Source organism: Corella eumyota, chromosome 5 (assembly GCF_963082875.1).
Source record: "Corella eumyota chromosome 5, kaCorEumy4.1, whole genome shotgun sequence".
NCBI lineage: Eukaryota > Metazoa > Chordata > Ascidiacea > Phlebobranchia > Corellidae > Corella > Corella eumyota.
The window spans coordinates 8,685,323-8,794,311 of record NC_137494.1 but is presented as its reverse complement, the minus strand read 5'-3'; the positions used below and the strand labels follow the sequence as shown (position 1 = coordinate 8,794,311).

At 29.5% G+C, this 108,989-nt stretch overlaps 17 protein-coding genes, 1 long non-coding RNA gene and 1 pseudogene across 19 annotated transcripts; 16 read left to right on the top strand and 3 right to left on the bottom strand.

Moving 5' to 3' along the window:
* Positions 1-789: 789 nt before the first annotated feature.
* LOC145753431 (uncharacterized) lies at positions 790-4,414 on the top strand (annotated as a pseudogene).
* Positions 4,415-6,511: 2,097 nt separating this feature from the next.
* LOC145753081 (aldehyde dehydrogenase, mitochondrial-like) lies at positions 6,512-10,748 on the bottom strand. Its single transcript, XM_082569471.1, has 13 exons — positions 10,701-10,748; positions 10,441-10,545; positions 10,079-10,219; positions 9,697-9,776; positions 9,541-9,590; positions 9,215-9,405; positions 8,625-8,738; positions 8,064-8,213; positions 7,775-7,912; positions 7,308-7,472; positions 7,035-7,192; positions 6,832-6,946; positions 6,512-6,645 (listed from the first exon to the last, which is right to left on the bottom strand). Exons 1-13 carry the CDS (start codon positions 10,746-10,748, stop codon positions 6,613-6,615), a joined length of 1,488 nt encoding a protein of 495 aa, XP_082425597.1. The 3' UTR covers positions 6,512-6,612.
* A 626-nt stretch (positions 10,749-11,374) lies between these two features.
* On the bottom strand, positions 11,375-17,908 carry LOC145752528 (aldehyde dehydrogenase, mitochondrial-like). Its single transcript, XM_082568827.1, has 13 exons — positions 17,763-17,908; positions 17,101-17,205; positions 16,886-17,026; positions 16,682-16,761; positions 16,204-16,253; positions 15,531-15,721; positions 14,515-14,628; positions 13,976-14,125; positions 13,510-13,647; positions 13,151-13,315; positions 12,198-12,355; positions 11,738-11,852; positions 11,375-11,658 (listed from the first exon to the last, which is right to left on the bottom strand). Exons 1-13 carry the CDS (start codon positions 17,808-17,810, stop codon positions 11,626-11,628), a joined length of 1,488 nt encoding a protein of 495 aa, XP_082424953.1. The 5' UTR covers positions 17,811-17,908; the 3' UTR covers positions 11,375-11,625.
* Positions 17,909-22,260: 4,352 nt separating this feature from the next.
* LOC145752621 (uncharacterized) lies at positions 22,261-23,222 on the top strand. Its single transcript, XM_082568924.1, has 2 exons — positions 22,261-22,550; positions 22,715-23,222. Exons 1-2 carry the CDS (start codon positions 22,394-22,396, stop codon positions 23,005-23,007), a joined length of 450 nt encoding a protein of 149 aa, XP_082425050.1. The 5' UTR covers positions 22,261-22,393; the 3' UTR covers positions 23,008-23,222.
* Positions 23,223-24,331: 1,109 nt separating this feature from the next.
* On the top strand, positions 24,332-25,389 carry LOC145752620 (uncharacterized). The gene is made up of 2 exons (XM_082568922.1): positions 24,332-24,642; positions 24,821-25,389. Exons 1-2 carry the CDS (start codon positions 24,480-24,482, stop codon positions 25,135-25,137), a joined length of 480 nt encoding a protein of 159 aa, XP_082425048.1. The 5' UTR covers positions 24,332-24,479; the 3' UTR covers positions 25,138-25,389.
* A 922-nt stretch (positions 25,390-26,311) lies between these two features.
* LOC145751862 (uncharacterized) lies at positions 26,312-27,173 on the top strand. The gene is made up of 2 exons (XM_082567987.1): positions 26,312-26,566; positions 26,687-27,173. Exons 1-2 carry the CDS (start codon positions 26,377-26,379, stop codon positions 26,914-26,916), a joined length of 420 nt encoding a protein of 139 aa, XP_082424113.1. The 5' UTR covers positions 26,312-26,376; the 3' UTR covers positions 26,917-27,173.
* Positions 27,174-27,207: 34 nt separating this feature from the next.
* On the bottom strand, positions 27,208-29,970 carry LOC145751861 (magnesium-dependent phosphatase 1-like). Its single transcript, XM_082567986.1, has 6 exons — positions 29,845-29,970; positions 29,640-29,700; positions 29,457-29,567; positions 28,929-29,036; positions 28,693-28,778; positions 27,208-28,281 (listed from the first exon to the last, which is right to left on the bottom strand). The coding sequence occupies exons 1-6, from the start codon at positions 29,879-29,881 to the stop codon at positions 28,190-28,192; spliced, it is 495 nt and encodes a 164-aa protein (XP_082424112.1). The 5' UTR covers positions 29,882-29,970; the 3' UTR covers positions 27,208-28,189.
* A 3,929-nt stretch (positions 29,971-33,899) lies between these two features.
* LOC145752639 (uncharacterized) lies at positions 33,900-39,724 on the top strand. Its single transcript, XM_082568943.1, has 7 exons — positions 33,900-35,541; positions 35,628-35,835; positions 36,531-36,686; positions 37,226-37,475; positions 37,809-38,013; positions 38,300-38,581; positions 38,775-39,724. Exons 2-7 carry the CDS (start codon positions 35,634-35,636, stop codon positions 39,030-39,032), a joined length of 1,353 nt encoding a protein of 450 aa, XP_082425069.1. The 5' UTR covers positions 33,900-35,541; positions 35,628-35,633; the 3' UTR covers positions 39,033-39,724.
* Positions 39,725-41,004: 1,280 nt separating this feature from the next.
* Positions 41,005-54,390, top strand: LOC145751943 (cytosolic carboxypeptidase 1-like). Its single transcript, XM_082568102.1, has 25 exons — positions 41,005-41,234; positions 41,391-41,506; positions 41,583-41,644; positions 41,934-42,135; positions 42,559-42,699; positions 42,953-43,049; positions 43,410-43,450; positions 43,693-43,842; positions 44,008-44,082; positions 44,296-44,460; positions 44,894-44,985; positions 45,689-45,817; positions 46,326-46,544; positions 47,290-47,428; positions 47,710-47,875; positions 48,119-48,641; positions 48,899-49,055; positions 49,517-49,746; positions 50,239-50,404; positions 50,757-50,988; positions 51,348-51,469; positions 51,826-51,962; positions 52,644-52,808; positions 53,008-53,153; positions 53,224-54,390. Exons 1-25 carry the CDS (start codon positions 41,179-41,181, stop codon positions 53,873-53,875), a joined length of 4,380 nt encoding a protein of 1,459 aa, XP_082424228.1. The 5' UTR covers positions 41,005-41,178; the 3' UTR covers positions 53,876-54,390.
* Positions 54,391-58,192: 3,802 nt separating this feature from the next.
* Positions 58,193-61,657, top strand: LOC145753430 (uncharacterized). The gene is made up of 8 exons (XM_082569843.1): positions 58,193-58,257; positions 58,497-58,620; positions 58,877-58,981; positions 60,626-60,646; positions 60,717-60,784; positions 61,027-61,162; positions 61,370-61,478; positions 61,626-61,657. Exons 1-8 carry the CDS (start codon positions 58,193-58,195, stop codon positions 61,634-61,636), a joined length of 639 nt encoding a protein of 212 aa, XP_082425969.1. The 3' UTR covers positions 61,637-61,657.
* Positions 61,658-72,635: 10,978 nt separating this feature from the next.
* On the top strand, positions 72,636-76,111 carry LOC145752935 (uncharacterized). Of its 2 annotated transcripts, XM_082569310.1 has the most exons (4): positions 72,636-75,119; positions 75,194-75,261; positions 75,507-75,594; positions 75,823-76,111. In XM_082569310.1, exon 1 carries the CDS (start codon positions 74,368-74,370, stop codon positions 74,854-74,856), a length of 489 nt encoding a protein of 162 aa, XP_082425436.1. In that variant the 5' UTR covers positions 72,636-74,367; the 3' UTR covers positions 74,857-75,119; positions 75,194-75,261; positions 75,507-75,594; positions 75,823-76,111. The 2 variants fall into 2 exon arrangements, with proteins under 2 accessions (XP_082425436.1, XP_082425435.1); XM_082569309.1 differs by having other exon boundaries at positions 72,636-75,261.
* Positions 76,112-77,548: 1,437 nt separating this feature from the next.
* LOC145753219 (uncharacterized) lies at positions 77,549-78,800 on the top strand. The gene is made up of 5 exons (XM_082569617.1): positions 77,549-77,682; positions 77,753-77,820; positions 78,136-78,259; positions 78,454-78,562; positions 78,689-78,800. The coding sequence occupies exons 2-5, from the start codon at positions 77,756-77,758 to the stop codon at positions 78,694-78,696; spliced, it is 306 nt and encodes a 101-aa protein (XP_082425743.1). The 5' UTR covers positions 77,549-77,682; positions 77,753-77,755; the 3' UTR covers positions 78,697-78,800.
* Positions 78,801-79,153: 353 nt separating this feature from the next.
* Positions 79,154-81,717, top strand: LOC145753429 (uncharacterized). Its single transcript, XM_082569842.1, has 7 exons — positions 79,154-79,228; positions 80,069-80,171; positions 80,290-80,300; positions 81,001-81,077; positions 81,148-81,271; positions 81,402-81,504; positions 81,604-81,717. The coding sequence occupies exons 1-7, from the start codon at positions 79,154-79,156 to the stop codon at positions 81,618-81,620; spliced, it is 510 nt and encodes a 169-aa protein (XP_082425968.1). The 3' UTR covers positions 81,621-81,717.
* A 670-nt stretch (positions 81,718-82,387) lies between these two features.
* On the top strand, positions 82,388-83,483 carry LOC145753285 (uncharacterized). The gene is made up of 5 exons (XM_082569695.1): positions 82,388-82,422; positions 82,492-82,559; positions 82,718-82,844; positions 83,007-83,115; positions 83,360-83,483. Exons 2-5 carry the CDS (start codon positions 82,495-82,497, stop codon positions 83,374-83,376), a joined length of 318 nt encoding a protein of 105 aa, XP_082425821.1. The 5' UTR covers positions 82,388-82,422; positions 82,492-82,494; the 3' UTR covers positions 83,377-83,483.
* A 1,167-nt stretch (positions 83,484-84,650) lies between these two features.
* LOC145753244 (uncharacterized) lies at positions 84,651-85,858 on the top strand. The gene is made up of 5 exons (XR_014283838.1): positions 84,651-84,692; positions 84,775-84,842; positions 84,977-85,070; positions 85,424-85,532; positions 85,742-85,858. It is a non-coding gene; the product is annotated as an uncharacterized LOC145753244 (long non-coding RNA).
* Positions 85,859-86,611: 753 nt separating this feature from the next.
* LOC145753286 (uncharacterized) lies at positions 86,612-87,572 on the top strand. Its single transcript, XM_082569696.1, has 5 exons — positions 86,612-86,635; positions 86,750-86,817; positions 86,892-87,027; positions 87,225-87,333; positions 87,462-87,572. Exons 2-5 carry the CDS (start codon positions 86,753-86,755, stop codon positions 87,470-87,472), a joined length of 321 nt encoding a protein of 106 aa, XP_082425822.1. The 5' UTR covers positions 86,612-86,635; positions 86,750-86,752; the 3' UTR covers positions 87,473-87,572.
* Positions 87,573-88,057: 485 nt separating this feature from the next.
* Positions 88,058-88,856, top strand: LOC145752980 (zinc finger HIT domain-containing protein 3-like). The gene has a single exon (XM_082569359.1). The coding sequence runs from the start codon at positions 88,075-88,077 to the stop codon at positions 88,480-88,482; it is 408 nt and encodes a 135-aa protein (XP_082425485.1). The 5' UTR covers positions 88,058-88,074; the 3' UTR covers positions 88,483-88,856.
* A 553-nt stretch (positions 88,857-89,409) lies between these two features.
* On the top strand, positions 89,410-103,201 carry LOC145753903 (histone-lysine N-methyltransferase SETDB1-B-like). The gene is made up of 25 exons (XM_082570428.1): positions 89,410-89,548; positions 89,950-89,997; positions 90,134-90,229; positions 90,492-90,653; positions 92,521-92,622; positions 93,262-93,319; positions 93,664-93,815; positions 94,070-94,350; positions 94,480-94,561; positions 94,795-94,962; positions 95,457-95,547; positions 95,664-95,904; positions 96,270-96,318; positions 96,853-96,992; positions 97,190-97,449; positions 97,693-97,972; positions 98,469-98,635; positions 98,964-99,046; positions 99,494-99,600; positions 99,926-99,971; positions 100,194-100,335; positions 101,179-101,285; positions 101,590-101,651; positions 102,011-102,169; positions 102,510-103,201. Exons 2-25 carry the CDS (start codon positions 89,950-89,952, stop codon positions 102,625-102,627), a joined length of 3,201 nt encoding a protein of 1,066 aa, XP_082426554.1. The 5' UTR covers positions 89,410-89,548; the 3' UTR covers positions 102,628-103,201.
* Positions 103,202-104,203: 1,002 nt separating this feature from the next.
* Positions 104,204-105,166, top strand: LOC145753101 (uncharacterized). The gene has a single exon (XM_082569491.1). The coding sequence runs from the start codon at positions 104,227-104,229 to the stop codon at positions 105,127-105,129; it is 903 nt and encodes a 300-aa protein (XP_082425617.1). The 5' UTR covers positions 104,204-104,226; the 3' UTR covers positions 105,130-105,166.
* Positions 105,167-108,989: the final 3,823 nt, after the last annotated feature.

Sequence of the window (108,989 nt, the reverse complement as noted above, 5' to 3'; positions counted from 1 at the left end):
TAAAAAGTTAGTAGAAAAATATAAATTACGAAGTCTTATTAAAATAAAACGTAACACAAAAATATGCATATTAACCAACGACATACGTACCTTTAAGTAAGTTACTTGTTACTTTATTCAAAAAATCTTGTTATATTTGCTTCTAAATGTAAAGTCTTTTATAGGTTAAAACAGGAAATAGATTTCCTTTTAAAATGCTTGTTTGTTACATGATGTAAAGTTTTCAAAAAAAATTGCTGGTTTTATGCAAGACATGAAAGGATGCAAAAGCATTTCGTAGTTTTACTTATCACATAATATGTTATATTGGATTGCTTGTGTTTTCCTTGTTCTTATGACTCATAAATGGGAGTACAAAATATGTTTTGGTTTAAGTTAATATGACGTTCTTATCGCCTTTAATTCACTAAAGTGTCACGCTGTTTTTGGTAAAACTAAATTCGTTAGTATCGCATTTTTTGGACTTAGTATTATGTCTGTATGTTCTTTGTGGTTAGTATGGTTTTAACTATTAGGTTGGTTACTTTATAGTATATTGTTAATATCGGTTATTAATGTTTTGTCTTGATTCTATTTGAATAAGGTATTCGTTCATGTTCATTTCTAACGTAATAAAAAAATATAAGCGATAAGGTTTTTCTGGTAGTAATCTAGAACATTTAAATTAACAAAAGATCCCACACGTTTACTTTTAAAACGTGACATCTGGGGGCTCGTCCGGGAGATATTGTTGTTTACTTTTTCTGCGAAAACTCAGAGAAGAGAACAGTCTTGTAAAGTTATTACGAAATGAGTGAAATGGATAAACTGATTGAAGCTGGTAAGACATTTGGCCTGGAGGGTAACAGTTTAAAGTTCCGGCAGGCAAATCCCGAAACTAGTGAGAGTTCGGAGCAATTTATAGTTCGTTTGCAAAACTATTTGCAAAAATGGGTGGAAACTTCTCAAACGGAGAAAACTTGGGAAGGTGTTCGTGACCTTATAGTAAACGAAACAGTTTGTGGCAGCGTGTTCAAAGGAACTATCCGTTTATCTAAGAGAACAAGCGCCGGAAAATCTAAATTTGTTGGCGAAGGCAGTAGATCAATTTCTGGTGGCCCACGGCCGAAATCTTGGCCAGAAAGACGTAAAAAGTGTAAACATGGCAAGCGAACCGCAGTGCTACTTATGCAAATCGTTCTGTCACCGAACGGCCGATTGCAAGGCAAAAGTTGAGCGCCGCATTGTAAGGAAATGTTTTATATGTGACAAAGTAGGTCACATTGCCAAAGACTGCCGAGCACGTCCGTCACCAAGCAGACCAATTGCTCGACAGGGCGCTGTAGCTTTGATTCAGGATCAAGGAAACAAAGGAGAAATCAATGATCAGAATTATGTGTTGCTTCCTAATGGAGATAGGCGACCCGTGTTTGGTAGCGTGTGCATTCAACGCTACGAGAAAAATAAAAATTTACCGATTTCTATTGGACGGATTGGAGATGTTAAAGTAGAAACTTTACGTGATACCGGGTGTACAGGCGTCGTGGTTAAGAAAAAATTCGTGCGACATAACCAACTGTCTGAAAAGTTTGGGTATATTCATCTACTCGACAAATCGGTCAAGAAAGCACCGATAGCGACGATAACAGTAGATACCCCATATTTTCAGGGCGAAGTTGAAGCATTGTGTTTACAGGATTCGCTTTACGACCTAGTAATAGGAAACATAGAAGGCGCGAGAGACCCTCAGGATCCAGACCCAAACTGGAGACAAACATGTGCTGTAGCGACCCGTCTGCAGACGGCAAAGAAAAAGGTCAGCAAACCGCTAGAAGTTGGAGACGGTAGCAACTGGCCAGTAGCAAGCAAAGAAGAATTTGTTCAAGCTCAACGCGAAGATTCTTCGTTGGAATATTTTCGCGGAATGACGGAAGAAAAGATCAAAGGAGATCAAGCCGTTAAGTTTTACGAAGAAGGGGGCGTTTTATATCGAGCGTTTACGCATTCAAACGTAAACAATGGTAAGCCGATTCAGCAAGTAGTTGTGCCGAAAGCTTTACGAATGAAAACAATGGAGATAGCGCATGAAAGTATTATGGGCGGCCACATGGGAATTAAGAAGACGACCGATAGAATTTTGTCAAACTTTTATTGGTCAGGGTTGCGTGACGATATAAAGCGATTCTGCAGGTCATGTGACATATGCCAAAAGACAGTTCATAAAGGGAAAGTGACGAAGGCGCCACTGGAGAAAATGCCTTTAATTGAAGTTCCGTTTAAGCGTGTAGCAGTAGACTTGGTAGGACCGATACACCCGCCCAGTGAGAAAGGCCACAGGTACATTTTAACACTTGTGGACTACGCAACACGGTACCCTGAAGCGGTGCCGCTGAGAAATATTTCTACTGAAGATGTTGCTGAAGCTTTAGTAGATATTTATAGCAGGCTTGGCATACCAGAGGAATTATTGAGTGACATGGGAACCCAGTTTGTGTCAGAATGCATGAAAGAAGTAGAGCGTCTTTTGAAAATTCGTCACTTGTCAAGTACACCTTACCACCCCATGTGTAATGGACTTGTAGAGAGATTTAACGGCACGTTAAAATCTATGTTAAAGCGACTTTGTTGCGAGAAGCCAAATCAATGGCATCGTTATATCAACGCATTATTGTTTGCCTATCGAGAGGTACCGCAAGAATCGACTGGATTTTCACCATTTGAACTGCTGTATGGCAGAACGGTGCGGGGTCCAATGCACATCTTAAAGGAGATGTGGACCAACACTGTTTCAGAGCCAGAAGTTAGAAATAGTTATTTATATGTGATGGAGCTAAGAGAACGCATCGATAATACTTTGAAAATAGCGAGAGAGGCTATGGAGAAAGCGCAGACGCGTTACAAAAAGTACTTAGATCGCAAAACAAAGCGAAGAATATTCGAGAATAACGATCTGGTTCTCGTGTTGTTACCTACTGACAATAATAAACTATTGATGCAGTGGAAGGGTCCTTTTCGAGTAACCGAAAAAGTTGGAGCAAATGATTATAAACTAGATATCAATGGAAAAACAAAGCTTTTTCATGTGAATCTGCTTCGAAAATATTTGAGCAGAGAAGATGCCTTTAAAGGAGACGATTGGCAGCAAAGTGTCGTAGCCAATTTAGCTGTCATCGGAGAACAAGATAACCTGGAAGAACAGACTGTAGACGACGAACAATTACTTGAGCTAAGAGCACCAAAGTGTGTGGAATCGGTGAACGATTTAACTTTCGGTGAGCAGCTTACGGCGTCACAGCAAGAAACCGCGTCCGAAGTGGCAAGAGAATTCAGTGACGAATCGAATTTGTATAGACTTCAGGAAATTAAATAAAGTGACTATGTTTGATCCTGAACCTATGGTGACAGCGGAAGAAATATTTCGTAAATTATCGGGAGATGTATATTTCACGAAATTGGATTTAACTAAGGGTTACTGGCAGGTGCCGGTGAACAAAAGTGACGTTTACAAAACAGCGTTTGTTACGCCTGATGGCGCCTATGAATTTCTTAAAATGCCATTTGGGATGGTGAATTCAGGGGCGACCTTTGTACGAGGTATGAGACAACTGTTAGTCGGATTAGAGAATGTATAAAGTTACATTGACGACTTGATTGTCCATACAGCAACTTGGGAGGAGCATGTAGTGGCGTTAAAGAAACTGTTTCAGCGATTACGCCAAGACAACGTAACGGCGAAACCGTCAAAGTGCGTTATTGGGACTAATAGCATCGAATTTTTGGGTCACAGTATTCAAACGGGATTTATTGGACTACAGGAAGAGAACGTTCGCAAGGTGAAAGAAGCGGAACGGCCGACGACAAAGAAGAACGTGCGAGCATTTTTGGGACTGACTGGTTACTACCGTAATTTTATACCAAATTACGCGGCAATAGCCGCACCGTTAACCGAGTTGACAAAGAAAGGTCAACCCAATATAGTGAAATGGGAAGAATCGCAGAATGTTGCAATTCTTTGAAACGAAGTGTTATGTGCAAGCCGATACTAAGACTACCTGACATTGCAAAACCGTTCGTATTGCGTACCGATGCATCCAACGTAGGTGTCGGTGCGGTGTTACTTCAAATTAATGAAGGACAGCATTTTCCAGTGAGTTACGCGAGCAAGAAACTTACGAGCGCCGAGACAAAGTATTCGACGATCGAACGAGAATGTTTGGCCGTGATTTGGGCCATTAAAAAGTTTAAAAACTATTTGTATGGGGTAGAATTTACCCTCCAGTTGGACCACCAGCCCTTGGTTCACATAGAGCGTGCTAAATTTATAAATGACCGTGTTATGCGATGGGCAATGTTTTTACAAAGTTATCGTATTAAGTACGAGTATATAAAGGGGTCTGTAAATGTTGGGGCGGATTACATGAGTCGAATTTATTAACTGTATTGTTGTGTATGTACTTACGTGTTTTGTTTGAAATTAAATTGCGTAAATTTCTTTAAAAGGGGGAGTCGTGACACAAATTTCGTAGTTTTACTTATCACATAATATGTTATATTGGATTGCTTGTGTTTTCCTTGTTCTTTTATTATAATTGGGGACTTATGACTCATAAATGGGAGTACAAAATATGTTTTGGTTTAAGTTAATATGACGTTCTTATCGCTTTTCATTCACTAAAGTGTCACGCTGTTTTTGGTAAAACTAAATTCGTTAGTATCGCATTTTTTAGACTATTATGTTCTTTGTGGTTAGTATGGTTTTAACTATTAGGTTGGTTACTTTAAAGTATATTGTTAATATCGGTTATTAATGTTTTGTTTTAATTCTATTTGAATAAGGTATTCGTTCATGTTCATTTCTAACGTAATAAAAAAATATAAGCGATAAGGTTTTTCTGGTAGTAATCTAGAATATTTAAATTAACAAAAGATCCCACACGTTTACTTTTAAAACGTGACACCATCAGATAATAAATCCAGATTTTAAAATTAAGTTTTAAGAACAAATGCATCGTTTAAAACACCATTTATTGTTGTAAGGCCAAACTTATAATTTTCTGATTTCCATATATTATTGGCTTCACCAAAAAAATATGTTTTTTATACGCTTTGTTATTCAAATTTTTTCCCAAAACCATATCATGCTAATTTATCTCTTAAAAACCGAAATAGCTAATTTGTTATTCACTTGTTGTAATAAAAACAGATACCTTACGGTGATGCTAAAATACTACAACAGACAATATAACACATACAAAAACTCAATAAAATATGTTAAAAACACTGCTATAGATGTAGTACAAACTACGTTCATGTTGAACCAAGCTATGTTATAAACAAGCCAAGCTTTAAAACTAACCAAGCATAGAACAAACAAGCTAAGCTTTATAATTAACTATAGGTCTACTTAGTTTAACAAACAAACCTAACTCTACTAAAAAGCGCAAGACATCTACCAAAACAACTAACAAGGGACCTTAAGACAACGCATGACTAAAGGCGAAAAAACTAAGGCAGAATTCAGGAAAAAAACAGTTGCTGCTATAGCGTAGGTGATCCGATATTCAAAATTAAGCGAACAGTCGATCAAAGCTATCGGCCTAAAGGCACTACAAGCACTTAAAAAAACAATAAATATCCACGTACGAAGAAGGGGTTGGCCTCCCAATGACATTGGAAGGCATCGCATTTATACTTCCCTTAACTGTAGGTTAGACATCACAATCTTGAGCCTAAAGGTTAAGCATATAAAGCTATTTGTGGCCCTATAGGTAAAACTTAAATCTTTGATTATAGGTTCGCTTAGCCTAAGCAAAAAATATATTTTGTTGTATGTTTTTTAAATTTGTGCTAATAAAATTAAAATATTTTTGTAAAGCTTGAATTAAATATTTTTGACTTATTTTTAACTAGAAATGGACGTAAATAAACTTTTATTTAGATAAGTAATTATGCAATATAATTTTGACAACTTTTGAAAACAAGTTACATTTACGGAAGCGACAGATTAGAACAAACAAATCGCAAAAAATATTTAAATTTTAAAACTAAGTTAAAATATTATAAAGGTAATTTACCAATATTTTCGAGGCCCCATTAAGTGTTTATTTAATATGTTATAAAAGTGGAGACTCCCCTTGGATAAGCTTCAATGATTTAGTTAAATAACCTTTATCTTTTATTTGAGAAGGTCGAACGCGTAACCTAAACATAGAGTAACATCAGTTACTCCGACCCAGTCTCGAGTTGCCTGTGGCAGTTTGCACATGCGATCAGTGGGAATTGAACCCACGACCTCTTGTGTAGCGTAGCAAGTGTTTTTACCACTACACCACGCTGACGGTACCCGTTTAGTTTATCCTCGTCCAAGTAAATTAAATATTTTAAAACAAATTTACAAGCTATTTAGTAACGATATTCAATACATACAGAACATCACACCACAGAGATATACATTAATTGCAATGTGAAAATCTATAGATAAAAATTTACAACTTCATTTTAAAATATTGAAAATTTGTCGTAGGGTATCATTTTTGTTACTAAGAGTTTTATAAAATTAATTTTTGCACATAAGTCCAAAACATTTTTCTTAATTTCATTGGTAATAAATCAACATAAAAAACATAGCAAACCTTAGGAGTTCTTTTGAGATATCTTCATTATAACCTAAAAAAAAATTGTAATAACTACTTGGACAAAGAGTATTTTGTAAACTATTTTACCCTTCTAAAATTAAGTTTTAAATGGCAATCTTTTAATCCAAAGAGATTATGAGCTTACTTTTATATAAAAGTCAAGTGCATTAACTTTTTAAACAAGGGTGGTATATCAAAAAATTTAACTTAATTTTACCGATTTAACTTCTGTGTAGCCATCAAGTGCGTATTCTCCAAGCTCTCTTCCTTGACCTGATTGTTTGTAACCACCAAACGGCGCTGCTGCCGACAGCACATTAAAAGCGTTTACCCTATGAAAAAGATAAACATAGAATTTTATTACATTGACAGTTAAATTTTGCATTCTAAAAACCTTTTTTTGTTTAATAAAAAACATACCATATGCTGCCTGCTCTTATATTATTCGACATAGTTATAGCCGTGTTTATATTAGTCGTTAAAACAGCAGCTGCCAGCCCGTAGCAAGTATTGTTTGACCTTTCCACTGCTTCTTCTGCTGTTTTAAACTTCATAATCTGTTGGACTGGCCCAAATATCTAATTGCAGTTAATCAAAAGATGTTAGAAATACTACATTTTAGTCTTAATACCCTAGATGCATCTGCAAAGTAAACTTATACACTCCTAGCAAAATATACATATGATTAGTCACCTCTTCTTTGGCGATTCGCATGTGGTCCTGGACATTTGCAAAAACAGTTGGTTCTATAAAGTAACCAACGTGTCCATGTCTTTTACCACCACACATCAGATCTGCACCTTCATTTTTTCCACTTTCAATCAAATTTTGAATTTTGTCGAACTGCTTAATATCAATCTACAATCAACATTTAAATATTAACTGTGGAATTTTAGACATTACATACTTAAATCAGTATGTGTTTAGACTATGTTAAACAGGGATTTAAGCATAAAAATATCCTACAGATTTCAGCATAAGTGTTTAATTTGCTTATGCTATCAAAAAAGCCTAAAAAACATTATTACTTGCAAGGCAGCCATTGTGCTATGCTTTACAATACTCTAAAAGAGTGAAATTTGATTAGCAAATTATCACATTTTATATATATACAGCAGATCTTAAATGTATTTAATATTTAAAAGTTTATCACAGCAAACCTGGGGTCCTTGTTCGATTCCTTGTTCCCAGGGAGAACCGACAGTTCTTGCATTTGCTCGTTCAACACTAAGTTCCACAAACTTGTCGTAAATTCCTTCTTGTACAAAAGTACGCGAACCGGCAGAACAACATTGGCCCTGTAAATTTTAAACACCAAAACCAAAGTAATAAAATCATGTTGTAAAATCTTTAAAAAAAATAACAGTAATTTGTAGAAACTAAGTTAAATATTGTCGAAAATTTAAATTTTAATAGGATAAACCTTAGTTAGATATATATATTCTTTACCTGGTTGAAAAAGAGGCCAACATGAGCAGTCTCGACGGCGTGTTCCAAATCAGCATCATCCATTACAATCACTGGACTTTTTCCACCCAACTCGAGGCTTATTCGTTTAAGGTTGCTTTTACCTGCAGCTTGCATAATAGTATGACCTACCTAAAAATTCGGTTCGCGGTAAAAATTATAGAATAAATGTTGTACTAGTGTTTGTATTAATGTAGGTATTCACTCATATTACCGAATAAACGTTTTCAAAAAAAACAAAATTTTCAAACCACATTTTATCAAAACTTTAGTCATTTTTTTAAACAAAAGTTAAAAAACATTTACCGAAGGTGGGTTAGAGTAAAAAAATGGTATTAGATAATGTCTTATTGTTAGTAAAATGGCATTTTTGGCTATTGTTTTCGGTAAAACGTATATTCGGTATAATGAAGTTCGGGGATGTGTAATCTAATATTAGATGTTTTTTAGTGCAAACCCTTTGAAAAAAACAACAATACATTGTAAACTATACTATAATTACAAAATTGTTATTGTATGTATTTTATATAGACTCATGTGCACCTCAGTTGAGCCAGTAAACGCCACTTTATCAATGTCCATATGTTCGCTTATAGCTGCACCAGCAGTTGGTCCATAACCTGGAAGCACGTTGATAACTCCTGGTGGAAAACCAGCCTTTTAGAATATATTATGATTGTTATGAGAGTATATAACTAATAAAAATTTTAAAGTTTTTAAACGTCGCTAAGATAAAAATGTATTTAGACAACGGGTGTTTTTGACATGTTTAAGTATAGTTAAAACAGGTCATAACAAAGTTTCCGATTTAAAGATCGTGCCTGTAATGCATGACAATTAATTAAAAGATTTGCAAAAGATTATTACAATGACTAAACAAAATTTTGTTAGGTCTACAGACTGTTCCGAAAACAACGCGTTGCGACTAAACAACAATTTTAAATGCTGAATTGATAAACCCTAGCTCATATAGCAACGCGTTATTGTTGTTTGTAGGCCACACAGTTAAGTCATTGATTTGTAATTAAATCAATTGATTTTGGTAAACTACAGCAATGGTTTTGCGTTGTATAAAAATGTAACTAAAAACTTAGTTATAAGTATTACCTATTAGATTTTTTTGTTTCACCTACCTCGACAGTAAGTTGTGCAACGTACAGCGCAGTCAAAGGCGTTTGCTCAGCAGGTTTCATAACAACTACATTGCCACAAGCCAGTGCTGGTCCCAATTTCCAGGACTGCAACAGCAAGGGGAAATTCCATGGTATTATTTGACCACAAACACCTACTGGTTCGTGTCTGGTGTAAGCGAAATGGTCTCCGTCTTTATTAATATAAGTTAAATTAAATATGAATCATAAAGTGACTAAATTATGCAACGTAAGGTTAAGTTGGCTTATACATTATTAAAAATTGAACTTTGTTATTATAAACTAGCAAGGTGTAAACATTAACTCGCCTATAGGTATAGTTTTTCCGTGATTTTTGTCGCACCAACCAGCATAATACCTGCACAGCAAAGTTTTGATTATAATAATACTTGTGATTAATTAAATTAGCCAAGCAAAAATGTTTTATATGTAAATTCATGCATGAATTTTTGGTTAACACTTACCTATAGCAATTGATCGTCATTTGCAATTCAGCAGCATAACATACATTGTAAGGCTTACCGTTGTCTAATGTTTCAAGGCTCTGCATAGACAAAAATTACGTTGTTTAGCAAAAAATATTGCCCGTAGGGCAATAAATATTTGTAATTCATCGAATATTTTAAAGCTAAGTTAATAATAAAAAATCATTCTTTCAAAAATAAATATTCTTTTTTAACTTGAAAAAGAAAAGCATCATAAAAATTAGATAAAATAGTGTACTGCGTGCAGTAACCGTGGGGCGAAAGCGACTAACTTTTTAATGTGTAAAAACACAACGGCAATATATTAGCAATACAAAATATAATGCAAATAATCGTAAATAAAAGTTACATGTTAACTCACGGCAAGATATTGTCGATCTCGTTGTATTAAATCGGCCAAGCGGTTGAGCAAAACGCCCCGATTTGAAGCGTCCATTGTTCGCCATACCGAGCCTACTTTAAACGCTTCTTTTGCTGCCTTTACCGCAATGTCTACGTCAGCCTAATAAAATAGATGTTAAAAATTAAAAAAAAAATGTTTTGTGTGCAACCAGCAAAGACCAAAAACAATATCTAAAATTGTGTTTTTTTGCGATTTACTATTTTGATAAAACCATATCTTCTACATTATGCCTTTAAAAGATTAAATTTAGGGTGCGTCGATTTTTTTTGCTGTGCACCATTTTTGTTATATATAAAAGTTAAGTAGTCCGGTTCAGTTACCTTATCAGCTTCTTGTACGTCGCAAATTTTCTTTTCCGTACATGGATTAATGGTTGGGAAAGTTTTTCCACTTACAGAATTAACCCATTTGTTGTTAATAAAGATCTACAAACATTTGATTAATACCAGATAACGATAATTACAGAGTGTTTGAAAAAACACTGAACTTAGCTTATATTGACAAGTCAAACCGTTTCAGCATTTAAATTTCTAGTTTTAAAACTACATTTAAAAATATCTTATTCTTTAACTGTTCATACCTGTTTGTACTTGATTTCTGGGTTCAAAATTGGAGATGGAAAAGCCATTTAAATTGTTAATACTTAACAAAACTTTAAAAAATTGTCCTCTTAAACAACTTGTGTATTTCTTTAAATAGATTTGAACTATTTCCTGCCTTAATAATGGTATTTTAGCAAACTTGTGACTTGAAACGAGCAATTAAGTAGCGATAATAACATTGTTAAGCATACGAAGCATTGTTAAATATAACTTACACTACTTATTCTTAATTAAAAACGTTTCTAAGCCGAGTTTTTAATAATGTTCCATCGAAATTGCTGCACTAACTAAGCTACACTTAATAAATGTTGACGCTCTAATTTAAATGCTACCTGAAAAATGATTTTTTTTCTTTTAGAATTTTCGATAACTATATTTAATTAAACAAAACTCGATACGAAATATTTTTGGTAACTGTTTATTTAACCTTCAAGTATTACCAAAATCTTCTGCATAACGATGGGCGGTCACGAAACTTAGTGAACTAAAAAACTGCCAAGAGAAACGCTAAATATATTGTCACGTGTACAGTTTATAGCATGACCTATAGTTAGTATCTGATTTTGCCAAATTTTTGCGACATGTAAAAGTACATGCAGCAAAATTCCGTTGCTAAAAAAATCGTTAGAAAATACATCACAAGCACGTTACATATGCAGGCAGTTAATGTATTTTGTACATTTTAAACAACTTTTTGCAACGTTAAAAAGAAAATGGCAAGCTTTTTACATTTTTGCAAGATAAGATTTGACCTTTAAGAGTAAGATAAGATTCGACCTTTAGTTGTTTTCGGTGTTAGTACAATTCAGAATTATCGTCTTAAGTAGTTAGAAGTATAATTTATAAGGTAAATATAAGGCATTATGTACAATGCAAGTGGATAGATAGTCAGATGTTTGCTTTTTAGGAGTTTTTCTGTGATATCTTCATGATAACCTTAACAACAAAAAGATTTTTTTTATTTAAGTAGTTGGTTATTTTGTTAAAGTTTTTTTTTTTTTTTTTTAATTCTTACCGATTTGATTTCAGTGTAGCCTTCTAGTGCATATTCGCCTAATTCTCTACCCTGGCCTGACTTTTTGTATCCGCCAAACGGCATCATTGCCGAAAAAACGTCATAACAGTTCACCCTTAATGTAAAACAGTTAATAGTGTTAGTTACAATTATGGTTTAAATTCATTTTTTTGACAAGTTGGCAAATTGTATAATGTAAAAATGTAAAAAAAAAGTATTTACTCTTTAAATAAATTTTATATCAGAAAGATTTTTAAACTGTAGCAAAATGAGAACAAATTTTTTAAGTGTAAAAATTAAATACATTTTGCAATTCAAATTTTGAATAAAAGCGAATTAGTGTTGAAAAAATAAGATAAGAAGAAAATAAAAAAATAATGAAAATATAAATAAAAAAAATCTTGTTTTTAAAAATCCTAAAAAAAATTCCGATAAAAAAAAATTATTTTTTTACGCTTACCAAATAGTGCCAGCCCGTACGTTGTTCGACATAGTAATGGCCGTGTTAACATTAGTGGTAAAAACAGCAGCTGCCAGCCCATAACAAGAATTATTTGATCTTTCCACAGCTTCCTCGGCCGTTTTAAACTTCATAATCTGTTGAACCGGCCCAAATATCTAAAGCATAAAATATAAAATTAAAAAAAAACATTAAAAAAAAAACATTTTCGTAATAGCGTTCAAACCGGCAGCGTGGTGTAGTGGTTAGAACACTTGGTACACCACCATAAGGTCGTGGGTTCCATTCCCACTACTCTCATGCTGTAGCGCCCTTGAGTAAGGCGCTATAAACGGTATAAACTCCTGCTGAGCCAGCACTTAATCAGCAGCATTATTATTGGGCAATTATAATCTATAATATCCCAAACTGCTAAACGCAACTCGAGACTGGGTCGGAATAACTGATGACGCGCATTCGACCTTTCCACATCGAGGATAAAGATATATACAAGATATATACAAATTTAGAAATCAAAAGCCAATAGATTAAAATAAATTACTTTGAAATAACTGTCACACAAATATAAAAGGTTCTAAAAACATTTTAAAGGTAGAAAGGATAAAAAGACATTATCAATAAACATTAGGTGGAACCATTAACTGCATTTAGGCGGGTTGGAAGATGTGTCTGCTGGGGTTTTGCATTAACTCTTAAAGCGGTTAATAGAGCAACTCAATAGTCGCTTCAGGTTTACCTTAGGTCTTTAAGGTGATGTTTAAGCGGTTGATTTTGAACCGGCAGCATGGTGTAGTGGTAAAAACACAATACCCCAGCAGACGGAGCGCAATTCCATCTGCTTCAAAGCGGTTAAATAATCTACCTTTTTTGCGCTTCGAAGCAATTAATGGCTAACTAATGGCCTGCGTAAAGTTAAGGCTCAAAAATACACAAACTAAAATATTATTTGCTACCTCTTCTTTGGCGATCCTCATATGGTCTTGTACATTTGCAAAAACAGTTGGTTGAATAAAGTAACCAACTTCACCATACCTATCACCCCCACATAACAGTTCTGCACCCTCTTCTTTGCCGGATTTGATCAAATCTTGAATTTTGTCAAATTGTTCAACGTCAATCTAACAAAGAATTTAGATATTGTAGTGATTGTCTTCAAATTAGGGTAAGGGGGGCAAACGGTTTAAATGCAGAGTTTTTCTTAATTTTTATCTGATTTAAATGTGGGCAAAAATGTGCAATTTTTATCTTTTTTAAACAGTGATAGACAGGTTTCTTACCCATGCAAAACTTTTTTTATGGGTTATGGGTATACCTGTGGGCCTTGTTCAATTCCTTCCTCCCATGGTGATCCCACAGTTCGTTTGGAAGCTCTCTCAACACTCAATTTCACAAACTTGTCATAAATTCCTTCTTGAACGAAAATACGTGAACCAGCACAACAGCATTGGCCCTGCGCGTTTAGGAAAAAAATTGACCATCGTTAAAGTTGTTGCATTTAAATTGATAGTAATCAAAATATAGACATAAATGTAAACCAATGATTGTTATATAGCGTAGTATTAACGCAAAAAGAAAAACATGACAAGACAAATTGATAGCAGACCTGTCCTAAATAATAAAATACCAGTCCACTATGAATACCGACTTAAAATGATAAATTATACTAGGAAATCCTTATTACCGATATCTTATTACACACGTATATCGTTAATAAATTATAAACGTGCTAAGCAGTATTAGGCGATTGTGTTTAGTATTAAATATGAATTTAAATACACCTGGTTGAAAAAGAGACCAAAATGAGCAGTCTCGACGGCATGTTCCAAATCGGCATCATCCATTACAATCACTGGACTTTTTCCACCTAACTCGAGACTTATTCTTTTAAGATTGCTTTTACCTGCAGCTTGCATAACAATATGACCTACCTAAAAAAAATTTTAATTTTATTTATTAATATCAAAAATATTTAAGAAATTGTTTTTGTTCATTGATAATACAGTAGTATGTGGTATTCTTGCTACTTTTTGTGGCCAAAGAGTTTCTATTACAGTAATAAATTGGATTTGTAGATTTAACTATTAAATTTTGGATTTTGTAATGTTATATGAGGTAAACACGTTATTTATTTATAAAATGTTTAGTCCATAATGCTAAAAAAAAGTTAGGCAGATTTAAAAATTAAAACAGCCATAAAGCAAAAATACATATTTTGATCTTGTTTTAATGAATGAAATAATCTTGTAAGACATAATCTAATGGATGTTTTAATACGTTGTTTTTAAGTAAGTGTCTTTAAACACATGTTATTAAGTACCTCAGTTGAGCCAGTAAACGCCACTTTATCAATGTCCATATGTTCGCTTATAGCTGCACCAGCAGTTGGTCCATAACCAGGAAGCACGTTGATAACTCCTGGTGGAAAACCAGCCTAAAAAGTGTCAACTTAAAGGTTGCTAAAAATTTTTACCGTATCATCTTAAGGTAAAAAGTTGTGCTGTTGTGACGTGTTTTAAGCTATTGGTAGACGCCAGAGATTTATATATACAGTTAAATCACCACGGGCAAATATAAGTTGCGATCGTCCTACGACAGTTTAAATACAGCCCTTAAGGCGGACAATTGACTAGTATGTAAATATGAGCATATTTGTTTTGATAAACGTGAAAAACTTTTGCACGGTTCTTGCCTTTGGTGTACAACGTCTACTGCTAAGTCATAATCTACGCAAAGAGTGTGCACGTTTAACAACATATTTTATTAGGTAATCAATCAAACTGCGTTGAAAGGTAAAAACAAACATTTTGTAACGACAAGAAAAGTCAAACCTAAAATGTTTTTTTTTTTTTTTTAAATGATAAACTGTAAAACCTAAGGTAATGTACCAAAAAAACTTAAATTAAAAAAAAATGTAAATGTGTTTAGGAATTTCAAATGTATATTAAGTAGAAAAACCCTTTAATTTTAGGTTACAACGGTTGAAAAACACATTAGTTTAAAAATCTGTTCTTTTTAAACTTCGTAAAAAACGCAATGAAATAACTAGTAATTTTCCGTTTTAAAACTTCGTTTTTTTGCAACCTTAGAATGCACGGGTCATTAATTTTGAACTTAAAGCGAATACAAAAATTCCAGAAAGGAGACCCACCTTAAATTTTGTTGCAAACGTTGCAACTTTGCAAAACAAAAAGAATTTAGAATAAAAACGAAATAGATTTTAAGAAATCAACACCTTTCAAACCCGGAATGCTTATTTTGGTATTATTTCTAGCCTTGAATTTAGATTTTTTAAATAACTAATTGAAGCAAACTAGAATACATGATTATACGAACCTCTACAGTTAGTTGTGCAACGTACAGCGCAGTCAAAGGCGTTTGCTCAGCAGGTTTCATAACAACTACATTGCCACAAGCCAGTGCTGGTCCCAATTTCCAAGCCTGCATGAGCAGGGGGAAATTCCATGGTATTATTTGACCACATATACCTACTGGTTCGTGTCTGGTGTAAGCGAAATGGTCACCATCTAAAAATTGCCAATATTACTTTTAAATGTTTTTCATAAAAATTAGTTTCCAAAATATTAGGTTGACTTCGAAAAAATTAAAAACACTAACCGAATTTAAACGTTATAAAGTTAAAAATAGTTATAGGTTGTAGTTGTTTTTTATCCCAAGTTTGTTATGCTTTTGTAATACAAACTCGCAAAATATATCTTGAAAGAGTTTAAAACCTGCAAATGTTTGCCGGTAGCAATTTAAATACCATAGCACAAAAAGAAAACAATGATAAAATGTCGTTTTCTATGAAAACACGCTAAAATATGAAACGCTAATTAATTATTCGTCTGTTTCCGTGACAGTATTTTCAGAAGGCGCCTTTTTGGGATATTAAATTACATCGTGTTAAAGAAATGACATCGGTCAGTCTTCTATAGTCTTACAAAACATGGGTTAAATGTCAAAGTATTAATTATTCTGTAATATATATATATATAATATAGCTTACCTATTGGTATAGTCTTTCCCTGATTTTTGTCTGCCCAGCCGGCAAAGTACCTAGAAATAGAATTTGTTTGTTTAAAATGTGCGTGTACCCCATTTGTTGTACCTTTTAATTGAGTTGCTAAAAAAATTATATTTCTCTTTCGATATAACTCATATTTCGGTTATAAATTTGCACGTAATCCTATTGAGTCTAATCCGCTTCAAGTAAGTTATGCACTTTAAAAAAAAAACGAAATTGAATACGTTTAATGAGGCAAATGTTCTTGCCAAATGCGCTCATAAATTATAATCAAAATTTTGCAAACTAGTCAAAATCGTAGTTTCAAATTGGTTCTTTTTACTTAAAATATAATATCGGATTGACGTACCTAAATAGCAGAAAATAGTTCAAGCAATCTTTTAGGCTTTTTAAGCAACAGATTAAAATAGATTTGGTCAATTTACTCAAATTTATGCAATCTAGTTTTTTAGATTGTTACCTGTAGCATTTAATCACTAGTCCAATATCCACATTGTAGGAAATATTGTAAGGCTTCCCGTTGTCCAAAGTCTCGAGACTCTGAAACCAAACCAAAATAGTCAAAAGCAAATCAAAACACAGCACAACGGCTTTTATAATGTCATGACATTATTAGCACGAGTTCTTTTAAAAATTAAAATTTTTGGTTTGAGTTATTACTCACGGCAAGATATTGTCGATCTCGTTGTATTAAATCGGCCAAGCGGTTGAGCAAAACGCCCCGATTTGAAGCGTCCATTGTTCGCCATACCGAGCCTACTTTAAACGCTTCTTTTGCTGCCTTTACCGCAATGTCTACGTCAGCCTAGTGAAAATAAACGTTTTTCTGTAACAACTCGTTATTTTTTCGAGGTGGAATGTTTTGTATAATGACTTTACCTTATCAGCTTCTTGTACATCACAAATTTTCTTTTCAGTACATGGATTAATGGATGGAAATGTTTTCCCACTTACAGAATTAACCCATTTGTTGTTAATAAAGATCTAAATCAAAAATTTCGTAAATTTTAAATCAAATTTTAACAAAAAATAGTTTACAAGAAATGCTGTCACGGTAAAGAGTGCAGTTGCAAAACAATTTTACTTAAATTATGACGTCATTGTGGGGGATCAGCTGATTGGTTTGCCACGTGTAAAATGTGTAAAAGCACTACAAAAAGAGTCAAATTTAAAAGGCGATAGCTATTCGGTTTAACACGGGGCTTTTTCGTCTATAGAGATTTTGAATGTGATCTGTATATTAGCCTATATAACTACAAATACTGTTACCTAAGAATATTAGGCTTTGTTACATGCTTTATTAGCCCAGTAGTACAAACACAGTTAGTTAACTATAACAACATTCATAACCTGTTAAGCCCTTTACAGCATGAAGGGCTAGTTTGATTACAAGGCATTTATAACTGCACAATAATAACACAATACATATAATATATACCGTATATATTTGTGTTATTCGTGTTAAAACCCGTACTTTCGTTGTATAACACACTCTCAGACTGTAGACATAATTAACCTAGAATACTCGCTTAACTGCTTACCTTCGCGTACTTGATTTCCGGAGTTAATATCGGTGCTGGAAGGCCCATCGTTTAAATAAAATGTTTTAACAAAGTTACACCTAACAACTAAAACAATAATTTGATCCCAGCATTAATTAACAAAATATTTTTTATAAAACCGTACAGCTACGCGGTTTCAAATTAACTATTACAACCACATATTTTTTCCCTTTTTTCCACTCGCGTGCATCGAACCATAACTTTAGTAATATATGTTATTTCTCTTCAGGTTTTTTCTTTAAACGTGTTTAAATAAAAAAAAACAAGCTTGTATTAAAATATTTATTAAATGAATATATAATCTGATTAAAGGGTACTCTCGTTTTACAATTTGCTAAGGTAATTTAACATAAAAACAACAGAACACTATGCAGTTCTTGCGATCAAATGAATGCTTTTATCGTTTAATTTTTCAAAAGAGAAACATAACTTTCACATTTATTAAAAAAATATGACGCTACCTAAAATTTGATTCACTAAAATAATATTTGTAAAAATAAAATAAACAAACAGTAATTAAAGAACAAACAAACAGCCACATGTTTTTTTTTATTGTGTTTTATACAGTATAAACAAAGGATGATAACCAAAATTCAATTGCAGATTAACAATATATATATATAGAGATATATATGGTTAAAAATTATCCTTCCAAAAACATAAAATACTGATTTTAATAAGGCGTGATTAAACTAAATAATGGGAAACTTGCATGATGCTTTAAACTAAACAGTGGCATTAGGGTTTTGGTTATCATCAGGACGATTTAAATTGACCGGAAAAAGTCTTTTTTTGTAATCCGCAAACGAAAAAATAAGAGCCAGCAAGTTTACATTAATGTTCAACAAATTAAAAATGGACACGAAATTTCTTGTTGCACCACTCATACGGTTTAAAACAATAGCTAAAAATCCAATATCTGTGGCCACACAAATTCCAGTAGTAACACATAAGCGAATCACCATTCTTTCTAAAATATAATTTCCCCTTCGTTCCTTGATGGCTAAATGTGTAATAACGGGAACTAGAATAAGCAAGAGTAGCACAATCTTTAACAAAGCACAAATCATATATAACGTAGATAAGACTGAAAGAAATGAAGCCAAACGACTTTTGGAGCAGTTTTGCATGGACGATGCAGTACGAACTACGTGAGGCATTAAAATTAGTAAAACTGACATCGCTATGGGTATGATTATTATACCAGCTAAGACCAAACGCCGAAACTTCACGACTTTAGACTTTCCTAAATAGTTCAAGGTTGGGTTGTTTGAAATAGCCTTTTGCCGAAGCCATAGAACCATGTATATAAGAGATACAGTCACCTGGTTCAATACAATAATCAAAACGCTGCCAATGTAGAAGAGCGGTTTTGATACGTTAATATGCACATCCAGTAAAAGCCAAAGACCCGCACCAGATTGCAAATAAATGGCAGTAAGTGTAAATGCATTTGTAAGCTTCATGCTTTGTAAGGAAAAACATGTAACGTAGATAGTTGTTGTAATTGCTAAGTAGAACCCGATAGCGCTAGAAACAACCAGAACAATGTTTTCAAAATGTTGAATGCTTTAAGTAACATTTAAAGGGCTATTTAAGTTTGTACTATTTAAATTGATTAGTTTTCGAACTTGCTTATTTTGTGTAGAAGGCCAGCTAGTTGAATACACGAAACTCGTAGTTGTAGCTGGTGCTGTTTCTAGCACGTAAACAGCTATTTCCATGTTTTTACCAGAACCGGTACTTTTTAGTGAGGAGTCATTTATTAGTAAACAAATTGAAAGTAAAATAAACCTTTTGGAATGCATAGCTAAAACAAATATAGCTTTAAAATTATTCAAGTATTTAAACAAAAAACGAATTTAAATAATTTCTACTGATTTCTAAACCAAATTAGTAGCTGTAAATTTTCTATCAACATGCAAAACTAAAACGATTCAATAAATTTTATAGGCTTATATTAAGAATTTATTTAGTTAGCATGCAGGGTGTCATAAAAAATCAAAAACAATTTAAATAAAAAAATTTAAAAACATACTTAAATAGAAAGAATAGTAACACATCGTTTGACCAATACTGTTTAAACGGAACTTAACTAAATTAAATAAAAAAAAATTGAAATAAAAAAAAATTAATATTTTAGATTCAAAAAAAAAAGTATATAAAATTATTTTTAAATTCATTTTATTTAATTCCACTGTATATAAATCTGCTCCATTAATTTTCACTTAGTATTTATAAAATTCTGTTCAATTTAAATACGAAAATTCTATCGAAACACGAAAAATTCTATATTACTTTAAGGTCATGCGTATTTACTTATTCTAAAAACGAACACCTTTCAAATATTTTTAAGAAAAGGTTTTAATAACGCGGCGGTTGTTTAAATACAAAAATGAAAATTTGATGTTCGTACGTAAATCCGAACTAAGAACTAGATTTATTTTATAAATAAAATATGACTTTAAAGTATTTAATTAAATTTACATCTTTAAATATGTAAAAATATAAATTATTAAAAATAATACTAAATGAATTATTAAATCAGGTTTAAATGTTGGAATAATCTCTAAAAGCGGGAAGTATTTCTTTTAGAAATTACTAGGCTTATTGTTAATCTTGTTATATAATTATAAAGATCTAATTATAAATATTTTTAAGTATTTTTCTATACAAATCCTATAAGTTTGTATAATAGAAGTCTACATTTTGTTGGATTGAGGTACACAAGGTGTATTCAAAAAAGGAGCTTTAAAAAGGTAACTTGAGTTAATTAAAATAGGCTACAGTTTGTTGTTTAGGCACTTAAAGACTAAATATAACCTATTGGCCTAAAATGTTTTTATTAAAGAACCCAATGGCTTTTTTTAAGTCCTATATTGGCGATTTTTTTTACATGAAAATTGATAAAGTTGGTGTTACTAAACACAAAAATAGTTTTAAGTAATTTTACTTACTTTTTAAGTTATACAACTTGGAAAAAATTTAATTTAATTAAAAAAAAGAAAAGGAAAGTTCAGTTTGTGATGGCGTAGGAAGTACTAGCTTGTATACACTCCATACGCTAACTTAGTACTTTCCACGTCACACAAAAAATATGGTAATCTGGTTTTTGGTGTTCATTATTTCCAGTATGTTTTAAAAATTAAATTGTAATTACCATAGCCATTTTTAGAGGTTCTAAAGGCACTTTGGATTTAGTGTCAACCATACTAACGTGCTATATACATCACTTATGGCAAAACCTCTAATATATTTTCAATCATTTATTTGCTGAAAATAGTAAAAAAATGCATATTTGAAACGAAATGGATAATTAATTATTTACAGCTTAAAATTAACCCGCATTATTATAAGGCATGTTTTTGTACGAATTTAAAAACACATATAGATACCCTGTGTGGAAAGCTTATACAAACATGTTTAACTTTTAAACATAAGTAAAAGGCAACTTACAATCTTCCATGTAATACTCCTCTTATCGAAATGTACAATTTTAACATCACCACATTGCAATCGGTACAACTCGAGCTAGAATTTAAAATAAAACATCAACATATTATTAAAACTCAAACATAGAGGGGTGTCATATAAAAAAGTAATAAACAGCATACAAATCTGACGCCCGGTTTTTGATAATTTTATTTTATTCATTTTAGCGCACAACAATGTAAAAAAATCAACGATCAAATAATAAGGGAAATCTTAAATATTAAATTTTTTAATTTTTGAAAAATTTTGTTCAAGATTTCTGTACTTATGTGTTAGTTTGTTACTTATAATGTTTAAAAAAATGTTTTATGTTCTTGTTATTCGACAAAATAAAAAAATAATTAGAACTTTACTATTTTTGAAAAGCAATTCATGAAGCAATTAACAATGTTATAATGGCAATTTTTAATTTTTGGGGACTAGTGTAGTGTATAGGTTTAAATTAAAGCGCTAAGTTTAGTTTGAATCAGATTTGAAAATGTTTTAAAAAGTCGTTTTTATTGATGAGTGGGCACATTTCAACGGGTTCAACGACTTCTCCGACGTTTTTGTTATTGCCGAAGTTTAAGCCAAAAATTTTGCAAAACAACGGATGTGTTGAAATGTGAGTGGCCAATTCAGGCGAACAAAAGGTTCTTAAGTCGGCTTTCAAAACAACCTCAGCTTTGTTTTTGCTTTAAACGAGCAGAGGTGAACGACCGTAACACAACACGCCATGAAGCCACTTCTTTCTTGTTAAGGAAATGTATCGCCAAACCAAAAACTGTAAATCGAGCAGGCCTAAGTTCGTTCACCTTAAATTGTTTTTCTTTTTTGTTTATCGTCGAAGCCGGTCGGTCTCGGTGCTTACGTCAATAGGTCTCAGCGGTCTTTAAAATTCCCAACGTAGCAGATTTTGCAGGCACAGTCAACTCTGTTAAAAAAAGGAATGTGTTGCTGAAGTGCCCTATATATTGAGTGAAGTTTTGCATACATTTTAAAGTGTCGTAATTTTTTGCTTTAAAGTCTAGTGGTGTCTATAAAGATTGAAAGTTTTTTTAACTTTACAAAAGAAACATTGTTTTAAATTTTAGATTAATATCTAAGTAATTTTAGCATTAAATAAAAAACTTAACGCAATGAAGTTTGCAGTAGTTGCCTTGCTGTTCGTGGCCTTCATTGTAAATGCTGAAGCCAAGAAAAGACCAGTTATACAAAGTTGCCTGGCCAAATGCCCAGACTGTGCTAGTCGTGCTGGCTGTCTAAGAAATTGCTTGCCAAATTGCCTAAGCGGAGGTACGTTCAAAAATTTAAACATTTTAAATATTTAAGAATTAATAGAAGTATAAACTAGGTTTCTGCGACTGGTGTTTTGTAAAAATGTTTAAAAAAATGTTAATCCAATTTTTTTGCGACTGATGTTTTGTTAAATTGCTTATATAAATGTTGTACCTTTACAGCTAAATCAAAGGCAGAGAAATTTGGGTGTGCAAAAGGGTGCTTTAGCGACACTTGCCTTGGCTCCGGGGACGGTGGGTGCAAGGAGTGCATGATTCCTTGCATTAAAGGACAAGTAAAAACGAAATTTACATGTGTTCAAGAGAGTTGTAGTGAGCGGTGCGATATGGATAAGTTGCAAAAATTTGTGGAACTCCTCAAAGGAAGGCGAACACGCTCGGCTAGGCGACCAAAAGTGAAGCCGGCATGCAAGAAATGCATCCAAGCGAGCGGATGCCTAGCCGGTCGACATTAGACTTACACGGGATTTTTAAATGTAGTATAATGTTTAGTCATTTTCCACGATGTATATATTACACAAATCGTATCCGTTATTTTCCAGATTTTCAATATTTTTTCATGTTTGTCTTCAATTTACCTTAAAACTTCTAAACTTAATAAAATTTCATCGCCTAGATAATTCAAAAATTCCCAAAATTTATAATTTAATAAAACAAAATTTGCCTTCAATATTTGTCGTATTATTAATTCATTGCAGAAGAACAATATATATCAAAAGAGACACCCAATAAAAATTAGAAAAAAATTGCAAGAAATTTGCATTTAATAAATTTATAAAAGTTTTCTTATTTTTAAATGTAATAGTTAACCAGAACTTTTAGCGTGCAACGCATAACGTGCAACGCGAATTAAATAAGGCAGGTATCGTATTTTAAAAACCCAATCTATCCATCAAAATAAAGAATATATAAAATTGCATAAAAAAATTTTGACGTGTTTTTCTCAATGTTAAACAAAGTTATATGACCAAGGAAAAGTGAATAGAGGTTTCAATTTTTCTTGTTTTTTGTAAGTACGTTGTTAAGCAAGGTTTTTTGCTGGTTGATATGTCGAAGTCGAGTTAGCCTATACAAAATGTCATACTTAAAACTGACATTGTAAGTATTATCTGTCGCTTTGAGGGATGTTGTTAATAAAAAATTAAAGCTATCAGTACCATTTGCTGCATTACGTCATTATAATCCTTGCTTTAAAAGCGAAACACCATGTATCGATGAGAAAGTAAAAAGAAATAAAACTTACAGTTTTTTAAAGATATATTTTCAGAAATTTTGTGTTAATTGGACAATATGCGTTATTTTAATTAAAAAAAGACAAGATTAATAATTTTTTTTTTATTTAAAACTAATTAATTTTAGACAATAACATTTTTCAAATTTTTATTTTAAATGCGTCTTTATCTCTTCGACAAATTAAGAAATTTTCACAAAAAATTAAACAAAAAAGGGTTTTTACCATTATTTTAAGTTAACTGACCCGATATTCAACGAAAAATTTGCAATGTTTTTGAATAAGGTATATCCATTCGCCAAAAATCTTTTTCCTATATATTTTGTTTTTGCACGTACAAGTATTTTTTTACCATGACTTAATATTGTTATGTGGGCGTTTATTACAGTTCATGCGGCAATTTCATTATCAGCCTAAATATGGCAATTGGATTTTGTGATTTGCAAAATTTGCAACGTTGTCGATTTTACACAGTTAACGAGAAAAAAAGGTCGAACAACTTTCATACTTATAAAGGGAGTAGGTAATGTATTGACCTTGAACTTGTTTTACTGGATTGTCAATGCTTAGATGTGCTAGTTAGGTTACAATTTTACGTTTTTTTGTAAAAATTCTTTTTTAAATATTTTTTTACCTTATTTAAGACATACCCAATCATCTGAACTTTAGAATTGTTTTGAAAAACTGCTTGACAACATGAAATTGGCCTTACTGGTTTTAGCCTTTACGTTAAGCTCAGTCGTTGGTAATAAAATCACAAGTTCTGGATTAATGCAGTGTGCTAAAGATTGCCCTGGAAATCCTTGCCAAGGAGGCGGAGTTTTATGTGTTGATACTTGCATTACAAAATGTAGTAAATGTAAGTAGACAAAATTATAACTAAGTTTTGAAAAATAATTTTAAAACCATTATTTTTTTAAAGAAGGCTGTTTAAATATTACCAAAGAGTTGATAAAAGATAAATACAGCTGTTAAAATATAGGTTTATATTAGGCACAGTTCTAAGTTACAAGACTTCAATTTTTTTGTGTTTGCAGTGGACTTTAACAATCGAGGAGATTGTGTATATAATTGTTTAACACAACATTCAAATTGCGTCTCGATTAGCCAAAATTGTCGCGATTGTGCATTTGGGTGTACACTTACCATGCTGGTGAAACTTTTCAGCTGCGCTAAGGAACACTGCGACACCGGGGTTCCCAAAAAATGTAATTTTGCAAAGCTGAAAACCATCATAGCAAATATGAAAAAACGTCGACAACAGCGATCAACCAGCAGGGCTCGACTTCGGCCCATTTGCAAACGTTGTATTAAACAGAATTGCCTCTCTGAAAAGCTGGGCCAGGAATTTTAGGCAGTTTAAACTCTTCAAAAACAATATTTCCCGCTTGCTGTAGATATTAATCGAAGTAAAATAATTTTTTTGTAATTATGTGCTTACAGTTTTATAATGTTAAAAACAATTTTATAATAACAAAATTAGAAGTAACCCAATTATATTATGATGTTAAACTTATTTTTTATAGGACAGCACTTTTTCGAATTTCATACTTTTGTAACAGCTATTAGTTTTTTTTCAATAAAATAGAATTGTATATAAGTTTAATTTGTTTATTAGTAAAAAAATACAGTAACAGGAAAAAAATTAGTGTTTAACTTGAAGTACTAACGCCAATGTTTAAATTTATACTAGTTAAAACTTTTACGAAATTCGATGTGTAAAAGTATGAAAGAATGTGTATTTAACTACACTACTGTTAACGACGGTAATGGAAAATTTTAGCTAAAAATAAATCAAACAACGCTTTGCAAAATGTTTCGGTTCTGTGCACAACCACATCGCATAGCAACCCAAATATGCGGTAAAATCCGGTTTAGACCAGACGCTTAAAAGTTTTGCTGACGCTACATTTTTTAAAGATAAAAACGCGACCAAATTTTCTATTAAAATTAAAAACAAGACGATAGGAATTTTTTTTTTTAAACATTAGTTTATAGTTTAAATAGCTTTTAAACTTTAATAACGTAAAAAAAATAAAAGTTTAAAGTTGTTTTAATATTTTAAAAACAAAAAAACAATAAAATTTGTTGTTAAACATGGATTTTCTCATTACAGCCTAATGATAGAAAGTAAACAAAAATATGATGACTGTTATGCTGTCGTAAAAAAACATTTAGGCTCGTTTTCTAGGGCAGTAGGACAAAGGCTGTTTTTTAAAACACCTTTCTCTTTAAGTGCAGATCTCCGTTTACTGACCTTACAAAATGATATAATCAGCCCTGACGAGAGAAGGCTTGTTTACCAGATGTCGCAACAATATTATTCAAATAATGGTTTGGAAAAATATTCTGCTGTGTTTTGTTTACGAAGCTGTCGGACAAGTAAATAGAAAATACCGTTATATAACGAATGCGAAATGTCATTAGGCTATCAGAAGCAAGATAAGGTTGAAAACGCTTTAGTTTTTTTAGTTACATACTGCTGTAGAAAAAAATCTTGTAGCCTACGTATAATCTATACTTACTTATAAGGTTTGTCATTTTTTTTGGTTTTAGGTGTTACGATTGTTTGTTAATTGAACAAAGCAAAAAAATGAATTTTAAGTTGGCTGTGTTATTAATGTGTGTAGTTGCTTGCATGGTTACAGTGGAGGGTCATAAGAGAGGAAAACATCGCCAAGCTGGCGGAAAAAACAGACCAAAACCTTGCAGAGAAACATGCAAGGACGAATGTTCCGAAATTAGGGCTTGCCGCCAAGAATGTATCGACAACGCTGCGCCAGGTAAATTATCTATTTTAATATAGATATCCCTGTTGCCATATCTAACAAATATTCGATTTAATTTAAATGGGTTTTGTTTAATTATGCGATTTACTCATTAAACAAGATGTCTTTTTCTAGGTTCGACTAGACTAGACAAAAAGATTTGCTTCAAAGCTTGTCGCACAGACGAAGGCACAATGACAAAAACAGCGGAATTCCTGACTTGCAAAGCGTGTACTAAAGTTTGCCACAAAAGCATTAAATCTTGTGCTAGGGAAAATTGCGACACCGAATGTCCGAATAAAAAATTGAAGAAGGCTCGAAAAAATAGCGACTGCTTAGAATGCTTGGAAGATAATTGCTGGTAAAACAAAAGACTTTGGCAAATTAGAAATGCTATATCGCAGGGTAAATTGTTAAGTTATCCATCCTTTTCTTTGATTTAGCATTTAATTATATAGTATTAATTCGTCCACGTGTAATTTTAATGACAATTGCATATTTTTATGTTTTTTTCGTTGTCTGTATTAAATTTTTTTAAATTGAATTTCATCTTTTAAATAAAATGAAGTATAATGTGTTCCTTTAATTCTGCTAAATAAAAATACATAGTGCACAACTTTAATGACGTTGAAAAACATTTAAATTCAAATGTTTTAAACCTGGCCCAGGGTATAATAGTGTGTTACACAAAATTTAGCTACCTTTATTTGTCGATCGGCAAACAACTTTGTTAGAAAAATGTCTTTAGATTGAAGTATCGATCTAGTGCTCGTGAGCGCCGTTAAGCGGCACTGTTAATAACGCAAAACAACACGTATAGCTTGTCCATTACAGACATTTTCAAGCTTGATAAGATTACGCCGTGGGTAAGGTAACATTAAGAAATTTACAAGAAAAACATCAGATAAACCGAGCCATAAAATTCAAAGATTTGAATATATAGTAATTTTAACCGGCAGCGTGGTGTAGTGGTCAGAACACTCTCCTATCATACACAAGGTCCTGGGTTTGATTCCCTGTGATTTCATGCCGTAGCGCCCTCGAGTAAGGCGTTATAAACGGTACGAACTTCTGCTGAGCCAGCACTTAATCAGCAGCTAATTTTCCCGGCAATTACAATCTATAATATCCTTAACTGCCACAGGCAACTCGAGACTGGGTCGGGGTAACTGTTGTGACTCTATGTTTAGGTCGCGAATTCGACCTTCCCACATCGAGGATAAAGATATATGCAAAAAAATATTGTTTTTTGTAATTTATTTTTCTGTATATTGGTAAACACTTTGCGCGACTTTTACCCTACTTTTCCGATGCTTTTACACCACGATGTCACACAGTACTGTTTTTTTTAGACGTTGATCTTTACGGATTACAAAAATCTTAACTTAACATATAAAAAGTGACACAAATACAGGACTTTTGAACTTAAACGTACTGTCATATTTTAACAAAATTGCAATAAAATTTTTGAATTAAACTGTGGTACGTATATTGCTTCAAAAAATGAATTAAATCAAATATTTTAATTTTCTGCAATTTTTGCAATAAAATGAAAATACAAACGAAACAACACTAGCTGAAACTTAAAATTGTTTAACAAAGTGCAATACTTTTAAAAGAAAAAAATTTATATTACATTTATTCTTTATTTTTTTCTTGAAACTGGGCAAAGCCTTGCTCTAAATATTTCCAGGTCATTCCTGTTTCTTCGATAAAAACACAGGTTACACCTAGAAGACAAAGTTAAAAATGTTTTTAATTTTTTAGTTTTAGACAATAAATTTTTCCGATATGAAAAGGCCAACATCACAGTTAAACTTTTGATTATGTTGCCCAACAATTAATCCACCAAAAGATATGACATAAAATCTATAGAAATCATATCAGAACCTTACATAATGAACATTGGTGTATGATTACCAATACAACATGCAACCAGTTGTTTTTGCACCAAATTGTAAAAGTTAATTTTACACATTTTTATAGCTGATATATAATGATATGTAAAGTACAGCAAAAGTTAAACAAATAAACATTAAAATAAACAGAAAGGGATATGCTCATTAATCCAATAACAATTTTACAAATACTAACTAATATAAAATGATATTGCTATTAATTTAAATTACTAATTAGAGTACCTATCTCTGACAAATCTCGGATATTTCTATATTCATCATCAAAAAATAACATGTCCTTATATTTTATTTTAGAGGCCTTGTAAAATCTGCAAAAAAATAGATTTAAAAATATTCTTAATTATTTAAGATTATTTTAATTATTTACAATCAAACTGTATACTTCAATGCTTCTTTAATATTTAAAAATACAATTTTTGCTTGGTAAAAATCTGTATGTAAATTAATATTTTATGTACCTGGAAAAATGAGTAATTTTGCTGCCAGGATAAATTTCTTTGTAAGAAATGAATTTATTGAGATCAAATAATTCTAAAAGTGAATTGGCCTCCTCTGTACAACTTGTTCTAAATATATATAAATAGAATTTATTATAGGTAATGAATTTTAATACAAATATAAACGAGTATTTAAAAAATTAAACAATCTAGATCTAGTATAATTAACCTGCTTAGATTTTGGCACAGCAAAACTTTGTACAATTTATAAGCCATCTAGGTTTTACTATGGGGCAATTAAGTTGTTAATATATATTTTTTAAGTTTGACCTGCTGTCTGCCAAATCTGACCAGTGAAAAAAGTTATAACCCCTGTTTGTCTGTGGGCAGGGCCATTACAGAATTATAGCGCCTAACTTAGGCACTTTATTAAATACAAGCAATGTGAATTAACACTAAGACTTCAGATAGTAAAGTGCTTTAATCACCACACCATGTTGCTAGTTTAAAAATAATAACAACTTTTTAAAAATAAAAACTTTTTTTAACCTTGAAGCAACAGCAATTTGAAAACCATCTTCTTTTAACTTCTTAAGAATATTTTCCGAATCAGGATAAAGTTTTACCTTACTATTTCTTTTGTCTCTTACATTTCCTTTGCTAATAAAAAATTTAAACAATTAAACATATGGTTTAGGCTTAACATATTTAAAAGAAATATTATATATTTACTTGTCTTTGTGAAAGGGGGGCGTTACATGGGTGTCGACCCAAAATGGCCAAAGAGTATAATCTAAAGAAGTTCATATAGTTTATGTTTATTAAAATTTATATTTACTAAATTAAATAATATTATTATTACTTAAAAAAAAAACAATTTGAATATACTTTGAATTATATTGTTAAAATTATAACCAACATAGTTAAAATGTTTTACCTAAGTCAAATACGATTAACTTTGGTTTATTATCCATTAAACCGATAACAAAAATCGTCCGCTGAACAATGTTGATTTGGTTTGACTAAAACTAACTTCCTACATTGGTTGCTGTCATATCTTTTCTATATTACTCAATTTCGGTAGAAATTATAACATCACTCTGAAATGTCGAACAATAGTAACTGTTGCGTCACAATGGTAACTGTTTTGTAACAAAGAAAATGTCACGTAACAATAAAAATCGATGAAATTTTACTATGGAATTTGCGTAAAAAAAAATAGCGTGTTTTGATGGATAAAAGATGTATAAGCAAAACTGAAAGCTTTAAGACCCTTAATAGCTAGATTTAACTGTTGAACAAGTTAAAAAGTCGTTTTTATTCGTAAGTATCGGTATAACTTTAGTTTAATACTGAGCTCCATTAGTTGGTATTTTGTCATTAACCACAAAAAATGTTTTTGGTAGAATTTTTAATTTTTAACAACAACAACAACAACAAGAGTATAAGAAATGGGGTAAATTTAAGGGGGTGGAAGGGGGATAGGGGGATATAAGGATTGTTTTGTTGGTAATGGGGAAGGAGGTGGGGGGGGGTTGGGGGTATTTGGGGCCGAAATAATTTTATAGTTATTTTTAGGTGGTGTCCGAATGGGCTTTGGGGTCGAAAAAGAAGGCACGCCTTCCTGGTGGATGCCCGCCTCTGCCGCTGCCTCTCCGGCCAGGGACTTCTCTCCGTCGCGGGAAGATGTTATTGTTCCGCCGCGACGAAGGGAGACCCTTGATACCGACCGAAGAGGTTGGCTAGCCTGGAACCTCTCTGATCTAATGGAGAGGATGGAGCTGTTTGGCTCCAGGCTAGCACTTTTTTGTTCTCTGTAAAATATCTACATTAGAAGTTTAAATTACTTGCATAAGATTTTAACAGTTAAGCAAAAAAATGATCGTGATTATCTTTAGTCATAGTTAATTATATAATATTGACTAAATTATACTTTGCGGCAGAGATAATACTGCGGGCATCCACTTTTTTGGCGCGCCTTCCCCGTTTCGCCCCATTTCCCTTTCGGACACCATGTTGGGCACGAAGGTTTCTCGCTTTATTTCGATCTTTCGAATGTTGACACTCCCTCCGAATAGTTTCTATTCGCTTAAAAGGAATATTTTCTTCATCCCAATAAACCATATCACTCGCTAAAACACAATTTAAGTGGTTTAAACTTTAATAAGTGTGGTTAAATATTTCAATATATAACTACTAGTTGAGGTAAAATAATATTTAACAAGCCACACATCTATGATCATCCTTTTTTCGTTCTATAAACTTTGTCATCGTAAAAGTTTCAAAGCGAATAACTTCTTCAGCAGCTGCAGCAAGCGTTGAAACAAACTTGAAACAATATATATTATTGCATTGAGGGTCTTTATAAAATTAACAAAATTTATAACAGCGTACCATGCTCCTTGGCCTAGAATTCTGGTTGGCATCATTGGTGTACATTTTGCTCTTTTTCTAACAGTATAAACTGGTAAATGTTGATCACTATGATTGTACGTTCTGAAAAATATTCTTGAAAAATTGTTATATTTCTAAATAAATTTAGAAATGAATGACTTAAGGTATATACGAAAAAAGTAGCCTTGTATAGGACTTATTAATTAACTACAATATAAAAAAGCAAGACAAAATGTTTTTAACAAATTACCTGCCTTTAAAAAGAAATTAAAATATATATACCAAAAATAACTCAAGATAGCCCTGAAAATAAAGTAGCCCTGAAAAGGACTTTTTGATTTGCTGGATACAAACAATCAAGACAAAGTCTAAGTAGCCCTGAAAAGGACTTTTTGATTTGCTAAATACAAACTAATTAAGATAAAGTCTTAATTTTAGATATTTGGGGTTTAAAATAGCTTAAACCTAAAAAAATCACATTTTGTTATACATCTCATGCTGACTTATGCTATAGTTTAAAACGCTAACAATATTTCTGCGACTAATGTCTGACTTTTTAGACTAGGTAAAATAGATGCCGGTTTTCGCGCTGAAAAGCTTGGCGGTTTTTTTTTATAACAGTTTGGCGCCTAAAAAATTTTGTAACGAAATAATCGACATTATCACAAAACAGTTACCATTGTGACGCAACAGTTACTATTGTTCGACATTTCAGAGTGATGTTATAATTTCTACCCTCAATTCAGTGAAAGAGAGAGGTAATTCCCCACTATTGTTACTACCATGGAATTATAAATTACCAAGTTTAACGTAACTTGTTTTTTATTGTAAAACTATACAGCTACAACTTCGTGTTTAGGATTTTTTTTAATGCCTAGAAATAATATTACAAAGCTTCTAAATTAACTAATAAATAAATGACAGCACATACGTTTTGTGATACAAGTTTGTTGTTATTTGCTTGTGTAAATTTGGAAGTAGCTATAGTTAGTTACAACGTATTTAATGCTGAATGTTTTGCTATTTCTTAAACAATGTAAATCATAATTGATCCAACACATGTGAACTTTTTTTGTTTTAAATATAAAATGCCTTTTCGTAATTCCTCCATAAGTTTACGTCTGGTGTATTCTTTTTCTACATTCGTGTATTCTAAAAGTATTTTTTATAGGTCGTTATGAAAATTTATTTTAATTTCTTTAATTTATTAACGTCATCAAAATACCTGTTTTGGTAGACTGTTTTTTTTAAGATTTTTATTTGTGCAAATTTGAATGTAAATACAGAACGATACGCTTTCCGATATAGGGTAAATCAAATATTTGATTAAAATAAATTTTCATAACGACCTATAAAAAATACTTTTAGAATACACGAATGAAAGTGGTCAAATACAGGTGTAAACTTTGTGTTTTCGTAATATACGCTATATAAATGACGTCACAAATCGAGGGTTTTGACAACTTACCTATCATGTCGCTCCAATTTATTTTTGATATTTTGTAAAGAACAACGCACTTAATTACGACATATCTTCAAAAAAGTGAACAAAATATTAGAAAGTGGTCAAATACAGGTAAACTTTGTATTTTCGTAATATACGCCTTATAAGTGACGTCACAAATCGGGGGTTTTGCCAACTTACCTAGCATGTCGCTTCAATTTTTTTTTTATATTTGGTGGAGGACAACGTACCCAACCACGACATATCTTCAAAAAAGTGAACAAAATATTAGAAAGTGGTCAAATACAGGTGTAAACTTTGTATTTTCGTAATATACGCTATATAAGTGACGTCACAAATCGGGGATTTTGACAACTTACCTATCATGTCGCTTCAATTTATTTTTGATATTTTGTAAAGAACAACGTACCCAACCACGACATGCCTTTAAAAAAGTGAACAAAATATTAGAAAATGGTCAAATACAGGTGTAAACTTTGTATTTTCGTAATATACGCTATATAAGTGACGTCACAAATCGAGAGTTTTGACAACTTACCTAGCATGTCGCTCCAATTTATTTTTGATATTTTGTAAGGAACAACGCACCCAACCACGACATACCTTCAAAAAAGTGAACAAAATATTAGAAAGTGGTCAAATACAGGTGTAAACTTTGTATTTTCGTAATATACGCTATATAAGTGACTTCACAAATCGGGGGTTTTGACAACTTACCTAGCATGTCGCTCCAATTATTTTTTTATATTTGGTAAGGAACAACGCACCCAACCACGACATACCTTCAAAAAAGTGAACAAAATATTAGAAAGTGGTCAAATACAGGTGTAAACTTTGTATTTTCGTAATATACGCTATATAAGTGACGTCACAAATCGGGGGTTTTGACAACTTACCTAGCATGTCGCTCCAATTATTTTTTTATATTTGGTAAGGAACAACGCACCCAACCACGACATATCTTCAAAAAAAATGGTTTGGAAAAATAAGAAAAATATTACAAAAGGTAGTATGTGAACCGTGTATTATATAGTGCAATGAGTTGAAATGCTTTACCAAACACAGTAAGACAAACAACAAACAAAGCGTATAATAAGGCAACTAAACAAGAAAATATAATCGGTTTTATATAGATCAGCAAAGAAATACAATATATCTAAAAGGGAATCATATATTAAAATACACAAAATAGTCGTGTTAATCAAAACTAACTATCTAACTTATAACCAAACCTTCCCAAGGATTCAATCTACCAATAGTAATCGGTCTAAGTGGGCTTTAATCATAATTGAAACTACAGGAAATAGAAAATAAAAACGACACGAAATATATATTATGAAACGAAAACTTTAAAGTATAATGAACAAAAAAAACGGCAGCGTGGTGTAGTAGTCAGAACACTTTCTTACAACACACGGTCCTGGGTTTGATCCCCAGTGATCTTATGCTGTAGAGCCCTTGAGTAAGGCGTTATAAACGGTATAAACTCCTGCTGATCAAACACTTAATAAGCAGTTTAATTATCGGACAATTATAATCTATAATATTCCAAACTGCCACAGGCAACTTGAGACTTGGTAGGAGTAACTGTTGTTACTCTATGTTTAGGTCGCGCTTTTGATCTTCCCACATCAAGGATAAAGATATATACAAAAAAAATCAAGTATGAAAGCGAAAGTCTAATTTAATGTAAAACTTACTACGGCCTTACTTGTTTCGTTTTAAATATTGATAATATAAGTTTAAAATCAATTGGATGTACGCTAGCACGAAATTTTGACCTCAAAAGCGTCCGTCTTTAATGCGTTTTAAAATTACGTTTTCGAGAACAAAATTAAAAAAAAAAATAAATATTCCAAAAATTATCATATATATTTGTCTTAACAACAGGTTAAAACTTTTTTAACTATTGTACTTTTTGCCAAATTTCATTTTGAATATTGGTAAAATATGGTCTTGCATTAAAGGTATACGCAGGCTTTACGTTGCAGACTCCCCGCAGTTTAATGAAAAATTTCGCTGGCCGAGAGCGATTCGTCGTAAAATTTTGAAGGCCTAAAGCACTTGTCTTTAATCCGTTTTAAAATTAGTTTTTGAAACAGAAATCTTAAAAAAAATAAATATTCTAAAAACTAACGTATGTCATTAACGTTACAACCAATTAATTTTTTTTTATATATTATACTTTTTGTCAAATTTTATTTTGAATTTCGATAAAATACGGTCTTACGTTAATATCAAACGCGGGCTTTACGTCGTGGACTTCCCGCAGTTAGATGAAAAATTATGCAGGCCATAAGCGCCCGTCTTTAATCCGTTTTAAAAATACATTTTTGGAACAAAAATTTAAAACAAAAAAAATTTTCTAAAAACTAACATATATATTTAAAGTAACAACTTGTTAAATTTTTTTTATGTATTATACTTTTTGTCAAATTTTATTTTGAATATCGGTAAAATATGGTCTTAAACTGACATTTTACGCGGCAATTTCGTCACCGACCCCCCGCGTTTTTTGCAGGCCGAACCTTCTGGCCGAAGCTTCTCACGGCCGAAGCTTCTGGTCCCCGTTTATAGGTACCGGTTCCTTGCACATAATCTGAAAAAATGTTACTTTAAACGGTAGTTGCTGCATTTTCCCTTTTTTTTAAATAATAGAAGAGATTCACTGTTGTTGTTTAAAAAGAAGCACATGTTCCTAAAACGATTCGTTGCTGTGGTTTTTGTTCCTTTATTTTATTTGTAGTAGATTTTGCATTTTAATAAGCAACTAAGGTAGGTTTTTGTACTTTCAATAAGTAATATATTGTTATAACACATTTAAAAAATAGACATTAAGTTTTGTGTTCTATATTTAACAGTTACTAATGAGACGTAAGGAAGAAATGATTTTTCGATTTGTTCGTCTTCGCAGCCGTTTTACAGTGAGACGAATAATAGCAGCTTCCTTAGCTTTCACTACAATTGTTGTGACAATCTTTTTGTTAGTTCATTTTAACTGCGATTTTCCGAAACCACCCGAAGCTAAAATTCCTGAAGATGAACCAACATGCATTGAAAAATATTCAGGTGATTTTTCTTCTGGTATTGTAAATAACCTTATTTTCAGTTACAAAAGATGCTAGTTTGTATGATTTTAGCTTTCAGTATTTTTTCATGATTTTGCACAAAATGACCATGTTATTAAAATATTTTAATTTCTTTTACTATAACCTTTTATTTTGATGTAAAAATATTTATTTTATATTTATCCATGATGTGAAAAGGTCGACTTTATAACCTAAACATAGAGTAACATTCTTTACCCTGACCCCAGTCTTGAAAGTAGGGCAGTTTTCGACAAGATCTCGTGTGTGCAAGCATAAAAATTGGCGTAACCGCGCGTGCGTATTAAAATTTTCGATCTACGCGTGCTCGCATGATTTATGTTAGCGTGTTTACCTTAATTTTGCATTTACTTTTAAAGCCAGGCGTGCAAAACGCCAATTTCAGGCATGCATTTTTCCATATCGGCAAAAAAAGCAGTGGTGAACGAACCCAGGACCTCATGTAGTGAAGTCAAGTGTTTTGCCCGGCTGGTCAATGTAAAATTTTAATATGTTATAAATTTAATATGTTTATGCTTATTTTTGCATCTAAGAGCAAATACTTGTTTTTATTTCTATAGCATAATGTGTTTAATACTATTAAATTTATATTGACCAGCCGGTGATTTATATTGACCAGCCAGTGTTTAATAAAAATATTTAACTTTACTTATTTAGGTGGAAAAGGTGTACAAGTCATAAATTTCCATTTTAATAAACCCTCATGTGACAATATAATCAACAATATGGTAAAGGGAAAATGGGTTAGTGTCAAAAGTGATAGAAAACCACAGTTGAATGCTCTTTATGATCATTTTATGATATATCATGAAGGTAATTTAAAAATTTTTTAACAAGGCATACATAGTTTGCAAACAATAGCACTATTGTACTGTAAGTCGTTTTTGTGTGAATAAGTGGCTTAGGTAATTCCCTGTTATAAAGAATCTATTGTTCTCTTTTCAATACAAATAAAACTTTTGTCAGATAACTGAAATTTGATTTGTATTTGGTCATAGGTGGTATAAAAAAACATGGGACCATGCTATAACATACTTAAAATCTTATGTAAACAATAATACTTGCGGCGCGTTTTAAATCTTAAAATTGATTTTGTATTTTTTTTCATTTCATCAACGGAATTTTTGTGGTATATATATATATATCTTTTTATTTACTTTTATTAATGTACGAAAAACCTAAATAAAAAAATTAATAGATTAAGATTATTTTTCTATCTTAAAGCCTTAAGAAGTGTTTTTTAATTGCATCACCTGTCATAGTTTTAATTTATATTAAAATGTATTAATGTTTTATAAAATTCAATTTAAAATAATTTGGGTTTATTTATATAACAACATGTTTTTTTGAAGGGTTTTCAGTTCAGGCCTACAGATCAGATGGTAAGTGTGGCTTTAATGTTAAGTACACAACAAACCCATACTGTTTAAATATCTACAATGATGTTTCTGCTTGGTGTAAGCCAAATGGCCTTAACCCTTGTTGTAGTGACATAAATAATGGGAAATGTGAGCCCCCAAGTCATTGTTTAACACCAAACAGTGTGAATTTAAGTCAGTACAAATATGCTGAAATTTCAGATTGGGTCCCAAATAAAGAAAGGTAATTGATATGTAACATCAGCAAATCATTTTTTTTGTATATATCTTTGTCCTCGATGTGGGATAGTCGAATTCGCGACTTAAACATAGAGTAACATAAGTTACTCCGACCCAGTCTCGAGTTGCCTGTGGCAGTTTGGGATATTATAGAGACTATAATTGCCCGGTAATTATGCTGCTGATTAAGTGCTGGCTCAGCAGGAGTCATACCATATATAGCGCCTTACTCAACATTTAAACTATGTATTTTATAAGTATTACATCTTGTTTTTTTATGCAATTTCTTCAAAAAAAATACCTTTTGTAATTTTTTCTTTGTAATCTATATTTTTAGTTGTAAAATTGTGAGTTATGATCAGCCAAGTGCATGCTCACTCCTTCATCAAAAAAAAGTGAAATCTATTGGTTTTGTGGGAAACTCCCACATGCGCAATTTCTATTCGCTCTTGATTCAGTTGCTAACCAACAACTTTTACAATGGCACCATCAAGACTTGTGTACCACCTTCTATTAGATCAAAGTGTGTTAATGAATGGCAGGTAAATTCGGTTTAGTTTTTATTGTGTAAACTAGTTTAGTGCTTGCCTTTCGGGTGCATTTTTACATATTTGATATTTTATTATTAAATCTGTTGTTGTAATAAGGAAGGGTTTTTATTTTTAAAATATATATAATATAAGTGTAAAATGGTTATATCTTTAGTAGGCCTTTATTGAATATACTCTATTCTAATTACTTAAATACCACTAATTATATGACAGTTTTTTTCAAATTTTTTCTGTCATTTTGTTAATGGCATGAATTTACCTATTTTCTTATTTTCAGAATGTTGATAAATACTGCCTTGCTTTGGGGTTGGGTTTTTCAAGTTCTAGTTTGCATCAGCCAATATGCAATGGCCAATTGCAAACTCATATATACTTTAGAGACTGCTTTATTGCACGATATGGCTACCAACTAAAGGATCTAGTCACTACAATGATGGGCGTAGAAGAAAGTTATTTGTTCGTTGGAATTGGTGTCCACGATAAATTTGATGCAAATTTAGTGTTTAACGATTACCTGAAACCTGCAGTAGAGGCTAAAAAGAAATCAGTCTGGCCTAAGGTAGTTGAAATCTTTTATGTAATAAGGCAATAACAATTTAACTTAATTGTGTAAGCATATCATATTGTCTTGGTATTAAAATGCATTTCGGTAATTCGATTACTTGGTGGGTTAAAGTAGTATTACCTATTTGTTTAAATTTGGCCCCTGTTTTCGTCTATAAAATGCTAAAACTTATTTTTATATCTTTTAGATTGTTTGGGTAGATGCACCTAAACCCGGGATATTCAAACCAGTGGGTTACACCAAAATGCATGGGGACTATTATGCCTGGAAAAATTTTGTAACAGAAATGCATCAGTACTGTGAGAAGCATAATGTTATGGTGCTTGACATTAGCGATTTAACTACCTCGGTTTGGAGTATAGATGGTCAGCACTACACCTCTGGTGTTAATTTAATGAAAGTCCAATTTTTACTTAACTTGTTGGCAGCAGATCAAATTTATTAGCTAGCATAATTTGTTTATTGCACTAAAAATTAACATATTTTTATAGGCTGTAATTCATATGCAAGCTTTTTTCTTGTATTTATTTATCCTTTATGTTCGAAGGTTGACTTCGCGACCTAAACATAGAGTAACATTTTTTACCCCAACTTTTTGGCTTAGCAGAAGTTTAAATCATTATAGGCTGTATTATAATATTCCAAACCGCCACAGGCAACTCGAGACTGGGTCGGAGTAACTGATGTTACTCTATGTTTAAGTCGCGCATTCGACTATCCCACATCGAGGATAAATATATATACAAAAAAAAAAAAAAAATTATATAGCTTTTTTACAAATAAGTTATTGCTTTTGGTAATAGGGCTTTAGCAGTATTACTATGCACTTTATGTTTTATTTTATTCTTAAACAAAAACAGAATGTTTACCTAATATGCAAGAAAAATATTGCAAAATTGCTTTTAGTTTGTTTTATTAAATAATTTCTTCAATTTTTTTCATTTCACTTTAAATTTTTTGCAATACTAAAGTGGCTTAGCTTACAGCAGGAATTAATTTTTTTAGCAAATGCCTTAAACTATTGCCATATTAGTTGATATATTTTTAACAAAGTTTTGACAATTTTTTTGCAAATTTAGTACAATGTTTTTTAAATTTTTTTTAACAATTCAAATACAATGTGTTAAAGCTTTTTACTAGTTAATTTTTTTAAACTTGTTTTTTTTTATGTTAAATGGTTTTAATTTATGTTATATTGCACAATTTTTTTTAATGTAACCAAATTAAGTTAAAGTTTTTTGCCATACATTTGAGTTGCTGTATTTGTAATGTAGTAATATATTGTTGGTCTTCTATTCTAATCTTGTTGAGTTTAAGATAAAAATACTGCATTGTTTGTTAACTGTTATATATTCAATTGCACTACAAGTTTACATTTTTATGCACATTTATTTTTTTCCTATATTTTCGACTTTGGTATTTTTTTATTTTTTAAATCTTCAATTAATTTGTGATAAATAAAACTGTGTAGTCGACACTGTACTTTTAAACAATTTTGTGATTATTTTTTTTTGTATATATCTTTATCCTCGATGTGGGTAAGTCGAATGTGCGACTTAAACGTAAAATAACATAAGTTACTCTGACCCAGTCTCGAGTTGCCTGTGACAGTTTGAGATATTTCAGATTATAGTTGCCCAAATAATTTTACTGCTGATTAGGTGCTGGCTCAGCAGGAGTTCATACCGTTTATCTCAAAGGCGCTACAGCATGAGATCAGTATGGATTGAACCCACGACCTCATGTGTGGTGTAGAAAGAGTTCTTACCACTACACCACGCTGCCGGTATTTGTTTTAAATGAATTATGTCTTTTAAAAAGTAAATGGATTATGTATTCTTATATTTTTTTAGGTTAACGCTACAGTGTATTTAAAAATAAAAACTTAAAATCTTTGACTTCAATTTTTTTTATATGTTTACCTCTTTTCTTAATGTTGGAAGGTCAACTACACGACCTAAACATACAGTAACGTCAGTTACCCCGACCCAGTCTCGAGTTGGCTTAGGTAGTTTGGGATATTTATAGATTATAAAATGCCAAATAGTTATGCTTCTAATTAAGTACTGGCTCGAAATAATTTTATACCGTTTATAGCGCCTTACTCAAGGGCGCTACAGCATAATGGCAGTAGGAATTGAACGGGAAACCTTATGTACTGTAGCAAGTGTCCTTACCACTACACCACGCTGCCGGTCAAAATATTAATTATACAGACCAAAAATAGCCAATTTCTATACAAAAGTGTTTTTAAATAATTTATTTAACAATTGACTTGTCTGGTTTGTCCTTTATATAAAAACTACTTGGGTTGCTATGGAGGATTTAAACACTGTCCGTGACGGGTCAAACAAGCACGCAAGTGAGTTATAATTTTTGTTTGAAATGCCGGTTTGTAATGTTTGTCAGCTGTTACATGTGACCTTTATTTCCAATTTTAAAAAGGTTGACATACTTTTTTAAAGAAACTTATTTAAGATTTAAAACTGTAGAACAACGAAGCGGAAATAGCAAAGGGTCATAAGGCTTAGAATGTAATCGTTAAAGTATGTAATACTGAACGAAATAAAAGCTTGCAGTGGCGAAACAAAATGCCTAACTCAGCAAAAATGTCTTCTTCAAAATCTAAGGTTTCTTCAGATACAAAGTAAGTAACTTGAATATTTTTGGTTTTAACTAATGAATGTGTTTATTAAATATATAATGAACTTGCTCGTTTAATTATAATTTTAAGAAAATTGTATATATATATAAAAATCACTAAACAAAAATGAATAATCAGATAAAAAAAATTTTAATTTAGGTCTACATCCAAAACAATTTTGGCAACTTTGGGTAAATTAAGTGGATCCAGTAATCCCGACAAAGACCAAACGAGATATTTATGTCACAAGTTATTGAGATTGGTTAATGATCAAGGTGTGTAATACAAAAAACATAGAATTTATTTTTAGTATATAAATATTTTACTTTATCATGACAACATAATTTACAGAAACTTCAAGAAGAGAAATAACAAGCAAAGGGTCCCTTGAAATTTTACTGTTAACTTTAGAGGTAAACACGTTTAAAAAATTTAAAAAAATTGATACTATTTTTACTATTTTTAAATATTTAAAAATTGGTTATCTGCATATACTTTTTAACATAAATTTCTAAATGCACAAGCAGTATAAAACTGTTTAAGTATTATGGGTAAACATAAGGTAGTAATTGTTAAACTATTTTTTTAAACACTTACCCTTTTTTTTTATTTTTTTTTTATATTATTATTTACTTTCGTATAGTTGAAGTATGTACAATTAACACTATATATATATATATATTTATATAACTTACTGTGTAGAGTTGCAGTGATCAAGGAACTTGTCTTGCTTTAGTCAGCACTTTAGCTCAGATAGCTCATGAGGGCAATGTATCAGTAAAGCGTTTAATTTCACATGATGCAACAAGGGTGTTGTTGCACACTCTTTCTTACATTGGCCCCTCTTTGGATTGGAGACTGCTTTTTGCTACAGTTAATTTGCTTGCTAAAATTGGACCAAAAGGTGTGTTACAAGGGAGTTTTAAATACATTTTTACCATAAAGTAATTTACACATACTTTATGTTAAATAATATTTTAAGGCACTGGTGTTAAGTACTTTTTATATTATTTACTTCCACCCTACAGGCTGCATTTTAATTGCGTTAATATATCTCGCAACACACTTTTGCTTGTGATTATTTACACACAAACAACTGAGTATAGTTTTTTTTGTATTTTAGAAATAAATATTAGACATACACACACATATATATGATGTATACTATGTTGTATTATATGTAGATATACATTTTTTAGTTTTTATTTCGTAACTTTAAAGCCATTACAAAATGTGCCAAATTGGTACAATTTTATTCTAAGGGTTTACTTAACATATAGGATCAAAATATACACACATTTTATTAAAACTTAAAATTTTTTTTTAGATAGAAGGTTTGCTTTACGAGCTCGTCTTACCGGAGCTCTTCCTGTAATTCTATCAGCCGTCAGATCTTCTTATAACCATCATTGTCATCTTAAATTACTTCCTTCGGCTTTGTCTGTACTAAAATTGTCAGTAACTAATTGTAAGTGAATTTTGAAATAAAATTTAAAATGTTTTGTAAGTAAAACATATTTGTAATGCCACAAACTGTAAACTTCATAAAAACTGTCGAAAATTAAAGTTGATTTTGTGATCTTACATAGTAAAAAGTCCATATTTGATAATTGTTTTTATTAAAAATAATATTTTATGTGTTGATGTTTTAAATTCTGATACCAGTAAATTCCTAAATTTTCTGTGGTAATGTTAAATATTAAATTTATATTTTTTTTTAGCATCTGTAAACGCTAGTTTGTTGGGTAGAGGTGGAGCTATAAATGCTCTGTACAGGATCGTTAATAGTCTAACTCGAAAACAACCTATTCCATTAAAGTAAGTTAAACATGTTATACATTAGTGTTAACAATATGTGCATGTAATTTTGTCAGTAGAACTGTAATGGTTAGAACTCTTGGTCCCTAAATGATTTCTTTGGCTCATTTAAAACTGCTTTAATACAATAGTTTCTTTAAGTAAGACAATAGTTTCTTTAAGTAAGACTATATGAAGTACAAACTCATGCAAAGCCTTTAAAATAATTATCAAGCAATTATATTCAATAATATCTTAAATTATTAATGTATCATGGCTATTTTTATTTAATTGTCACAACACAAAAAGTTGTTGATTTTTTTTGAGTTCTGTCACCAAGTTTAATGATTAATATTTTAAATCGTGTGTATTGTGTTGCAGATCTTGTTTATCAACACTTAATCTCCTTATACGCCAATCAAGTAAGTAAACACTTGTTTTGAGTTTGCTTGTTCTGGATAAATTCCTTTAAAAAATCGTTTCCGACTGAACCTACCTTGGAAAATTACTTGGAGCATAAAAAACCACATTTACTGTCGTTACATTTATTTATACAAAATAAGATTATTTTTAAGTTTTTTGGTCTAAAAATGCCAAAAGGCAATGTTAATAAACTGATGCTTAAATAAATTGTAAAATAACAAAATTTATTTTTAACTTTTAGAAGCAAATGCAACCAAAGCAGTTGGTTTAGGCATGGTTGAGCGTATGTTAAGAATGCATCAAGATTACCACAAAGCTGATAGTCGATATAACAGACATATTGCTATACGCAAATCTGTGCTTAACGTTGTAAAAAACATTGTAGCATTAAGTAAGTCACGCAACTTATTTTTGGTGAATTTTTATTATTTCTTTATGTTATATCTAATATGTATAAACTATGCCATGAATATTTTATTGTATGATTATTTTATTTTTAATTCCTAATCACTGTAGCAAATTTACAGTTGACATTATTATTCTTTTTATTTTTTAGAAATTGGAAGAAAGTCGTTTAATGATGGAAATGGATTACTTATTTTACATAATTCCTGCAGGGACCATTTATCTTGTGAGTTATTATTTTAGATTTACATCAGTTGTACAGTGTTGCATCATTACGTTTTGTCAAAATAATAATTGCTGATTCATGAATAGCATTGTTGTCAGTTTAGTGTTTAATCTATTGTTTCTTGCAGTTAATTAAAAAAAGCCCATTTAAAGTGGATTTTTTGGTATATATTCTAAATAGCAATATAGTTATATTTTAATTTTTTGTTTTTAGCGACAAACAAATTGGTCGATTCTCTTCTCAATATTGCGATAGTAATAATTCGAAGATGCCAACCAAAGAGTTGTTTACCTGTGTTAAATAGTGGATGTACTTTTAAGTTTAAGTTGCCTGGTTCTAAGGATCAGGAACAAGATGAACAAGAAGTGTTTGAATTTGGTAAGTTAACTGTAAATAAAATGTATCATCTATAGGCTATAATAAACCGTAATGGACAATATACATATACACATATGCATGTCTAATTTATGGCTCATTGAAAAAATTGCCAGTTATTGTGCAAGGCCAAAGCGTTATGATCATGTATTAGTTGTTGACCATATTAAGACAATCAAAATGCAGTCATTAGGGCGGGAATTTACTGTTATAACTTTACAGTGGGAATTGAATAGAATAATTATGTTTAATAAAATTTTTAGGTTATATATATTTAAAAAAATTTTTTTTTTTGTTTTCTTTTTGTTTTCTTTTTTTAATCATAATTAATATTCTAACTTATGAAAATGATAGAATAATTAAAAAGCAAATAGGCCTTTTTGACTTTGAAATTAATTTTTTTGGAATAACCTTCAATAATTATTTATATATACAGAAAGTGAAGATGATGAATTTGAAGATGAAGTGGGAGAACAACAAGAAGTTGAAACTAACAACAAAACTAAACGAAGACCGTCGACTACATCAGTAAGTTTAAATTAAAAAAAAGAAAAAATTATTTCTAAAAATATGCTGTCATCATTTTTACATGTGGCAACTATATTAAAATAGAACCCTAAGTTTTAGTTTCGGCAAGTGATAATTTTTTATGTATATATCTTTATTCTTGATGTGGAGAGGTCGAATGCGCGACCTTAACATGTTTATAGCACTTTACTCAAGGGAGCTACACTTTATGTGGTGTAGCAAGTGTACTTACCACTACACCATGCTGTCGGTTAAATTCAAGTATTCAATCCATGTTATGTGTATTATTTAATACTTTTACACCTTACCATTCTACATCACTTTCTTTTTAAAGTAACAATATATTAGTTAGCATTGGCAAACAAATAGTCTATAGTTGTTTTGCTGAAATCCCTAAATAAATATGTTTTATTAAAATTATAAAAACCAATGTCAAAATGTGACATCTACCATATGCTGTAAAATGGTGTACTGTTTACAAAAGAAAAACATGTGTTAAGGTGTATGTTTTCATTCTTTTAACAAAAGTGGGTTAAATCTGTAGTAATTTAAAAATTGATTTAAGGACAAAGAAAAACCAAAATGACAATAAAACATGTTAAAAAATGTTATACAACATTTTATTAAAATTTTTTTCTTGTCTAAAAAAATCTTTTTTTTTATTTTTTTGGTCTTTTTTTTAAAAATTATTAATTTTGTCCAGGTATCAACAAAGTCATCAGCAGTTAGTGACACATCAGTTAAAGATCAATCCACGACCAAACAAAATATTAGAAGCATCGAGGAATTGAAAATGTACGACAAATTCTTTCCCGAACTTACAGAATATCCAGTAAGATAATATGTGTAATTTTAAACATTTGATTTTTTTGTCATAAAATTAAATATTTTAATGGTATAAATATAAATTTATATTTTAAATATGTTAAAAATATATTTTTTCGTTTTTTTACAACTGCTTTTAAGTATTTTGTAGTCAAGTTATTTCAAATATTAAATTAATATTGTATTATACACTTTAAGTGTTGACTGTTAGGATTAAGTAGTTTTATTCTTTAGTAAATTAATATATGATTACAACTGACAGCTGTTTAAATACTCGAGTAAAATTGGGCCAAAGTAAAGTTTATAAAGTTTTTATGTAAAGGACTTAGTTGTATTTGCGTAAAGCTTATGGCAGAATACCAAAAAAAATATTACAATAATGCCTAAAAGCAAAAAAAAAATTATTGTTGCAAACCTTACGAAAGTTACTTTTTTGTCTAAATTTGGATCATTTTGCAATAAATGTTGTCTTACTTTTTCATTATGTTTTCTATATTTTTTTATTTTATTTTAAGACGAAATTTCAAACTCCAAATCAAGCTCCCTCAAGTGGAGAGATAACAAAAGAAGTTGATCCCCCTCGACCGCACACCACAAACACATTGCAGGGATCACAATTAAGATTACACACACGCGACAAACAACACAATATGACAAATTTGTCAACAGTATCTGAGGACTTTAGAAAACTTGTGATTGGTTCTAGTCAAAAACCTATCAAATCTGCTTCTGAGGTAAATACAATAAAAATGATTTTTTTAAATCTTTTAAAATTATTTAAAATTTTGAGCTTTAATTAATAAAATAGAATTATTTAAAATTTTAGGGTAAAAAATTATTTTTTTAGTTTCATTTTTTTTCTGTCTTAATTTTGTTATTGGTTATTCAACATAGATTTTGTTAAGTTATAGGATTGGTAATACTTTATTTGTTTTCTGTAAGTTTGTTTGTTTAAGTAACTTAACACAGACTATTAAACTTTTAAGAAAATATCTATTGTTTACTTTCAATAAGTAACAAAAATATTTAATTAGTTAAAGGTAATCTTCTTGCCTTGTTAAGTTTTTAACTATTATTACCAAGAAAAATTGACTTTTTTGCCATGTTTTTTAATTTTGTTAAAAGCTATTAAAGTTTTTGTTTTTACAAATTAAACAGTTAAAAATAGAAACAAGAAATTGTAATTGGTATTGTTACAATTGGCAGGAAATATATGACCTTTATTGGCTATATTAGTTAAATGGCATTTATTTCTTTCCTATTTTTTACAATTTTAATTGCCATTATTGTTTATAAACAAACACTTTTTACTATTTTAAAAACTTCTATAACAAAATATATTTAAACAGCGTTTTACAAAAGTTATGTTCTATTTAAAGAGCACATAAAAAAACTAATCGTTCATCAGAAATATTATGCACATTTTTTCTTTTTTAATTGTATTCCATTACTTGTATATTTTCTTCTTCAAATTTACAGGAATCCACTACGATAACTGGAACTCAATTTACGCAAGAAATAGCAAATAGTTTGTTAGAATCAAATCTTGATCGTTCTGGTGATGAAATTGCAAACAATTTGTATTACAAAACTTGGAAAAACGAAAACAATAACTTAGGTATAAAAAATTTTTTAATACTTATGGTAGAGATCCTTTTTGATGTGTTGTAGCACCCTTAAGTAAGGTATTAACTTAACTTAGCCAAGGTCAAATACCAATTTATTTACTACAGGCAATAATACCAAACCAAAAACATTGTAGGGAAAAGTATAAAGAATTAATTATGATTACTACAGGTTGTGTTGTATTTTGAAAATTTTTGAAAAAGTTTTTTTTGAAAAAAGGGTTTTGTTTTCTTTTTTGCTTATATTTTTGTCAATTTTTTGATTTTTTATTAGATTTGCTTAACATACGCCCAGAACAATACATCGACAAAATACAAAAACTAGCAAGCAAAACTATATCTATGAAAGAAGAAGTAAACAAATTATCAAGTGCTGATTTACTGGGTAGTATTCCTGTAAACAAAACTGAACTACAATGCAATAAGAAGCTTATACAAAGGTAATATTTTTTAGTTTAATTTAAGTATTAGTTTTTTGTTTTGTTGTTAATGTTTCGAATTAAATTTTCTCTGTATATATATTATAACAGTCTAAATATATGCATAATAGTGATTATTTTTTAAACCTAACTTTTTAAATTATGTATTTTTTTAATAGCTTTATTCGATAAATAACATAATTGAAATATTATGGGCATTTTTTATGTACTTATAGTTTAGCTTTTGTATAAATATTGTTTTAGGTTGATTAAGTCTAAAGTTTTAGATGACTTGTGCCGTGTTTTATTCCCCGAAAAAGTTCTTAACCAAACTGTTTTTAACGTCGACAATCCCAAACCCTACACTAAAACTAGCCTTCCTGTTCAAGAAAACGGCACTGTAATAAAATGTGATGTACACCCATCTATTTACAATCCTCCTACATCAAACATTTTATTAAAAGAAAATTCAAACTCCAATAACTTAGCTCAATGTGGCGAAAATACAGCATCTAATCTAGTCGAAAAATTAAAGCCAAATGGCTTGGTTATCGATTTAGGAAAAGTATTGTCATCTGAGAATGGCTGTGATACTTCATCAACTACTGTATCTGATGATACTTGGCCTGGGTTGTATATTGATAATAATAGTGTAGAAAATGGCATGGAATTGGGTTCAAAAACTAAAGAAATTTTTGAAGGTAGAAAAAAGTCGGTTTTTGAATTGTCACCACCTTTGAGGTTTGACTCGAGATTTGAAAGTGGAAATTTAAGATGTGCAGTTAGGGTAAGAAAAATTTATGCTAAATTTTTTTTTTCTTTTTTGTAACAAAGAAGTTTTTTTTAAAAGTTAATAAATTCTGAAAAAGGGCCAATCCAATTTGTATGTAAAATACTTAAAATTTTAGACATTTTTAAAAATGTTTTCTCTCATACATTTCTATAGCTTACTAAGCTTATTTTAGTAATCTAGGTTTGGCATTCTTTAAAAAAAAATTGTACTATTTGTAAATATAATAAAATAATTATCACTTTTATACCTAGGTAAGAGAATATGAATATGACCTTGTATTGAATTCTGATTGTAATTGTAATATACATCATCAGTGGTTTTACTTTGAGGTAGCTGGCAATAAAGCGGGAAAATCCTATCAGTTTAATATAATTAACTGTGAAAAGAAGGGCAGTATTGCTAACGAAGGTAAATTTAAAATTTAAAAATATGATAATAGTTTTGTTAAAACTAAAAACTTTCTCAGAGTAATAATATTTTTATATTATATTTTTTTATTACTTGTATCACAACTTAGTTGGTATATATTAGCTATTATTTTTGGAATATCAAAATTTTTAATGTTTAATACTTGTTTTTAAGTAGCATATATTGGGTTCTAAGAATTTTTGATATGTTTTATTTTTTGCTTATTGTTAATTATTGTACTATTTAAACAAAAAATAAATTCAGAGCAATTTATTCAGAGTGACAAAAACTAAAAAAATAATTAAATATTTAGTTTTAAGTATAATATTATATTCTGAATTTTCTTAATCCCAATTACATTTTCATATAAATAATCAAGTAATTTTATAAGGCCTCAGAAAAAAGAGTAATTGCATAGAATTAAAATTTCTTATAATTTAGTAATATTATATTTTTTGTAGGTATGCAACCTGTAATGTTCTCTATAGCCTCAGCAAGGTTGAGAAAACCACAGTGGGTTAGAACGGGCAAGGATGTTTGTTATTATCGGAACCATTTTCTTCGTAAAACTTCATCGGCTGGTGGAAAAAGCCCAACTTATTTCACTTTAACTTTTACAGTTACTTTCAAATACGATGATGATGTTTGTTATTTTGCATATCATTACCCATATACTTATACTAAACTTCAGGTAATTTTTTGTTTGTTTTTTTTTAAAAAATTGAAAATCTCGCTTTAAAAATAAGGTTGTAAGGTATCAATACTGCTGTTCTGGGTTCAATTCCCACTGCTTCTATATAATGTAGCACACCACCGGCAACGTGGTGTAGTGGTAAGAACACTTGCTACACCACATTAGGTTGCGGGTTTAATCCCCACTGCTCTCATGTAGTGGCGTCCTTGAGTAAGGCGCTATAAATCGTATGAACTTCTGCTGAGCTAGCACTAAATCAGCAGCATAATTACTAGGCAATTATAATCTATAATATCCTAAACTGCTAAAGGCAACTTGAGACTAGGTCGGGGTAGCAAACGTTACTCTTTGTTTAGGTCGCGCAATTGACCTTCCCACATCAAAAAAGGAAATTTACAAAAAAGTAATGCTTGATAGCAGTACTGACAAACTCTTCCTTCTTACAATATTATAGTTTCTTTAACTTTAACAATTTAATAATTTTTTTAGATGGACTTAAATCAAATGTTGTCGAAAATAAACAAGTCGGACATGTATATAAAAAAACAAAATTTTTGCGAAACTTTATCTGGCAACCCTGTTCCTGTTTTAACAATAACAGCATTGCCGTTTTGTGAAGAAAACATTTCAGAAAAACAAGCTGTCCAAGAAATGAGTATGAGTTTTTGTTTTACATTTTAAAAGATAATAAAATTATTGGCTTAGTTTTTTCATTAGGTAAAAAAATTGTTATTAAAAAACTATATGTAATAAAACTAAGTGGGTTGTTTATACATTCATGTCCAGTTAATAGACTGGCACTAAATAAATAAATCATAGACCTACAAAATAATTGCCGTATATTATCACAGGTAAATATTATTTGTAAGTTAAGTACATATAACGGCAAGTATAGAATATAGTAAAGCATTTAGGAAAGGACATCAACTAGTTTATTAAATGATTTTAAATTTTTGAAAAAAAGTAAATATCAATATTTTAAATATTAAAATTTAAAAAAATTCAAGGATCCCGTCCCTATATCTTCCTTTCTGCTCGCGTGCATCCTGGAGAATCAAATGCATCTTGGACTATGCGAGGAACTCTCAGTCTTCTTTTAACTCCACCACCAAAGCCGGATGCGAACCCAGATCAGTGTGAGGAAGATAGGATGCTGGCAGCAGTTGCCGACGAGTTAAGAAAAAGCTACATCTTTAAAATTGTTCCGATGTTGAATCCAGATGGTGTAATTAATGGACAGTAAGTGTTAATATTAAATTTTATTAATAAAATAAATTTATTTCCATGTTTTAGTGTCTTGGTTGTTTAACATACTTTTTTAAATCATCTTAGAATTCGCTAGTAACTTCTACTAACAACTATATCTTGGACAGAAACACTTCTGAAAACATGACAGTTTTTTTTTATATATACCTAGTTAAATCTATGAGCTGCGTTTTACCTATTTTACTATTTACTATTACATTGCCTGTTATAACATTGTCACAACCACTTTTTGCATGCTAATTACAAACCTTACTTGTTTAAATTAAAGCAATCGAGGACAAGATCTATTTTTGCACTTTTAAAGTTTTTGAACTTATATATTTATATTTTAGTCACAGATGTTCGTTAAGTGGTGAAGATTTAAATCGAATGTGGTTTGATCCAGGTGTAACGTTATATCCAACCGTGTACCACACTAAAGGTTTACTACAATACATGTACTCCATACAAAAAGGTAAATAATATTAACTTAATAACTTAACAGTTGGTAACACTTTTCTTATTTTCGTAAAGCCTATTAATAATTGCCTGTTAAATAATACATCATTTTTTAAAAAAGATCATTTTTAAGATAGGATGGCAGTTTTTGTGTTTTAACTAATGGTAATCTTCCAAATAATTGATTCTAGCTAAATAATTATCTTACCTTTTGTAGAAAACTAGACTTTTATAGATGATTTTAATTTTATGGGGCATTATTTTTTTTACATAAATGACACTTTGAAAACGGTTTGGCATTTTATGTCAAAAAATAATAGTATTTAGGTAAATAATTAATTTCTTTATGACAATTTTTTATGGCATTTTTAGCACCCTTAGTGTATTGTGACTACCATGGCCACTCAAGGAAAATGAATGTTTTCTTATATGGTTGTTCACATAAGGAAAGTGTTAACGCTGGCGAATCATCGACTGTTGTTGATGGCCCAGATGATACAGGATACAAGGTAAAGTTTATTATTAATCAATTTAGTTTTTTTTTAAAACTAAAAAAAAAATTTAAAACTAAATAAGTTAGAATTAATTTGACACCGATTAACTTATGAAAAGTATGTTGTAGTTTTTTATGTGGAAAATTTGGGTATATATATTTTTTTTAAATTTATATTCTGTATTTAACTAGTTTTTTTTTAAATAAAAAATAGCTGCAATTGCTTTTTTATCAGAAAATTTAATTATTTTAAACTGTATTTTCTACTTTGGATGTAGTTTAAACAAACTTTACTAGAAAGAGGTAATATATTGTTTTGCATGACAATTTATAATAATAAAAAGCAAAGCATGGCCTTTATGATAGATAAAAAGCACAATGCTGCAATCAATACAATACACCTATCAAACATTAAGCCTGCATATACAATATTTTACTTAAATCGAGTTGTGTAGTTAATATTCTATAAAACTTGATGATTTTTATTTTTTACTCACTTGTTTCCACAATTGTAAATGCAATTCCTACAAAAGATCAAAAATGTCCAAAAAAAGACGTGATTGTGCATTTGGCAATATTGGCAATATAAAATGAATTTAAATGTTAAATATTTTAATACAATAAAAATTGGGATTAAACTATCTTATTAAAATAAATGTATTGCTATATTAAAATTTAATTTTGCTTGTTATTTTAGACCCTGCCTAAACTTCTAAATCATTTTGCTGCACCTTTTTCTCTCAAAAACTGTAGTTTTGTGGTAGAAAAACCCAAAGTTTCTACAGCAAGGGTGGTGGTTTGGAAAGAAATAGGAGTGGCTCGTAGTTACACAATGGAGTCAACTTATTGTGGTTGTGATCAGGTAAAAAAATTAAAAATTTTTGAATTTAGTTTTAAAATTGGATTGTTTAATTTGTAATTAACATAATTTATTTTTTCAAGTTTTAATATTCAACCGAAAAAAAATCCTAAAAAAATATTTATTTATCCTGATTAAAAAAAATATGCAACTAATTAATAAAACATTTGTTAAATTTATTTTCTGTTTTTATTTTTGTCAGGGCATGCTTAGAGGTAAACAAATAGGCACCAAAGACTTGGAAAAAATGGGCTCGAAGTTTTGCGAGGTTTTGTTGCATTTAAAAGAAAAAAATAAAACCAGGGGTTTACCTGTGTTTGATTCCGACAATGAAGAAGAAATAGCAAAGTACAAATTAAGTTTCTTCAGTTTTTTATAAAATAATGTCATTTTTTTAAATAATTTTTTTTTTTAAAAGTGACCAAGATCTTATGGAGAATGAACAGAGAGTCGAGGAGACGACAAGTCCTGGTTGTCCAATGAATTCGGATGCTGAGCTTACTCCAGATGAAGAAGATGACATCTCTCCACTAATCAACTCCTACTTTTTTAGGGGTTATCCTGACATGCCCCCAAATTCAGACTTCTCTTTTAATGTTGACCCTCTTTTTACATCAAAAGAGGACATGGTGCTATGGAGGTACGATCCTAATCAGCATTCGGATGTTGCAACTCTTCCTGGAAACGATCATCTAAATCTTCAGGGATCTTCCAATCTCCATGGTTGTACAGAAGAGCAACTTCTGTTTGAAAAAGGATCTTTGGATGTTGATCAAGATCTGTTTCTTGGAAACGAAGATGCTCTTCTCAATTACACAAAATCTTCTTCCATCAGAAATTCAAGAGCCTTCTCTAGGAAAGTGTGTCCCGTTTCAGGAAGAGTTATGTATTACAGCGAAGAAGAAGAAGAGGAAGAGGAAGATGGAGTGTCCACAACAGCTCCTCGACCTTTTGAGTCTGGTCTTGTTCTAAGAAAAGCTCCAAAATCTTCTCCTCCTAAAAACGGGAGTATTTTCGAAAATTTACTTTCCTTTCCTGATAACACAGAAACAAATGGATGCAAAAATTAGTTGGTGTACATACAACTACATGCAACACCATAATATATTGGTACTTACAGGTTTATAGTTAGTGGTTTCATATAATTGATTATTATGTCTAGGTAAAATGACATCATAGTGGTAAGTAACATTAAGTCAACTGCTTGTAAAAGGGTCAGCTAAAATGTTACAATTTTTGTTTCAAAAACTCTGATTTGAAACTTTAAAATTAGATTTTTAGTCAAAATTTTACTTGTTTTAAGAGCAAATTATTTAAATCCGTTTTTATCGCAACTGTGAAGTAGCAAAACTGTTCCAAATTTTGTGTATTGAATATTTATATAATTTTTTTTTTTGTTGGCGTCAGCATTTTACTGTTTAATTTTTTGCTGTTACCTTTCCTTTTATTTATAAAGTTTAATGTATATACTGCTGTGATTTAAATCTTTAAAAAAATTCAATACCAGCTGTGTTCTACTAACTTCTACTCTTTAAAACATACAATTTTATGCTAAGTTTGTATATTAAAAGAGTCTTATCTAAAATTTCTCAACTTTATTGCAATTGTTTTGTCATATATAAATTTTAATTTATTTTACTATTGAAATTTTAATTTGAACAGTATATATGCGAATTTGATTTATATATATAAATATAATATATTTTCATACCATTTTTTTTTACGTATAATTATATAAATAATACACATATTATAACGCTGCTTTTTAATTATACATGTCGTAATTATTTTAGTGCAAAACTTTAAAATTTAATTTTAAAAATTTTAACATTATTTTTAAAGGTTGAAAAAAACAGTTTCCAAATTTTTTTGTATTGTACTAGTGAATTAGTTAATAGTATTCATTATTTTTTGGGTTTCATGTTTTTTTTTTATTGTATAGCTTTATCATACCATTGTGAATTGTATATTTGTGTTCTGTCATTTCCATAATTTCAATAAATTTAAATTTTTCATTTTGTTCTTTAACTTTTCTACATTTTTTTCTGTCAGAGATTTTTTTTGTTTTTGCTAAAAATTACAACTTTATTGGAATACACAGTAAAAAGGTAAGTTTGTTTGTAATATACGGTTGGCTTATTTTTAAAACATAAACTTTTTTTTTATTTTCAGGGGATTTCCTGTATTTTCAACTTGTGCTTCATAGCTGATGCTAAGTGGAAGTGAAATTATCAACTAAAATATTAAATATATAAACGCTTGTTTATTATTACACTAACTTTACACTTTGGGTACAAAATCTTGCCTAAATTTTTTTTGGCTATATTTACTTAGCTTTGATAGGAAGTTTTGTACTGGCAATTCTGTTAGTAAATAAATTCACTGTTCTACTTCGATGGCATTTGTTTAGGATTTAACTTGTTACAGATTTTAGAATCACTTGTACCTGACAGTTCTTAAAAAAAACCTCGTCCTTTACGGCTCTAGCTAATTTTTTCTTGTACTCTACGGCCCTCGGTAATTTTCTCTGGTACTTTACGGTCCTTGCTAATTCACTTTACTTAACGGTTCAAAGTTTTTTTTCCGAGAAGCCGTAAGAAAGTCAAGTAATACGGATTTTTTTAAAGGTAAAACAAGTATTGGGTATATTTGTCGTGACATGTTTTCAAATATGGCAATTAAAGTCACCTGTTGGATCTGCATTTAAATCACTGACAGCAATATTTTTAATTACGAAATAAACATTGTGTTTGATTGCATTTATAAAACATTTTATCCTCATTTTGCCTAGATTTTTTTATATTTAGTTTCTTTTATATTGAGCGGTGTTAAAAAAAAGTTGTATTTAAGTTGACACACCCGCAGATAAAATCATAAGATAATTTTCTTTTTTCCGAATAATATTTTATTAACACATAAATCTAGCAAATTAATTTTCTTTTCTTCTGTATTTGCTTGTACGTAACTTTTAACTTTTTACATTTCGTGGCTTGCTGTAGCAACGTAAACATAATAAAAATATTATAAATACAATAAAATTTAAATAACCGAATGCCACCACAGCAAAAAACTAACAGCATTTAAAAAAACTAATAATAAAAATGACTTAAATTTAAGCATGAAGTTTCATAGCACAATTTTTAAGCTTTTTTACCTACTGCGTTGTCCAATTGTCTTATAACTTTTTCTCTCGCATCTTTATTGAACAGCACAGATAATTCATTATTTATATCTTGCATTCTTGCAAGATATTGCAACGGATCCTAAAGTGAAAAAAAATATGGTTTGTATTATTTACATAAAAGGTAAAAAATCTCTAAATCTGTAAAAATGTTATGACAATTAATGAATCTTGGTATTTAGTTTTTAAATTGAATTTAAACCAAAATACTAAAAATTATTATGTGATTTTACTGAAATGGTATCTATATAATAAGACGGTTTTTATTTTAAAAGTAAATTATTTTTCTAAAAAAATAACAAAAATTTAAATATATTTAACCTGCTCCCTCAGGTTTTGAAGTTCCATCAAATTTTGGTCGCCAGCAACCAAGCCCCCTACTGCGGCTCCCACTGCTGCTCCTATTGCGGCTTGACCTAATGGACTGTTAGCGGCTTTTTTAATGCTTTTTCCAACTTTTTTAGCACGGGGCTTAACATGTTTTTTATAAGTATCTTTTATGAATTTTCCACCATTTTTCACGGTGGTCTTAACTTCTCCGTAGCCCTTTTTTAAACTTTTAAGTGGTTTCTTGAAACTGCTTGAATGTTAGATTTGTATATATGGTTATGTGTCATATTTAGGTGCTAACGAGTATAGTTTAAAACAAATTTAATCTCTAAATTGTTATTTTAAAAGAATATTATTCTTTTAGTTATTAAACATACCCTTTAAACGCATCTGCTAAAAACACAAGTCCAAGCAAAAAAAATGCAATAAGTAATTTATTCATGGTCTAAAAATATTTTAAAAGTATTTTTATTTTAAATAATAAATTACTAATTTAAAATCTGTAAAAAAATAAAACAAACTTACTTTTTTGATTGATATTCTTTTTTTAACTCAGGTTATCAAATAAATGTTGTAGCACAATTAGGCTTAAACTTGCCTTTTATAAACTTGAATGCGACATATGATATATTGCAAAAATTCCATTTGAACTTTCCATATTAAAAAACATATTGGTAAAAAAATTTTTTTTAAACTTTCCAGAAGGCAAATTTAATTTTCAAGCGGGTGTTTACAAAAAAAGAATTTTAAAAAATTATTACGCTGATACGATACAAATTTTTAATAGATTGTAAATTAACTTTGGACATGGATTAATCGCTGTTTTTTTACATTTGTTAAAATTTGGTAAATTTAAATCGATTTTTATAAACATTTTAAACCTATTCTAAATTTAAACTGATTTTTTATAAAATTATTATAAAATGGCGCGTTAAAATGTTATTTGCATATTGTTATCGTTAAACAAAACGCGGGATTGGAAATTGTTATACTTAACTTAATCTGTTATTTTACAAGCTGTTATTTCTATATTAAAGACGTTAAAAATATTGAATTTGATATTTTTATGGAGAAATTTAAAGACGCCACTTAACCATTCATTTAATAAAGCTACAGCAAATCCGATAAAATGTAAATATAAATAAAGCATTTAATAGTATCTGATAAAGTTTCATGAACAATATATATACCTATTTGTTATTCATGGGCCAACAAAATAAATAAAACTGCCATGTGTGTTGCATAGGTCAATTATTGCAGGCTAATAATAGAGAGAGTTGCAACCATATTACGAACATTGAAATGCAGCCTGTAGGGTGAAAAATCGGCAATGGTATGATAAAAGAAACTTGTTCTAAATTTTAGATTGCTTTATATATTTAAAACAATGCAAAAAAAAGACAAGTTCACTGTTAAACTATCAAATAATAAAAGGTATATAATTTGAATTTATTATATATTATCATGTAAAAGTGGTCTTACTGTTTATTAAAAAAAGATTTAACTTAACTTTATCAGTTTACTAATTAATAATTTTAGGTTTCCACTCTGATGCATTAATTTTTTTGTTTGTTTATTACCCTTTCTTCACTGTTTTGAGTAAACCACATGGAAGTAATATGTTTCATGGGAAGCTTTAGTCATGTTTTTAGCAATATGGGTTTTTAATTTTTAATGTAAAAAATCTCAAAAAAAGTTATAGGTAAACATATGGTGTTTGAGAATATAAAAGAATAGCCTGTGTTTAACTTAACCACATTAACTAAAATCTTGTATTAAAGTTAAGAAATCAACGAAAAAACGTAAGTTTGTTATTGTTATAGTACTAAGTATAGAATAAATATTTTTATATATTCAAAAAAATTTTTTTTAGGAAATGAATAAATTACTTATCGCCATTTTTTTACTTGGACTTGTGTTTTCTGCCGATGCAAGCTGGGGGTAATTTGTTATGTGTTCAAACTAACGTTATTTATAACTTAAATTGTTTATTTTTTTAAATCATTAAAGAAAAAAAATTATGTGTATTACCTTAAGATAGTTTTTTGTTTTTTATTAGGTTAGTGTGTGGTGTTTTAACATGGTTGAGCTATTTCTTAACGCCTGGTTTAAAAGGAATAGTAACCCGACCTACGTTTTTAAACATGTATATGTCAATTTAACATATAATAAATTTACAGTAGTGCATTGTCTTCGATTAAAAAAGCTGCAAAAAATCCAACGGTTCAAAAAGCGGTTTTAGGTGCAGCGACATCTCTTATTGGCGATCAAGATTTAAGGGAGCTTCAAAACCAAAGAGAGCAGGTTTAAATATGCTTTTTTATATATACATTTTTAATAGAATGCTGTTTAATGGTATAAGTTTTACTACAGTCAAATCAAGTTATAACTTTTAATATTTTACTTAAATTTTAATTATGCATTAACGTGTACACTTTTAATGGTGTTTTTTTTTAATTGGAAAACTAAATGGGGAAATTTGATTGACTTATTAACATTGAAACATTTTAAGGCATTTTTACCCTTTATGTGAATAACACCAAATGTAATTTTAAAAAAGGACCCAGTGCAATATCTTGCCAGGATGCAAGATATAAATGATGAATTGTCTGAGATGTTCAATGAGGATGCAAGTGAAAAGTTGATGGAACAGTTGGACAACGCAGTTGGTAAGAAAAGCTAAATGTAATGCAATAAAATCTTTGTTGAATATGTTAATTTTATCATGAAAAGACTTGGACGTAATAAGGTATTTAATATGTTAATTTTTTTTTAATGTTAATATTTATTTTAATTTTTGCGTTTTTACAGCGAGGAACTGAATTTAAAACGTTCGAGGTGACTTTTAAGCAAATTCGGAAAAAAATAAAAAATAATTTGCTTGATTAATATGTTAATAAACCTATACTCGGAAAATAAATTGTGTTATTTTTAACTGTGGTTGTTTTTATAAGCACAACTTTTTTGTTGTTTTTTTTAGCACTAAGGTGCTATTGAAATTTAATATTGTTATTTGTAGGGTAAAGCATATTCAATTTATTAATAAACAGTTTGATTTGTTATTAAAAACAAAAATTTAAAATTTAACTCGTTTTTTTTTTATTTTAATGCACCCCTCACCAAAATTCAAAAACTTAACACCAACCTTAAAATTTTTATAAACAAACACTTATTACTTAGTAATTAGCAATAATTACATCACTCTAACCAAATAAGCAACATATTAAAATGTTAGAGCTTTAAGTTATTCAGAATTGAAAGTTATAGTAATTTAAAATTTACAGTTTATAAGACACTGGAATATAAAAAATAAAAATATTGAAAACAGCAATATGTTTTCAAATCGAAGATTTCGAATAATAATAAACAGTACTGCTAGAAATCAATCTAAACGTTATAACAGTTGTTTAAAAAATTTAAACCAATACAATAACTCTAAGAAAAAGCAACATAAGGATAAAGTTTTAAATTTCAGTAACGTGATTGTAGTTGTTTATTACAGAAACTTAAACAAAAATATTAGCAACATTACAGGAACTAATAGCTAACAATATCTTGAAAAGATAAGCGGCATATGGATAACGTTAAAATAGGTTTTACAAGAAAACCCATTTTCTGCAAATCTAGACAATTCTGATTAGAATTTAATCAAATTTTACATATTTTATGTCATGAAAAATCGTCTGTGTCTAACTTAAGTAATGTAATTTATTTTTGTTAATAATTAGTATACTCTTGATAAAACAATAAATGATATTTCAAAAAATTGTAATTTGATTTAGTGATTAACGCATCTTCTTTAGCCATATCATTTCATTTAACAAGTAGGTTTGCGTTAGACAAGTAACTTGTTTCAACCGTTAATTTAATAAATATGAAATAATTTTGTTATATTTGTGAAATAATATTATTATTTTACGTTGGCAATTTTTGTAAATTGGTAATTTTTTTTGCATTTTACTATTTTTTTGAGTAATTTGTTTTCTTTTTACTGAACACAATATAATGACTAACGGTTAGTTGGACTAAATAATATTTGTTTAAGTATCAATTAAAATAATTTTATGTTTCACTCTGATGCAAAATTTTTTTTTGTTTATTACCTCTTCTTCACTGTTTTGAGTAAACCATATGCATGGAAGTAATATGCTTTTTGGGAAGCTTTAGTCATGTTTTTAGCAAAATAGGTTTTTAATCTTTAATGTAAAAAATCTTAAAAAAAAGTTATAGGTAAACATATGGTGTTTAAGAATATAAAAGAATAGCCTGTGTTTAACTTAACCAAATTAACTAAAATCTTGTATTAAAGTTAAGACATCAACGAAAAAACGTAAGTTTGTTATTGTTATAGTACTAAGTATAGAATAAATATTTTTATATATTCAAAATTTTTTTTTTAGAAAATGAATAAATTCTTTATCGCTCTTTTTTTGCTTGGACTTGTGTTTTCTGTCGATGCAAGCTGGAGGTAATTTGTTATTGTGTTCAAACTAACGTTCTTTATAACTTACATTGTTCATTTTTTAAAATCATTAAAGAAAAAAAAATTGTGTATTACCTTAAGATGATAGTTTTTTGTATTTTATTGGGTTAGTGTGTGGTGTTTTAACATGGTTGAGCTATTTGTTAACGCCTGGCTTAAAAGAAATAGTAACCCGACCTACGTTTTTAAACATGTATATGTCAATTTAACATAAAATAAATTTACAGTAGTGCCCTTTCTTCGCTTAAAAAGAGCATTGTCAAAACTGCAAAAAATCCTACGGTTCAAAAAGCGGCTTTAGGTGCAGCGGCATCTCTTATTGGCGATCAAGATTTAAAGGAACTTCAAAACCTAAGAGAGCAGGTTTAAATATGCTTTTTTATATATATATATTTTTTAATAGAAATGAAGTTATAACTTTTAATATTTTACTTAAATTATGCATTAACGTATATAATTTTAATAGTGTTTTTTTAATTGAAAAACTAAATGGGGAAATTTGATTGACTTTTTAACATTGAAACATTTTTACCTTTTATGTGAATAATACCAAATGTAATTTTAAAAAAGGATCCAGTGCAGTATATTGCAAGGATGCAAGATATGAATGATGAATTGTCTGAGATGTTCAATGAGGATGCAAGTGAAAAAATAATGAAACAATTGGACAACGCAGTTGGTAAGAGATCCCAGATATTGTGCTATAATATCTTGGTTAAGTCTCTATTAGGTTTATCATTAAAAGACTTTAACGTAATAAGGTATTTAATATATTAATTTTTGTTTATTAATGTTAATGTTTATTTTAATTTTTGCGTTTTTACAGCGAGGAACTGAATTTAAAACGTTCGAGGTGACTTTTAAGCAAATTCGGAAAAAATAAAAAATAATTTGCTTGATTAATGTGTTAATAAACTTTTACTCGGAAAATAAATTGCGTTATTTTTAACTGTGGTTGTTTTTATAAGCACAACTTTTTTGTTGTTTTTTTTTAGCACTAAGGTGCTATTGAAATTTATGATTGTTATTCGTAGGGTAAAGTCTATTCAATTTATTAATAAACAGTTTGATTTGTTATTAAAAACAAAAATTTAATATTTAACTCGTTTTTTTTATTTTGATGCACCCTTGACCAAAATTCAAAAACTTAAAACCAACCTTAAAATTTTAATAAACAAACTCTTATTACTTAATAATTAGCAATAATTACATCACTCTAACCAAATAAGCAACATATTAAAATGTTAGAGCTTTAAGTTATTTAAGATTAAAAGTTATAGTAATTTAAAATTTACAGTTTATAAGACACTGGAATATAAAAAATAAAAATATTGAAAACAGCAATATGTTTTCAAATTGAAGATTTTGAACCATAATAAACAGTACGGCTAGAAATCAGTCTAAACGTTATAACAGTTGTTCAAAAACTTTAAACCAATACAATAACTATAGGGAAAAAGCAACCTAAGGATAAAGTTTTAATTTTCAGTAACGTGATTGTAGTTGTTTATTACAGAAATTAAACAAAAGTTATTAGCAACATTACAGAAAGTAATAGCTCACAATATCTTAAAAGGATAAGCGACATATGGATAACGTTAAAATAGGTTTTACAAGAAAAACCATTCTCTGCAAATCTAGACAATTTGATTAGAATTTAATCAAATTTCACATATTTTATGTAATGAAAAATCGTCTGTGTCGTTTTTTCGTTTTTTGTTAATAATTAATATACTCTTTATAAAACAATAAATGGTATTTCAAAAAATTGTAATTTGTATTAGTGATTAACGCATCTCCTTTAGCAAAAATCATTTTTTAAACGATGTAGTTTTGCGTTAGACAAGTAACTTGTTTCAACCGTTAATTTTATAAATATGAAATAATATTATGTTATATTTGTGAAATAATACTGTTATATTACGTTGGCAATTTTTGTAAATTGTTAATTTTTGTTTGCAGTTTACTATTTTTAAGTATTTTTTTTTCTTTTTCTAAACTTCAAAACCTGAGAGAGTATGTTTAAAAATATAACACCAAAATTATAAGTTTATAATGTTGATACTGCACTTCGAAAAATTCCAACCATACTTCAGACAAACATTCGTTTAGGTGGGTATTTTTTCAAGTTTTATATATATACCATATCATATGGTGTACTCTATTGCAATACATTTAGCTTTTCTTACCAACTAAAATAAAAGGCAAGTTTAAGTTTATTAAGGCTACTTTTTTAATAACTTGTACTAAAGAGATATTAGCAACTTAAAAAAAGGTAAATTTGTTTTGTAGTTCTACTGTATTTAAATTTAATAAAAAAAAAAAACTAAACTTAAACTATTTTTAGATTATGAATAAATTACTAAAGCTTTTCGTTTGCTCGGACTTGTGTTTTCTGCGGATGCAAGCTGGAAGTAATTTGTTATTTTGTTTAAACTAACATTGTTCATAATAACATTGTCTATTTTTTTAAATTTATTCAATAATTTTTGTTTGTATTACGTTAAGGGAAAGGGTGTGGAGTTTTAACGTGGTTGAGCTATTTGTTAACGCCTGGTTTAAAATTAATAGTGACTCAGCTTACATTTTTAAATAAAAAAAATATATGTAAATCTAACATTAAAAAAATTTACAGAGTTGGACTCAGTAAACCTGCTTTGGATGCCGCAACATCTCTTATCAGCGATCAAGATTTAATGGGACTTCAAAACCTAAGAGAACAGGTTTAAATATGCTTTATATATATTTTTTTAATAGAATGCTGTCTAATCGTTTTAATTTTATAACAGCCAAATCAAATTATGACCTTTAATATTTAAAAAAATATATACATATGCATACAATTTTAACGTTATTTTTTAAGGCAATTTTTTTACAATTTATGTGAATAATAATATAATGATTGTTTTTTTTCTTATTCATAAGGACCCAGTGCAATATCTTGCCAGAATGCAAGATATTAATGATAAACTGTCTGAGATGTTCGATGATAATGCAAGTGAAGAATTTATGAAACAATTGGACGATGTTGTTAGTAAAAAAAACTAAATAGTATGCAATAAAGTTTTGCTTAAATTTTTTCTTCATTTTTATCATTAGATTATTTAGATGTTCCTTTTTATTTTTCTATGATTCGGGTATTCAAAATTTGTTAAATTTTATTCGAATTTTGCGTTTCTACAGTGAGCCACGGAATGTAAAACGTCCCAGATAAAGTTTAGGAAAATATAGAAAGAAGATTAGTATTTGATATATGTGTTAATAAATTAATATTCCGAAAAAAATTGTGTTATTTTAAATCTGTGGGTGTGTTAACTTCAGTACATCTGTTTTATTCCTTTTTTTAACACTATAGACTATAAAGAAGTGATATTAAAATCAAGATCTTATCTGTGGAATGTTGCCAATTCTGTTTGTTAATTTACTTTTTCATGTTTAGGAAAATTAAGTGATTACGAAAATCCAATTAAAAAATAAATTTGCTGTATTATAAAAGTGGTGGATTTATTTCAAAGTGAAGAAGGATAGTAGAGGTTTTTAAAAACGACAATTTAAAGCCAGCCATTTTTTCGATCGATCTACGCCTAAATTTTGATAAGGAAGAAAAGGTTAAAGGTTAACTAATTTTTTAGGGGGGAAAAATAAAGTTAAATACTATGCATATTTTTATTAAAATTATCACTAAAAAAGTTTTTTAAGGACGGTAGCCATCTTCCTGCCTTTTCCATAAAGACCAGTTCCATTAAAATTTGTTTTTCTTATTTTTTTTTTATTTTTATTGTTTTAATAAATTCTGTGCTTTTAATCAAAAACTAAAACCAATACAATATCATAATAAATATGTAACAGATGGTTGCATTTTACACTAACGTGATCATAGTTTTTTAAAAACAGGAACCAATTAAATAACTTAAAAGGAAAAGCGACATAGGGATAAAGTTTCAGTTTACAGTAACGTGATTGTAGTTGTTTATTTACAGGAAATTATAAGCAACATTACAGGAACCATTACGATATCTTACAAGCATAAGCGGCATATTGATAACGATGTAGCTTGCAAAAATTTTTGCAATAGCTTGCAAAAATTACTTCTTTGCAAATCTAAACAACGTTAAATAGATTTTAACCAAACTTTATATATTTGTGTCATTGTCATTAAAAAGTATGATGTTTGTGTTCTTCTTGTATTGTAATTACTTTTGTCAATACTTTTTTAGTGGCTTACCAAATCCTAAACTAAATTGCTGTCGTTTAAATAAGTAAATGCTTGCGTTTAAACAAGTCAATCGTTTCAACCGTTAATTCAATAAATACGAAATAAAATGCTATGAAATGGAACGAAGTAATATTGTTGTGTGTTAAGTTGGCCTTGTCTGAAGTATTTTCTTTGCACTTTACCATTTTTTTAGCTAAACAAATTGTCGCTTTATCATTTAACACAATAAAATGACCCAGTTTCAGTTAAACACCATTATTTTGTTTTTCCCTTGATGTATTAAATGTTAACATGAAAGTTTATTACTTTTTCTTTGCTGTTTCGAGTAAACCATATGCATAAAAAGTAAAGTTGCACTTCGGGAAGCTTTAGTCATGTTTCTCCCAATATAAATTTATGATGTGATGCAAACTTAGATTTTCGTAGTTGAGCATATGGTAAAAAGGCTATAAAAGGCAAGTTTATGTTCAACTAAACCACATCAACCGAAATCTTGTATAGAAGTTGTAATACCAACAAAAAAAACGTAAGTTTGTTTTCTGTTTTGGTATTTAGAATAAATATTTTTAAATATTTTTAAAAATATTTTTAGATTATGAATAAATTACTCATCGTTGTTTTTTTGCTTGGACTTGTGTTTTCTGCGGATGCAAAATGGTAATTTGTTAATATGTTTGAATCTTCTGTGACTTTACTTAACTTTACCGCACCTACATTTTTTTTATATCATTTTAAGGTGTGAGGTTTTATATTTTTTTATTGGAGAAGGATGTGCTGTTATGACCTGTTTTGAGCTATCCGTAAACGCCGGGCTCAAGGGCGAATAGTGTGACGTTGGTGCGACTCGTACGACGCCATGAAAAATTTACAGGCGGAAATCGAAAAAAATTAGAAAGAGGGTTTGGACATCAAAAAAATGGTATAAGAATAGACCGTGGGCTATAGGCGATCAAAATTTGATGGAACTTCAAAATCTTAGAGAGCAGGTTTACATTTTTTTATTTAATATATTTTTTTAATAAAACGTTATCTATTCAAATAAATGCTTTTACAGTTAAATCTTTAGAATGATTTTAAATATTTCGGTTAAATTTTTAAATTTATTTTCGACCTTGTTTTGTTTAGGCATTTTTTATCCTTTATGTGAATAATACTGATGGCAACCTTTTTTTTACTTTTAAGGACCCAGTGCAGTATCTTGCCAGGATGCAAGACATGAATGATAAATTGTCAGAGATATTTGATGAGGATGCGGATGAAGAATTAATGGAAGAAATGGACAATGCTATTGGTAAGAAAGGCTAAATGTTATGCAATACAATTTCGCTTAAATTTCTTTCATTTTTATCATTAATTATTTTTATGTTATTTGCTATTTTTTATGCTAGTAATCAGTTATTTTTTTACGTTTTTACAGCAAATTAAGGAATGTAGAACGTCAAAAATGACATACCAGCAAATACGGAAATAAAGAAAAATAATTTGCTAGGAATATGTGTTAATAAAATTATACTTGGAAAAAAAAAATTTGTGTTATTTTTTTATTTTTTAGTGTTTTAACTTTGGTACAACTTTTTAGAATTTTTTAAGTACAACAAGCTATTAAATATTCTATTAAAAATTAATATTTTATTTGAAAGATTTTATTTGTTTTTTCAACAATTTTTGAGACAATTTGGAGACAAAAGACAGCTGTTTTGTTGTATTTCAGGTTTTTTTAAACTAAATTTATTTTCAGTTAAAAAATATTAGCAAAAAATGCATATACAATATAAAAATATTTTATTTTTATTTTACTAAACATATAAAGTAATTTTATCGTAAGTAAATAAATAATGTTTTGTGCGCATACTAAAATAGCATTAATAACAAAAAGTATAAAATGGTAATGCTGCATTTGGAAAAATTCCAATCATACTTCAGACCAACAATATGTATTTCATTAGGTATTTTTCAAGTTTGCATATGCTTGGTTATTTTTATATAAAATGTTTGGTGTAGTTCAAATATACACTCATTATGAAGATTGAAGTTTAAAAGTTCTGCAGTATAACTTGCTTGATTTTTTTAACTATAAATATCTGTAACAATTCTTTATTTATTTTAAAGATTATGAACAAATTTTTAGTTCTTTTTTTATTAATTGGACTTGTTCTTTCCGTTGAGGCAAGGCGTGGCCGATGGAAGTATGTTTTTAGTTTAATGTTTTTTACTAGCAGTTTAATGTTTGTTACTTAAATTTAACTCTCATTTAATTTTAAAAGAAAAGTCGGGCACTTTTTTAAAAAGATTGGAAGGGGGATTGCAAAAATTGCAAAGGTGGTTAAGCATGTGACGCAGATTTTGACAACCTTCAACAACTTAAAGAGGAGGTTTTAATTGCTACTTTTTATTACCAAAATAAATTTGCATAGATTAGAATATTGTTATTTTGTAGCATACAATGTGTTTATTTTTAGTATTTTGTTAATACTGTCTACATGTTTAGCTTATACAATCCCGTTGTATTTAATAATTTGTAAAATCTGTCAATCTGAAATAAAAGTAAAAAATAAGAAAATAATATATTAAATACTACTTTTAACGTTAATACATAAACATAGAATGCTACTTTTTGTTATATTTACTTACTTTCTGTTAATAAAGTTTTATAATAGGAACCAGAACAATATCTTCAAAGAATAAACGATATTAAGGACAACTTGCAATCAGTATTTAATGAAGATGTTACAAATGAAGTGATGAGACGTTTAGATATTGGTAAGTAACTATAATACTCTATATTTACTGCATTGTGTGGTAGTAACATATTTAAATTAGTTGGAAAAAGATTAAGTAAAATTTAATGACTACTTTTTAACAGTTTTTTGTTTTGCAGCTATATCGGACGTATGAAAGATACAAAAGGCCTTATTGCAAATCAAGTCTATAATTTTTTAATTTTGTGTTTTTACTAATTTAAATATTCTAATAAACAGAAAGTAATAAATAAAACTATGTAAATCTTACTTACGAAATGCCTTTCTTAATCCCGGCTTTTACAATAATTTTACGCATGCTCAAATTTCAGACCTATTTAAAAAAATAAATAACACTTATTTATTAACTTAAACTTCGTGATATGTAGAATGTACAAGTTGTTTTTGGCGGGCAGACAGGGTTTAAGTTCGAACCGCACCAATGCAAAACCGTGCTTTATTTGATCTTGTGTTTAAGTAAGACTTGAACAATTCACAACAAAATGTCTTTCTTAATAAAATTGTAAAAATACTTTATTTTAAATGAATACAAAAATTAATATTAACTATAAACAGTTGATGTTCGTTTAAAATATTGAGTTTGCGCTATAAAAATTCCAACCATATTCTATTGGGCTGACTGTCAATATGTGCTTTCAGTATGCAAAACAGTAAATGGGTATTTTAAAAATTAACATATGTCGGTCTAGCTTTATAAAAGTATATTATTGTAGTTTTATTATTATCTTTTTATGAGTAAAACAGTGTAGATTTTAATAAAATAAACTTAAAAGTTTTGTCTGTTTTGGTCCATGAATATTTATTGTTATTGTAACGTTCGAGTCTGATTGTCTTTCGTAAGAAAAGCCGTATTATAATTTATAGTTTATTATTGCGGAAAGATACACATACAACCGTTCACAAGCTTGTACCACGAATACTAAATACAAATACATCCGAAACAGTTAAACTAATATATCACGTGATTAAGCCACGTGATAGAGATAAGGAGTAACAGATCGGCAATAGGTGTAAACACGTGATCTGCAGAATAGATAGGACTTTCGCGTAAACAACAAGATGGCGGATACGTTACATTCCTCCCTTCCCAATGAAAGCAGGAAATATTCAACAAAAATGAGAAACGAACTCACCATGAAACTAACAGAGTTTATGAAGCCTTGCTCTGCTAACGACCATAGGTTTGTTTGAACATCTTGGTTTTTTTTATGCGATAGGTATTGTCATTGAGCTTTTGCGTAATTACAAAAGCTGCGCAAATGTCTTTTTGTAAATTTCCACCCGAACTTTTGTTATGAAGCCAGACCGTCTCTCCGGGAACAAAACTTCGCGATTCTCTATTTTTATCTCTTTTTCTTTCCTTGCACCCCGCACACTGCCTTTTGTATTTAATCACATCAGCTTTTAATGATGTCCAATAAAAACGTCGTCGTAATCTCTTCAGCGTCGACATAACCCCCTTATGGCCTTCATGCGCCTTCTTTAAAATCCCTGCCTGCAGCGATGCTGGAACAACCATTTGTAAGTGGAATTTTGACCCCGATGCCGACTTCCATTTTCGAAATAAAACAGCATTTTTGATCACCAATGAAGATAGCTGGCCATCAAATTTTGTGGAAATTATATTATGAGTTGGCTTAGAACGAAGATAAAATTTTACATTTATTATATCAGGGTCTTCTAATTGGGCCTGGACAATTTCCTTTTCAATAGTATCATCGTCATTTGATTTTGATATTGAACGAATAGGCATATAAAAAGTTTCATTTTCCTGAACTAGTTTCTTTTTGGTAGTAATCGCCTTTGGTTGTTGAATTGTGTTTATTTCTGTACAAGAAAAAGGTTTTGTCGGACTGGAACTAGGATCAAACGCACATGGTAAATTAGAACGGCTTGATTTTGTAATGTAGTCTTTAGTGCTGGTACACGACATTGAGTTAGGGCTTAAATCCACTCGATACAGCTGTTCGTAAAGTTGTCCAGTTTCCAGGGCACTTTCGATTGTAGATGGTAAATGGTGATAAATTGCGGAGTGCAATTCTTCATCGTGTTTTATGGCATTCATGAAACAATTCATCTTTAATTTTTCTAGTTCTTTTATGCTTGAATTGGTATAAATCGGACATTGTCGAACCATGTTGGCAATGTCCGATTTATATTCGTTCATTCTTCTTTTTCGGCTATGTAGCTCGTTCAATAAATTTAACTTCGGGGAAGAAAAACGTTTACGCAGTTTATCTTTTAAAACTGCTACTGATACGGTCACTTCCAGATAAGTTGGTGACGATACTGGCAGCCTTACCATATAAACTTAGCGCTAGTCTATAGCCGCTTTCCCGTGAATCCCAACCATTGGCCTTTGACATAAGGTCAAATTTCATTAAATAATCTTCGACGTCGGTTTCGCCGGTATATTTTTCTAGATCTTGATTAGATGTTGATAGCTCTGTTAATTGGTACAACATCTTTGAATCTAATTTATTTTTCAGGGACGCTAGTTCCCGTTTAACTTCTCGGAGCTCGCGTTCAACTACGCGCTTAATTTCTATAGATATTGATGTTGTTAGAAATTGGTCCATTTTGAATAAATATTTTCTATTTTTATATTCGACAAGTGTGAAACACACGATTGTAATTTCTTGCAGCAATATTTCTTTAAAATTATTTACAACTTTAAAAAGAACCAGGATCTCCAATGTAACGTTCGAGTCTGATTGTCTTTCGTAAGAAAAGCCGTATTATAATTTATAGTTTATTATTGCGGAAAGATACACATACAACCGTTCACAAGCTTGTACCACGAATACTAAATACAAATACATTTGAAACAGTTAAACTAATACATCACGTGATTAAGCCACGTGATAGAGATAAGGAGTAACAGATCGGCAATAGGTGTAAACACGTGATCTGCAGAATAGATAGGACTTTCGCGTAAACAACAAGATGGCGGATACGTTACATTATTCACAACGTTTTTTTAGATAATGAACAAGGTTGTTATTCTATTTCTTTTGATTGGACTAGTTCTTTCCGTTGAGGCAAAAAACGGAAAGTGGAAGTATGTACTTTAGTTTATATCTAAAAATATACACATATTAATTTTTAAACATTTGATGTTATTGGAAAAGTCGGGCACGTTTTTAAGAAGATAGGAAAAGGGCTTTTAAAGGTAGTCAAAGGTGCTGCTAACGTAGCTAAGTTTGCTGGTGACATTCATTTAGCTGAACTTCAACAACCTAAAGACGAGGTAACAGCTTTAATTTTAAAACACGTTTTTACTTAACAAATTTTAGAGATTTTTTTAAACAATAGGGCGTACTATGCGTGAAATGTGCTACAATTTGTAAGCGCTAACCTGTAAAATTACATTGTGTTATCAAGCAATAAATTAGCGGAAATTTTTTTCAATAAAAATATGTTAACTTTAATCTTTTTTAAAGGTCTAAAAAGATGCTGCATAAGTTTAAATATTTTAAACAAAACAATTGCTAATTTTTATATTCTACATTTACTTTATTTAAAACAGAACTCATTGCAATACCTTGAAAGGATGAGCGACATAAAAGATAACTTGCAATCAGTGTACAGAGAAGATGTTACAAATAAAATTATGAGACGACTAGATTTAGGTATTCAATTTTAACAAGTAAAATTTTTTTAAAATAAGTGGTGTAAAATATTCAACCAGTGTGAATTTATCGTCGTATACTTTTACGCTTGACCGATTTTATGTTCTTTCTTTAGCCAAGTATTGTCAGAGATGAGATATAAATTTAGCGTGTTAGTTTTATCTGTTTTAATCTAGTCTAAACTTATGTTTTTTTATGTAGTGTAAGTTAATTATAAATGATAAACTGAATTACCAAGCCAACGAGATTTTACCATACCGATATATTGTTCAACTGGGCTTTGTCTTAAAATAGTTCGGTAAGCACGTGTTTTATGATGTTTTCAATACTGTTAATTTGAGTGTTTTATAATGTTTACTGTTATCTTAAGATAATTGTACGGGTATTTTGGACTATAAGTAGTTTATATATGTTTCTTTGTTTTAGAAACGGTATTTTTCATCGATCTGTGTGCACCATTTTTCGTTATAAGAATTGTGTTGAAATTGTGTTGTCCTATCGTTGCGTCACTAACAATAATAAGTTCAAAGAAAGTTAAACTGGTGTGATTGATGTCTAAACGAGTTAATAACTATAACTAAGTCTGGTGTTGGTAATTAATTATTTCTGCTACTCGTCTGAGTGTATCAAAGCCGCACTTACTGCAAGGACGACGTAACATCGTTTCAAACTATTTTAAACTATAGAGTTTGTTGTTAGTGCTGTTATGCAAGTTTCAGACTACTGATTAAATATGGAATCAAAAGATGCTGTTGTAGAGCTATTGGGCTCACTACAAGACAAATACAACCGAGCAGAACAGTTTACGGCAAAACCTAACAATGAGCTCAAGTTTAGGGAGTTGTTGAAGGAAGTTGATGTTGAATTCTACAAAGTGATGAGCCTTTGTGATTCAATGACCTCAAGCCAATCCATGCCAGAAACTGTGTCTAAGAAAAAGGATTGTAAACGGGTGAAGGCTGAGTTTAATGTTAAGGTTACTCGATGGCTGGCACCTGGCAGACTATATTGGTGCTGAGAAAAGCAGTAGTTTGTCGCCCGAAGAAATGTTTAATCTGGAACATTTAAATAGATCACCAAGTATTTGTTCTCGGTCGTCAAGTTCTAGTTCATGTAAAAGCCAACTTGAGTTTCACCTTTGACTGCGCCGTCAGTCAAAGGTGAAACTCAAGTTGGCATTGTTAGCCAAACCGCATGCTCAAGAAAGAATGTTGGAGCAACAAGCAGAGGCTGAGCAAAAGGCTGCCTCTGAAATGAAAGAGACCAAGCAAAGGGCTGCTTTTGAAATGAGAGAGGCTGAACAAAGAGCTGCCTCTGAAATGAGAGAGGCTGAACAAAGAGCTGCCTCTGAAATGAGAGAGGCCGAACAAAGAGCCGCCTTTGAGATGAGAGAAGCTGATCGCAAGAGTTTGCTCAAGCTAAATCTGATGCATGGGATGACAATGTATGTGAGAATGAAAGCATGTTTTCAAGCCAGTATACAGATGCAAAATTGCCAGCAACGATTAAGATTGATTCGGTTTTACCACAACCAAGTCCGAATACTTCCAAAAATGTTCCAATACCCACAAATAAGGAACAATCCGTCAAGCAATCAATACAAAATTAAGCCACTTCTCAACCTATTTCGCATAAGAAAGATTTTTCCTCATTGATAGAAAGGAAACTTCTCAAACCAATAATTCAAGTACAACAATCAAATTATGGAGATTTTAAGCCCCAATTACCCAAAGAAACCCGATACTTTTCAAGGTTGCCACCAATTCCACATTCCAAACCCCACTACTGTCCTTACCCTGAGGAAGTTTATTCTGCCCCAGCGAAACCCCGAATGACCGTTTCAGCTTGCAATAACACAGAAGTTAAGAGAATATTACCAAATCCGGTGATTAAAAAATTTGATGGAGACCCAATGAAGTACACTTCCTTTATGAGTTCGTTCAAAATGCACATTGCAGATAATCCTCATGTTGAGACAGACGAGCTGTGTCTGTTGTTTTGATTCAACGTTGTTCAGAAAAGGTGTGTCAGACTATTGAACATTATACTGGAAGAGATGGATCCGGATATGCCTTAGCTCTAAAAAGGTTATGACTTTGGGCAACCTAATGTTATAGCAAATTGTTGTGAGAGGTACATTTTGGAAAGCCCTAAGGTAAAGGCTAACGACCCCGATGGTTTAATATCATTTTCCATTCTGTTGAAAAAATGTGTTACTTCAATGAAAGAATTAAAAGAATTTGCTAGTCTGAATTTGTTTAGGACAATGGTTTAAATTATCGACAAGCTACCTGAGAGTTTAAAGAAAGAATGGGTTTCATTTTCTGTTCGAATTGTTGAAGAAAGTGGGCATGAGGTTAGTTTCATTGATCTGGTTAGGTTTGTCACCAGACAGTCTGAAATAGCTAATTCCTTGTATGGAAAAGCTGTATATGGTCAAAGCAGCTTAAGAAGCACTGGTAACAACACAAGGCGTCAAAGGTTATCCGCTTGCAATGCTATGTCTGCAGAAGCGATACCCAAGGAAATCAAATTATCCAAGAATCCTGCTTGTGTCTGTTGTAAGAAATTTCATTCACTTTCTAATTGTTCAGAATTTAAAGAAATGTCATACCGAGATAAAATAAATCTGGTTAGAATGAAGTCACTCTGCTTTCGCTGTTTGTGTCATGGACATCACATTGGTAACTGTGAAATCAAAGCAGTGTGTGAAGTTAAAGGTTGTGCTGCAAATAATCAACATCACGACAAAAGGAGATATCATGTTCTACGATTAGAGCAAATGAAGTTGCTGGGAATGGTGTCTACTTCAATGTAATTCCAGTGAAGGTGCGCTATCAAGACAAAGTGGTCAAAACATATGCCTTTTTGGACCAGGGTTCTTCTGATTCCTTTTGTGAGCATCGACTGATTGAAAGTTTAGGTGCTACTGGAGCTCAGAAACGTTTAAAGCTGAAAACCATGACTGATCAAGCAAAGGAATGTCTAAGTACCTCAGTTAGTCTATCTGTTGGTTCTTTAATTGATAAAGAAGTCAACATAAATCTACCAAAAGTACTGTCGATTGAGGAAATACCCATTAAGCCAAACGTTAAGCCGACAAAGAGAATGCTTAAGATGCACAAATACCTACAAGATATTGAATTACCTGAAGTAATTGAAGGTACTGTTACTTTGCTTATTGGAGCCAATGTCACAGAAGCCTTTAGAGTTGAAGAGACTCGCTTGGGTTCATCTGGTTGTCTCGACGCCGTGAGAACAACCCTTGGTTGGTCTCTGTTCGGTCCGTTGTTGTTTGCCAGGAAGCCACTGGACAGGGAAGCTGTGGTGTCTCAGGTTAGTGTCCAGAAAATTAAGAAGTGTGAGCTGCTAAAGCCTCTAGATCGTTATGTAATGGCCAATGAACTAGAAGTTGCAAATTCTAGGAAAGATAGAATTTCTTTCCGTTGAGGCAAGGTGTAGTTGATAAAAATATGTATTTTAGTTTATTATTTGTTACTAGCAATTTAACTTTCGAAAATTAATATTGAGCTTTGGAAATTTTTAAATAAATTTTTCTCAATATGGTTTTTAATATGGAAAATCTATGTGGAATTTTCGTTATATATATATATCATATGGTGTACTCACGTTTATAAAAGGCAAGTTTAAGTTTAATTAAGCTACTTTATTTACTAACTTGTACTGAAAAAATATTAGCAACCTAATAAAAGGTATGTTTGTTTTATAGATTTATTGCATGTAAAATTAATATTTAAAAAAAATAATAAACTTAAACTATTTTCAGATCATGAATATATAACTCATCGCCTTTCTTCTGTTTGGGCTTGTGTTTTCTGCGGATACAAGCTGGAAGTAATTTGTTATTTTGTTTAAACTAATATTGTCAATAACATACATTGTCTATTTTTTAAAATTTATTCGAAAAATTTTTTTTGTATTACTTTAAGATAGTTTTTTGTATTTTTATTGGGGAAGGGTGTGGAGTTTTAGTGTGGTTGAGCTATTCTTTAACGCCTGGCTCAAAATGAATAGTGACTCGGCTTAAATTTTTTAATATAAAAAAATATATGTAAATCTAACATTAAAAAAATTTACAGAGGTGCACTCAGTAAACCTGCTTTAGATGCTGCGACATCTTTTATTAGCGATCAAGATTTAATGGGACTTTAAAACCTAAGAGAGCAGGTTTAAATGTGCTTTTTATATATAAATATATATTTTTTTAATGGAATGCTGTCTAATTGTATTAATTTTATAACATAAATTTTAAATATGCATACAATTTTAACGTAGTTTTTTAATTTAAAACCTGGATGACAAAATTCAATTATTTTAACATTTAAACAGTTTTAGGCATTTTTTACAATTTATGTGAATAATACTATAATGATTGTTTTTTTTCTTATTCATAAGGACCCAGTGCAATATCTTGCCAGAATGCAAGATATTAATGATAAACTGTCTGAGATGTTTGATGAGAATAGAATGCAAGTGAAGAATTTATGAAACAATTGGACGATGTTGTTAGTAAAAAAAACTAAATAGTATGCAATAAAGTTTTGCTTAAATTTTTTCTTCATTTTTATCATTAGATTATTTAGATGTTCCTTTTTATTTTTCTATGTTATGATTCGGGTATTCAAAATTTGTTAAATTTTATTCGAATTTTGCGTTTCTACAGTGAGCCACGGAATGTAAAACGTCCCAGATAAAGTTTAGGAAAATACAGAAAGAAGATTAGTATTTGATATATGTGTTAATAAATTAATATTTCGAAAAAAATTGTGTTATTTTAAATCTGTGGGTGTGTTAACTTCAGTACATCTATTTTATTCCTTTTTTTAACACTATAGACTATAAAGAAGTGGTATTAAAATCAAGATTTTATCTGTGGAATGTTGCCAATTCTGTTTGTTAATTTACTTTTTCATGTTTAGGAAAATTAAGTGATTACGAAAATCCCATTAAAAGATAAATTTGCTGTATTATAAAAGTGGTAGATTTATTTCAAAGTGAAGAAGGATAGTAGAGGTTTTTAAAGACGACAATTTAAAGCCAGCCATTTTTTCGATCAATCTACGCCGAAATTTTGATAAGGAAGAAAAGGTTAAAGGTTAACTAATTTTTTTTAGGGGAGAAATATAAAGTTAAATACTATGCATATTTTTATTAAAATTATCACAAAAAAAGTTTTTAAGGACGGTAGCCATCTTCCTGCCTTTTCAGCAAAGACCAGTTCCATTAAAAATTGTTTTTCTTATTTTCATTTTATTTTTATTGTTTTAACAAATTCTGTGCTTTTAATCAAAAACTAATACAATATCATAATAAATATGTAACAGATGGTTGCATTTTACACTAACGTGATCATAGTTTTTTAAAAACAGGAACCAATTAAATAACTTAAAAGGAAAAGCGACATAGGGATAAAGTTTCAGTTTACAGTAACGTGATTGTAGTTGTTTATTTACAGGAAATTATATACCATATAAGCAACATTACTGGAACTAATACGATATCTTACAAGCATAAGCGGCATATTGATAACTATATAGTTTGCAAAAATTTTTGCAATAGCTTGCAAAAATTACTTCTTCGCAAATCTAAACAATGTTAAATAGATTTTAACCAAAACTTATATATTTGTGTCATTGTCATTAAAAAGTATGATGTTTGTGTTCTTCTTGTATTGTAATTACTTTTGTCAATACTTTTTTAGTAGCTTACCAAATATCTTAAATTGCCGTTGTTTAAATAAAATTTTTTTAAATTTGCCGTTGTTTAAATAAGTAAATGCTTGCGTTTAAACAAGTCAATCGTTTCAACCGTTAATTTAATAAATACGAAATAAAATGCTATGAAATGGAACGAAGTGATATTGTTGTGTGTTAAGTTGGCCTTGTCTGAAGTATTTTCTTTGCATTTTACTATTTTTTTAGCTTAACAAGTTGTCGCTTTATCATTTAACACAATAAAATGACCCAGTTTCAATTAAACACCATTATTTTGTTTTTCCCTTGAAGTATTAAATGTTAACATGGAAGTTTATTACTTTTTCCTCGCTGTTTTGAGTAAACCATATGCATAAAAAGTAAAGTTGCACTTCGGGAAGCTTTAGTCATGTTTTTCCCAATATAGATTTATGATGTGATGCAAACTTAGATTTTCGTAGTTGAGCATATGGTAAAAAGGCTATAAAAGGCAAGTTTATGTTCAACTAAACCACACCAATTGAAATCTTGTATAGAAGTTGTAATACCAACAAAATAAAACGTAAGTTTGTTTTCTGTTATAGTATTTAGTTTAAAATAAATATTTTTATATTTTTTCAAAATATTTTTAGATTATGAATAAATTACTCATCGTTGTTTTTTTGCTTGGACTTGTGTTTTCTGCGGATGCAAGATGGGGGTAATTTGTTAATTTGTTTGAATCTTTTGTAACTTTACTTAACAACTTTACCGCACCTACATTTTTCTAATTTTTTTTTTCATATTACTTTAAGGTTAGAGGTTTTATATTTTTTTATTGGGAAAGGGTGTGCTGTTACGACCTGTTTTGAGCTATCCGTAAACGCAGGGCTCAAGGGCGAATAGTGTGACGTTGGTGCGGCTCGTACGACGCCATGACCGGTTCGCCACACTACCGGACATTTTAATTCAATGTTGTTTACAAAGCACTTAAAAATGACACCTAGTTGTGAATCTAACATTAAAAAATTTACAGGCGGAAATCGAAAAAAATTAGAAGGAGGGTTTGGACATTTAAAAAATGGATTAAACCTAGACTGTGGGCCCCTCCCCCTACAAGCGATCAAAATTTGATGGAACTTCAAAAACTTAGGGAGCAGGTTTACGTTTTTTTATTTAATATATTTTTTTAATAAAACGTTATCTATTCAAATAAATGCGTTTACAGTTAAATCTTTATAATGATTTTAAATATTTTGGTTAAATTTTTAAATGTATTTTTGACCTTGTTTTGTTTAGGCATTTATTACCCTTTATGTAAATAATACTGATGGCAACCTTTTTTACTTTTAAGGACCCAGTGCAGTATATGGCCAGGATGCAAGACATGAATGATAAATTGTCAGAGATATTTGATGAGGATGCGGATGAAGAATTAATGGAAGAAATGGACAATGCTATTGGTAAGAAAGGCTAAATGTTATGCAATACAATTTCGCTTAAATTTCTTTCATTTTTATCATTAATTATTTTTATGTTATTTGCTATTTTTTATGCTAGTAATCAGTTATTTTTTTACGTTTTTACAGCAAATTAAGGAATGTAGGACGTCAAAAATGACATACAAGCAAATACGGAAATAAAGAAAAATAATTTGCTAGGAATATGTGTTAATAAAATTGTACTTGGAAAAAAAAAATTTGTGTTATTTTTTTATTTTTTAGTGTTTTAACTTTGGTACAACTTTTTAGAATTTTTTAAGTACAACAAGCTATTAAATATTCTATTAAAAATTAATATTTTATTTGAAAGATTTTATTTGTTTTTTCAACAATTTTTGAGACAATTTGGAGACAAAAGGCAGCTGTTTTGTTGTATTTCAGGTTTTTTTAAACTAAATTTATTTTCAGTTAAAAAATATTAGCAAAAAATGCATATACAATATAAAAATATTTTATTTTTATTTTACTAAACATATAAAGTAATTTTATCGTAAGTAAATAAATAATATTTTGTGCGCATACTAAAATAGAATTAATAACAAAAAGTATAAAATGGTAATGCTGCATTTGGAAAAATTCCAATCATACTTCAGACCAACAATATGTATTTCATTAGGTGTTTTTCAAGTTTGCATATGCTTGGTTATTTTTATATAAAATGTTTGGTGTAGTTCAAATATACACTCATTATGAAGATTGAAGTTTAAAAGTTCTGCAGTATAACTTGCTTGATTTTTTTAACTATAAATATCTGTAGCAATTTTTTATTTATTTTAAAGATTATGAACAAATTTTTAGTTCTTTTTTTATTAATTGGACTTTTTTTTTTATTTTTTTTTATTTTGGTTTTTCGCACATTGATTAAAGTAAATAATAGATACGATATACAATTAATATTACAACAATGCGACGGGAAAAAATGACAAAATCAATTTGTTCTTTCCGTTGAGGCAAGGCGTGGCCGATGGAAGTATGTTTTTAGTTTAATGTTTTTTACTAGCAGTTTAATGTTTGTTACTTAAATTTAACTCTTATTTAATTTTATTAGAAAAGTCGGGCACTTTTTTAAAAAGATTGGAAGGGGGATTGCAAAAATTGCAAAGGTGGTTAAGCATGTAATAGGTGACGCAGATTTTGACAACCTTCAACAACTTAAAGAGGAGGTTTTAATTGCTACTTTTTATTACCAAAATAAATTTGCATAGATTAGAATATTGTTATTTTGTAGCATACAATGTGTTTATTTTTAGTATTTTGTTAATACTGTCTACATGTTTAGCTTATACAATCCCAATGTATTTAATAATTTGTAAAATCTGTTATTCTGAAATAAAAGTAAAAAATAAGAAAATAACACATTAAATACTACTTTTAACAATACACATTTAATAATACATTAATACATAAACATTAAATACTGCTTTTTGTTATATTTACTTACTTTCTGTTAATAATGTTTTATAATAGGAACCAGAACAATATCTTCTGAGAATGAACGATATTAAGGACAACTTGCATTCAGTATTTAATGAAGATGTTACAAATAAAGTTATGAGACGTTTAGATATTGGTAAGAAATTATAATATTTTATATTTACTGCATTGTGTGGTAGTAACATATTTAAATTAGTCGGAAAAAGTTTAAGTAAAATTTAATGACTACTTTTTAACAGTTTTTTGTTTTGCAGCTATATCGGACGTATAAAAGATACAAAAGGCCTTATTGCAAATCAAGTCTATAATTTTTTAATTTTGTGTTTTTACTAATTTAAATATTCTAATAAACGAAAAGTAATAAATGAAACTATGTAAATCTTACTTACGAAATGCCTTTCTTAATCCCGGCTTTTACAATAATTTTCCGAATGCTCAAATTTCAGACCCATTTAAAAAAATAAATAACACTTTTTTTGATTAACTTAAACGTGATATGTAGAATGTACAAGTTGTTTTTGGCGGGCGGACAGGGTTTAACCTCGAGCCGCACCAATGCAAAACCGTGCTTGATTTGATCTTGTGTTTAAAGATGACTTGAACAATTTACAACAAAATTTTTTTAATAAAATTGTAAAAATACCTTTTTTTAAAGTAATACAAAAATTAATTTTAACTATAAACAGTTGATGTTCGTTTAAAATATTGAGGTTGTGCTATAAAAATTCCAACCATATTATATTAGGCGAACTTTCAATATGTGCTTTAAGTATGCAAAACAGTAAATGGGTATTTTGAAAATTAACATATGTCAGTCTAGCTTTATAAAAGTATATTATTGTAGTTTTATTAATATCTTTTTATTAGTAAAACAGTGTAGATTTTAATAAAATGAAATTAAAATTTTTGTTTCTTTTTTGTTCGTTAATCTGAATATTTATTGTCATTCACTACGTTTATTTTAGATAATGAACAAGGTTGTTATTCTATTCCTTTTGATTGGACTTTTTCTTTCCGTTGAGGCAAAACACGGAAAATGGAAGTATGTTTTTTAGTTTATATTTAAAAATAGTAAATACACATATTAATTTTCAAACATTTGACGTTATTAGAAAAGTCGGGCACGTTTTTAAGAAGATAGGAAAAGGGCTTTTAAAGGTAGTCAAAGGTGCTGTTAAAGTAGCTAAGTTTGCTGGTGACATTGATTTTGCTGAACTTCAACAACTAAAAGACGAGGTAACAGCTTTAATTTTAAAGCATGTTTTTAATCTCTTTAAAATGTCTAAAAGATGCTGTATAAGCTTCAAATTTATTAAAAAAAACAATTGCTAATTATAATTTTCTACATTTACTTTAATTAAAACAGGACCCATTGCAATACCTCGAAAGAATGAGCGACATAAAAGATAACTTGCAATCAATGTACAGAGAAGATGTTACGAATGAAATTATGAGACGTCTAGATTTAGGTATTCAATTTTAACAAGTAAAATTTCAAAAAATAAGTGTTTTCAATGTTAAATTTGTCAGTACATATATTAAGGTAATCTTTTATGATTTGATTTCAGCTATATCAGAAGAATAATAGCATAAAATGAAGTTCTCCAAAAATCAAGAAATTACTTTTCTCTAATTTTGATTTAAACCTAAAGATATAATTAGAAAATATTTGTGTTTTTAACCCTATTAAACTTTTTTGTGAAATAAATTATGGAAACTGCACTTGTCTTTGTTTAAACAGATTGAAATTTTACAAATATTTTATAAAAAAGATGCTTGTTACATCTTGAAATAGATATTCGTAAGAAATAACTATGTCATCATTTCAATAACTTTAGAAAACATAAGGCAACTTTTTAATAATTTGTAAACGTCTAATAACACTCTAATATTTTTTTTGTTCAATGTATCGGCCCTAATTGAAATTGCCGATTCAAGCAGTAGGTTTTTCAAAATATTTTATTTTTGTAAAGTAAAACTAAACGTTAATGTCTATCAAATAGTTATAGTAATCCTTAAGCAATTCAATTTATGGTGCATACAAAATTAAAAAAACAGGCGGGAAAACTTTAGCGGGAATGGAACCCGTAATCTATCGGCCGGTCTATGCCATGAATAATATGCCGCTGTGATTTTTTAATGTGTTATTTCTCGAATAGCATATGTTTTGTATTTGTATTACCAGGCGTGTGGAAATTGAATGTGAGCTTTGGAAAATTTCAAACAAATTTTTACCAATATGGTTTTTAATATGAAAAATTTAAATGGAAGTTTTGTTATATATATATCATATGTTGTAATTACCTTTATAAAAGGGAAGTTTAAGTTTACCTAAGTTATATCATTTAATAACTTGTATTGAATAAATTTTAGCAACCCAATAAAGGGTAAGTTTTGTTATAGTTCTACTGCGATCAATCTTCGTTTTTAAAAAAATACTTTTAAAATGTTTTTAGATCATGAATAAGTTACTTATCGCATTTCTTCTGCTCGGGCTAGTGTTTTCCGCAGATGCATTAATTAGGTAAGTAATTAAATAATTGGTGATTAATTTCATAATTCAAAAATAATAATTTGTGAAATCAACAATTTAAATTTATATTTTATTAATTTTTTTTTTAAACTCATTTTAAGAACTATATATAAAATATACTAATTGATTAACTCTTAAGTTATTTACAGGGCAGTAGTAAGACCACTAAGACGTGGTATATGGTGGCGTCCCCTACCTCTTGCACTGCGTCGCGTTGCAATAGTTCGTACAGTAGGTGATCAAGGTTTAAAAGAACTTCGCACCCTAAGAGAACAGGTTTAAATATTTAAGTGTTATTTGCCGTTATTTTTTGTTTATTTTTAGTATAAATACATTTTTTAAATGAAAACCCAATCGTCGATTAAATAGAACACCTTTTTTGATTTTATTTTATGATTTTATTTTGTATGTAAAAAAACTGTCATTTGACTTAAATAGGAACCCACACACTATATTGCTCAAATGAACGATATCAGGGACGAATTGTCTTTGATATTTAAAAAAGATGTTATGGGTGATGTGATGATACAGTTGGACAACATTGTTGGTAAGATAAATATAATGAACAATATCTAAAACTTTTAAATTTCAATCTTAAGACTCTAGCCTGGACAACGAATGTTGCCTTATATGTTTAGGGTCGTAATGTTGGCGTCAACATCGAAAACCAATAAATTTATATTTGTTTTACACATTTTAGTTTTGCTTGATAACATAACTAAAATATGCAAAATAAGGACTTAAGTTATACTTTAAATTTGATGTTTAATTTTCAATTTTTAATTTTACAGCTAATCTCGAGCAATAAAATATTAAAGAAATATTTTTGGAATAACGAACTGGATTGTTTGCTAGTTTTTTGTTTTAATAAAATTTTATTCGGAAAAAGAAATTTTTGTTCAACAGTCGGAAAAAAATATCAAATAAAAAAACAATCTTGATTTAGTGCCTACATTAATAAATATTTATTTAAAAAAAATTATGTTAGGCAATTTACTTAATTATAAATAAATTAATAATGCTTTATAACTTCTGAAATTAAATAGTAAAATTTATAAATAACAGTTTCCATTTTTTTAAAATAATATAGTAAAAAAATGTAAAAAAAATATACTAAAATTGTGTTAAATAATAGCATATAAATAAGCCCAAACTTCAAATAAAATATAATTATAGTTGATTATGTTTAATTTAAATACTAATAACTGTTTTCACTTAAAAAGAAAATAATATAGTGATGAGGTGAAAAAAACGTCAATTTAAATAAAATAATTTTTAAAATACTATAATTTCCAAAAATTCATATCAAAAAATGTAAATATAAATTTTAGTTTTTGCTTGTGATTTTTAACTTTTAATAACCATGACGTATAAAAATACAAAGAATACAGCTTGCATAGTGGGTCTATTAATTTTAATAAGTTTATTAACGTATGTAAAATTTTTAGAAATTAATATTATCATTTTACTTGATTGATTGGTTTAAAAATCAAGTTTTCATTTTTTACACTTTTTGTTCCTAAAAACAAATACACGGTAAATGGTTTTAATTATAGCATTTGGTAAGAAATTTAAATAAACCCAATATAAGCTGTCCTGTAACTAATTGACATGATTAATATACCATTATGATTTTAAGCATTTTTTAGGATTTAGGATTTTTTAGTTTTTAATTTTTTTTTAGTTTTTTTTTTGCTTTAACTTTATACCATTTAAATAAAAAAATGCTTTTTTTACATTAATCAAACATTTTTTCAATTAAAATTGATTTTAAAAAATACAGTTGTTTATTTACTTTTGGTATGTTATTTTTTATTCCGCTACAGAACAAAATTTCGATGCGTATTAGCAAAACGACATTAACTTTAATGTCATTAAAATTCAAAACACGTGACTTCTAGTATCATATGTTTTTTTAACCATGTGCTTGGAAATTAAATTTGCTTTTTGGAAAGTTTTAAACAAAATTTTTATCAATATGATTTTTAATTTGGGAAGTTCAAATGGAATTTTTGATATATCATATGTCGCATTCAAGTTTATAAAAGGGAAGTTTAAGCCTAATTGTGCTACAACATTTATTTGATAAGCTGAATTATAGATAGAATAACAACCCAAAAAAACGTGAGTTTGTTTTATTGTCTTAATGTGTTTAAAATAAGTATTTTAATATTTAAAATAAAAAAGAATCTTAAAATATTTTTAGATCATGAATAAATTACTTATCGCCTTTCTTCTGCTGGGACTTGTGTTTTCCTCAGAAGCGTTTATAAGGTTAGTAATTTAATATTTGAAGGAACAGAATTCTTTTAAATCAACATTTTATTGATAAAATTTGCTTTTTAAACTATTTGATAGTACCTAAATGTAACACATTATATATTTAATTTCTAATTAATTTATGGAAGAGTGCTTAGACATCCTATAGCCCGTGGAATTGGTCGTGCTGCACTACGTTTCGGTGATCAAGAACTAAGGGAACTTCGTGCTCTAAGAGAACAGGTTTAGATATTTTATTTAGTCACGATTATTTATTTTTTTTAATAAATACACATTTGTATTTACCCCTATAATTATCTTATATTCCACTTTTTTATTTTGCTTAATTTAAAATATATTTTTTGTTTTATTTGCCGTTAACCTAGCTTTTATTAACTTGTTATGTGGTTGTAAAATATTTGTGAATTATTTTTTTTTTAATATTTGTAAAAAATGTAAATTTTTTTTTATTGTAGCCGCATATTGGTTTTAAACTAGACGGGCTTGCGCGCACTTGTGGATTTTTTAACTTGAACAATATTAGTGTTTTTGGTCTTTGTGTAAATAATAAATACTGTAACTTTTTTCTTAACTAGGACCCTATGGAATACCTTTATCAGATGAGAGATTTAAGCGAAGAGTTATCTTTGATATTTAACAAAGATATCTTGGAGGATGTGATAAAAGATCTGGACAACTCTATTGGTATGTAAAATTATGTTAAACAATATACTAAATTGCCAAAGTCAACACGAGACTGGGTTGAAGGAACACAGTTTATCTTATATTTAGGCGGTATATAGTGTCGGGCCTTAACAAAAAAGATAAAACCAAGTTTTATATAATTTAATCTAACTTTAATGCTGTATTCTTATTAAAATATTTGTTTTTAATATTTACTTTTGTTAACACAGCAAACATAGAGCAATAGAATATAAAATGACTTTTGGAAACTGAACTGGAACTTTAGTTTTTTATTTTAATAAAATGTTATTCGGAAATGGGAAATTTTTGTATTTTTCTTTACCGGCCTGTTATATTTAAAAGTTTACACAAGTTAATCATGGAATTAAAAAAAAAACAATATAGTTGTAGTGCTTTTAACCTTTTTGATAACTTATCTTTGATAGATTATCTGGTACTGTAGTAGTTCAACTTTATGCAATAAAGTTTTGTATACAGAAATTTAACTATAAACATACACACATTAAAAAATAATAAATGTAAAAAACCTAAAACTAAACAAAAAATATATAAAATAAGATAGCATTAGACATAACTAAATTAAAATATCTATAATTGTATTATTATTCAATTGTGTTAATATAATAAAAAAAACTTACTGAGTAAACAGTAAGTTTTAATAAACAAAAGTTACAAGTTGTCATTTTTAAATTTGCGGCCCAAAGTTAAAAAAAAGTTTGTTATTGTTAAAAACCATTATACCTAAGTTAATAAGAGTCAATCAGGCATATTTGTTTTTATTAAATTATATTTTATTATAGAAAATTTTCAACGGAAATAATTCAAATACAATTTTTTTAAATAACGGAAAAAATAAAAACTCCTTATTGTCACATGTTTATTAAAATGTTCAAAATTTCTGATTTAATAAATATTGAATATATTTTAAACATATGTACGGGATTTTTAAAATATTTAAAATAAAAAATTATTGCTATATTAGGATTTTTAATTGTTTTTAAATTTATCATATGGCCTTTGTTCAAGAATATAAAAGAAAAAATCCTGATTTATATTTATTCATTAAATTTTGATCGACAACGCTACCACATTAACAAAAAAACGTAAGTTTGTTTGTTTGTAAGGTAACTAATGTGCTTTTAAACTATCCAGATTAACAAAGATATATATATTTTAATACGTACTTTACATAACAGTATTTAAAACTACATTTTTAGATTATGAACAAGTTATTTATCACATTTCTTTTGCTTGGACTAGTTTTGGCTGCAGAGGCAAGCTGGAAGTAGGAGATGTTTTTGAATTTTTTATGTCATGTCACTTAATTGCATTTGGCTGACTTTTTTTTGTCTTTTTAAGGAGTACCATGAGCAGCATAGGAAAGGGTATAGTGAAAGTTGCATCAAATCCAACCGTTCAAAAGATTGCTTCGACTGCAGTTAAGGCCGCTGTTGGAGATCATGACTTGGCAGAATTACAAAACTTAAGAGAGCAGGTTAACATACAAAATTTTAATTTTTTGAGCTGTTTTTAAAGTAAAAATATTTGCTTTATAATTAATTTGTTGGTATAACTTAAGCTCATTTTTTAAATACTATTTTAGCTTAGTTTTTACGAAGTACTGTTTTTCTTTAATAAAAAATTTATTATGGTGAATTATATTTACATTAATTTTTTACGTTGCTTTGATAGGAACCAATGCAATATCTTGCAATAATGAGAGATATCAGTGACGAATTGTCGTTGGTCCTTGATGAAAATGTCAAGAATATCGCTATGAGGCAATTGGACAACGAAATAAGTACGTTAACGTGACTTAAATTTATTTATGTCCATGTAAAGGTGTTTCTTATAAATTTGTTGTAACCTATTTTATCCGTATAGTTTATGTTTTTTGTTTTAGTTTAACAAATGTTTTTTCATTTTCAGGGGGCCAATAGGCCTAAGTTTTAAAAAAGGGAATCTCTGCATAAAAAGAAAACAAGATTTTACATAATTTTTAATTTATAAAATAAATCACACATATATATTCAGAAAAAATGTTGTTTTGGTTAAAGAATGTAAATAGCTATACAGTTTTTTTTTTAATTGCAAAAATCTATTTAAAAATAGGCTTATCGCATAAATGTTACAACAGCTGTTCCACGTTTTTTTAAAGTTTTCTGCAAAGCAAATTAAAGCAAGCGACAACAAGCACTTAAGCAGATAAGCGCGTTTTAATAGTTTTAATTTTTTTGTAAAAATTAATATATTTCGTTAAATTTACAAAATATATATTTTTAAGGGATCCTTTGCCGAGTTGGACCTATTTTTAAGCGAACAAAAAAATCAAAATTATTTTTTATTTATATATGTCGTGACATCGAAAAGATTGGTCTTTCAGACTTTATAATTATACCTAAAGTTAATGATTATTGTTGCCAGAAAATACAGCAATTCTACTATTAATACAGTTGCAGGACACTAAACAATGCTAATTTAAAACAAAATAAAAGTTGTTATTTATTTGGTTTAGATAATAAGTTTTGATTAAGATATTAAAATGAAGTTAATTGTAAAATGTGAAATTTGCTGCAATGCTGATAGCAAATATACTTGCCCGAATTGCTTGAAAAAGTACTGTTCATTAGTTTGCTATAAATCACACAAAGAACAAAAGATATGTGTGAAAAAAGAAATTATCACAAAAACTGAATTAAAAAGTCAAACTCAACTTGAACTAGAAGAAAATGAATTGATTGACGTTAAAACTCTAGGTCTATTAAAAGATTCTGTAAACTTAAGAAACATTTTAGATAATCGACATCTTAGAAAATTAATTGAAAATTTAGATAAATCTAAAAACATGAACACTGACATTGACAAATGTATGCAAGAACCTATTTTTGTTGAGTTTGCAAATGAATGTCTTGCTGTTATATCTGGTGAAGGTGATAGTAATAGTAAATAAACCTTTGCGTTGCCCAAAAAAAATCCAACCTACTTTAATTTTTTTTCAAGTTTTAAACGTTTTTTTATAAACATTGTAAACTACCTAAATATGCATTAATGTTCTGTATTTGAAGTGGTTTAAATAGATGCTAGAATGTTTTTCCTTGAATATCAAATTTAAATCATTTCACACTTGTGTATACTTTACAGTTCTTGAACAAACTCTTGTCTTTTTTTCTTGTATATTCTCTTGTGTACTTTATGGTCCTTACTCATTTTACTCAAACTTTGAGACCTTTGCGAATTCTAAATTAGCTTGTAAGAATAACAAACATGTTTTTTTGTCTTTGTTGTTTCCAATTATGTGTAAAAAATGTTTCTGCAATGCTTAAAACCACCCTTTCGATTGAACATATTTTTTCATTTATAGATTTAAAAAAAAAGTGAAACTATTTCAGTTTTGTTTTGGTATGTCTAATGCTGCTGACCTCTTGCCAGTGACACCTAGAAACCGCAGATTATCCAGCGTTACAAAAGTTCACAGTGCATTTAAATCACCCTTACGTTCCCCCCTTACCCCTAACACTTCATCAAACTCACCTAATCCAATTTATACCCCAAAAAATTTGTCGGCAAAAAAAAGGAAATCATCATTAGCTTTTAATTCTCCATTTAAGTTAAATAAAAAAGTAGCTGGTGCACAGGCAAAGATTGATTTGGAAGATATTGAAAGTTTAAAAAAACAGATTACTGATCAAGAAAAGGAAATTAAACAATTAAGATCAGAAGGTTGGTTTAAAAATAAAAAAAAATTACTTAACTGTTTTTTTGTTTGATATATATACATTCAATATGTAAAAATATAAATTTTCTTTATGACAGGTCAAATTTAATTGATTTTTTTATTGTTGGTACTTCAGGTTACGACGAAGAAGAATTAAAACTGCACATTGACAAGTTGCATGAATACAACGAGATAAAAGACGTGGGTCAAATGGTAATTGGAAGATTAGCATTACAACTTCAAACAACAACCAAACAACTTTATTCTAAGTTTGATCTCAACTTAGAAGATTAAAGTAAAGGTAAGCTTATAATAGTTTCGTATTTTTAATTGGTGACATTGGCAATGAATTTTACAAGATGCTAGGCATTACCATATAAATAGTAGGAGCTTGCGTCTTCTTACATGATGTAAGTATATGTAAATCTTGCCAGCCCAAAATCAATCAATGGGTTTATAACTGCCCGATACCATTGGGTTCATAACTAATACATCTTATTTAGACAGTAAAGATAGTAAATTAAGTTAAGAATAAATAAAAAATGTGTGCACTGCCTAAGCTGTGCAACTTGTACATGTACGTTTTTATACTTTGCCTGTTGTTTGATTTTATTGTAGGGTAAATTGGTTTTTACAAAAAATATTGGTTTTAAAATCCTGGTTTTAAATTTTTGTTATTATTCTACATTAAACCTTTTTTAGATGGCTGAAAATATTAGGGAAAGATTTGGTGAAGACTTGGATAATATGGTAACTCAACTAATCATCTATTTTATTTTTAAAAGATGTTTTTTACTATTTAAAATGTTTATTGTGGTAAATATACCTGTACATCTCTTTTTTATGACCAGCATTGAATCTATTTTACAAAATTTTTATCGTTAAGCTTCGTGAATTAATAAACAAAGAATTAGAAAACCACCCTGACAGTGAAAATGAGGTGGAAGAGCTAAATGCTAGAATGGACGGATTCATGGATACGGTTTGAAAGTTATTTTAAAGAATGCGGTAGTTAAAATACTTGACTTCACTACATGATGTTTTTGCCAAAATTAACCCAAGTTTGGGTTACCAAATATTACTCTATGGTTAGGCTGTGAAGTTGGCTTATCTACATCAACGATAACAATGTATAAAAATTTGCATTTTAAAAAGCAAAACATAAAAACATTTAGAACCCCAATTTGTTAACTACAAAATAATATCCACCTAAGTTTTTTTAAAACAGGTGTTTTGAATTTTAGATGTCACACATTGATGGCATTTTCTCGACAATGGAAACTGACATGAAGAAACTGGAAGCAGAGTGCAAAAGCATTACCAAGCAACTATCAGAGAACAGCAAAGCTGATGAGGGGGATGAAGAAATTATTACCATTGATGACACAGATACTCAAACTGAAGGGGTAAGCATTTTATTCTATGTGGATAAGTCTGTATATTTATTGGCAAAGAAGTGCTGTTGGGACATGTGTTTTTTGAGATATTAAAAAACACTGGACTTAAGGGTAAATAGTGTAGCATTGGTGCAAATCGATTCCGAAACCTTTTGGCTTGTAGTCTGCTGCCATGATTGATGTACCACACTACCTGGCATTAATAGTTTTATAAAAGGCAATCTATATTTTAGGCTTAGTGGACGATATATATGTCAATTTAAATGCCTTTATAATAAAATAACTGTTGTTTGTGGTACATAAGTAAGTTACCATAGCCATATATTAGTTGCAAGTTGTGTCCATATAAACCCAATAAAAATGCTGACGGAAAATCTACTAGTAATTCTTAAATGAAGATAATTTATTATCATAACAAGAAATTTAATATATAGTCAATGGAGGTATTTATTGGACAGTTAAAATTTGGAGGTAATTAGTGGACACCATTCCAAATATTTTTAGGGTTGCCACTTTTTACCTATAATTTGCCAGAACATTGTCTATATTATAAGGTTTAAATAAATGTCACTTTTTTTAATCTAAATTGCCTGAAAAAAAAAATACTCACTTTTGAAATTTCAAAAAAAAATTTTGATTTTTTCGAAAATAAAGGCAAAAAGTAAGTTGTTAAAATTTACAAAATTTTTAAATTACTAAATTTTCAGATTGGCAACACTAACTAAAAATGCACTGATCTTTCTATAAGGCCCTAATTTAAACTTCTATCTTCATTACACTCTATACAAAATGCGTCCAATGTTTACCTCCATCCTATTATTGTAAATGGGGGTAATTATTGGACACTTGTGAATACATTTTATTTGCTTTTAAAGGCCAAAAATAAGCCTTGTAGTCAATTATAGTCACACTTATTACAAAAACATAAACAGATTTTAATTTGTTAGGTTTTTGCAATACGGTGTATTAATAATTTGGGGTAGAAATAAATTTAAAATAAAAATGCCAAGAAAATATATACCCCCCCTCTAAAGGCTTAAAAAAAGTGCAATTCAGGAATTATTAAAGAAACACAAACAAATTTATCCAAAGAATACCAAAATCAACAGTTTAATATTATCTTAGTAATGAAGGTACATTTCCCTCAGAACATGGTGTAAAGCCTGTATTTAACACCGTTCAATACAAACAATTAAAAGCTAAATTTGCTTTGACGCTAAATTTGCTTTAACTTTATAGAATATTAAAATTTTAGCCTGCAGGTATATAACCTACAATGAAATGGAAGACGCTAAAAAAGACTAAAATTTATGTAGACAATTCTTTAAAAAAGGAAAATTTTTACTAGGGTAAGGCACTTAAAATTATCCAAAAGGCCCCCTTTATAACAAATATTTTTTTAAATGTGGGAATTGTTAACACTAGTCGGCGATTACCCCCACGGTGTCCAGTAATTACCCCATTTGTGTAGGTAATTATTGGACATTTTTAATCTAGAATTTTAGGCAAACATGTGTAGATTGAGATTTAAATAGTATTTTTTCTTAATAATGAATGATAACACTATCTTAGAAACAAAAAATATTTGATTTAAAGTTTAAAACAAAAAATTCATGGCCAAGTTTGTCAAAATCGTCCAATAATTACCTCCATTGACTATACACGTTATTTACTTTTTAGTTCATAATTAATAAGCGTTGTGATTGTGATAACCTTATTTTCATTTTATTTTTTTATCTATTTTTTGTTAAAATTGCTGTTTTTGTAAACTATTATAAATATTTTTATATAAAATACAGTTATATCATATTTGCACATATTTTTAACATACATAGTGCAATAAATAAATATTAAATATATACTTCTTTACACACAGATGTCCATTAATCAAATGTTCTCAACATTGCAAACCGATATGAAAAAACTAAATGCAGATCGAGATATAATTGCAAAACAACTTTCAGAAAACAGCAAAAGTGTAAATAAATTTTTTTATTGATTCTTATAGCAAAATTTTAAACAAATAATTTGCTCTAATCCAGTGATGTATTGTTAATGTACCTGAAGTTTTTTTTTTGTTTAACCTTATTATGTCTGTGTTATAGCATAGTTCTTAAAACATTGTAACATGGTTTTGAGCTTTTTTATAACAATGTTAGAATATGGTCATTATAAAATGAGCATTGTTTTTATAACAATGTTAGAATATGGTCATTATGAAATGAGCATTGTTTTTATAACAATGTTAGAATATGGTCATTATGAAATGAGCATTGTTTTTATAACAATGTTAGAATATGGTCCTTATTACAAGGCTGTAGCATGGTTTTTGTAACAATGCTATCATGGTACTTATTTTAATGCTGTGACATGGTCCTCATAACAATGTAATGGTATTTGACAATTGAATTTAAACTTTAAACCATGCTTTTTTTCTATTTAAGAAATTAGGTCTGCTTAATTAAATATTTATGTAGAAATATCACTGCAGCTTCATGGTAGTTGTATGATTTTATCTTTCTATATTTTTTGATAATTGGTCGCTTTTCTACTGTGGTTTCAAATGTTTAAAAAAATGGTTTGTGCAGTTTAAACTTTTGTTTTAATTTTGAAATAGGGTGGACGTCAAGTTGAAGTGAAAATTAATGATATTTTTGCACCTAGTTCAAGTAAAGGTAATTTTTGTTTTATATACCATATTTATGAATAGGATTTTTGCATACAAGATATATATATTTTTTTTAAATTTTTAACCTAACCTAAATGACACTGATAACGTTCAAGCATTGACTTATTTTATTAATATTTGTTTATTCTCGTTTTGGAAAATTTGACCTTACAACCTAACACCGGCAGCACGGTTTAGTGGTCAGAACACCTGGTTTTACCACATTAGGTTCAGGGTTTCATCCTTACTGCTTTCATGCTGTAGCGTCTTTGAGTAAGGTGCTATAAACAGAATAAACTCCTGCTGAAGCACCCTTAATTAGCAGCTTAATTATAAGGCGATATTTTTTAGAGAATAAAGAAGAAGGTAGAGGGCTGAATGATGCAAAGCCTGGAGCTGATTCTTTGAAGATTGGTCTTGTAGTGTGGGCTAGGTGTAAAGATCAATGGGCTAAAGCAACTATCATCGATATAGTCAGTTTTAAAGATAGATTGAAATACAAGGTGACCTAAAATTTATTTTAAACAATTTTTTGTGTTTTTCAAATAATTTATGCAATAATTTTTTTTTTTTTAAATTTGCTTAAAAATAAAATTCTTTTATTATATTAATTAAAATTCTTTTCATTAATAAATTACTTTATAATTGCATTTTTCATAGTAAAATTTAGAAAAAAAGTAAGCAAAACTACTTCCTTAACTACATTTTAAGAAATATTGTTATTTAACAAAATTCACAGAAACTTTTTAATTTTAAGGTCAAGTACAAAAACCAAAATACTCAAAGTTATCTAAGAAGTAACCACTTGGCTTGTGCAAATACCTTTTTCACGATGATGCCAGTTGGATCAAGGGTGGCAGCCCGCTACAAGGACGACGGCATTTTTTCAGGTATTGTCGCAGAGTCGGCGGATGAAAATATCAATAGGGGGCGCTATTTGGTGTTTTTTGACGATGGATATGCCATGTACTGTGCAATGAAATATGTTTATCTTGTGTATGACTACCCTGCTGATGTATGGAATGATATACAACACAAGTAAGCAATTTTTGTGTTTTTTTTTAATTTTTTTTTTAAATTTAAGGTAGATGAAATTGTTTTAAATAATTTAAAGACTAGTTAATTGCTAGTGCAAGAAATGTTGTTTAAATAACTTGTGATTTTTAGAGCCACATCAAATTATATTAAAGATTATTTGTCACAAACTGAAAGACCGATGCTGTATGTTAAAGAAGGGCAAACACTAAAAGTAAATTTTTTTTTGATAAATTTTTTTTTATGTAAAAACATCATTTTGAAAATGTCTAAACTTGCTAAATCATTATGTGACTTTACAGTCTTATTTTAAATAATTAAGGTAATTAAAACAGGAAGACTAATAGTTTTCAAAATATTATTACTTTTATTATAGTTTTTTGATAATATACCCTTTTATTCAGACAATATGTTTTTAAAATTGGAAATCTATATTCTTTAATCTAGGTTGAATTTGAAGGCGAATGGCACCGCGCACGTTGCACAAAAGTTGATTGTAGTTTGGTCGAAGTTTTATATCTATCTGACAACAACAGAGAACTTATATATCGAGGCTCTATGAGGTTAGCTCCACTGTGGAGACAAAGTCAACAAAATCAGTCACCAAATATTAAGGTCAAATTTTTGCAAAAAAGTGAAAAATTTAAATTTGTTCATCATGTTTATAAATTAGTGTAATTATTTTTGTTTTTTTGCTTTTTTTGGTTATTTCTTTATTATGCTGTAAAATAATTTATGTAGATTTTTTTTGTAATTATTCCTGAAGTGGAAATAACATTTTTAGAATTTACATTTTAAACATAGGGTAACATTTATTGCCCTGACTCAATTTGCTTTTGTTTAGTTTTTAATTTTACTGATAAATTTTCCACTGTTTAAATAACCAACAGTTTTTGAATTATTGTTAGAACCTATTTATTGCACCACACTTTAGGTTGCTGTAACTTAAAAACAGTGAAAATCAAACTCAGGGGCTCATGTAGTAAGGCAATAATTTTTAGCAATACACCTTGCGTAGATACTGTTTAGATAAAAATTTCTGAAACATTTAAAAAAAGAACGTTAAAATATTATCATTGTCTAATTTTAATGTAAGTCTTGTTTTTCAGAAATCGACAAATTCGAAAAGACGAATGGCAAGGGCTCATACAGGAATGAGAAAAGCTCACATTGAGTATACAACCATTGACCTAACTGGTGGTAAGAAAATGCCTCAATAATTTAATTCTAATAACAATTATTACTTCTTATAAATGGTTTAGAAAAAGTTTTGGAAGACTGAATTTAAACAAATTTTAAATTTTCAAAAAACTCAGATGAGTCTTTTTCTGTAAAATCTCCTGACTCGAAGTCTGGATCCGAGTCATCCAATCGAAGGAGAACAAACTCGTGGGAGGCTCCCTGGTCACGCCCACTTCAGGATCAAAAATCCAACCAATCATCAACTGCCGCCACCAAGCTTCCTCAATCGTACTCGGAGCTAAGTGGGAAAGTAGATATTGCGAGTGATATTTTTAACAGATTGGAACAAAAGGAAAAAGAAAAAGAATTAGTTAGGTAGATACAATGTTACTATATTTTGCCCTATTTGGAGCAAAAAAACTTTAATTTTGGGCTAATTTTGATGTCCAAACTATAATTAAACCCTAGTCTAGATTTATAAAGCTGGTAAATGTAAAATTGATATGGTATTATTGTAATATATTGTATTTAATTTTTATTGCAGAAAGGTTGGCTGCTTAAATATGGTTAACATGGTATTTATTCGAGTTGTAAATTATATTTGCCAATTTTTTGTATAGGTGACATGCTAATATTATTCTTGGTCAACTTTAAACAACATTTTTAAAGGATTTTAATTTTCTTATTATTTATTTTTGATTTGCTCATAAATAAATATTATTATTTGTTTCATGTTTCAGATCCCAGCAAAATATTAGTCAAAGGTCATCAGGGAATGGAAATAAGAAGGTAATTTACAAAAAAATATTTTGTTTTTTTTACTGTTTATATTACAAATAAAAAAGTTATTGTTTGTTTTTATTAATCTTTAATGTTCTTTTAGTCAATGTTCTAAACAGTAACATTTGTTACCCCAACCCAGTTATTGTTTGTTATTGACAGATTAGAGTATTAGTAATTGAAAATTGCATAATATTAGGAGTTCGTAAGAATTATAGTGCTTTACTTAAGGGTGCTACAGCATAAAAGCAACGAGAATCAAACAAGTGACCTCATGTTGTAAAATCAAGTGTTTCAATGGGGACCGGAAGGTTCGACCTGCAAAAACACAGGGGTTCGGTGTCGAACTTGCTGCATAAAATGTCAGCTTCAGACCATATTTTAACAAAAATTAATAAGTTGTTACGATAAATATATATGTTGCGAAGCTTCTGGCAACCGTTTCAATCCTTATATCATGCAATCAGTATTGTAAATCCCCTAAACAAAAACTACCAATATAATAAAGAAGTAATAATGGTTTTATTAAAAAACTTACTTCAGGGCCTGGTTGAAGACTTTATTGACATTCGTGTTCCTCTGCTTAAAACTTTATCCTCGAGAACCCCGCCTTTTAAACCCCATGACTGCAAACCCAAATGCTATGACACATTTCGGTCACAATCTCTGCTTAAATTTAAAGGGTCTGTACTTAACACTGTTAACATTTTTTCACACTATAAATTTACATTTAAATTAGATTTTGATAAAAAAAAATTTTTAAAACTAATTTTCATAACCCAAAACCTATTTTTTTTTGTTATAACTAACTTTCATATAACCTAATTTTTTTTTTACAAAAAAAAACAAAAACTATTTTTATTTTGTTTCATTTTTTTAGAACGAATTTGTTGTTACGACCTATGTTGCTTGGCTGGACCCGTGAGGTCAGCCGAATGAACAGGGGTGGTTACCATGTGTATTATCGGACCCCATGTGGCAGAAGTTGTCGCAACATGCCCGACGTCGAGCGCTATTTTCAGGAGTGTAAAATATCTCAACTAGATTTTGACAACTTTTGTTTTGATTATACTGTGAGGCCGCAAAATACATCCGTTATAAAATCACCTGATGCAAAACTGTTTATAAATGATTACTCAAGTAAGTTTGTACTTGGTTAAACTAGTTAATTGCCTGCCGTACAGGTTGGGTTGTATCTGTTGTAATATAGTATTTGCCTGTGGTGATTAGCATACTACAAAAAGCATTTTTTATTTTAAAGGCCATATAGAACTTTTATATTTACTAAGTTTTAGGTGTGGATTTATCCTTTATTTTTACATTCATGCATTATAAAACACTGTTACAAATTTGCCTTACTTAATGATGGATATCAATTTAAAGGGGGCAAAGAAAACACAGCTGTTTCATGCGTTAATGAAATAAACATGGAATTACCTCCAACGATCCCTTATTCAAGAGATAGAGTACCAGGAAAAGGAGTAAAAATTAACAAGACCACCGACTTCATGGTGTGCTGTGATTGTCCAGACAATTGCAGGGATAGATCGAAATGCCCATGCCAGCAACTAACAGTACAGGCCACTTCTTGTAGCCACAATGCCACGGTTAAGGAAAATGCGGGGTATGAGTATAAGAGGCTGTACACATTTCTGCCAACAGGGTAAGTTAATATCATTGTAAATTTAATGTGTTGCGTCAGGTTTTTTTTTGGTTTATATAAAAATATTTAATATTGACTAAGTTAAATAAACTACTAACTGCATTTTTCCACTTATTTTACTATTCTAAAATTAATTTTGTAGTTTTGTTAATGTTTCATTTATAAAGCTCAGAGGAGTTTAAATATAAACTCGTTTAAATACAAAATTAGCTATTTTTTATATATTTTTATCATGGTGTGAGAACGCCGACTTCATGGCCTAAGCTGGCAGCATGGTGTAGTGGTAAGAACATTTGCCACACCATATGAGGTCATGGGTTCAATTCCCACTGCTTAAATGATGTAGCACCTTTAAGTAAGGCGCTATAAACGGTATGAACTCCTGCTGAGTTTAAATTTTTAAGCTAAATAATAGTAAATTTAAAACATAAAGTTATAAAAATGACCATTTATTCTTGATACAAATACAGTACAGAAATTAATTTTTTTTTAACAGCGTATATGAATGTAACCCGAAATGCAAATGCAATCAGCAATGTCTCAACAGAGTTGTACAAAATGGTTTAAAATACAGACTTCAGTTGTTTAAGACGTTAAAGAAAGGCTGGGGAATAAGATGTTTGGACGATATTGCTAACGGCTCATTTGTATGTGTATATACAGGTCAGATTACTTTTATGCCAAATTTTTTTTTTTAATATTTATTAAATTTGTATTATTTTAAAAACACTGTTAAAAATTAGTTGCTGTACATAAAAAGTTGTTGTTCTTTTTGAAAACCTTTATATAAAGGAGCTTAGTGGACTATATGAAAATATATAATAAATGTCTAATTTACAGACAAAAAAACGAAAGTAAGTTATCATAGGTATATAACATTTGCGAGTGCAATTATATTACAACAATTAAAATGCAATTTTTAAAGTGGGCAATCATATAGTAATGATAACTTTGTAAAATTCAAAAAAATAATTACGAAATTTTATTTTAGGTAAAATTGAAACTGAATCGAATGCAAATACGGAAGGTTTAATGAATGGAGATGAATATTTAGCTGAACTTGACCACATTGAGGTACATTACATCATTTAATGTTTTGCATTTTATATAGTCTAAATATAGGTTTTAGTATTTTCAACTGTTTTATTTTTGTATTAATTTATCTTCGATGTGGGAAGGCTTGCTTAGCGACATAAATTTTGGTACACACGCTTTTTAACTTTGCTTAAATTTAAAACCATTTCACCAAATGAACGTTTAACCTAAAACTATATTTCCGAAATGCCATTTTACTGACACTGGAAAAATCTTTAATTATCTCTTTTTTACCTTAAAAAAATTTTCTTTTATTTCTAAAAAACTTAGAAAAAAAATTTTGGTTTTCGGTAATATTGGCAGAAAAGTTTCACGCTTAGAAACTAAAAAACATTTTCCAATAATAACATTGTTAATTAGGAAAATCTAATAATACTCAACATTTTTAGGAAAATTCCCTAATGTTGATTTTTTATTAAATATCAGGTTGCTGAAAGTCACAAACAAGATTATAATGAAAACGACTCAAGTGGAGTGGAGTCGATGAGTGATGACAGTGATAACGAAACAAACAGCAAACCAAGCAGCAATATGTAAGCTTATTTAAATTACAACCATTTTTAAAAAACTGGGCCATAAATAATAGGCACTGCTTTCATGCTGTAGCACCCTAAATAAGGTTTTTATAAAAAGAAGAAACCTAAAAATGCAACTGGAGACTGAATGGGGTAGGGTAACAAATGTTACTCCTTGTTTATACTATAACCAAGAATAAATAAATGCATTGGTATAACCAACCCGTATAATTTTTACCTTTTTTTAATCTTCCATATGACTTATTCACTTTGTAGCACTTTGAAATACTTTTTTTTTCTGATTGCAAAATAAATTAGATAAGTGTTCAAAAAATATGTTTAGTGGAAGAATAATTGATACAAGTGAATCAGATGACGATGATATACATGTGAGTTTGAACAATTCTTCATTTCATTTCATAAAAATTAATAAATCTTATAAAATTAAGCAAAATATTGAAATTATAGCTTTTGTAATTTTTAACTAAAAGTTTACATATTTGAAATTCTAATCACTTTTTATTTTTTTTTACTTTTTAAAATATCTTGTTAAGTTTGTCATAGCATAGCAATATTAAATTTTATTTTAAATTTTTTTCAAATATTTTAAGAATCAACGAAGATTAGAGCCTGGAAAAAAATTTGGATATTCGGCATCACCAGTCGAATTAAGCGATGTTGTTACAGTAAAAAAGAAAAGAAATATGGTCATGAGGGAAGATGTATCACCAGTTGATGTCAGTCCATCTAGTGGTAAGAAATAGTTAATTTTTTTGTTTAATTTTTTTTGTGCATCAGTGACAGTCATAACCTAAAAAACTAAAATTTTTATTTTCAGTCAATTCTTATAAATTTTCCAATTGATTTTATTTTCTAGTTGACCCATTAAACTTAAACAGACCGGCAGCGTGGTGTAGTGGTAAGAACACCTGCTACACCACTCATGAGGTCGTGGGTTTAATCCCCACTGATCTCATGCTGTAGCGCCCTTGAGTAAGGCGCTATAAACGGTATGAACTCCTGCTGAGCCAGCACTTAATAAGCAGCATAATTACTGGGCAATTATAATCTATAATATCCCAAACTGCCACAGGCAACTCGAGACTGGGTTGGAGTAACTGATGTTACTCTATGTTTAAGTCTCGCATTCGACCTTCCCACATCGAGGATAAAGATATATATACAAAAAAAATAAAACCTAAAGATTTACTAGTTAAATTTTAACATTAAAGTTACATCAGATAAGTGCAAAACCAAAACAACAAAAATGTGGTAATATTAAAATGTTAGAAGGTAGACTTTGCATCAAATATTTATCAAGTTAAGCCTTGGCAGTAGAATTGTTAAGTAAGATTACAATACAGGAAAACTTAAGTAATATAACCTTTAAGTAAGATGTTATGAACAGTGTTGACATCTGCTGAGTCTCAAAAAAAGGGCAGATATATTATTGAGTAATAATTATTATTATCCCAAACTGCCACAGGCAACTGTAGAATGGGTTGGGGTAACAAATGTTACCTTTTGTTTAGGCCTTGAAGGTTGCCTTACCACATAAGGGATTAAGATATGCAAAAATATATATTTATTTTGTAGATACAAGTTGCAAAGTAAGAACTACAAATACTGTGGGTAGTGACACAACTGATACTGATTCTGAAACAGAGTTTTGCCCATCTTTAAAAAAATTTGGAATGGATCAGGTAAATATATACTTTTTTTTAAATAAAGTTTTATAGAAATCAAGGCCTATTTGAAAAGTTTTTGTTGTAAATTTAAAGTTACATGACAAAATCTTTTGGTAAAATAGTTGGGGCCATTTAATATTGCACTATAATAATAGCATTTAAATCTAATAAATATAATATTTTATTGTTGTCATTTTTATTTTATATGAATTGTGAACTTTAAAAAAAGATCTCTTTGTAAATGCATGAAAGAGGTTCTTTTACACAAAGAGCCTAATATTAAAAGAAAAAAATAAATTTTAAATTTTAATTTTTTTAGACAAAAAATCGAGATAGTGATGATTCGAGTGATGAAGATCAACAAACAAATCAAACTAGAAAGTAAAATTCTAAACATAACATGTACCACAAAATTAGACTAGTTTTTGTTTAGAAAAAAAAATCGTTTGGCATAAGTAACTTAAAATTTTGGAAAGTACTAAAAATAATAGTGATTCGCTTTTCTTTTTAATTTGTAGTCAAAAAAGCTAGGTTTGTAAAGCCCACCATATTTACATTAAAATTTTCTTTAATTTTTGACCTATTTGTAGCACTCTAAAATGTAGTTTTTTTACCTACCACGTTAAGGGTTTAATTTATTACTAGATGCTCATTATATATATTTTGTAACGCAAATTAATAAACCATTTAAAGTTGTTAGCTAATATGTGAAGCTTTATTTATATACACTTTTTCCCCAGGTATTTTGGTGGTGATGGTATATATATTATAGACGCCAAGCAGACTGGAAATTTAGGTCGTTATTTGAATCATTCTTGCAGCCCGAACTTAATGGTTCAAAATGTTTTTATTGACACCCACGACCTCAGATTTCCGTGGGTCGCATTTTTTGCAAGCTGGTGAGTCATTGTTTTGTTCTGAATATTAATGACATTGCGTTTTTTGAGCTGTCAAAGGCAATTTATTGTAATTTTTGGATATGTCATATATCGCTGTTTTTTGTTTAGGGTAAATCATATGTTTTTTTGATGTATTTTTTCAAATTGGACCTAAATTACTGCAAACATATTTAAATTTAAAGGCATAAGATACTAAAAATTCAATTTTTGAGTACAATTTTTATTAAGTTTTATAATTAACATATACCAATTTAAAACTTTTAATTAAAAAGTAAAACGTAACATAAGCGTGTATTATAATTTGAATTTATAGTTTTTACTATTTTTTTTTCATTATTAGCACTATAAAAGCGGGCACTGAATTAACCTGGGATTATAACTATGAGGTTGGAAGTGTGCCTGGCAGAGTGATTAACTGCTATTGTGGATCAACAAAATGTAGAAAAAGGTTACTGTAGAAACTGCAGTGCTGTATATATTGTAAGCATTTTCTTTTTTTCGTTCTTTGCCTTTTTTGAGCATTGTTCTTTATAGTTGTATCTTAGTTTAAGATTAAAATATTGTTGCTAAGTTTGGCCGAATTTAAAAATGGAAAAAAATCACTGCCATTCCTGAAATTGATTATAAAAAATCGTCCGTTATTTTGTTTTAAAATGTGTGGTTCGCCATTATAGATACTATATTTTCGTAAAAAATTGTTAAAAAAATACTCCCATAATATTATGTGTTAAAAGACCATTTTTGCAAAAAGTTATTCTAAAAAATTTATGTTCAATTGTTGGCAATTCAATCTAAATATTGTTTATAATATTGTAATTTTTGGTAAGAAATTTCTAGTAAAATTATCAAACCATATATTGAAGAATAATCGCTCATCAAACATTTCATGAATTAATATGATAAGACTTCCGACAGATGACAAAAATCTCGTAAACAAATTTTGTGATTTTTGATTGCTTCAGTTTTTTACTGATTTCGACATTTTTCCTAACCAAGTTATTTTATGTTGTTGTTTTTTTAAATAAAATTCTTAAAATATTTGAATTTTGTAGAAAAAATGTTAAAATGGTTTTACTAATTATAAAATTTTTACCAAGGTTATTCACATTTTATTAATATCTTCGTAAAACTACAACCAAAAAAGTGTAAAAATTAAATATTAAACTGTAAATATACAGACGGCTTTTTGTTGTGGTAGAAACACTTTGGGTCATGAGTTTGTTTCCCACTGCCTACATTACGTAGCTTAAAACTGTGTCAAGGTAACAAATGTTACTCTATGTTTAGGCTGGGAGTCGTGTTTTTTAAATCGGGGATAGATATATACAAAAATAAAAAAATACAGTTATACGTTACGCCTTACTTAATTATAAAACATTTTGCCTTACCAAATTGTGCGATGAACCCAGTAGAATTATGATATAAATAATATTAATTTTATTTCCGACAAAGCGCGTTATTTTATGACATGCCAATTTATTAGGATGATTTACAGATTGGGGATTTTAAAAATAAATACGCCTTACATTTCAATTTCAATTCAGGTTTGACATGACAGGTAAAAGGACATCCTGTAGCCTGCTCTGCATAATAAAATCATTTACTACAGTTTTCCCTTTTTCTAACAGTCAATAATTTAAAAACCCACACACAAAGTATATATTGAAATTATTTAGGCGTTATCATTAGTCAAATTAACGCCCTAGGCTTATGTTTTAGTGCTTATGTAAGTATGTTAAATCTGTTTTCAGTTAAATTCCTCGAATGCAAGAATTCACCAGCGCAAAGGTTTTAAAAATAGTTTTTACGTTTTACTAAGAAAATTAATGGTGCGCAAATGGCAATACAAGTCAGGACAGCAAGTTATATTACCAAAATATAGACAGTTCTGTATGAAGAACTTCCTGTTGTAGTAACTAAATTAGTACTAATACAATAAATGGTGTAGGCCTATATAATTCTAATTGAAGGTTTGCCTTAAGAAATCTTTAACTAGACTACTTTTTTACGGTATTTAGACTGCTGCGGTTTTAGTTTAAGGTTTTAAGTAGAAAAATATGCTGTTGGTTAATATTTCAACACCTGCTACAGAAGACAGTTTGGAATTCGATTTTCCAATATGGGTGGCCGGTCAAGTTATCAGCATTTTATTTCTGGTTTTTGTGCTGTGGTGTCTATTTGCATATACTGTACACGGCCTACGACTAAAATTATGGAATTACAAAGACATTTCTAATGCGGAAATGTCCACAAAACGAAATATATATACATCGTTCATCATCGCCATGATAGCTGGTGTCATATTTTTTATTAGCTGCCAAGTTCTATATTACTCAAGTCATACGACTACAATCCCATGTAAAGTTACTACATCAGCTACTGCTGGTCTATACTTGTTTTGCCTAACTGGTATTTTTATCTTTATGTGGATACGACAAAGAGAACTGTATAAAAGAAACTGCACTGCGGAATTTTGTCCGAACTGGCTACGCTGGCTAAGCAAAATAAGCATTGTACCTATTATCTTTTCAAATCTTGTGGGTGCTGTACTTATTGTGCGTTTCTGTATGAAGTCACATTACCAAGGTACGGGCTGTATTCTTAGCAAACAGGGCAAAAAACAAGTGTGGATGTTACCACTGACGGCTGGTTTAGTGGTGCTGTCACAGGGTATTTTGTTGGTTTTGCTTGGCTACCCACTTTGGAAATTTAGCAAGTTTACATTGCCCACTAAATACGGAAACACAAACCGTGTTACAAATTTGTTTAAAAGAGTCAGTATTTTTACATTGGTATGCGCAGTTTCTGACATTACTTGTGCCATAATTTGGTATGTCCTTGTTTCAAATTTGATTTGGGATTATACTGTTTTACTGTACATGTGTAATTTATTACTTGACTTAGTTAGTATGATGTTTAGTTTTGAATCTTGGCGCGAAATATTAAAATCACCTTGTTAGTATTTGTTACATTTTCTATTTTATACATTTAACTGTTAGCCTGTGAGTTTTTAACTAAGCTTTTTTTCCGATTCCTATCCATAATGTTATAATAAAAATTAAACGTATATGTCAATTAGAATGTTATGTTGACTAAGCCTTCTAACCACAAAACCAATTAATTTTTTTTCTATCGATAAACAAAAAATGTGACCACAGTCTAAGGTTATAATACCCTATTTAGTGTGGTTTGAAATACAATGCAAGACACCCGTTTGCATCTAAATATTTTAAGAGCTAGCATAAGCACCACAAAGTGTAAACACAATTACCTGGTAAATCGTATTATTAGATTTGCATTAATCTAAAAAATAATGATCGGAAATCGGTTGTTTTTCGGCAACGCGTGTGTGTATATATATAAAGCGCCGTATTTTTAAGTAAAGGCAGTTCATTTAGACACACTTCCAGTATTTAGGCTATTAGTAGGTACGGCATTAAAACATTGTCGAATAATGAACTAGTCCTAAATTATAAAAATCTGTTAAGAATTAGGTAGTTTTTAAAAAGGCAAAAATATGACATTAAGGCTAAGAAATTTTTCAATGCCTGTTAACGAAGATGATATCGAATTTGATTTTCCGGTGTGGGTTGCTGGCCAAGTTGTAAGCGTAATATATCTTGTTATAGTGTTATGGTGTTCTTATGCGTTTACGGTTTATAGCTGGAGGTTGAAGCTGTGGAAATTTCAAAAAATGACCAGTGATAGAATTCTTACGAAAAGGAAAATTTACGCCTCATTTTTATTAGCCATGCTGTCCAGTTTATTTGTATTTGTTAGAAGTCAGTTTGTATTTTACTCAAGTCATGAATATTCTATTCCGTGTAAAATTTCGACAGCTGCTACTGCTAGCTCTTATTTGTTTTCCCTTACTTTTATCTTTCTATTTATGTGGATTCGCCAAAGAGAATTGTATAAAAAACATTCCGTTTTATCAGTGTGTCCCAAATGGATTCGCCTGCTAAGCCTTACTTGCATAGTTCCTATATCTCTCTTCAACCTAGTGGGTGCGTTATTATTCGTCCGCTTTAGTATGATGTCACACCACGAAAGCCCAGGTTGTATGCTTACCAAACAAGGGAAAAACGAAACCTGGATAATTCCGCTAACGACTGGGCTAGTTGAACTGTCACAGGGCATTTTATTATTTTTGCTTAGCTACCCCCTTTTGAATTACAGCGGAATGAAATTTGGAAATTCAAGTCGCGTGATGGAAATGTTTAAACGAAATTGCATTTCAACGATGGTCTGTTCATTTATAAACGTAACATGTGCGGTGATCTGGTATTTTCACATTTCAAATTTGATTTGGGATTATACAGTATGTCTGTACATGATCAATTTGTTACTTGAGTTGCTTAGCATAACCTTTAGTTTTAAATCATGGCGAAGAATTATAAAATCGCCCTTTAATTAAGTAAAAAAATTATTTTACATCTACTGTTTATCATTTTATAATAGTCGTTTTTTTAATGGAATTAGATAAACAAATTTAAAGTTGTATAGCTTCAAATTGCAACATACCTTTTCTTTTGGCCTGTTATCTGTACGTGATATCTAATCACTTTTATTTTATCATTTATTAAGATTTTTAATAAACTTAAAAATCTATTACTGTTGTATTTAGAATGCATTTTAAATTTTTATTAAAATTACTATATTTACATGCAGAGACTTTCTAGTTTTGTAATAAACAAATAATAAACAAAATGATATTTTTGCCAAGGTAAACAGCTGTGTATAGAAATTAAACGATAATTTTTTTTAATGAATATTACAACAATATTACATGTTTTTGCAAACATGAAAAATGGTATGTATTACCTTATTGTGTAAAAATATTTAAAATTAAATTTACATAAAGTTTTAAGGTTTTTTAAGGATTGCAGTAGGGTAAACCATGTTATTATATTGTCTATATTATATTTTACTTTTTTAGAGTTTGTCAAAGGAAATAAAATTAAAAAAATGCACTATTTACGTCATTACATAACAATACCAATATTTTATGGGTTTGATTTAATTTTGTTGGAATCGCTAACCCTGGTTTCTCTAACCCTAATCGAGCTCAAGCTCATGCGATTTCAAAAGCAAATCGAAGAGTTTGTGACGTCACCATATTTCGCTAAAGTTTGCTTTTTTTTAAGAGCTTTAAAATCATTTGTACAACATTTTAAATGTATTTGGTTATTTAATATATAGATTATTATAATTATTAGCCCTTTTTACTTGTTAAATTTTAAGTTTATGTTTTTATTACGAAAACGCGAATTAAATTTTTTTTTTACAAATTAAACTTTCAACTTTTGATTTTATTATAAAAATACATATTTGGGACAACCAAGATAACTAAAATACAATTATTGGCTACCAAAATTTTGGATGTCAATTCCAGAGTGGGTAGCAGTTTGGAGAGACATAAATTATTAGAGACATAAATTATTAGAGACATAAAGTTAAATTTGGGTTTAAATTTTCCGAATCTTAGCATATCATGGTAAGACATAAATTGCTATTTCTCATGGTGAATAAACAGAATGTGGTATTATGTTTCGCAACTTCATATTTCTTAACATAGCGGGAAATTTTATTTATAAAAAACAACTTAAAAATAGATCTAAAATTTTCCGGATATTAGCATGTTAAAAATATGGTTATATTTTCTTAATACACATATTATCAGTAAAAACAAAACACAGCTTAATTACCAATTTACTAAAACTTACTTATGAGCTACTTGTAAAATAGTCTGGTAGTGTGGTATACCGGTTTTGCAGCGGACTACGATCCGAAAGGTTTCGGGTTCAAGCCGCACCAATGCTACCCTATTCTTTTTTATGCTTAGTATTAACGAATAGCTTAAACACTCACAAAAATTATTATATAAATTGTTGAATTAACTAAATCAATTTTTTTTTTTTAAATATAAGCCAGTATAATTGTTATGCTTTATTGTAAGTATTTAAAGTAGGTAATGTTGTTTTAAAGGTAAGTTAAGTGAGGCATGCAATTTCTAGTTTAATTTAATTTTAACCCCAATCTTTTTTATACAAAATCCTTAGTATACTAGTAAAGTAATGATTAAAAATGCTAATATTACCGTTAGATGCTTTAATTAACATTGAAGTTAAGACGCGGGCAGGACCTTATCACGTGATCACAAATAACAATGGCCTTTTTGTTACAATAGGAAAGCTAAATTACTAAAAAAAAATATGTAAAAATGTGAACAAATATAAGCTATATAGGCAATATGTTATGTACAACGTAATATAAGGATCAAGACGTTTTTAATAAGAATAGTTTAAACCTCTTAACTAAGGAAAAAATGGCGAATTATATAATTATTTCAACAGTACCATCTGCTACAAAGCGTTTAAAACTTGAAATTTTTCTTTTTCTTTAAGCGAGGCGCGAGAAATGTCGCGTCTTAATTAGTGCGCTTCCACGAGACATTCCTTTAGCAACCCGATTGTTGCATCATAAAGCGCTCTGTTGAAACACGTGCTCATTTTTAGCCCTAATTATAAAGGTTAATCAAAGAAATAAAATTTGATTGACAGCTAAGACGGCGCTTTTTTAGTTCAAGACGCCGTGCATGCACACATACGCAGGAGACTGCACATGCGCAGTGGCAAGTGACGTAGAATTTTGATTTCGAAATCGAATTTCTAGTTCTTTCCAGATGGACTTTCGAGGTGAGTACACGTGTTTTTGTTAGTGCTGTGAAAATCGTTTTTTTAGAGTTATTATTAATTGTTATAGTTTTTACATCATATAAGGGGGATATTTAATACATTAGTATTTTTTATTAATATTT

What these genes read in the sequence shown, in the direction of transcription:
- LOC145753081 (XM_082569471.1), bottom strand. Translation starts at nt 10,748, where the DNA reads ATGGCTTTTCCATCTCCAATTTTGAACCCAGAAATCAAGTACAAACAG. An exon ending in GAGATCGACAATATCTTGCC is followed by an intron (nt 9,777 to 10,078) that starts GTGAGTTAACAT and finishes TTGTCTATGCAG; the next exon opens with AGCCTTGAAACATTAGACAA. An exon ending in GAATCGAACAAGGACCCCAG is followed by an intron (nt 7,473 to 7,774) that starts GTTTGCTGTGAT and finishes TGTTGATTGTAG; the next exon opens with ATTGATATTAAGCAGTTCGA.
- LOC145752639 (XM_082568943.1), top strand. Translation starts at nt 35,634, where the DNA reads ATGAGACGTAAGGAAGAAATGATTTTTCGATTTGTTCGTCTTCGCAGC. An exon ending in TGGGTCCCAAATAAAGAAAG is followed by an intron (nt 37,476 to 37,808) that starts GTAATTGATATG and finishes CTATATTTTTAG; the next exon opens with TTGTAAAATTGTGAGTTATG. An exon ending in AGAAATCAGTCTGGCCTAAG is followed by an intron (nt 38,582 to 38,774) that starts GTAGTTGAAATC and finishes TATATCTTTTAG; the next exon opens with ATTGTTTGGGTAGATGCACC.
- LOC145753286 (XM_082569696.1), top strand. Translation starts at nt 86,753, where the DNA reads ATGAACAAGTTATTTATCACATTTCTTTTGCTTGGACTAGTTTTGGCT. An exon ending in GCTGCAGAGGCAAGCTGGAA is followed by an intron (nt 86,818 to 86,891) that starts GTAGGAGATGTT and finishes TGTCTTTTTAAG; the next exon opens with GAGTACCATGAGCAGCATAG. An exon ending in TACAAAACTTAAGAGAGCAG is followed by an intron (nt 87,028 to 87,224) that starts GTTAACATACAA and finishes TTGCTTTGATAG; the next exon opens with GAACCAATGCAATATCTTGC.
- LOC145752980 (XM_082569359.1), top strand. Translation starts at nt 88,075, where the DNA reads ATGAAGTTAATTGTAAAATGTGAAATTTGCTGCAATGCTGATAGCAAA.
- LOC145753430 (XM_082569843.1), top strand. Translation starts at nt 58,193, where the DNA reads ATGAATAAATTACTTATCGCCATTTTTTTACTTGGACTTGTGTTTTCT. An exon ending in TCTGCCGATGCAAGCTGGGG is followed by an intron (nt 58,258 to 58,496) that starts GTAATTTGTTAT and finishes ATAAATTTACAG; the next exon opens with TAGTGCATTGTCTTCGATTA. An exon ending in TTCAAAACCAAAGAGAGCAG is followed by an intron (nt 58,621 to 58,876) that starts GTTTAAATATGC and finishes ATTTTAAAAAAG; the next exon opens with GACCCAGTGCAATATCTTGC.
- LOC145753101 (XM_082569491.1), top strand. Translation starts at nt 104,227, where the DNA reads ATGCTGTTGGTTAATATTTCAACACCTGCTACAGAAGACAGTTTGGAA.
- LOC145751861 (XM_082567986.1), bottom strand. Translation starts at nt 29,881, where the DNA reads ATGGATAATAAACCAAAGTTAATCGTATTTGACTTAG. An exon ending in CCCCCCTTTCACAAAGACAA is followed by an intron (nt 29,568 to 29,639) that starts GTAAATATATAA and finishes ATTTTTTATTAG; the next exon opens with CAAAGGAAATGTAAGAGACA. An exon ending in CAAATTGCTGTTGCTTCAAG is followed by an intron (nt 29,037 to 29,456) that starts GTTAAAAAAAGT and finishes ATATATATTTAG; the next exon opens with AACAAGTTGTACAGAGGAGG.
- LOC145752935 (XM_082569310.1), top strand. Translation starts at nt 74,368, where the DNA reads ATGACTGATCAAGCAAAGGAATGTCTAAGTACCTCAGTTAGTCTATCT.
- LOC145752528 (XM_082568827.1), bottom strand. Translation starts at nt 17,810, where the DNA reads ATGGGCCTTCCAGCACCGATATTAACTCCGGAAATCAAGTACGCGAAG. An exon ending in CGGAAATCAAGTACGCGAAG is followed by an intron (nt 17,206 to 17,762) that starts GTAAGCAGTTAA and finishes TTTTTGATTTAG; the next exon opens with ATCTTTATTAACAACAAATG. An exon ending in CGTTTACTGGCTCAACTGAG is followed by an intron (nt 14,126 to 14,514) that starts GTACTTAATAAC and finishes AATTTTTTTTAG; the next exon opens with GTAGGTCATATTGTTATGCA.
- LOC145753429 (XM_082569842.1), top strand. Translation starts at nt 79,154, where the DNA reads ATGGTAATGCTGCATTTGGAAAAATTCCAATCATACTTCAGACCAACA. An exon ending in GCAAAACACGGAAAATGGAA is followed by an intron (nt 81,078 to 81,147) that starts GTATGTTTTTTA and finishes TGACGTTATTAG; the next exon opens with AAAAGTCGGGCACGTTTTTA. An exon ending in TTCAACAACTAAAAGACGAG is followed by an intron (nt 81,272 to 81,401) that starts GTAACAGCTTTA and finishes TAATTAAAACAG; the next exon opens with GACCCATTGCAATACCTCGA.
- LOC145752621 (XM_082568924.1), top strand. Translation starts at nt 22,394, where the DNA reads ATGAAGTTTGCAGTAGTTGCCTTGCTGTTCGTGGCCTTCATTGTAAAT. An exon ending in GCCAAATTGCCTAAGCGGAG is followed by an intron (nt 22,551 to 22,714) that starts GTACGTTCAAAA and finishes GTACCTTTACAG; the next exon opens with CTAAATCAAAGGCAGAGAAA.
- LOC145753219 (XM_082569617.1), top strand. Translation starts at nt 77,756, where the DNA reads ATGAATAAATTACTCATCGTTGTTTTTTTGCTTGGACTTGTGTTTTCT. An exon ending in TCTGCGGATGCAAGATGGGG is followed by an intron (nt 77,821 to 78,135) that starts GTAATTTGTTAA and finishes AAAAATTTACAG; the next exon opens with GCGGAAATCGAAAAAAATTA. An exon ending in TTCAAAAACTTAGGGAGCAG is followed by an intron (nt 78,260 to 78,453) that starts GTTTACGTTTTT and finishes TTTACTTTTAAG; the next exon opens with GACCCAGTGCAGTATATGGC.
- LOC145753903 (XM_082570428.1), top strand. Translation starts at nt 89,950, where the DNA reads ATGGCTGAAAATATTAGGGAAAGATTTGGTGAAGACTTGGATAATATG. An exon ending in AAGATAGATTGAAATACAAG is followed by an intron (nt 93,816 to 94,069) that starts GTGACCTAAAAT and finishes TTTAATTTTAAG; the next exon opens with GTCAAGTACAAAAACCAAAA. An exon ending in CAGATGACGATGATATACAT is followed by an intron (nt 99,972 to 100,193) that starts GTGAGTTTGAAC and finishes AAATATTTTAAG; the next exon opens with AATCAACGAAGATTAGAGCC.
- LOC145752620 (XM_082568922.1), top strand. Translation starts at nt 24,480, where the DNA reads ATGAAATTGGCCTTACTGGTTTTAGCCTTTACGTTAAGCTCAGTCGTT. An exon ending in CATTACAAAATGTAGTAAAT is followed by an intron (nt 24,643 to 24,820) that starts GTAAGTAGACAA and finishes TTGTGTTTGCAG; the next exon opens with TGGACTTTAACAATCGAGGA.
- LOC145751862 (XM_082567987.1), top strand. Translation starts at nt 26,377, where the DNA reads ATGAATTTTAAGTTGGCTGTGTTATTAATGTGTGTAGTTGCTTGCATG. An exon ending in TATCGACAACGCTGCGCCAG is followed by an intron (nt 26,567 to 26,686) that starts GTAAATTATCTA and finishes GTCTTTTTCTAG; the next exon opens with GTTCGACTAGACTAGACAAA.
- LOC145753285 (XM_082569695.1), top strand. Translation starts at nt 82,495, where the DNA reads ATGAATAAGTTACTTATCGCATTTCTTCTGCTCGGGCTAGTGTTTTCC. An exon ending in TCCGCAGATGCATTAATTAG is followed by an intron (nt 82,560 to 82,717) that starts GTAAGTAATTAA and finishes AGTTATTTACAG; the next exon opens with GGCAGTAGTAAGACCACTAA. An exon ending in TTCGCACCCTAAGAGAACAG is followed by an intron (nt 82,845 to 83,006) that starts GTTTAAATATTT and finishes TGACTTAAATAG; the next exon opens with GAACCCACACACTATATTGC.
- LOC145751943 (XM_082568102.1), top strand. Translation starts at nt 41,179, where the DNA reads ATGCCTAACTCAGCAAAAATGTCTTCTTCAAAATCTAAGGTTTCTTCA. An exon ending in TTTTACTGTTAACTTTAGAG is followed by an intron (nt 41,645 to 41,933) that starts GTAAACACGTTT and finishes CTTACTGTGTAG; the next exon opens with AGTTGCAGTGATCAAGGAAC. An exon ending in CTGCAGGGACCATTTATCTT is followed by an intron (nt 44,083 to 44,295) that starts GTGAGTTATTAT and finishes TTTTGTTTTTAG; the next exon opens with CGACAAACAAATTGGTCGAT.